Genomic DNA, 121147 nt, shown 5'->3' on the forward strand with positions numbered 1-121147 from the left:
AGGTGGCTGGTGCAAATCTAGTTTTGTTTAACCTGTGGCTTGGTTACACGACCAAGCGTTGAACCTAGTTACTGCATTGCCAAAATAGTCCACTCTCTTTTGTTTTGTCTTTTTTTGTTTGTTTGTTTTTGCTTTATTATTTGAATCACTTTGAGCCTACTCTGAGCTTATGATTCCTTTGCCAATATAGTATATGGGAACACTCTCTTTTTGTTTTTGCTTTATATTACTGGAAAGGTTACTGATCTGCTTTGCCAGTATAGTCTCTTCTGTGAGCCTTCTCTGAGCTTGTGGTTCATTTTGTTTTCTTTGCAGACAGACAATGATCCGTGCAAAGCAGATCAGTAGTCTTTCAAGTTCAGCAAGATCATTTTTCCTTGGTGGAACAAGATCTAGTGCAGCTGATGGAAACTCTTGCACATCCGCAGAGGATGAACGCTGCGTCTTGACTAGACGCCATCAAACTAGGCCTGAAGCTTTACACACTGGGAACAGAGTTTTCACCCGACCATCTCCTCTTCCTCTCCATGTTTCCCCTCCTGTTTTGCCTGTGAAACCAGACCCTGTTAATCATAAGATCCCACCACTATCTGATGGAACTGAAGTCTGTTTGGTCGATCCTACTCTGCCTATTACTAGTGTTAAGTCCTCAAATGTCAAAGCCATTGGTAGAGAGCATCTCGGTGAAGTCTACACTACGTCTGCTTCCAAAGATTCATCAGAGGGAGCTCCTCCTATAAACGCCTCAAGTGATGTGTCCTCAACCACAACTACTGTCTCTGGAAAGAGGAAAAACATGGCCCCAAAGGATGACAAAGGTCTCAGTGAACCCTCAGGGGAAATGGTGAGAATGACACCAGCACCTAGGCAGTATTGTAACTCCGGATACGTCGTTGAAAACGTTTCCAGCATACTGCGGAGATTCAAATGGGGCCCTGCTGCTGAAGAGGCCCTTCACAATTCTGGTGTCAAGATGGATGCATACCAAGCTAACCAAGTCCTTAAGCAGATGGATAACTATGCAAACGCTCTTGGCTTCTTCTACTGGCTGAAAACACAACCCGGGTTTAAGCATGATGGGCACACTTACACCACTATGGTTGGTAACCTTGGTCGTGCAAAGCAGTTCGGTGAGATAAACGAGCTTCTCAACGAGATGGTTAGAGACGGTTGTCAGCCAAACACCGTCACATACAACCGTCTTATCCACAGCTACGGCCGTGCGAATTACCTCGAAGAAGCCATGGATGTTTTCACTCAGATGCAAGAAGCTGGATGCGAGCCTGACCGTGTAACTTATTGCACCCTTATAGACATCCATGCTAAAGCTGGGTTTCTTGACATTGCCATGGACATGTATCAGAGAATGCAAGCGGCAGGGCTTTCTCCTGATACTTTCACATACAGTGTTATTATAAATTGTCTTGGGAAAGCTGGTCATTTACCTGCTGCTCATAGGCTCTTCTGTGAGATGGTTGATCAGGGCTGTACTCCTAGTCTGGTCACGTTCAACATCATGATAGCTTTGCACGCCAAGGCGAGGAACTACCAGAGTGCGTTGAAGCTGTACCGAGGTTTGAGAAGTGCAGGGTTTCGACCTGATAAAGTGACTTACAGTATAGTTATGGAGGTGCTTGGACACTGTGGGTTTCTGGAGGAAGCAGAGGGTGTATTCACTGAGATGCAGTGTAAGAACTGGGTTCCTGATGAACATGTTTACGGTCTTCTTGTGGACTTGTGGGGGAAAGCTGGAAACGTGGAGAAATCTTGGCAGTGGTATCAAGCAATGCTTCACGCTGGTCTAAGACCTAATGTGCCTACATGCAACTCTCTTCTCAGTACTTTGCTTAGGGGTCACAGGCTCTCTGAAGCTTATAATCTATTGCAAAGCATGCTGGCGCTTGGTCTGCAGTCTTCTTTGCAGACATACACATTGCTCTTGAGCTGTTGCACGGATGCTCGTTCGAACTTTGACTTGGGATTCTGTGGCCAGCTGATGGCAGTCTCAGGCCATCCTGCACACATGTTTCTCCTCAAAATGCCACCTGCGGGTTCAGATGGCCAAAAGGTGCGTGAACACGTCAGCAGCTTCCTTGATTACATGCACAGCGAGGACAGAGAGAGCAAGAGGGGACTCATTGATGCAGTGGTGGAGTTTCTTCACAAGTCAGGACTGAAAGAAGAGGCGTGCTTGGTCTGGGAAGTGGCTGCAGTTAAGAATGTGTATCCAGATGCATTGACAGAGAAAAGCAGCAGCTACTGGCTAATAAATCTCCATGTGATGTCAGAAGGAACTGCAGTCACCGCACTGTCTAGGACACTTGCGTGGTTCCGTAAGCAGATGTTGGTTTCAGGAGAATGTCCTTCACGGATTGATATAGTAACTGGTTGGGGAAGACGAAGCAGAGTCACAGGCACTTCAATGGTGAGGCAAGCAGTTGAGGAACTGCTCAATGTCTTTAACTTCCCATTTTTCACTGAGAATGGTAACTCAGGCTGTTTTGTTGGATGTGGAGAGCCTCTCAAGAATTGGTTGCATGAATCATATGTTGAGAGGATGCATTTGCTCTAGTTTTTTTTTTTAGATTAGTTGTTTTGTTTTCTTCTTTTTTTTTTCAAAATCCTATTGAGTTATTATTATTCATTGGCTGAATCTCAGCCACTTGGTTTTGTATTATATAATAAGTTTTTAAGGTTAAAGCCTTAAAGGTTAGTGATGACTGGAGTTTTATCTCCAGCTCCAAATTTTTGTTGTCAAACATTATCTCCTCTTTGCAATGGGGAGTATATAAATCAATCTTTCAGGGTTATAACACCCAAAACTTATTGACATTTGTTTTATTTCTGTACAACATCAAATGTTACAAAACTGTTTGCTTACCACAGCCATGTACTGCGTAGACTGCTGATTCTACAATGATGTGAAAGGAAAAGGAAGATCTAAAGGAGTCTTGAGTTGTAGGAGCCACAAGATGTGCATTTGTGGTATAGCCAATGGTAAGGAGCTTCTCCTTTTCTTCCACAGTCATTACACAGTATCACCTGTACCAAACCATACTTTTTTTCCATTCAGCCATTATTGCATGTCAATAACCGATCTAGGGGTGTAACTAGACTAGAAAGAAGCTTTGTCCTATGTAACAATATGGAGGGAGAGAGAGAGATATAAACCTGAGTTCTGTTGGAGTATTCATCTGGCATCTTTTCTTCAGCTAGCAATGCGTCTAACATCCTAAAGTAGACCTGTGTCAAAAACAGTCCTTTGTTTAGTGATTGAGCAGTGTTCATTGCTTCAATAAAGACTTGAAAACACTTTGGCTTAATAAGAAAACAATAGTGTTAAACTGACCTGCATATCTCCTAGAGACTTGCTGCAGACAGGGCATGTGTAATGCGAACAAGTGTAATCCTACCACCAGAATCAAAGAACAAAAATCTTAGCAACTTATTTTTAGGTTTTGATTAGTACCAGAATCAAAGAAAGGGGTTAAGTACCTGAAAGCATGCTGAGTGCATCAAGTGACCGCATGGAAGAGCCTTCACCGGAGCGCTGGAGGTGAAGATGTACTCATGGCAAATCGGACAATTATCTTCTAAGCATTTTTCTCTGCAAACATGCTCTTTTAAGGAACGTGCCATACAAGCATTGCATTTCATGCAGTGGAAGTAGTCAATGCCTAGTCCTTTCCCTACCCGGCAGAGATTGCAGTAGGGACAATGATAAATTTTCCTGTTAATAACATTGGCTTGTTAGTATATGAGGCACACTTGAAGCATCAGAGTTAAAATATGCTGAAGCAGAGGAGTAGTTACCTTTCATCATCATATAATTTGCATATCTTGCAGAAGTACTTTCCCATTGATGACTTGCACAAAATATTTGAGCAATTTGCACCAATTGGCTGAATCAGTAGGCATTTCATGCACATCATCTTTTTGATCTGTTTCCTGTATGAAGTAGTCAAGAGAATCAAAAACCGTTTTAAGGCCAAACATATTTTGTTAGAGTTCTTTATATGAAAGTAGAAGAAGCTAGTTACACTACCTATCCACCGAGTGATCAGCCTCTTCATCATGGCATCGTATACACGTGAAGAGCTGGTCACAACAAGGAGCAAGAAGCTTGCAGTTCCTCTTGTAGTGCTTGCATCCAAAGATTAAACTGTGAGGATCACGATAAGATGGATGCTGACCTTTAATTGTGTCTGTACTGCTTGAGAGAATGGGTGGTTCTTGATTATATATCCGCTGTGAAATAATCCAACGGCTGAAACAAGTACATGACATTATTTTCTTGGCATAACAAAGGAAAAATTTAATAAATGATCTTTAGTATCTATTTTATGGTCACTCTTGTAAGTAGAACTCTGTAAAAGACTTAAACAGACTTAGCTTATCCGGATATATTACAACAAGATGTTGTCATAAGAAATAAGAGGTGACAGGGCTTACCTCATTAACAAGTTTTGCTTGAGATATGATTTCTTCTGAGGATCCAGGGAAGAGTCACATGATATTTTCCTAATCATAGCCGCCATTTCTTCTTGACTCATTGTTAACAAGTGTTCATATTTCTTGGATTGACCAAACTTGCTAGCCTTCTGAGACATTGCAAGAGTTTTTGCAGGACTTCTGGTCTGGCAAGTAGAGTCAGTTTGTTCCTTGTCCTCCTTTTTGTCAGCTTCTCTGCATATCTTTTTACTTTGTGAAAGTTCCTGATCTTCGCCCTCTTTGTTATTAGGTGCAGTCTTTCCAAGTTGTTGCTTATCCACTTCCATGTATGTCTCTGCAAGTTTGCTGCCAATGCTCCCTCTGTCCCATTGAGAATCTCCTTCAAATAGATACTTCCAGACAATCTCCAGTGGATCTGAATTCCCAAATGGATCATTGCGTGCTTCTCCTGCTTCCTCTTCTATGACATCACCATTGTACCATTCTGTCAGCCATTCCACAAACATTGTTTTCCTTGTCGCTTGGCGCCACAAGGACATTACAACATGCTGTTCATCAGATTTCAAAGAATCCATCAACCAGGGAATCATATCCTGCAATATCTCTCCGCTTATTCTCCCAAGCATGCATCCTATGATCTTCTCCTGTTCTTCAATAGCAAAACATTCCCTGAACAGACCCCAGAGCTCACTTTCTTCGTGCTGGAAATGCTCAGACAGTATCTTGTGCATGGATTGGCACATCTCTTGGAGACTCAGACATAACCGCTCATACTTCATCTTTCTATGGTGGTTCGCTGCACTGGAGTTGATAGTAGAGACCAACATGTTCAGTTCTGACATCTCATTCAAAATGAATGACACTTTATCAAAGTGTTTGATCTCTAGCTCATGATCAATACTAAACGAGCGGCTAATATTTTGCAGCTTTCCCTTTGCCTCCAGCGCTGGAAATGCAATCTCATCCTCTGCATCAGAGTGTATCTGATACAGAAACTTTATAAGATGGAATCTCTGTTGAAATTCCTTAAGGAAACTAAAGTCAGTTGCTAATCTAGCTGATCCACTAACAAGGTAGTCCAGATCAGCCTTCATTGCCTTGTGGAAGAAGAAAAGGAGATCAATTGGTTTAACATCCATCATGAATGGTTCATCAACATTCTTCTCACCAAAAAACTCTGAAAGACGGAGAGGAGGAGGTTTAAGCTTTCCAGAGAAAAGCATTTGCTGATTCATCCTACTAGAGTAAGGTGTCTGGCACATGTCTCCAGCAGCTGGCAGCAGAAAGCATGTTGAAGACTTGTTTCTTTTCCCAGGACATACAAACAAATCAGCTTCAGTTCCTTGGCATAGTTGGAGTTTTGATTGATGGGAGAAGGATCCAGAAGCTTCTTCAGTTGGTTCCTTTTTGCAGAAACATCTTATCTTGAACGTTACAGACAGCTGTTTCCAGAAACTTTCAACAGATGTTTTGCCTGAGTAGCCAAAGCGTAGCCACTGCAACAAGAGGCGTGGAAATGATTTTTTGGGAGAAGAGTCTTCCAAGGTCAAGAAACTAAGAATGGATTGTGACTCCTCTTCTGACAGATGAGCAGAGAACCATAGTATGACACACTTTAGCAATCCAAGAGGTAAGACATGCATGCTTGTGTATAGGAGCTGTCTCTGCATTTCATGGTTGCAGTTCTTGCTGATGATTGGGAATACCTAGAGAAACAACAAGAATGGTGATTACATTAGTTCTTGAAAAACTTCCATTAAGTTTTAAAAGTATCAAATATTCTCTCTGTATATACGGAAGATTATATATTATTTTTTTCACAGAGAAAGTTATACATTCTTTTGTTTATTATTTTATGGCTCTACCAATAAATTTTTGAACAATACTTAGGTTCAGCCCTGAGGTGAACTTATGAATTCACCTCTTTCCTTATTTCAATTAAATTGCCATAAATATTAATGTCACATAAATACATGAATTATAAATTACAAAAAATAAATTTTAAATCATAAATTCTAAATTCAAACCCTAAATCTAAATCTTAGATCTTAAATTTTAAAGCAAACCATAAATCCTAAACCCAAACCTATACCCTAAACTCAAACTATATACCCTAAATCCTAAATCTAAATTTAAATACTAGACCCTAAACTCAAACCATAAACCCTAAACCCAAACTCTAAACCCTAAATCCTAAACCTTAAACCCAAACTATAAATCATAAACCCCAAATTTTCAAAGAATTCGGGTTTATGATTTACAGTTCGGGTTTAAAGTTTAGGATTTAGGGTTTAGAGTTTGGGTTTAGGGTTTAGAGTTTGGGTTTAAGGTTTAGGATTTAGGGTTTAGAGTTTGGGTTTAGGGTTTAGAGTTTGGGTTTAGGGTTTATGGTTTGAGTTTAGGATATAGTATTTAAATTTAGATTTAGGATTTAGGTTATATAGTTTGGGTTTAGGGTATAGGTTTGGATTTAGGGTTTAGGTTTTGGTTTAAAATTAAAAATCTAAGATTTGGGTTTAGAGTTCGAATTTAGAGTTTATGATTTAAAGTTTACTTTTTTGTAATTTATAATTTATTTATTTATGTGACATTAATATTTATGGCAATATGATTGAAATAAGGAAAGAGGTGAATTTATATATTCACCTCAGGGGTGAACCTAAGTATTGTTCTAAATTTTTCACCTCTCATTTTTATATATTTTTATTTTATGCTTTCGTTTTAAAAACATATGCATTAATTATTCTCTAAAATTTCAATCTTTCAAATACAGAAACAAAATCTAAACATAAATCATTCAAATAAGGGGTGAGTAGTTGTTTACCTCTCTTCTCTGTATGGAGAATTGATTTGCTACTTGGACTATAAGGGACTCAAGTTCTTGCTGAAGTTTCAGTATAAAACCATCTGTCCTCATCTTAGGATCAGCACTTTTGTATAACAGTCTCTGAAAAGTCTCAAGACAGCCATCAATGGTGAATTGATTGGCAGTTGAAGAGCGTCCATCTGTTATTTCTTCTAACACCGGGTGAAAGAACTTCTTAAATGCATTGCTGCACCAAAGGAAAAAAAACAAAGTATTCATCTAACCCACTCAGAGAAGAGACATGTTAATTTCAAGAGACCTTAACAAATGATTGATTACCTATAAGAAACAAGAACATCAGCAAGAAAGTTTAATCTAGCCATGAGTACATCAAGGTCCAGAAGAAGGCTTGGGAAGTTCACTTGGCACAATCCTTCTTGAATGTCTTTCAAGTCTTTTTCAACTGCATTTTGAAAAAGCTGAAGGCTATGGATAGGGCTGTGTCCTACATTTGGGATAAAAACTGGCTTTTTACTCCATTGCCAAAGCCGTTGAAAACATCCACTCCGAGATAAGTTCTTGGTATCTTTAGACACATCTTCATACTGTACTTGTTTCAAGATCTTTGTAGAAGCCCCACAGTCCACCAGCCAAGAGCTTATGACCTTGAGAAAGCCTTTTATCTTATCAGAAACTACTAAGAATGGATATAAAACATATATTTGTGACAAAAAAGGATATAAAACATATATAACCAGCAAAGGATATACTGTACATACCTGTTGCAACGAGTCTTCAGTTGGGACAACATCTTTCATGCAGTTCACAACTTCGTTCCTCTCCTCGTGAGAGAGATAAGACATCATCCATGGCAAGAAGTCTTCAAGCACCATCACTGGAACACTACAAATGAATTGCCACACAAGTGATGCCTGTTCTTGGAAAGTGAACTTCTCAATTAGCAAAGGAAAGACCTGCGTGAATGAGAAAGACAGTAGAGTATCATGGAGTTATGAACAGAGGAATGTCTTTTTTTAAGTGAACAATATAATATATACCTGACGCTCTTCTTTAAGCATATGCTGAGATACGGATGACTGAATGGTGCCTATACATAGTATAACTTCACGAAGTACATCAGATATGCTCCCTAACTCATGTTCAAGAACATTTAGCCAATGGAAAATTGAGGTGAAGAGATCATCTGTGCCGTCATGCTCAAGCGAATAGTTAGAAACAATGTTCTTCACACGTGCATCCAGCGCCAAGAAGATAACCTGCCAGTACAATATAACCATTTCAAACCTGGTCTATTCTTACATAAACTCATTAGAACCAATCTTAAAACTATCATCAACAATCTTGATTCAAGATCATTCTGGCTAACCTCGACATGTACTAATCTATTCCCAAAAGATTATCAATACTACAACATCCAGCAAATCATTTGAAAAAAAAACAAACAAAAAGAAAACTACTTTCACAGGTGAGACAAGTTCTAAGACGTAACACGCAAGTAATAGGGTTTCTAGAACTCTAATTGTATTTGTGACATATAAGTCGGGTGTTACCAAAATTATCAACAAAAGAAAGAAACTTTTATGGAAAGTTTCCTCCTTTTACCAGTTGAGGGACCATCTAAAAACTGGAAAAGACGAATCTAACCTCATCTTCAGCTGCGCTGTGATACTTGTATACAAGTTTCAAGAACTCAAACTTCCGGCAAAGCTCACCGGCCAAGTCAACGCTAAAGGAACCGGATTCATCGGCGTCAGAAGCTAAACGACGGAGCTCAACCAGCTGGGCACGGAAAGCTTTGTGGAAGTAAACGAAAAACAGAACCGGAGCATCCGCAAGCTTCGTGTTTTCCACGGTAGCCACCGCAGAAGCATTTTCCGGCGGAAGTGGATGAATATGACCTCCATCTGCCATTTACAGGCAACAATGAAGGAAACGAGGAAAGTGAAGGAGAGAAGGGAAAGAAGGAAACGAGTTGACGAGTGGGGAAGGTTTTGTAAGGCATTGATCATCATCTTCGTCGTCGTCGTCACTCTCTCTGCTGAATCTACACAGCTTTTTCTAATCAATTTGGATATAACACTTAATTAATCAAATTTAATCCTTTGTTATATCAGAAGTGACAGAGACGTTGGAGCTGAAAACCAACCAGCTTATATCATATATGTAGTTCCTTAAAAAAAGAAGCTTTATATTATACTTCTGGCGGGTCGTCTCTATTTATTTGTTACTAAACTATTTTTTTTTTGTTATGTTAAAGAAAAAACTACAGTAAAACCTCTACAAATAAATATATTAATAACTTTTAGGTCAAAATACAACACAATTTGATAAGAGAACAAACTAATAAAATTTTAAAATACTATATAAATGCATAGTTCCACTAATATAATAACAGGTTATTATATGTTTCTTGTTTTATAAAATGTTTCTCAATTTATATTAAATTTTAAAACTTGATATAAAATAGTTACATTTTAGTGTTTTAAGCATTTATATTCTGCAAAATTTGGTTATTCGTTGAACTATGTTCTATAGTAAATATATAATTTTAAAAATATTTTATAAATTAATAAAATATCAAAATCATAATATTAGTCATTTATAAAATTAATGTTTGAGAAATACTTCCCACTTGATTTCTTAGAATGCATGAGAAGTTAAAGAAAAACACGTAATTAAATATTCTCATTGTTTTTTTTTCTTGAAAAAAAGAAGGTTAAACCTGGGTCAATGATGACACAAGCCTAATCCCGGGTGGAGGTACAACCCACGGATAGACTTTCTTTTGGGCATTCAAATAAGCCGAAAGCAATATGTCATATTCGTGTGGCCGATGGGGTTTGAATCCGAATTCGCTTTATTAGGTTTTTTAAATCCCTCAAGCGCCACTAGACCAAAAATAAATATTCTCATTGTCAAAAGTATTTTGAAACAAGATTTACAATTTAGAAGGCTTTAGTCAGTTTCTTTTTAAAAAATGACATCCGGGTTTGAAGATTAATTATTAACACGAATGGAGATAACATATCATCACTTAGTACGATATTCAACATTAATACTACTATTTCAGAAAATAATCAATAAACCTTTTTTGTCAACTGTTCAAAAGTAGTTTATTTCTCCGATGTCGTTGATTATGATATTTACAGTATGCAGTGAGCCAAAACACATTAATTAGATCTTTAACTTAATGCGTGATCAGACATATAGAGAGATCAATAAAAATAATAGTATGATTTTGTAGTATCAGATTTGTTAATGATTTGATGATGTCTTGTTTATGAAAATTTTCGTGATTTTCGGGGGATTAAGCTGAGTCAGCCTCGTGATATTAAAACGATTGGTCGATTTTCACATACGTTAAGGAAAAATGGCATGACTGTGGCCGGCCGTACAGTTGTCTCCATCCCGGAGACCAGTCTACGCTGACTCCGTTAGTTTAATCCGTTATAGAACATCCCGTTCCGTCTTGTCTTCTCCACGAGCCGTATTGTGCCTGTCGTGTGCTCTTCTTGTGACTCCACGTGACTCCCCCGCCTTTCCACTTAATTGGGCTTACAGAATCAGTACTACGCCTTCTATAAATGATGGGCCTTTCCTGATATTTTAGGCCCATTAATAATATTGGGATGGCTTATTAATAACAGAGTTCAGTGATCAAGGAAACTTCACTGTCGTTCTGTTATAGTTGGCGTTTGTTATGGTTTACACTTTACAGTGGTCACTGATGCCTACAAGCACCTCTGAACTGTTTGGGGTTCGCCACATGGGAACCATCTTGGTTATATCTATGACAAGACTGCTTCTAAGGAGGGGAACACATATTTGGCTCACTGCTTCAGACTGTCCGTTTTATAATAGCGTCTGTGGCGTTCTTTGGCTTTGCTTTTGCTATTGTACCACAGTCAATTCTTTATCTAATACACTCTTAAGATATATTTTGACGTCTAAAGCAATAACTTTATGGATTTTATTCTAGGCCCGGCCTTGTTTGTGTAAAAGTTGCATAGAGTTCTGTGGAATATGATACTTTTAGGAAAATGAATACCCGAGCTTATGTACATCAATTACTTTACTTGTGGGTTATTTTGTTAACTTATGTTTGTATCAATTGTCTTTATTTAGAGGTGGGAAGAAAGAAAACTGAGATTTTTGTCTCCTCCCAAAAAATTTTGAACTTTTTTATTCATGTTGTGGTTAAATGTTAATTATGCATTCAAATAATAACTGCAGGCCATAAGTCTCATTCATTAATTGCTCAGATTAATTAATCACAAACCAATCACCATTCACCAATACCTATTTGGCTATTCATTGCATTTCCAATTATAGTTGACAGTTTCCACATGATTTAGAGTTATTTTATTACTAGTATAAAACTGTAATTTTTGATTAGAAGTTTTGGCCTTTTCATAGCTTATGAAAAAAAAAAAAAAGTTTTGGCCTTTTGCAGCCGTAAATGGAAGAAGGAACTTGAATAAAAACATTAACTCCTGCTCTTTGTCATCTTTTGCTTTATTAACTTCAAACCTACTTTTTAAAAATGGTAATAAGTTCAAAAACCCAGGCATATAATATGTCAACTACTTTGACTTTACCATATCAAGACGATAAGCTCGTGAAGGAGAGAAGAGTTGAAAAAAGAATCAAATGCTTGCAAAGCAAAAGAAAAAGAAAAAGACAGAACCTCTCTGTTCATAAGTCTCTCTGGCACGAGAAAGTTGAAAAAATCAACGCAACAAGATGATGATAATCATTAAATATTATCAGAGAGGGAGAGATTTCTAGGGATATGGTTGTTGGTAGTCATGGGAAGACAGTAAACGCCATCGCAACTGCATTTATTCTGTCTTTTGTATAGTCAAACAAACTAAGTTTTTTTTTTTTTATTATTGTTTCCCTATCTTTTGGTCTTGTCCTGAGATCAGATGTATAAAATACAGAGGCTTCTTTTCTTTTCCACTGTCATTATCCATTCCTCAAGATCTGTCTCTGCTGAGACAAGATGACGCTTCACCCATCTCTTGTGCTCTTCTTCTTGTTCATCTCATGCTTGACTCTTTCTTCAAGGGCTCTTCCTCTTTGTTCTGATTCAAGTGAGTTTTTTTCTTTTTTTGGAATATACTCTCATGGTTTTGACTTTTAGTTTTCTTTGTTTTATGCTCGTTTCTTTTTTTTTTTTCAGGAGCTCCCTTAGAGGGGAATTCAACATTGAGCTTTTGTCCTTACAAAGGCAAAACATGCTGCGATTCAAAGGAAGATTCAAATCTGAACAAGCAGTTTCAATCTATGAACATTTCAGACAAGAATTGTGCTTCTGTTGTAAAGTCAATCCTTTGTTCTGTAAGTACAATCTGTCTCTTTTTTTTTGTCTCTAAAAAGATTCTAAAATGTTTTTTTAGTCTGCAAACATTTGCTGTTCTATTTTTGGAAAGAATCTATAAAAGATGAATTGTATTTTAAGTTTTCTCTTGTTCTTTGTCATTATGATATTACAGAGATGTGATCCTTTTTCATCAGACTTATTCAGAGACCATTCAGATCAACAATCTGTCCCAGTCCTCTGCAACAATACCGGTTCAGCTAATTCATCAAAAGACTTTTGCTCCGAGACATGGGAGACATGTCAAAACATCTCCATATCAGGCTCTCCTTTTGCTCCCTCGTTACAAGGCCAAGCTGGACCGCCAATGAACACCAATGCCTCCAAGCTTGCTGATCTATGGCAGTCCAAAACCGATTTCTGCAGCGCCTTTGGTGGAGCTAGCTCCAACGAAACCATCTGCTTCAGCGGCGAGCCGGTTACTCTTAACGACACAACTCCTGACAAGCCCCCTCCTGGTCTATGCCTTGAGAAAATAGGAAACGGCTCTTACCTCAACATGGTTCCTCACCCTGATGGCTCAAACCGTGCCTTCTTCTCTACACAACCTGGAGTAGTGTTCTTGGCTGGTATACCGGACCAGGACTCGGGTGGGGTGTTGGATGTGGATCCATCTAGTCCCTTTGTGGATTTGACTGACGAAGTTCATTTGGATACTTCTATGGGAATGATGGGTATGGCTTTTCATCCAAAGTTTGCTCAAAACGGGCGGTTCTTCGCTTCTTTCAACTGTGATAAGTCCAAGTGGCCAGGCTGTACCGGAAGATGCTCATGTAACTCTGATGTGAACTGTGATCCTTCCAAAATAACTCCTGATAGTGGATCTCAACCATGCCAGTTCCAGACTGTTATAGCTGAGTACTCAGCCAATGGTACCTCATCAGACCCTTCTAAGGTGTTTTTACTAAAGTCTTCACCTCTAAAAAATCTTTGTTGTTTGTCATTGAGAGAGAGCCTTGACCCCTTTCTTCTTGTTGTTTTAGGCAAAGAATGCTAATCCAACTGAAGTCAGGAGGATATTCACAATGGGACTTCCTTTCACATCACACCATGCTGGACAGATTCTCTTTGGTCCTTCAGATGGGTACTTATACTTTATGATGGGAGATGGAGGTGGAGGCGCAGACCCTTATAACTTCTCACAGAACAAGAAGTCTCTGCTTGGGAAGATCATGAGGCTTGATGTAGATAACATTCCTAGTGCTTCTGATATCTCCAGAAGAGGTCTCTGGGGAAACTACTCTATACCTAAAGACAACCCTTTCCGTGAAGACAAGGAGCTTGAGCCTGAGATATGGGCTGTTGGACTGAGAAACCCTTGGAGATGCAGCTTTGATTCTTCTAGGCCTTCCTACTTCATGTGTGCTGATGTTGGACAGGTACGTAAATGATTTTTTTTGACAATGAGCTCCTCTGTTTGCAATCTTCTGCTGTTTCTTGATATGTTTTTGAGGTTAATAGGACACGTATGAGGAGGTGGATCTCATTACTAAAGGAGGAAACTACGGTTGGCGTGTTTATGAAGGACCTGAGCTTTTTCATCCTGAGTCATCTCCTGGAGGAAACACATCTGCTAAATCCATAAACTCTATATTTCCAGTGATGGGTTACAACCACTCTGAAGTTGACTCAAGCGGAAAATCAGCTTCAATCACTGGAGGATACTTTTATAGATCAGAGACTGATCCTTGCTTAGATGGAATGTGAGGGCCAACACACACTCTTTTTTTTTTTCTCTCTGCTTCCTCATATCTTTGTAGCTACGTTGCAACTATAACGTTTCATTTTGCAGGTACTTGTATGCTGATCTTTATGGAAATGGAGTGTGGGCAGGGATTGAAACGCCTGCTAACAGCGGGAACTTTGTGTCACACAGGATAACCTTCAGCTGCGCCAGTGACTCACCAATGAAATGCGAAGATTCTCCGGGGACTTCAGGGGTAACACTAGGCTATATCTTCTCGTTTGGTGAGGACAACAACAAAGACATCTACTTGCTCACACAAAATGGTGTCTATAGAGTTATTAGGCCTAGCCGCTGCAACTTGGCTTGCTCCAAGGAGAGCTCCACAGCGGCTAGAAGAAACCCTGGTCCCTCGGTTTCTCCTTCTTCTTCTTCGTCTTCTTGTTATGGTTTCCATGGAAGCTTGGTGTCTTTGTCTTTGATTCTGCTGGCTTTGTTAGTGTAATTTGTATGTGGCTTTGTTATTCAATTTGTATGATCAGGGATGTTATGAGAGAATACAATACACAAGACATACATGTAACGATGAATTGAGACAAATTGAGGAGACATTTACAGATTTATGTTATTGACATTGTGAATGTTGTTAATCTCAGTTAACTCCTTCTCCAACGTTGTATTAACCAAAAATGAACATGTTCACTGTCTTTGATCCTAGCATGTGGTAGCCATGAAAGGCATGAAAATAAATTAACTGATTCACAAAGTGAATAAACAGCAAGACTTATATCTTGTCCCCTTACTCTTCTCTCCATTTCCGCTACAGATTAGAATAGGCTTGAAGCTTGCAGACCAATGGAAGTGAGGTCCAGAGTCTCTCTATGGTGAGCTTGCAAAATTGGCTTTCTACAGCACGCTTGGAAGGCATATTATATCTCAGAGAACGTTAACTGCGTCCCTCAAGAATCATCTCATGTTACAACACTCTGGCTTGTTCTGTCTTAGGAGCTTGTCCCATAAGCATATCATCTGTCTTGGAGACTGGTAATGAGCTGTGTAGTAGTTCTCAACACAACCGAACTGGCAAAATCTAAGACTGTGTCTGTAGTCCACTGGGTTTGATGTGTTTTTGAAATGCTCCACCCACATTCCCACACTCACGTCCTCCATCTTGAACAGCTGGTGTATGTATGTTCACACATAAACAAAAAAAAAAGAATATAAAACTGAGCAAAGAGGTGTTGTCACAATTAGTTAAGATTCTCTCTTCTCCTTACCCGTAGTTTGTGCCTCTCAAACTCTTCCACGATGAAGCGTGCAATGTCAGAAGATAGAACATATCCAGGTCCATTTGCATACGGTGGATAGTCTTCCTCTGGCCATTCCTGATATACAACACCATTTTACTATATCATGCAACACAGAGATAGGAGTGTGTGTTGCAGAAGAATGAATATACATACCTCGTATGTGACTGCCCATTTACCACCACGGAGAGGTTTGTGGTAATAATTCATGTTACCAATGTACAAGCTTCTGCCCTCAGGTACTTTCTTCACTTCATTGATTACTGCGCCGAGTTTTACAAATGTATCATCGTCACACTTCATTATGTACTTTGCAGAGTATGCAAGAGCCTGCACCAATCAAAAAAATTCCATTGTTACCAACAAAAGCACTTTCATCAAAGAAAACAATTACGTGGAAGCTAGCATGTCCATAACTCACTCCGTGTTCACATATGGCAACAGTTTTAAGGACGACAAGATCATAGCTATCCATGTACGGAACAAGCACAATGTCCCCAAAGTACTCTGCTTCCTTCTTTAGTTCCACATTCACCTCTTTCCTCCCATGCTGTGAATCAAACGCGCACACAAAAAGCCTCTCGATTATTCAATCGTTTCAAAGACTTAATACATTGATGAAACAAATGTGAAACTAAAAACCAAACTTACGAGTGCAACAAAGAAACGAGCAACAACTTTTGAAGATGTGATAAGAACATGCTGCATCCATGACTTCCTCACAGCCATCCGTTCTCCGAAATGATTGCCTGCTGAAAGAATGCCGATGAAAAGCTCCACCGGCCCATCGGGGACTAAAGGCGCCTGCCATCTTTTCGACAGCTCGAGATGCCTTTGGGGAGCGAAACTGGGATGTGACGTCGGCAGAGAGGCAACAACCACAGAATGAACATCAATGTCTCCGTTCACAGTCAGTCCTGTTGCATCCTCCAGTGTGAAACCCTACACAAAGTCATTGCTAATTTATCTGAAGACAATCATCTAGAGATGGAGTGGGATATATATATATATATATGTATACTCACGGTGCGGTAAGGGAAAGATGTAACATGCTGTCCATCAACATTGATATGGTAACCTTCTAAACCAGCGCTAAGAGTGAGAACAAAGAGCTTCTCTTCAACAAAAGGAAACGGCCATTCTACTTTAACTCTTTTCCTCCTTCCTATAAGTCTATTCAACCACCATCTCGCCCTAGACCCTTCCGAGTAGTTATCATCATCACGGATCCACTTCTCACACTTCACATGACTATCAACTACAATAACAACACTAAACACGTTAGCTAAGATTTTCTAACAGAACACAAACAAACAGATTATTACACTTACTTACCAGTCTCTTCCTCAGCTCTTGACCTCCACCCTTCACACCGTTGAGAAGACCCCCACTGCATCCTATAACAAGTGTTCTGCTCAATCACAGGCCTCCTGCTCCAATCCCCCTTTAGCCTCGGGTTAAAATGCAAGATCCGAGGCGGATCCTCTCCATCGACAGTCTTCAAACCCTGAAGCTCAATCACAAACTGAGAAACAAGCATAGACCCATCGCCTCCTTTGGGATAACTCTTCCTCGGCCTCCCGACCAAAGTGATATGCGATCCCAACGTCAGACCGCAAGGCAGCTCCATCAGCTTGTTCTCCCGGTTCATAAACTCAGACCCGGTTAACGAAACAGAGTGCGGGCAAGAATCGGTTTTGTTCTTGTCCTCGGGCTTCCCCACCGACTTCTCGAGCCTCCCGGACTCGAGCTCCTCCCAGAGCTTCCTCCCAAGCTGCCACGCCTCCTTAGCCGACTTGTGAAGCTCCACCGACCCGTCTTTGCTGCTCGGGTCGAAAGTCTCCGAGTCGAATCTCAGGCTCGAGAGAAGACCTCGGCGATGCTCGCGGAGGACCGGGACGAGGCTGTCCGTCCGGTTAAGGGCCGGTTTAGAAGGTGGATCAGGGGTTGTTGTTGTTATCTCGATTCGGGGCAATTGCTCTGTTCTCGAGAGAGAATCGATGGAGACGGAGGAGCTGGACCAGGATTTGAAGACGAGGGGTATCTCGACGGTGACCATGAGGAGATAGAGGAAGCCTATCGCTATGATTACACGGAAAGATCTCTGCTTCCATAGTGATGAGAAGAGATCCAGCTTGTCGATTTTTTCTGGTTTCGACGATTTCGGTTTCTTCATTTTTGCTTTTTTTTTTTTGTTTTCCTTAGGATCCAAGTAAGAAAAAACCTAACTTTGGCTTAAGAGGGATCCGAGAGTGATAGAAAGTTGGAAACTTTGTTCACTGGACAAGAACGAAAGTGAATAAAAGCAGAGACGATGATGATGACGAGAGATGGAGAAAAAGAGATCTTGGTTGGTTCTTAAGATACGCATTAGTCTGTCTTCTTTTAAGGCGTAAGTTAGTAGGAATCTTTTCTTTGTAAATAATTTACTTTTTCAAATCTCTGAATATAATATTTTTTGTTTCTAATTTTTTTATTGCTTCTGTGAAGTTTGAACAGCATTATAGCATCTGTGCATACAAATTATGAAATCTTCTTGATAATAAAGAGAAGACACAATAATGGTAAAAGAAAAAAATAACATTAGATAATAAAGATTCTTCCAGTTTCCAATGGATATTATGACATTATTGATTATTGTACTGTTATACGAATTTAAATATATCGAATATATGAGTATGCGTGTCACAAGTGACATAAGCCCATAATATATCTCACAAGGAAAATTATATTGTATTTCGCACGGAAGAAATAAACGAGTAGTGAAAAAATAACAATTAACCATGTTTTAATGTTGACTGGCTCGATGAGAGATGTCCTAAAGTGTGATGCTGAGATTTTAAACGAGTTAACCACGAGCAAAGGAGAGCTCAGAGTCCGTCCAGCCAGTCTTAGCCAAGAGTCCAAGACAAAGGCCCACCAGGTTTAGTTATTTTGTTTAGTATAAACCATTGAGCTGAATCTTAACTTAGTAAAAGAAGAAGAATGTTCACATACTCATGTGTTTAACCTGCTGGTTCTACCCCAAAGAAATAGTAGAAGCAGGGGATCTGGACATGAATAATCCAAGAGAGTGATCTGTCGACGATCATGATCATGGATCAGTTTTCTAATGCTGATCGGTCATATACAAAACCAATTAAACACACAAATGATGTTTGAGCTTTTGTCAAACGAAATAATAAGGTATTGTTTAGTTATAATAACGTAACTAAAAAACAAAGTTTCAGTTCAATAATCTTTCTTTCTTGCAATCCATCTGCTTAATTGGTTTCATGCAAACAACAAATAAATTTGCATTTCAACCAATCAGGCTCAATCGTAACGAAACCCATCTACAAATTACGTTCGTGGAGTAGTAACTCAGAAAAAAAAAATTAGCGACTAAGAATAAAAGAAATATTCTGAAGTTAAGACAAGGGAAGCGTTGCTTGTTTTGTAAGAAACAATAAACGACGTTATTACACGTTCATGATTCTGAAGGCATAGCAACAAAACTACGAAGCATGTGCAAATTCTGAGATATCTGCAGCAGCATTGCTTCTCCTTCACTAATATCTATAGCATCTGCAATGTGTTTCAACAGTTCACCATCTGATTGAAGAGCACTTAGCCTCTCTGTGATCTCTGAAAGCTCTTTTACTATCCCTTCTTTGCTTACACTCCCTGCTTAATTTCATTACAACAACACAAGCTTTAAAAAAGGTTTTCTGTATCAGAATATATAAATAAAGAACACGGAGTAAAATTCTTAAACTCATACCTTTCTTCTCTTCCTCACCAGATGTACCATTTACTACACTAGACTCCTCTGAGCTTTTCATTTGCACTAAAACTCCCGGTTCTTCGGACTTGCAAGACCTAGTTTGATCAGTGTTTTCCGCATCCCCCTCATGAATTGAAGAACAATCTTCAAATTCAGAGACTGCTTTTGTTTCTAGACCATCACTATCTGCCCTAGCGTTACCGTGTCCGTCAAGAAACTCTTCTCTTGAGGCGTCATTATCCGCCCTATCGTTACCGTATTCATCAAGAAACTCTTCTCTGGAGTCTTCATCATCGGTTAAACATCCGTACCTCTCTCTGTAAGCCTCAAATTCAGCTTCAAGCTCCTTAAATTCCTCTTCCTTCTTTGCCAAGTCACTACTCATAGACTGCAAAGCTTCTTGGTCATACTCCGCTTGTTCATCCATCATTCTTTGGTACTGCAATGCCTCCATTTGAACAGCTGCTTTTTCGGCTTGCAGCTTTGTGATCATAGCCATCGCGTTGTTGGCTGCAACAGCTGAAGCATTTCTCTCTTCATCTAACTCCATGTACAGATCTATCAGTGACTTCTTGTCCAAGCGAACCTCTTTCTTGAGCTGATTAAGGATGGATTCACCGTTTACGTCCGTAGCACTCTCTATCTTATTAAAAGAGGGTTTCCTGAGAGATCTAACGGACCATCTTGGACTGTTTTGCGCTGAATCAGACAGAGGTATCCCAAAGAACTTGTTGCCTCCTCTTACAAAACTCGGTGTTCTCTCCTCCACATCAAAATCCTTAAACTCTGACTCGTTCTCAGACAGCTTGTTGTATGAAACCCTAGGAGAAGGAGCAGGAGCAAGGACAGAACTGTTGTTCTTGGGAAGTTTCTCAGATTTTGTCTTCAATAATTCTCCACAACACGAACAATGTTGTTTCAAGCTATTATTTGTCTTGTTATCTATCAGATTTGTTGTTGTCTGAACAAGATTGTCATCTTTCTTGAGCCCCAAGGGAAGGTCTCTTTCATCGTCAATGAGAAGCTCAAGATCTTTATGTAAGATCCCAATGAGAGACTTGTACGTATCACAATCAGATTCTTTCTCTGTGGCGAAAGAGAGAAGACATCCTTCACACATGTGTTTGATCTCAGAGAGTTTCTTGTGGACATGGCAATAAGCAAGGGAAGAGACTTTCTTCTTGTGAGAGTCGCAGATCGAGTCGTTGTAATAGAAATGAGGGTCTCTAGGGACGAGAACGTGGTCGATTCTGGTGCAGAGGAGACAAGGAGCGTTGAGATCGAAGAATCTGGCGTATTGGTTTGATAGAAAGGCGAGAAGGCCGTCGATGAAGAGGGTGGTGATGAGAATCCATTCGAGGACGATGTAGATGAGGAATTTAGGGAAAGATCCGAGTTCTTGTTCGACGAAGTTCTTGAAAGAGCGTTTAAACATGGTTGCTTGTAATAGAAGAAACAAGAACAAGAAGAAACAGAGCAATTGTGTAATCATGTGAGATCAAATTGGTTAATAAATCAACAAGAAACAGAGATGATGATCTCTATCTGTCTCTCTTTTGTGATTTGTATGTTCTATTTATGGGTTGTGAGAGTCTAAAACAGACTGGATCAATTGACAAGTTTAGAGAGATACAAGTGTCAAGACAAGAACTTTACAACCATACACGAACAAAACAGAGGATATGCCAACACAAACATGAGACTATCTAATACTATTACTACGAATTTTTTTTTTTTCATATATAAAAATTTAATATTCAATTTTTATTAAGTGTCTCAAACACATTCATATTTTTAAGTAATTATTTCTATAGTGATTAAATATTGTTTGTCGTATATATATAAAAGTTGATATTTAATTTATTATAAAATATTTTAAATGTATGAACAATAATTTATTTGATGTTATTTGAATTGATACTAATTCTATTTATACATATTTAAAAATTATTATGTATGCACGAAGCCAAACTTCTAACAGAATATGATGTTGTTTGATTGGTTATCAAAAAAATGGGGATCATGTTCTGTGATTGGAAGATTATTGCTTAAGGAAACAGGTAATGTACCTAATCATCCCACACTAAGAATATATATTTAAAAGAATCTGGATTTTGATGGGACAAGAAAAAGCTCCACTATAATGGAGGTAACCAATAACACTAGACATTATTGGAATCATTAAAGATAATTGAAATTATTCCACGAACCCTACAACAACTTATCCCTGGACGTCAGATATTATAATATATAACCCTGAAACCCCCATGAATCACCAAGTATTGATAGAGATGGCCACCACATGAGAGGAAGCAAGTACGGCTCTGCTTTTTTATATATTAAGAGAACATGAATGAAACATAACGTTAATATAGTTTTGATATAGATCCACACGAATGACCAGATAAGTAGTATTACAATAACTCCCAAGCATGGAAGGAAAAAAAAACAAAAGATGATGATGAAACCCTAAAAAACCAAACTTCTCTGTCTATTATTCTTCTTTTGACACAGGTCTCTTCAGCCAAATACATAGAAAATCTCAAGACCTATCTGTACAACAGAGAAACAAACAAGGTGTGTTACAGATTCAACCTTCTGGGAGGGGTTTCTCTAAGCGACTCCAATCGTGTTGAATGCTGAGTGCCTTGAGGAAGAAAGCTCGTTGAGATTAGATGAGGCTAGTGTGAGGCTGAGTGAGATCGGTTCAGGTCTTGCTTGAAAAGTATATGGGACCAAGTTGATTAGGTTAGAGGAAGAAAGATGTCCATAAGATTGAGTCCCTGATGCATTATCACTAGATATTGGAAACACTTGCATAACCGGGTGTACAGAGAAGTTGTTGACTTCCTGTTGTGGTGTGTTCTCCTGTACAAGCACTTGATCTTCTTTCATGGGCATGACCTGATGACAAAACCAAACAAGATCTGTTTGTAAGGCTTCAAGTTTTTTTGACCATAGATTCTCTACCTCTGACCAACTAAACTTAAGCACTTTATCTATTCGCTAGAGACGTTTACCGTGTCAGTTGTCATGTCGAAAAGGCTAGATCTTCGCCGGCGACGGTTGAGATTACTTCGCCGGAGGAAGTACTTCTGAGCGTGACTAGCTACTTGTGTAGACGTCCTGCTCTTGACAAAGTTTTTAGATATTCCTTTCCAATCTCCTTTCCCTACTTTCTGCAGCCCAAGTAAGAACAGCTTGTGCTCTTCCTCTGTCCATGGAACTCCTGTTTAAAAAAAAAAAGACAAAAGTCAACATAAGAAGACAAATCTCTAATCAATATAATCAGACAAAAGTATGTTTTATTGGTTATATCTAAATCTAAGAGTGAGTCAGTACCTCGTTTCCTCTCGCGGCTAGAAGTTATCGGAACAGCCTCGTCCGCTGAGACGTAACCAGAGGAGGTTTTGTTCTTCTCATCCTCGGCCATGATCTTTGGGATCTCCTCCGTCTGCTCGTACTCTGACAAGTTGTTCAAACTCACACTCTTCCTCATCGGATCAAGAACCACCCTCACACCGAACAGCATGATCTCTCTACTGATGCAGCTTCCGTCGACGGTGGACTCCGACGTACAGCTAGTACTACCATCCGCCATGTTATTCCCTCGGATATTGGTGGTGTTTTCTTTCTTACAACGTTAAGGAATCTAAAGTACAGAGGAAATGGTAATGGAGTGGTGGTGGTGGTGTGTAGATCTGTGTTTCGCCTTTTATAAGCCAAAAACCACGTGGGTTCTTTCTTAAATTATTGCATGTTGTAGTTGCCGGTGACGGTATCATATACACGTGTAAAATTATTATTCGTCTGTATTATCTCTCTATCTTAACCTGCTTGTCTCTCTAACCATTTTTCGTTCGGATAGACTTTTTTATTTCTTTGCTGACTAGATATCATAGGTTTGTCAAGGTCTCCAGCTATTGTTTTAGCTCAAGATATCTTATCGCATGTCTCGTAAAATGTTACTCTTTTTATGTAATATATCACCCTTGTAAAATTATTTATGATAATAATGTAGGGTTGTAATTGTACTATTCGAATCTGGTCAACTCAATGTCCCTTCCTAAGCGCATGCAACTTGATGTTAGAAAAATAGTCAGCTTCTGAAATGATTCTGTACTCTTACTCTTATAATATCAAGTTACAGCTACATCCTAGTACTTTATTTTATAAACAACTATATCTTGTCTATCTTTGAGTAGATCTCTAAAAAGACCTTGGAGACAGGTAAATCCTTTCTCAATATATAAAAACTTACACAGAGCATAAATATAGCAAAAAATGATTTCATCAAACTAAATACTTTGATAGTTTAGTTGATTGTAAGATTAATTTCTAAAACAGTGTTAGGACCTAATTTGACTATAAACAGCAAGATCATCATAAGGTGTTTGATCATCACACATTGATCATCCACAACTGTAAGTCTGCAACATTAACCAAAGAGGTGATACTTAAAGAATGTTAGGATGAGACTGGACCATAAGCGAAATGGTCACAATATATAATGTTGTTTATTTTTTGAGATTTGTAGGGGAAAAAAAACAAAAAAGGTATACAGATAATTTTGGTAAATAGTTTTGGAAGACAGCAAAAACACACAATGCACTAGCATCGGTTAGAAAGCAAACACACCATTACTTTTATGCACACAAAGTGCAGACCTAAGAGTAGCGTGTAAACCACTAAAAGAAGAGCTTTCCTCTCCTTTATTTTTCTTTTACCAATTTGGATGAGAAGCTTATTGTAACTTTCCTAAATCAGAAAATAAACATGAGAAAGAAAGAGAAAGCAAATGAATCAGACAGAACAACGAGAAGCTTTAGCAGCAACTAGTTTATTCTTTATCCTGGGTGGAGTTGTTGGATCACTGGTGTGTAATAAGTAGGATTTGGAGATAGTGACAGACCATCTTAGATGTGACAAGCAAACACTAAAGCTTCGGTACATTACAGCAGCATTTAGCTTCACAGTAGTAACCAGAGAAAAAAACAGATGAATTGATAAACAACAAATCTATGGCTGCAAAATCAGGGGTTTGTCTAACAATTCCATCAAAAGTTTTAGTTGGCTACTTACTTTTGACATTTTGTAGCATCACTTCTGCATATAAACTAAGACGACCATTTATCTTCCTATATGGCCTCTTCTGTCTATCAGAGGCTGACACTACTGCTTGGCACAACATATTTATCATGGACATGGAGGGCAGGTGAATGTCTAGAAGCACGGTTTTCAGCCAACCAGTCTAGATCGAGAAAGACAGAAAAGGCCTTTGGTAGCTGAAAATTGGAAAATGGAAATTACCCAAACCTGTAGGTTAAGCTGGGCTTCCCGCTAGTTCTTTTTTCATCTTAGTTCTTCTTTGGGAAGGGTTACCGCCGCTGTGGTTCGTGTCACTGCTTGTTGAAGTTCTTGTTCCAGCAGCAAAAATTGGCGAGTTTGTTAAAGCGACTAGGCTACTTTTTGGAGACTCTTCTGAAGTTGGTTCTTGAGTAGACAGCAACTGCTTGAGCTGAGATCTCTGGCACATTATGCGACCTCCGTTCCATCCCGTGAAGGAAAATGAGGACGAGACATGATCCTGCAAGAAGGAGAAAGCAGCTTTCGTGATGGGAGATTCTCTTGCAGCCGAGCTTTTCTCCAATTGTCCCCGTCTGCTAAATTCAGAAAGTAAAATAAGTTACAGAAGGCAAAAGACAAGTTAAAATCACAAACGCTCGGAAGCACACTGAAACGAGATAGTCAGCATCGAAGTACTTACACTGAAACAACAACAGCTAGTTGAGGAAGATCCTGTCCCTTTACAAGCATATCACTTAGATCATTTAGCCAAACAGACAGCGCCGTGTACATTCCACCCTCTGACATTCTGCAGAACATCGAAAACCAAAAATTAGATTGACTGGCACTCAACCATTTCCTATAGCTGAAATAAAACTAGCTTAGGGATCTTAACCTACCTATGCACATCAACAGACCAAACAAGTTTGTTTCTCCGGAATAACTCAGGAAAAATTCCACGTTTTGTTGCCTCATTCAGTACCCTTGCAGCTCGCTCTTTCTGGCCCAACCACCACAAAGCATCCAGAAGAGCATTGTAAAACCTTATTCCCAAACCACATCCTTCTGAATTGAGTTTGTCTAATACATACTCCACTATCTGCCAATTTGAGTCATCATCATAATCTCCCTTGATCATTTGCCCGATAACTTGATGAATATTTGATACTCTATTTGAAAGCATCTCCTCCAGTAACTCATTGGCATCATCCCACCTGAAAACAAGAGATGGAAGACGCAACTTATTTGCAAGAAAATCCATAAGGGTGCTACATTACACTAGCATGCCCCCTCCAATGCATGCCCATGTAGGAACACAATGCAACCTGAAGAGCAAAATGCTATGACGATGCAATAATCATTGTGTTGAAGGTACTAACAGTTTATTAACATGACTCGTGGATTGATACACAGGGATGTGAGGGTAACCAAACATCCAGATCCTAAAATGAAATGTAGTTGAAGCTGTATTTTTTGGGTAATCGTCTTGATCTAAACTCTAAAGCGTAGACTAGTTATTGCTGAGTCATGAGCTTGCAACCACCAAGTAAATTCTGCAATTGCCAAGTAGATGCATCTAGTGGAAATTGAACGAAACTACTAGACTTATCACACTTACTTTATCTGCTATCCTTTTTCATCCATTCGAGTGATTGTTATACTTAAGACTTATTTATGAATGGGCTATAAGAATATCAGGAAAGACAACATAAGATAGAGCGTGATACTGGTGTAAGGCACTGACCTCTCCGTTTTTCCATAAACAGATAGCATCATACAGTAGCACATGATACTGGGTAGTATATCAGAAGCTTTCATCTCCTCAAACTGCTCCCTGCACTCATCAACAAGTCGTGCACAAGAATACACACTTAAAACAGCCTCGAGCGTCCTTTCATCAGGATCACATCTTGACTTCTCCATATCTACATATGTCTTCACAGCCTCCTCAAATTTGCCTCCTTGCTTGTAGGCTTCTATTGTCGCATTGAAAGTATCTCTGTTCCTGGGAATACCAGAATCCACCAACCTAGACAAAATCACCTCTGACTCCTTGAACAGTCCTCCCCTTGCAAAAGAATATAACAGCGAGTGGAACGTCTCAATACTTGGATTGCTTCCCACTTCATGCATGGTGTTAAAAGCAACAAGTGCTTCTTCATACAAAGCAGCCTGCCCAAATGCTTCAATAACCCCAGTGTACGCCTTGGAACTTGGCACCACATCCTTAGCTGTCATATATTGCAAAATCTTCCTAGCATCTTCGTGGAGTCCTCCCTTCCCACAAGCAAATATTATACCCTCGTATGTCTCCATATCAGGTTCAATATTCTCCTCCACCATGTCATGGAACAAAGTTACCACCTCCTTGAAATACCCACCTTCCCCAAAAACATCTATCAAAATGTTGTACGTAGCAGCATCGGGATCCGTATTGCTAGATTTCATCTCGAGAAAAAGCTGCCGAACGTCATCGTACCTCCCGCTCTGTCCAAACAAATTCAGCAGAACACTATACGTATTCGCGTTAGGCGTACACCCTGCCGCCTGCATCTGATGAAACACCCCCATCGCCTCCTTAATAGACCCGGACTTCGCATACGCCTCTAACAACACATTATACGAAGTGATATCCGGCAAACTCCCCCCTGAAGCCATCTCACCTAATAAATCAGACACTTTCTCTAACCTCCCCAGCTTCCCAAACGTCTCGACGAGATGACTGTACGTGGTTAAATCCGGAACTATCCCACCATCATTCATAGTCCTAAACACCATCTCAGCCTCATCACCTAATCCTCTAATGGCACAAGCACTAAGCAGCGTATTATAAGTAACGATATCAGGCTGTATCCCTTCATGTCTCATCTCCGCAAACAACCCCAACAAACCCTCCCAATCTAACCCACCTCTAGCACACGCATTAATCACCGTGTTATAAGTCAATATACTAGGCGATATCCTCTCGCTCTTCATCCTCTCGAGAAGCTCGAGAGAGGTCTCGTACCGTCCGTTTCTCCCGTACGCGTTAACCAGCGCCGTGTATGAGAAGACGCTCCTCGCGACGCCCTGGCCAGGCATCTCCTCGAAAACCTCGAGGCACTTGTCGAGCAAGGCTTCTCTCCCGAGGAGCGAGATCATGATCGTGTAGATGTGCTCGTTAGGCTTGCACCAGATCTGGCGCTGCATGTACTTGAAGAGGCGGAGGGACCTCTGCCAGTCGCCGCGGCCGGCGAACTCCTTGAAGACGAGGGCGAAGTCGGTGAGGGAGAGCTTGTTCTTGAATATGTCGAGGCACCGAGCGATGCTGCCCCGCGGCGGGAGGCTGCTGAGCTTGTTGATCAGGGACTCGACGTCGTAGCTGTACTTGCCTTTCTCCACGGAGACCGAGGGGTTCCCGAGGACGAGGTCCTTCGTCTTCGCGTTGATTCTCGCGACGGAGGAGCACGGGAGTCTTTTCCCGCCCCCGCCGGAGAGGAAGCTGAGGCGGTTGCTGGCGGCGGTGGAGAATCTGCGGGTTCCGATGAAGCTGAGGAAGGAGAGGTGGTGTGAGTTGGGATTGGGAATCGCGAGGTTCATTTTTTTTTCTCGGGGAGAGAGATTTGAGATTAACGAAGTAACCACCAGTCTCTGGAGAACGGACACGTGGATTCTTGTTGTGAAGAGAGGGTTTTTGAAGTGCGATTTTTGTCACCCAGAAGAGGTTTCGCTCTCGGTGAAATGGCGGAAGAATGGAAGGAGAGGGAGGGAGGGCTTGAAGAAGACACGTGGATTCTTATTGTGGATAACAGTCTCGAAGGAACTAACTGGTTATTACTCGGTTTACATAATGCCTTCCGGTTTAAATTTGATTAGACGAAATTCGGTTGGACAGATTTTGGCGCTCAAGTATCCACAAGAAAACTATTTTTAACCCATGATTCATCTTGTTATAAATTATAAAAAAGAATACTATCATAACAATATTTTTACTAATGTACATAATTATTAATAAAACGTATCTGAAATTCGAAATATAAATTTTGTAGTATAGCTATATTAATGTATTTTAGTCAAAAAAGTTATACGAAAAACTCAAAAGAAAATGGTTAACTTTACTCTTTTTTTATGAACATTTTAATCTTTTTTTGCTCTTCAAATATTAGTCTTTGAGAGGATGCTCTTCCTGACCATGTACTTACTATATATAAAAATATCACATCCCAGCCGAAATCATTGCTTTTTAATTTCCTGTGTGTTTTCAGCCTATCAGGTGAAATCAAACGATGCTTTTGCATGGCATAAAACTGTAGGGAGGTAATAAATTGAAGTGTGAAAAAAAAAATTGAAGTGTGATCATTAAAAACATATATAAATAGCTATCGCTTACAGCGAAAACGATTAACGAATAGATTGGCGCAAAAAACGGGAAACCGCACCGCCGTTTGCAGTTTACAAAAGGAGAGGGTGCTGACGTGACGTATACGTGGCGTTTGAGTAATAAAGTGGACTGGTCATGGGCATATTTGTAATCTCACACTTTCTGTTCCTAACAGACAGACGCTTCAAGTAAAAGAGAGAGAGAAAAAAAGAACCAACCTTTTTCGCCTTCTTTCCTTCTTCCTTCTTGGCGAGTCTTCGACCTTGGTCGGAAAAAAAAGAAAAATCATAATCGCTTCTCCGCAACCGCATTATCGGCTCTCATGGGCGACTCCGAGGTATAATTACCTCTTTACCCCTCAATCTCCTCCCTCTTTCGAGCTCATCCTTCTTTCGATTCCTGTGATTTTTCTTTTATTCCGAGTTTTCCCGTCCTGTTTCTTCTAGACCGTGTTTTGTCTGAAAAGACGTAACCTTGTTTTCTTGCTCTAAGCTTCCGTCCGTGTATGGTTGAATTTCCTTTATGGGTTTTGCGATGATTTGTTGTTTTTTTCTTTTGTTGTTGGGTTGGGTTGGGGTGTTTTTTGACAGAACTTAGCGGCGTTGAAGAGAGCCTACGCGGATACGATACTGAACACGACGAAGGAGGCGGCGGCGCGTGTGTTGTCTTCTGAGAAGAAGACACGCATGTATCAGCAAGAGATTGTGACGGTTAGAGATGAAGCTGTCAATACGTTGCTTAGGCTCAAAAAGATGTATGATTCAAAGGTACAATAGCTGTCTACACCTTTCCTTTTTTTTAATTCTTTGTTCGTTTCTGTGTTCGTGCCTGATTATGTTTTTTGACTTAAAGAAGTTTTTTTGCTTTGATTCTCATCCACTTGGAGCTCATTGAGCAATGGCATTGAGAAGCATTTCACGATCTTGATTGTTTTGTGGAGTTCTCATGCTTTTGATGAGCCTAGCTTACATGGTTTTGATGCATAGTGAATATTGGCTATCTGTGAGATTGTGAGTTTGGTTTATTCAATCATATATCTTGGGGCTCCTTGTTTTTTTTTCCACTGCACGGAATTGTTAAATCGTTTCAATGAGTTTATTCAGTCCAATGTTTAGCGTCAAATTTGCAGCTGATTGTTGTATTAAAAGTCAAGTAAGTGAAACCAAATTGTGTAGCAATAGATCTTAGCAACATGTTCTGAGTCCACCACTCATTGAGTAGATTCTTTTACAATGTTTTGTTAGTGAGGCTTACAAAAATAGTAGCTCTTCTTATTTTATCTTAGCGACTTGAGGAAGAGAGCTTCCCCATTGTAATTATCTTTCGTTTGTGGCTGGCTTTTGCATTTGCGCCTCAAACTCTTAATTTACCAAAATACTCTTTGTGGGTTGTATAGGTGAAGGAGACAGAAGAGATGTCCTTGAAGCAGCAACAAAAGGTTGAGGAACTCGAAGCTCAGCTTGGAGAAGCTGAAGATATCGTAGGAGAGCTGAGGATGGAACTGCGAGCACTTCATGATGAGCTCAATAAAGTTACTAGTCGTCGCCAGCCATCATATCTTAAAGCTGATCATCAGGATGAAAACAGTGACGCGGCAGGTTCTCTAGTCCCTGAGGTCAGATCAGGAGCTGTCCCAGTTGAACAAAGTGGATCGGTGGTGGCTAACGGGATAATAACAAACCCATCTTTGACTCGCATAAATAGTATCAAACGGTGTTCTTCTAAAGATAGCATGGATCGTTGTCACCACACTCTTCCGTCTATACTTACCAAACGCAGGGAGGTTGAAGGATTTGCTCAGATTATCCACTCAGTAGATAAGAAGAGTATGGCCAATGGAGATGGAGAAGACCTAATGGTGTCTCAAAACACTTCTCAGAAGGATTTTCGCACTCCAGCACCCTTGAAAACATCTCCGAAAGAGGAACATGATCAGAACAGAAAGTCTGTGATTGTCGAAACAGAGGCAACGAAGGTAGGAAAAGAGAGCTGTGAGAATATGGAGGTTGTAGCATCATCTCCTTCGTGTGAAGAAACTCCAGTTTTGGCTGCTGCTAGTAAGAACCGGTGCATCAAGTACACATTCAAGAGGAAGAGAAAGAAGGAGGCTTTAAGCAACCTTGAAGGAGATTCAACCATTGAGGAGGGCAGAAACATTAGACAGAAGACTGGGGAGAAAGACAATGGTTATTTGGAATCTCTCAAGCCTAGCTTCACCGGTGAATCATCTCGGGATAGTATATGCGTAGCACAGGTGGCCCGGCAGGTTAGTAAAATCTTAGCAAAATGCATCTAGTTCTCTGTATTCATACTAAGTTTGTTCTCCAGTGTTTGGTCTGAAAGCTGGTTTCACTAGTAATGGCCCCTTCATTGTTTTATTTTCACTATAAACTCTTGTCCCTTTTGGTTTGGTGGTTTATTTTATATGATGATGACATCTCTGTTTCTTAATTGTTTTGTTTTCTTGGCCGCAGATTGTACCGTTCTCGAAGGAGAATAGTTTTGCAGCAGAACTAGTCAACCAGTAGGATGCTCGAGTTCCTCCTATTCATCAAGTGAAGTTTATCTGTCCATGGTTTGGTCAAAAGAATGCAGCTTTAGCGTTAGTAGTAAAGTATTCATCTAATATATAAAATGTTACTTTTGAATTTTGAGTCAAAAAAAAAAAGAATTTTGAGTCAAAGTTTTATGTGATAAAGGATAGATGGAAACTCTGAATTCTTACGCCTGGATTGGTCAAAGAGGCATCATCATTGTATGATATCTCGAACCATTTTATGTTTTTACTTATATATATGTGAATAATATCTAACGAAGAAGTCTTTTATCCTTTGTCACTTGGTCAAAGTTATTTATGGAAATATGGACTGAGAGACCATGGACCATCGTCTGCCTAAAAGAGGCAACCTTGAGTGACTTGTCATCAGTCAGTCTGTTTTAAAACTAGTGAATAATTGACCATTCAAAATTACTACCGGCTTCAAAGAGAGAACATTTCTTTCCCATGCTGTGCCTGTAATTACTCTAAGGAAAACTTGCTCAATCACATATTTAGATTCTGAGTCTGATTAATTATAGATTCATAGTATTTGCTAATTCTCAGTTGATAATTTTTTAATATATATAGTGTTATTCTTACAAAAGTTAATGATTTTTATTGTACTTTATTTTCTATTTATTTACTTACAATAAAATAAAATAATAATCCATGATCATAAATAATATCTATGATGAATTAAGAAAAACATTGCTTATTTTCTAAATAATCCAAAATCTATGAAATCAGTCTTAGAATCATAAACCTTAAATTCACCTAAACTAAATTATTGAGTTATATGCTATAATAAAAATATAGAACTTCGTAGTTATGGTAACATACATTTTTAATAAGAGAAATATTCATATATTTTTATCAATAATTGATAAGTTATATTGAAAGACACTTTTGTTTCCTTTAAAAAAAAATATTTATAGGTGTTGTATTACATGGTACATTCAAAGTGTGTATACCATTTTTGCTAGTCTAAAAGTAATAATTTATGGAGATTTTCATTTATATGCCGTGAAGTCCAAGGTTGAATTCAGCGACTCGACGTCGTTTTGTCCATAGCAATGACTAGTCAAAAAAAAAACACCAGGGATAGGGTGGTAATTTAACTGAACGAGCATGAGCGTATTTATATACACACACAGAGAGGCCTGGGTTCTTCGGAGAGTGAGAAATAAAAGGAACGTTGCAGAGCAGTTTCCGATTCTCATCTCTCTCTCTCTTCCACCGATTAGGGTTTGCGTTCTCTTCTACATTACTCCGTGTGTGCGTGAGTGCATCGGTGTCCTCGTTGAAATTGCTCCAGAGAAGAGAGATAGTCATGGTTGCTGATTCGATCACAGACTCCCAACTGTTCAATGAGTCTCCGATTTCGAGAGATTTCGTCAAGAAGCGGAAGGTGAGCTTCTTCTTCTTCTTCTTCTTCTTCTTCTTCTTCGGATCCACTCCGATCCGATTACGTTCGTTTTTCTTGTATCGAGTTATAGACGCGTGGTTCCAAAGAAACGTGTAACAACCATGCGTGATTATGGACAATAGATCTCATATTATGACTGTGAATAATCCTGAGAGATCGTAGCTTCTTTGTGATCGTGGATAACGTTTATTGTTGATGAAATGGATATAACCTATGTTATGTTATACGTTGAATCTCTATGTTTGCAGGCGAATTGGTTTTGGAAACTGAAGCAGTGGAAGATTGATGCTCGTCGCAGGCAATGGATTTACCAATGTATAATCTTTTTTTTCTTTTTTTCTTTTTTTTTGATCAATTTTATGAATGTTGTTGATGATGAATTGTTTGTAAAAAATGGTCAGGGAAGAGAGCTAACGTAGGTGAAGTAGGGCTAAGATCTTTGCGTGACAAGCTGATTGATAGAAAATCAGTCACAGCTTGGAGTAATGATGATGATGATGATCATGATGGACTACGATGCTACGGATTCGCCAAATGTGATGATGATGATGTTGTCGATAGTGACGATGAGACTGATCTCTCTGCTAGTAGCCCCACGAGTGTGCTCAAGAACAAAGATTCGGATAGTAGTAAGAGTGTGCACGACTGCTTCTGCTGTTCTAAGCAGATCACTGAGGAAGAGGAAGAAGCGTTTGATGATGCGTATGACAATTGGGAAGATTTTAGCGATGCCTTGAACAGCTTTGAGAGCGAGGGGACTTTACAGCATGAAGATAGCCAGAGGAAGAAGTCTTCTCCTCATAAAGACAAGTGCTGCAAGCAAGAAGCTTCACCAGAAAAAGCGGTTCTTCATCATCACAGAGTCGACAGTAGAAAGAACAGTAAAGACAAGTGCAAGCAAGAAGCTTTACCAGAGAAGGCGATGATTCATCGTAATGTCGGTAGAAAGAATAAGAAGAAGAAGTCTGATCAGAAGAAAGAAGGTGGTGGTGGTGGTGGTGACGAGATAAGTGAATGTCCTATTTGCTCTGAAGAGATGGATGCAACGGATCTAAGCTTCTTACCATGTCCTTGCGGCTTTCGGCTATGTCTCTTCTGCCATAAGCAGATCAACGAAAACGATGGACGTTGCCCAGCTTGCAGGAACAAGTATGAGCAGACGAGTAGTAACAGCGGTGAAGTTAGTTTCCAGCAACGTGGCCGTGGCACAGTTCGTTTGTCTCCTTCGTTTAAAGGACTTGACATAGCTTAAGAGAGAAAGAAGATCGAGAGTTTTCATGGAACGTTGATAAGCCTTTTTACTTTAGTATAATAGTTTCTCATCAGGAACGACAGTTTTGTTTAGATTGTCATCTCAGCAATAAAGGAGTGTAGATTGGTTTAGGTATGCAACTATGGAAGCTGCATTCTTTTTGTAAGATTCAGTCTCATCACATTTTTTTTCCATTCCACAACAGTTTTTTTGACTGCGGTAACTCATTTGATACATTGTATAACTCTTGACATGATCATGGTGGTTCCATTGTGTTATCATTCATCTCACAACCCATCGTATCAGTTGCATTCTTCTTGGAGACTTGTGGACTCTATAGTCGCTCGTAAACAAGTTTCTCGGACTGCAGAAGGAACCAATAACACAGAAAACAATCATGACTTGTCATGAGGATAGTGTTACCTTTGTTTATGTATTCATAACTTATGCGTACCTTGATGAGCATATCTGTTGGTAGCCAAGCCGGTGCGGTTGGGATACCGACCCATCCAACCTAATAACTCAAAAAAGAAAAATCATTAGCTTATAAATCTATTTATGTATGTCTAATGAAACAGAACAAACAATGTGTGTGTGGCAAGTAACTTACAAGGGCATACTCTCCTGTCTCAAAGACACGAATGTCAAGGACCTGCAAGATTTTAGCAAGACTGAGTTAAACTTCTTAGCGAAAAAGGGAATGAATTCGAGTTATACCTCGCCGCGATCTTCATAGATGTAATCTAGTCCTTTGTAGAAAGGAGGATGACCAACTGACAAGTACTGTGATCACAATAAATGAAGATAAAAACGTTTCAGAACAGGGTTACAAAGAAATAAGCTTCAAAACAGAGAAAAACCCCGAGCCTACATTGATGCTGTTGAGGTACTTCTCCTTGTCTACACGAACGATTTGACCCTTCTTCACTGTTCAAAAAACTCAAAAAAGAAATATCAAATTCTTGTTTATTGGATTCAACATATGAAACATAAACGAGGAAACCGACTCGAGTAAACCGGTTTCTTGGGAAGAGTTTTAGGGGTTTTGGTTGAAGCTGGTGAAGCTTCCGCTTCGGATTTAGTCTGTGTGCTCTGTTTCTCATTCTCTGCCTCTGCTTTGACTCTGAACTGAGTCTGAGCTCGAAGAGGGAAGCTTCTAGAAGAAAGTGGCAGTGAAGAGGAGATTGTCGAAAGAGAAGAAAGCTGAGACAGAGTCGCTGAGAACGCCATTGGAGAAGACCACCAAGAAAATTTCTCTGTGTTTGGTTGGGATTTTGGGATAAGACCGCAATGGCTGGCCTCTCAAAACTCAACGGTCTAAATAAATAAAGCATAACTGAACCAATCATAAGATGCCACGTAAGTGCCACAGACAAGCTTCCTCTGCTTTAGGATTATGTTTTAATTTATTGTTTTTTTCTCGTCTCATGTTTAATTTTTTCTTAACAAGTGAACTCGTGTATGGCATGGAAGCTCAATCATATACAAATCGTTCCAAGTTTACTTGATTGATTAAAATAACAAGAGTCATATATGCTGAGCATCAGGATCTAAACCTTACATATACACAAAACAAAAAAACTTACCCAACCCCTTGGGTCAACCGTATATTACAGAAGCCAAGAAAAGAACAAAAAAAAACAGAGAAGTTTTTGCTCAACTCAATCATGATCCTAATTTCATCCTTCTGGAAGATGGAGTGTCGTCTTCGGGAGAGGAAACAACACTAGACGGTGAAGATGAAGATGACGATGATGGTGATGATGAAGAGGAAGATGAAGAAGAAGAAGAAGATGTCGTTTTGAAGGATTCTTATAGGACTAAGGTTACTGGTTTTCTCTTCTTCAGCTTCACCACCTCTCATTCTCATTATAAGTTCTTTGAGCCGCTTCACATCTGCTAATTTCACCGGTTTTAGCAGAAAATCCTCTGCTCCTTCTGTCATGCATCTGCATACACAAAAAAGTCTCAAAATCAAATAAACAATGTTGAGATTTATTGTATAAAGTTTATATCATTAATTAATAACAGCCACTTACTGTTCTATACGAGGTTGTATGTTCTCAGACGACATTATCACAACTGGTATTTCTCTGAACGCTGAAGATTCCTGGTAAATAATTTTTTAAAACATAGTTTGTGTTTAAATAAAGCTTTACTCAAAAATTTGCTCTAATAAAATGAATAAACTTGGAAAAGAAGTATTGTTTTACTTTGATCTTCTTGAGTAGTTCATAACCTGTCAGTCCCGGCATAGAGTAATCTGTCACTATCAAGTTCACCTTCGAATCCTGCTTTTCAAAAACAAAAAACAGAATCAAGAACTGTTCTTATAAACCCTTTTGAAGGTGAAATTTATGATATAAAAAACCAAGAACTGTTCTGATAAATCTTCTGATCCTTATGTTGTTTCATAAATAATCAAGAACTGTTCTTATCAACGCTTTTGAAGGTGAAGTTTATATTGTTAAGAACTGTTCTCATAAATGTTCTGATCCTTGTATTGTTTCAAATCATAGATTTCTTGAGAGCCAAACAACCAGATAAAAAAATCACCAAGGCATAATCTTTTTGTTTGGTCAGAAAACAGAGAGGTTAAGAAAGAAAGAGTACCTTAAGACCAGGATATCCTTTGTCTCCATCTAGACCAAGATACTGAAGAGCCCTAGTCCCACTCTCAACCGTCGTCACTGTAATAAATACAACAAAATCCATATATTTTCTATCAGAAATCAGAGACTAAGCAAAAGAAAGAGAATGAGCTAGTAGTACCTTTACAAGCAGAGATCCTAAGCAACCTCTCAATAACCTTACGATCAACAATACTATCGTCGACAGCCAGAACATGTAATTCCGAGGAAGAAGAAGATAAATCTCCAACTGCCATTGCTTTTTTCTTGGGAAATTGGTAGAAGCAGTGATGGAAGAAGAAGCTTTTGTAGATATTTAACGTCACAAAAGTCAATCTGAGGGAAGGCAAGGAGTTACATAAATAAGAGAGAGAAGGGCGGTGATGGATTTTAAAACACAGAGAATCTAGAGGATTGGATCTTGCTTGTGAAGAGAATCTAGTAAATCTATGATCGTGATATGTTCATGTGTTGTCAGATAAACGTAATCTTGTATCATCACGGTCAAAAATCTTTTTAGAGGGACCGTTCTGATTTATTACAATCTCTTTGTCTGCTCTTTTCTCTCTTATCAGACAACGACAACTCTCCTCTGTATTATAAACAGTCATTTACAAACTACTGTAGTAGTAGTAATTACTTTTACTTATCTTTTCTATTTAATGTTTGATGAGTAAGTACTGTGTTATTAACTTATTATTATGTCTTGATAAGCTAGAAACATTAATGTCATTATCTTATCGGGGCTCCATAAGCCTTTTTTTCTCTCCATTTGACAAAGACTTATCCTCCTCTTTAACATACATAACTACTGTGAAATCTTGTATGAGTACCGTATATTACTTGCCCTTTTCTCTTAAACAGTTTTTTTTTTAAATCATAACATTATTGCAATATTCTTCGAATACAAAATCTAAATAGAACTTAGCTGAAAATTTTTAATAGGATGTCTCCATTGCACTTGCAGTTTGTGACTCATTGGCAAAAAAAGGAAACCAACTCGCATCTAACTCCTTCACTAGCTGGATCAGTCACTTCAAATAAACAACTGTTTCAGTAGATGTATGCATTACATGCTTCGTAACTTGAAACAGGAAAAAGAAAAGAGAGGTTTCCTTGTATCGGGTATGTAATGCCATCACTTGAAATTTCGGGTAATATTAGTAATTTTGAAAACTTAATAACTATTTCGGTAATTTTCGGAATCTATTAGTATAGTCGTCACTGAAACAGTGAAACTAAACCACTCAGGTGAGCAACGGAACCAAAAAAAATAAATAAACTAAACCGAACCAATCGATGAATCGTCTCTTCACCAAACCGCTCTGCACCTCCGCCGCCGGAGCCAACCTAAAACCCCCGCCGCCCGATTCCGCCGCCATCTCCAAGCTCATCCTCTCATCTCCCACAAAAACACTCCCGTCAAAAACCCCATGGACACCACACCTCGTGAACTCAATCCTGAAACGCCTCTGGAACCACGGCCCAAAGGCCCTCCACTTCTTCCACCTCCTCGACCGCCGCCACCACAGCTACATCCACTCCCCCTGCTCCTTCGACCTCGCGATCGACATCGCCGCCCGCCTCCGCCTCCACACCACCGTCTGGTCCTTAATCCGCCGCATGCGCTCCCTCCGCCTCGGTCCCTCCCCTAAAACCTTCGCGATCGTCGCCGAGAGGCTCGCCTCCTCCGGGAAGCCAGACAAAGCCGTCAACCTCTTCCTCAACATGCACGAGCACGGCTGTCCCCAGGATCTCGCCTCCTTCAACACGATCCTCGACATCCTCTGCAAATCGAAACGCGTGGAGAGAGCTTACGAGCTATTCAGGGATCTCAGAGGGAGGTTCGGCGCTGCTGACGTGGTGACTTACAACGTGATGGTCAACGGCTGGTGTTTGATCAAACGCACACCAAAGGCCTTGGAGGTTTTAAAAGAGATGGTTGAGAGAGGGATCAAACCTAATCTCACCACTTACAACACTATGCTGAAAGGCTTCTTCAGAGCGGGGCAGGTTAGGCAGGGGTGGGAGTTTTTCTTGGAGATGAAGAAACGTAACTCTGGTGGTGTCGATGTTGTTACCTACACGACGGTGGTTCACGGTCTTGGTGTCTCCGGGGAGGTGAAGAGAGCTGAGAAAGTGTTCGATGAGATGATTAGAGAAGGAGTGCTTCCTTCTGTCGCCACGCACAATGCGTTGATCCAGGTTCTGTGTAAGAAAGACAGCGTGGAGAAGGCGGTTTTGGTGTTTGAGGAGATGTTGAGGAAAGGTTACGAACCGAACGTGACGACTTACAATGTGTTGATAAGAGGGTTGTTTCACGCTGGGGAGTTTGCTCGAGGAGAGGAGATGATGGGGAGGATGGAGAAGGAAGGGTGTGAGCCGAGCTTCCAGACGTATAATATGATGATACGGTATTATTCGGAGCGCGGCGAGATTGAGAGAGCGTTGGGTTTGTTTGAGAAGATGGGGAGTAGTGGGGGTTGCTTGCCGAATTTGGATACGTATAATGTGCTGATAAGTGGGATGTTTGTGAGGAAGAGATCGGAAGATATGGTGGTGGCTGGTAAACTGTTGCTTGAGATGGTTGAGAGAGGGTTTGTGCCGAGGAAGTTTATTTTTAATCGAGTTCTGAATGGGCTTCTTTTGACGGGGAATCAAGGTTTCGCAAAGGAGATCTTGAGGTCGCAGAGTCAATCTGGTAGCCGACTCACCAGGAAATTCAGGCTATGAATCTCTTACATACATGTGAAAGGGAAATGCATTGTATTAGTGAAGTTAATGCAGAGAGGATAGAGAACAGTGTATAGAAACTGCCAAACTACACAATTTGCTTTATTATCATGGGCTAGAAAACTCTGTGTGTCTGAGTATAGATGATGGAATCTGATACAAAGTTGGCAATTTTTGATGTAAATAAATGATTCATGTGAACTACTTCCCAAATACTAGCTCCTGTGATTCTCCAGTTTCAGGAACATGGTAGGGATCCACAGGGTTGGTTCCTTTCTTCAGTTACAAGATGATCTCGTCTTGAACGCTGACGTTGAGCGTCTTGTTTGGAAGAACAATACTGCTGGTCACCACAACTTCGTCTTCAACTGCAACCGAGTCTCCTGAAACCATTATGTATGAGGTTAGTCTTCTTCTGTCTATAAGGAGATTCTGCTGTCTTTTCATTAGGATAATAAGAACAGCTTACCCAGAATTGTAACTCCGAGTTTGGAGTGGTAGACTCCCTCAGCCTGTGATCGACAAAAGTATAGCTTCAGATTCATGATTGCAAAAGGATACCAAACAGAAACATTTTAAAAGGTCAGATTCTTAAGAGAAAGAACATGCCTGGACACGGGACCATCTCCCGATAGAAGATTTCCACCCAACAATTGCATTAGTCACCACTGCATTTTCCTGCAAACAGTCACTTAAGAGTCAATGCCAAGAGAACTTTGCCTATTTTTAGTCTTCCGGTGTAAGAAGACACATACCATGATCTCAACGTCATCAAGGATGATACAGCTAATAAGCCTGACACCGGGTCCAACACGAGCATTGGCAGAGATTGAGACGTTGGGACCAATCTGTCAGCCAGCCAAAACATAATGCGTTGTGTTAAAAATGTTAGTTGCTTCAACAAGGGACAAAACCAGAGGTAACTTACCTTTGCAGTTGGGTGTACTTTGGCAGAAGGATGTATGAAAACATCACCAATCACTATGGCACTCTTTGTTCCATCACCACTAGCCAACACTTGAGGTGAGGTCAACCGGAACTGGGAAAGATAGAGTCCCGAGCACTTCAGCGACATTCCAGGAGATTTAATTTGCTCCCAGAAATCCATAGTCTCGTAAGTATATAGCTGTTTCTTCCCAGCCAGAGGTGAAAGGATGTCTTGATCCAGTCTTACAAAATCCGTGGAGTTCCTATTTGAAAAAAATACTATTATAAGATGGTTCAAAGGTTATTTCAGTTAACGTGTGAAGATTGACAATCGACAAACCTTGTTGCTGGTTGAAGAGCTTCGACGCTGGAAACACGTCTCAGAGATGCTACAACCAACAAAAGGAAACGAGACACAGAGGACATACATGAGAGGGGGACTTTGCGGACAATAAAAACCATGTTGTAAAAAATCTTTGTTACTGCTTTTTACCTGTATCTTTCCTTTGAGAGGAAACGTCTCTTATGGCAGTAAAAATGTCAGGTGTAAATACATAAACTCCGCAGTTAATGCGGTCGCTGACCTGTGGGTTCCATGATTTAAAAGAAAAACATTAGAATCAAAACTTGAATATGCTGACGAATTGGAGTCATATATATATCTACATACAAAAGTTTCAGGTTTCTCGGTGTAATGAAGCAGCTCGTTAGTAACTGGATCAGCAACCAGTTCTCCAAATTGACTTGCTGATTCAGGAGAAACCTAAACACCATAAACACAGAAGCAACTTTGGTAAAATCGACCAGAAACAAAAAAAAACAAGACTAGTGTTATGTTCGAATTGCATACCTTGATCACAAGAAGAGTTCCAATTCCACCATATTTCCGATGAGCCTCTGTGTAACAAAGATCAAGAAAGATCTTCAAAACCAAACAGATGAATCTGTGCAATATCTCAGGCTCAGAGAAAAAAAATAAAGTACATACCGAGCATTTCAGGCAAGGGGAAACTGCAGCAAACATCACAGTTAAGCAGGAAGATATGAGACTGCAATAAAAGTAGACACAAGAAGTTAGACATGAAGAAGAAACATTAAGAGTTCGTCCATAGAACAACTGAGCAGAGGAATGACTCAATATAATTAGATTTCTAACCGGGTTATCTTCCATGATTAGATTTCTAAAGTGATACAGACCACCAGCTGAACCATGTGGCTTGTCTTCTCGAAGATATCTAATTATGCAGAACCCCAACAAATAAAAACAGAGAAGAAAGATCAGAGCTACTTCAATGAGCCATTGACTATGCAAAAAAAAAAGGAGGAGAGATTTTATCAAAAACCTGACAGGAACTTTGAGTTCATTGGAAATGGCAGAGACGTAAAGGGCAAACTCTCTTTCCTCATAGAAACCAACGAGATAGATTTGAGCTAAGTTTGGAATCTGCAGACAACAAAGGATTAGTATCATCATCATTATCCATTGATCTGGATTGGAGTGAAGAAACATTACCCTTTTACAAGCTGAAATTGGGTGATGCACCATTGGCTGTCCGGCAATAGGAAACAGAGGCTTTGGAATATTCAGGGACAATGGTCGGAATCGAGTACCTGCGGTGGATCCAAGATTCGAAACAGAATCAGAAACACATAAATCAATCACTCCGACCAGAATTGTCGGTGGATACGTTTGAGATCGAAAAGGGAACATCTTTGGAGCGGGTTACCTTTGGTTGGACCACCGACCATGATCACAGCCACCACTTTCTCATCCATTGAGCTCCCCATTTCAGACAAAAAGAACACAGATCTCTAACCAGACCTAGAAAGCCACTAACTTCACCAGTGTTGTTGTCACGCAGAACAGAGGATTCAGACAGACAAAAAAATAAATAAATAAAATGATTTTGTCTTTTTCAGAGTGTTTTGAAGGGAAGATCTCTAATGGGTCGGAGAGGGTTTTTTAAGAAGATGAAATGAAAGTGTCAAGTAGTAAGTTGTGGTTATGGATAGAGATCTAAGGAGTCCTGATTAAGTCACACACTCAGCACCATCCACCACCTCTTTCCTTTTAAAGGATAAGCGCCAGAAAATTCCCACACACACACACACACCTCTCCTCTTTGTTTATCTTTTCTTTTTCTATTAAAAATGTCTTCTTTTTCTATTAAAAAATGTCACCAGTCTCGTCAGATCTCTCTAACTAAACGCATTTTCTAATCAAGTCCTGATTGTGATGAATTAAATGCCCATGTGAGTTTTCAACTTTGCTGTGACTTGAAGGTGACATAAAATGGTGGGCATGTTGCCGCACTATAGCCCCTAGAGTGGTGTGCCTCGATGCATGCTTTGACATTTTAGCAACAACAAACGAATGAATCACCAAAGCCTGACTTTATTTCCTATCATCTTTACTGTTACTCGAAAGGGTCTCTTACATATGACCAGACTTTGACAGGTTGATTGAAAGAATCACAAAGCTTTAGAACAGACAGCATTTTTGGATCTTTCATGAGAGAGCCGTATTCATCATATACTTATAGTAGGGGGGGATTTGTACCATCCATCCCCATCGTTCCTTTGAAGTGTGGCGAGTAACTTGCTTCACACTCAAGTACTTATCAAGTCCCCTGAATTATTTACACATACAAAAAAATCAAGAAGTTGTTCCAGTATAAGCCATCAAGATATATATGTCAAAGAAGAGATGGATGCTGCAGTACCATTCTCCTAACTCGCGTCCAAATCCACTGTCTTTGACTCCAGCCCATGGAGCTTTGATGAAAGAAAGGCTTGTGAGCTGTTAAAAGCCTAAACAAAGCACAAGTACAGATTATATTGATTGGATCATGGTACTGTTTAAAAAAAGACTATAAAGGAATCTGAATTGGTCATAGCCAGGCAAGAGAACCTGCCTTATGCGGTCACATCTTTCCACATCATTAGATATCACTGCAGCTCCTAATCCGTATCTCTGTCACAATTTACCAAATGATTTTAATGAGTCCCTTAAGATCTTTCATTTTTTTATCAGAGAAAACGTTTTATCTTAACTGAGAGTCATTTACTAGCTCAATTGCATGCCTCATCCTCACTGTGCAAAATGTTTTTACGCAAAGCACAGGCCCGAAAACTTCTTCTCTCCAAATTTGCATCGAAGCTAGTGGTTACATCAGTTATAGCATGCTGCATCCCAAGGATAGAAGAAAAAAAAGAAAGGGAAAGATATATAAATAATAATAATACCTTGCAAAATCGTTGCACCTTCACTTGCAGCCGTTGAGCTAAACTTCAATATTTTCTTGTGCTGTAATATCCACATTTTGTCAGCTCGTTCGTTCATATCATATGATCACAGACGTTGAAGTATAGCCTCTAGAACACACAAAGACATGACCTGTTCTTTGCTGACAACAGGACCAAGCCTGCATCCTCGTTCCAAGGGGTCTGAAATTTTAATGTTCTTGAACCATTCCACAAGCTTTTCTATTAATGCAAATGGGAAGTTTTCCTATGATTGAAAAATGTAAAAAAAATTGACAAACATCAAAAAGGACATATAAGTTATAGACAAGGTTCCTAAGGAAACATATTATTTGCATAAGTTGTGGGATATTAGCAAGCAAGCAAGAGGAAGATATGAAACACAGTTTGGTTGGGCACTTACATGAACAAGAAACCTGGAAGTTGCACTGCTGAATGCTGATGACCACTTGTCCTGAAGCAACCGAAGAGAGCCCATTCAACAGCTCTTTTAAGATCATTTTCACTGCGTCACAACTTTCATTTTTTTAAAACTTAACCGGATCCAAGTCACTCATCCCTTACTGATTGTAAAAAGCAATCTCCCTTATATGATTTTATTGTGACAGAGTCACCGGTATCAAGGTTAGCGTCATCAAACACAATGAGAGGGCTCTTTCCACCAAGTTCCATAAGAACAGGCTGCAAACAAGGGCCATGAGTCAGAGTAATTAACATTGTTCAGCCAAAAAACATAAGTGAATATATACCTGATACCTCAGTACCTTAACCAACTAAGCAGCAGCTGTCATGACTTTGCTTCTTGTGGCAGATATTCCAGTAAATGCAATCTGCCAAGTAAGTGAGATACACACATGCTTTTGCATTTTAAACCAAGAACTATATATGGTGTGTACTCAGCAGCCCCTTTTATTCAAATTGTATTTTTATGTCTCAAAGCCTAATAATACCTTGTCCACACTGTGATGTGATGCCAAAGGAGCACCAGCTTCCGAACCATATCAAGTAAGAACGTTGAGGACCCCAGGAGGAAGATCAACTTCTTGACAAATATCAGCAATCTCCTTAAACAAGTACTGCAAACACGGATAAAACATAACAATTTTTTTTAAAAAGACAAAATATATGCATTCACAAGGTAAAAAAAGTTCATAAAGTAAGAAAAAAAATCATAAGTTTCTAACATATCGAAGCTTCTTAATTAGTCTCCTTCCCACTGCTTGTAGGACTCGTTCCAAGACCCAGTCACGCTCTTCCACAAGAGCTCCACAAGGTAAACGGTTGAATTTAACATCACCCGTTGTTAATTATATCATTTGGTTTTCAAATGAAGTCAGCGTCAACGACTATGGAATCACGTTTCACTCAGTCAATAAGAGATTGTAACAATTCGGGCATATTACATCTTTTGTAGTCAATCTCATGTTAGTTTGTAAAAACACCTGCTAGACAATGGTACTTGCAAGCAAAATATATATTCATAGACCTGTGTGGTCCGATCTGTATTCAAACGCCCGCCCAATAATCTGAACAAAACAAAAATAAGTAGCCTTTAAATTCTTCTAGAAACAAAAGTCGCCAACGAATGAAGTTTCAGTCTTTTAGACAACGTGTCTAAACAAATAGAGATAAATTCACCATTAGATAACGCAAAAAGACAAGAAAAGCGAATTAAAATCACGTGGAAAACAAGAAACACGACAGACCAATACAGCCTTCACTGTTCCCGCGTGTTCCAACTTTTGTACTTTTTCTCCACGCGCCAGTCAGCGTTCCTCACTTCCTACTTCACTCTCTTCTTCATCATTTATATATAAATCCACACAGCCGCAAACTCAAATCAAGCAGAAATAACAGAAATAACTGCAAATCTCGAACCGGAACAGAATCTTATCTAATCCAATCCAAACCAAACCAAACCAAACCGGGTGTCTTTGTTTGTAACTCGAAAATGGTGAAGAAAGCGATGAAGGAGGAAGAGGCAGAGATGAGGAACTCGTCGATGCAGTCCAAGTACAAAGGCGTGAGGAAGAGGAAGTGGGGCAAATGGGTTTCCGAGATCAGACTTCCCAACAGCAGGGAACGCATCTGGCTCGGCTCTTTCGACACTCCCGAGAAGGCGGCGCGTGCCTTCGACGCCGCCCAGTTTTGTCTCCGCGGCCGCCAATCCGGTTTCAATTTCCCCGATAATCCGCCGTCGATCTCCGGCGGAAGGTTGCTGACGCCTCCGGAGATCCGGGAAGCTGCTGCTCGGTTCGCAAACGGTCAGGACGATGTTACTATCAGTGCCCGAGAGGAAGAAGAATCGGTTTTGTCCGAAACCCGACCGGAGTCTCCTTCGACCTCCGTGTCTGAAGTAGCTATGTCTTCGGCGACAACGCTAGATTACGATCTGTCGTTCTTAGACACGCTTCCGAGTGATTTCGGGATGTTTCCTGGGTTTGACGACTTCTCCGGCGATCAGTTTACGGAGGTTTTGCCCGTTGAAGATTACGGAGAATTGATTTTTGATGATTCTCTGTTTCTTTGGGATTTTTAAAAATGTCCAAAACGTTTTTGTGTAAAGAGTTTGAATTGTTTGTTTATTCGGGTCATGAAGAGTAATCTGGATATTTTTGTAAGTCGGAGCTCCAGTGACCCGGAAACTTGATCATTCTTGCTTGGTTGATATATCATTCCTTCATTTTTTGCTGTTAATCTTGTTATAAAATAACTTACAATTTTATAGTATCGAAAAATTTAAATAAGAGTGAAATTTTATACCCGCAGAAATAAAAGAACACTGATATAAGTATAATAACGAGAGAGAGAGTAAGTTATATGAGGAAGAAGAGAATGGTGTAAAGTGCGTATTACAATCGATCGAAACAATCGTTTATATAGAAGTAAAAAGAGAAAGTTACTGTGTGTGCATAGTGGCAGTGGGCTCCACATAATTTACTTCACACGATCATTTTCAATGATCGGTGCTTCCTTTGTTGACATCCTATTTTTCACGTTTATAACACTCCCCCTTGGAGACCAGTGTCACTATCTCTTCTTGCTTAACGTTTTTGTTGCCTCGTTAAAAACCTTTCCAGGAAAACCCAATGGAAAAAACCATAGTAAGGTAAAAAGAGTACAACCACGTAAGCTCCCCCTCGGATGAGCAGTCATAGATCATTCTGATGACGCATTCCAATGTTATGAACATGTTTTCTGAATACCGAGGTAGGAAGTGATTTAGTGAAGAGGTCAGCTGCATTGTCGCTTGATCGAACATATCTTACTTCAATCTCTTTCTTCTTCTCGAGCTCTTGAGTGTATGAGAAGAACTTCGGATGAATATGCTTCGTTCTATCGCTTTTGATATATCCTTCCTTTGTTTGAGCAACACATGCCGCATTATCTTCATATAGAATAGTTGGCTCCGTATTTTCGTCAATTCCACTGCTTGAACAGATATGTCGGCTTATTGATCTTAGCCATACACATTCTCGACTTGCTTCATGGAGTGCGATGATCTCAGCATGATTTGAAGAAGTAGCCACGAGTGTCTGCTTTTGAGAACGCCAAGATATGGCAGTGCCTCCAATAGTAAAAACGTATCCCGTTTGTGATCTAGCTTTGTGTGGATCTGACAAATAACCTGCATCTGCAAAACCAATCATTTGACCCTTTGAATTTTTAGGGTAAAATAGACCTAAATCAATGGTCCCTTGAAGATAACGAAAGACATGTTTAATTCCATTCCAATGTCTTCGTGTGGGGGATGAACTGAATCTTGCTAAAAGATTGATGGCAAAAGATATATCTGGTCGAGTACAATTTGCAAGATACATAAGAGCTCCAATTGCACTTAGATATGGAACTTCGGGACCAAGTATTTCTTCATTTTCTTCGGATGGTCGGAATGGATCATTTTCAACATTAAGTGATCTAACTACCATCGGGGTGCTAAGAGGAGTTGCTTTATCCATGTTAAAGCGTTTCAATACTCTTTTGGTATATGTAGATTGATGTAGAAATATACCCTTTTGAGAATGCTCAATCTGTAAGCCTAGACAATATTTTGTTTGTCCGAGATCTTTCATCTCAAATTCTCCTTTTAAATAATCTGATGCCTTTTGTATTTCTTCTTGAGTTCCGATAATATTAAGATCATCAACGTACACCGCGATTATCACAAATCCGGTTGTAGTTTTCTTTATGAAAACACAAGGACATATAGGATCATTTGTGTATCCTTCTTTTGTTAAATGCTCACTTAGACGATTGTACCACATACGTCCTGATTGCTTTAAGCCATATAATGATCTTTGCAATTTTATTGCACATAACTCTTTAGGTTTGGAACTTAAGATTTCTGGAATTTTAAATCCATCTGGGATTCTCATGTAGATATCAGTATCTAATGATCCATACAAATATGCCGTAACCACATCCATGAGACGCATCTCGAGATTTTTATCAGCTGCTAGACTCATCAGGAATCTAAAAGTGATTGCATCCATAACAGGAGAATATGTTTCCTCATAATCAATTCCAGGCCTTTGAGAAAAACCTTGGGCTACGAGACGAGCTTTGTATCTTGTAATCTCATTTTTTTCATTTCGTTTTCGGACGAACACCCATTTGTATCCAACAGGTTTCACATCTTTGGGTGTGAGCACAATAGGTCCGAATACGTTTCGTTTGTTAAGGGAATCTAGTTCGACTTGAATTGCATCTTTCCATTTCATCCAGTCATGTCTCTTTTGACATTCATATACAGACTTTGGTTCTGGATCTTCGTTTTCTTCATTTATTTCTTGTGCTAAGAGATATGAGAAAACATCATCAATGTCATCCATCTTATTTCGTTTCCATATCTTTCCATTATGGATGTAATTGATAGAAATCTCGTGATTTCCTTCAGATTCAATATGTTCTCTATTGTCGTTAGATTCACAATTTTCTTCTTCCAAAATATTTTCTGTTATTTTGGGAGTATCATGCTTTTCACCTTCCTTACGTTTCCTAGGAACTTTATCTTTCGAACCAATAGGTCTACCGCGTTTCAAACGTGTTCCTGATTCACGTGTATCAACTGCCGCTCCATATTTTTGTGGTATTTCAATACGAGCAGGAGTATTTGCAGCTGGTATGTGTGATTTAGTTACCATTTTGGTATCAGCAAATGCATCGGGTAATTGACTTGCTATATTTTGTAACTGCATGATACGTCGAACTTCTAGTTCTGATTGTTTCGTAGGAGGATCAAGGTGTAATAAAGATGGCACATTCCATTTGATTTCCTTTCCTACTTGATTATTGTCTCCCCCTAGGGTTGGGAACTCTTTCTCATTGAAATGACAATCGGCAAATCGTGCCGTAAACACATCACCAGTTTGTGGTTCTAGATATCTTATTATTGATGGAGAATCATAACCAATATATATTCCTAACCGTCTTTGTGGTCCCATCTTTGTACGTTGCGGTGGTGCTATTGGGATATAAACTGCACAACCAAAGACTTTTAGATGAGAAATATTTGGTTCTCTACCAAACGCTAACTGTAATGGGGAATATCTATGGTACGCACTGGGTCTTATCCGAATGAGTGCTTCTGCATGCAGAATGGCATGTCCCCATACAGAGGTTGGAAGTTTTGATCTCATGATCAATGGCCTTGCAATTAATTGCAATCGTTTAATTAGTGATTCTGCCAAACCGTTTTGTGTATGAACATGAGCAACTGAGTGCTCTACTTCAATCCCTGATACCATACAGTAATCATTAAATGCTTGGGATGTGAATTCACCAGCATTATCTAATCTAACTCTTTTAATTGGATGATCAGAGAACTGAGCTCTTAATTTGATTATTTGAGTTAAAAATCTCGCAAATGCCATATTTCGAGATGATAATAGGCAAACATGTGACCATCTACTCGACGCATCGATTAATACCATAAAGTAGTAGAATAGTCCACATGGTGGATGTATTGGTCCACAAATGTCACCTTGGATTCTTTCTAAGAATTTTGGTGATTCTTTATCAATTTTGGTTGGTGATGGTCTTATGATTAATTTCCCAAGAGCACATGCAGCACATGTCATTTTATCACTTTGATATAGATCTTGGGTTTTCATTGAATGACCATGTGAACTTTCAATGATTTTTCGCATCATTGTAGTGCCTGGATGACCAAGACGGTCATGCCATAATGTAATATCTTCTGGATTTCTTTTGACCACAAGGTTTGATTCTATCGCATTAATATAAGTCTGATGTAATCCAGAAGGAAGTTTTGGAAACTTTTCCAGTACAAGATTTTTGCCTGATTTTTCAGAAGTTATATACATATACTTCTTTCCATTCTCAGTTGCAGACTGAGTTTCATATCCTTGAAGGTATATATCTTTGAAACTCAACAAATTTCTCTTTGAATTTGGAGAATACAAGGCATTGTTTATGGAAAACTTTGTTCCATTAGGCAACATAAAGTTTGCTTTGCCAATTCCCTCGATCAAATCCGTAGGACCTGATATTGTGTTTACAGTCATTTTTGCTGATTTTAAGTTAGAGAAATATCTCTTATCTTTCAGAATAGTATGTGTTGTACCACTATCTGGAATGCAAACTTCTCTGCCAATTTGCTTAGTTGTTGTTCCATTATCCATTTCTGTAACACACAATTAATATTAATAAAGAAAATAAATTTTCATAAGTAAACATTATATAATTATACATTGATTATAAGCACACACACTTATACATTAGACTATAATTATACATTAGTTGTTTCGAAAAACAATTTTATTCTAGAACTGAAAATACATAATAGTAATAATAATTTATGACATCACTGGCATTATTGGGCTTGATTACTATAAGCATTTTAATTATCTTGATGAGTGGCCTCGTCGACATCGTCCATAAAGTCAGAAGACTCAAGGTATGTAGATGTTGTACCCTCGAAGTGCTCATTGAGATTAACTTCCTTTGCTTTGCCTTTGATGGTTTCTTGGTACAACTTACATAGATGCTGAGGAGTTCGGCATACTTGAGACCAATGCCCCTTCGATCCACATCTGTAACAGACGTTCTCGTTTTTACGAGTAGGGTTTTCTTGGGCTTCATTCCCTTTTCCACGATTGGATCGATTCCATGTGTTGGATCCCCTTCCTCTTGGGTTGTAACTCCTTTCATTACCACGATTAAATCGATGGCCACGACCACGACCGTGACCACGACCACGACCACGACCACGATAGGAAAAATTTCCTCTTTCCGGATTTTTTACATCCGTCGCATTCACCTCAGGAAATGCTTTGGTTCCCGTGGGTCGGGTATTGTGATTTTTGATAAGGAGTTCATTATTTTTCTCCGCTATCATGAGCGCTACAGCGAGTTCAGAGAACCTCGTGTATCCACGGTTTCTGTATTGTTCTTGTAGAACATAATGGTTTTTGTGGAACGTTTGGTAAGTCTTCTCAAGCATTTCTGCTTCCGTTACGGGCTTACCGCAATATTCTAATTGCGCCGCTATCCTTAATATAGCGGAATTGTACGTTTCCACCTTTTCAAAATCTTGAAATCGTAGGTTCGCCCACTCATCGAGTGCATGGGGAAGAGTTATTTTCTTCTGGTTATCAAACCTCTCCTTTAGGGCTTTCCAAAGATCTAGAGGATCTTTTACCCTCGCATAGTCATGCGTAAGATTTTCATCTAGGTGTTTTCTCAGAAATATTACGGCCCTAGATCTTTCGTGAGAAGCTGATTTATTCCCTTCTTTTATTGTCTCGAGTATTTTTTCCGAGTCTAGATGAAGCTCCATATTAGTTATCCATGCCGTGTAATTTGCCCCAGTTATTTCCAAAGCCGGAAACTGGAGTTTTTCAATATTTGCCATTTCTGAATTTCCAAGACACAAAATAGTAAATTTTATTAGAATTTTATAATATTTAAAATGAACCGTTTACATTAATCATGCAAGCAATTACAAATAGAAATAGTGTATAGAAAAGTAAACCGATATTCATCGTAAATTCCCCCGGAGCAAATTCTCCAACGAATAAACCGTAAATAGATACACAAATTAGAATTGCAACTAAAATCAAAAACGCGCGAATCATCTTTCTTGGAATGAAAAACCGGAGGAGAGCGATTTGAAAATATTTGAGAGATAATGAAATGTTTGGATGAAGAAAATGAGTGAAGTATGAATGTATTTATAGATGTAAAAATACTGTTCATAGCCGTTGTAAAAAGGTAAAATTTTTGAATTTTTTTCTTTGTGACCGTTGGGGTTAAATCGTTAAATCGAAAAACAGTTTGAAAATATCGTAATAATCAGTCAATCGATTTTAGTAAATTTCACTATATATATATATATATATATATTTTTTTTTTATATAGGTGAGCAAACATTTGTATAATAAAATTAATATAATACACAAATAAATATTAATCGTATTATGGTGATAGATTAATTTATATTTTAATATTGAATAAATTTTGCGGCGGCACAGCCAAGCCAAATGATAATGGTGTAATTAACAATCAAGGTTTATTAACGAGGCGACATACCGCCCGCATTAATATAGATAAATAATAGTGAATTAAAACAAACACTATAAAATAATAAACAATAATATAGGCGGTATACCGGCCATTATAGCAGGGTAAATATGATACATATAAACTTTACCGAATTGCAGAGTGATCGTGCTGATAACGTGTTATAAAATAACTTACAATTTTATAGTATCGAAAAATTTAAATAAGAGTGAAATTTTATACCCGCAGAAATAAAAAAACACTGATATAAGTATAATAACGAGAGAGAGAGTAAGTTATATGAGGAAGAAGAGAATGGTGTAAAGTGCGTATTACAATCGATCGAAACAATCGTTTATATAGAAGTAAAAAGAGAAAGTTACTGTGTGTGCATAGTGGCAGTGGGCTCCACATAATTTACTTCACACGATCATTTTCAATGATCGGTGCTTCCTTTGTTGACATCCTATTTTTCACGTTTATAACAAATCTGTTATTAATGAAAACTTTTCGGATACAAACATACAATAGCAAAAAAAAAAAATAGCAATTACATTAAATCTGATTTTTTTTTTCTTTTATTATTTCTGAAGAATATGAGGAAGATATTTTTGAATCAAGCAATATTATCATTCGGCCCGTAAATATTATAGTTGGGCGCTGATAAAGAAATAAGTTGGGCCTAGGTCTTTAATCATTGTGTACAGTCCAACTTTTTAAAGTGACACTCGTGTGTTGTAGACTTGTAGGTAGGCCCAAAGCGTAAGCAACTAAAAACAGATAATGATGATAACGACAAAGGGGGTTTTCTATAAATGAAATAATGAAAACATCTCCCAATACATATGTTTCGATATTATTAATGAAAAATACAATTTGAACATCAATAATTAAAGTGGGGGAAAATTTTAACTGGAATTTAACTCAGGAAGAGAAACGGTGGACACATACCAATTTTTGGCATATTAAAATACAAATAGTTAGGACGAATCCGCCAAAGACTAATAAATAACTTCAATCTTTTTTTTTTTCCGTCTATTAGTATATTTTATTAAAAGAACAAAGCCCAAAAGCGGACCAAGCCCAAAAACACCCAACAGAGGACCATCAAGGCCCGATTACAACTTAACCATTAGCCCAACAAAATAACTTCAATCTAACAGGAGCACTGTGATATTAACATATCTCTATAATATTATTTGAGAAGTCAGTTTCCTATGTGTCGCGCTCAGGTTAATTCTCACGGTGGTTGATTACATTGATACCCTTAATGAATCAAAAATAAAATATTTAAATACTATAATTGATTTTTTATTTAAATTCCTTTTGTAAAATTTTACAAATTTTTACAAATAAAATATATAATAAAAAAGGAAATATTTATAAAGGCTATAAATTGAATTTAGAAACGAAAATATATGAATAAATAATATGCTATCATTAAAAAGGAAAGTTCACAAAATAGTAATATTGTATTAAATATATTTTTAAAATAACATAAAATATACTAATAAAATACTTTCTTTATATTTTTCAAAGTAACATTAATAATTTTTATATATCTATCTATTTTTTAGTTGATTACATAAAATAATTAAGTAACATAAACTGATATATTGACTAAAATCATTTATAGTTAGTATTATTGAAATGCTATTTGTATTTCCTATATTTTGGTTACTATAATATCTTTCAATTACAACAAAAAATATCTATAAATTATACTTTACTTATATCATATGATTTCTCAGATGCAATCACAATTTTTTTCTGCTTATTTTTAAGAGATATAACGAGAAATAAAGGTTAACAATAAACATCTTTTTGATCAAATACTTATAAAATATTTAAAATCACACTATATACTTTAACGAGGTAAATATATTATATTTTATCATTATTAAAATTGTATGTTTTTTTAATATTAAATTTGCTTTTAAATTCAATGTTTTTATGTTTGTGTAATTTTTTAATATAACCATAATCAGAGAAGACATGAAATTAGTTAGAATTTTATAAAAATATTTTTATTATAAATATTGATATGAGTTCACGAGCTTTCCAAAAAGTATGAGAAGTAACTTTCTATATATCATCTTTTCTAATATAATTTATAAAATCAATATTTAATTTGATATATATTATGAAAATACATTCACATTTAAACGATAAATAAATTAATTTGACTTGACTTAATTATAATAAAAAATTATACTTCAGCTTGAATTTGAAAGAATATATGTAAGTTAATATACTCACAACATGAGTTACTGGACTAATCCAACTTATATCTAAAATCATAGATTTAACTATAATAAGAAAATATAATTTTACAATAATAATAATTTATTTCATAAATATAAATTATAGGATGACTCAAAACGCATTGACAAATGAAAATAAAATATTAATCAAATATAACAATTTAGTTTTTTGTAAAATTTATATATATGCATGAGACTTCAGAATATTATCATTATATTTATTTACATAATTTTGATTCAAACACTTTAGTTTATTTTTTATTTCATTTTAAGCACAATATATCCTTTTTTTGTCAACAACAAAACAAACTCATATGGACTATGTGAACCAAACCGATAGCTCCGAATCTATATAAATGCCGTAAGACGGTTGTTGCAGCACAATATATCTTAAGTTATACATAATCTTCCTAAAATATAATTACATATTTAAGACAACAACGAACCTAAATGTTAATAAGAAAACTAATCAAAATTTTAATATATTTAGAAAAAAAAAACCGACTATAATATAATAAAAAATATGATAGTTGAATTCAGAGAAATAGATGCAATCCAATATACCCAAATCATAACTAAATTGACTGTAAAAATAACAAAACCGACTAGATATAATATATCTAAAATCATATGTCTAATTAAAATAATATAATATTATTAGTATAAATTAATGGAAAATTAAAAGTAAATAGCAATTAATTGGTATATTATATTTACTTTATAAATATTTATATCCGTGCATGAGCACGGGAAAATCACCTAGTGATAATGATTTTAAGTTAGGAAAATAACCAGGAAAAATAATGATTTATGAGAAGAAAAAAAAAGAGTTAAAGATAAGAATCCACAATCATTTTCAAAATTGCCACCTAATTTTCGGCTTAAATTTTAAAACAATCACTTTCAGAAAAGTAAACCACTTGTGACTTGTCTGAACCAATACAAAAAACCACTATCTAAAATAATAACCTAGGTGCTAATAAATACTACTAGAAAACAATCCACGCTTCGAGTACAGATGAATTCGTCTATATTTATAAAAAAAAGTAACTATATCTACATAAAATATTTTCCCCTATGAAAAAGTCTTAGATTCCCAAAGAATAAAAAATAATTATTAGAAGTAGACATTTGAATCTTGATGGAAATTAACGCTGGGTATTGATTTGATTTGTTATTCGTTTCCACCTGCTTTGAAAATTTATAGATATTATAAATCAATATCTATTGAAAACAAAACAAAATATAAATACTAGAAAAATATATGATGTGTTCTGATTTTAATACAAATAGATGTGTATTTACGATTAAATATATAGTTTTAAATGTATAATATTACATAATTATGATTTAATATATAATTTATTAAATTTTATTTTTAAAATTACTTATAAACTATTAAATTAAAAAAGAATATTAAATCTGTATAAAAATTAAAATCATTCTAAAAAATATCTTATAAGAAAATTATTAATTTTAAAATTTCATAAAACATATAGTTTCGTTAATTTTTACTTTATATTTTTATTATGTTAAAAATATTTCTAAAACATAAACAAGTATTATTTTCTAGTTTTACTTGTATTTAAAAAATGGATGAATTATCCGTAAATATCCGTGAATATTTGCAAATATAAAAAAATTATAGATATTTAGAAAAATAGATATCTTTATTTTTCGAAAAAACAAATTAAAAAATCAGATATAAATAAATCATTAATATTGAAAGTATGCTACTATTGGTGCCCGGACCTATTGAAAATAGTGGGTCCTTGTGTTCTACACACAATTGAGGCAATGAATACTAAATAAAACCATTTTTAAAAATAAATAATTTATGGTGGTAAAATTATCGGTTTTAGAATTATCTATATAATATTTTTCAGTATTGTAACGTCATAATTAATCAGATATTAGAAAAACAATAATAATTTATGAGCCTGCTCATTTCAATAATGGTGTAGAAATAATATAAAGTAAAATAAATACAAAAACAATAATAATAATGATAAACAAATGGTGGGCCGTTCTATATTTCAATCATTGATCACCGCACAGAAAACTCCAAACTTCCAAGCAAACCAGTGGGCTCAAGGTTTCTATACCTTTCTCTATCTTTCTCTTCTTCACTCAGATTCTTTCCTATAAGCTTGCCTCTCTCTGTTTATTGTTTTCATCTCTCTCTCAATTCTCTTATCATATTCTTGCTTGTATCTCTCTCAACTCTCTTATTTGATTCTTTGATCATGATACTAAGCAAGAGACCTCATCTAATGATCCGAAAACTGTCGGAGATGCTAGTTCCAAGAAGCCGGTCTGCTATTAAACCAGAAGACTATTCGGCGAGTCCGAGAAGTCCGTTAGATTTGAAGTTCCCGTCGCCAGTTAACTCGAACCGTTACGGTTCCGGTGGTGTCGGTTTGGGTATCGTGGCTGCGTTGGAGGAAAGTAACACTGGGATTAACCGGTACGATCCGGTTTGTTTCTCCGGGAGATTCCGATGCCCTGAGATTGATCTGTCGGAAGAGGAATACACTTGCGTGACGAGCCGTGATGGGCCGACCAGAGTGTATTATAACGAAGAAGGGTTTGAATTGGTTGAAAATGGGTCGGAGTTCGATGATCGGAGAAGGCAGAAACCGATGGTTGAACCACCGGTTACTAAGAGACAGATTCGTAGGGAACCGACAGAGTTCCTGAGCTCGTGTTGCTTGTGTAAGAAGAGACTTCAAGGCAAAGACATTTACATGTACAAGTAAGTCCTCTTCGCATTATTATTATTATTTTTAATTCAGATCAATAATTAATAACGAATCTTTATCAACTAATCTGAATTAAAGAATAGATTTGTTGAGTCGAGACAAATCCAAGATTGTAAATCCCAAGATTTCTAATTTTATTATTTTTGTTGGGTTGTGTGCAGAGGAGAGATGGGATTCTGCAGTGCAGAGTGTAGATCAGTGCAGATAATGAACGACGAGCGAAATGAGCAATCTAAACCGCAAGTTCAGAGAAAAGTCGACGTTTTGAGTTCTCCTTATGCCGCCGGCGAACAGGCTTTTGTTGGAACTCGTTTTTGACAAAGGGGTGTGGACCATTTTTCCGATGGGATTTTCGACGGAGACGTCTGTCGGAAAGACCGGAACTTGGGCACGATGTAATCGTCACTGTGAACACTATGAGTTAGTGTATTTGTTGGTCAAAATCAGAGTTGTGTTGAATGAGAAATGGAGGTCCAAAGTGAGTGTTATGCAAAGTTTATAAAGCTTTAAATTTAGCTAAGTATAAAATATTTAGCAAATGGATCACTTTGAATATTTGGGTTTGAATTTGAAATTGATTTTGTTAGTTGGACAATATGTCTATTAACTTAATATTCAAATTTTATTTGTGATAATCTTTTATGTTTTTGTTTAAAACATAAAAATGAAAACCCATAAAAAAATAATTTATTGGCTTTGAATTGATTTGGTCAAGAAGCAATAATTATTTTTGTCAACATGAATGAGTCAATGGAGAATCAATTTTCATTATGGCTATTCAATATAAACGTTGGTGCCTCCACTAATCTATAACGTGTGCTAATCTCTTTGTATTATAAATAAGAGGTCATTTGTGTAGAGAAAGACACACGTTCACAGAATTCAACAATTCCTCATATCATTTTTGTTTCTCTTTCTCTTTTGATATTTCTTATTAAGTCTGAGAGTATACACAAAACTATTTCGCCAGGCTTCTGATAGAGTGACGCAAATTCAGAAGATTGTTTGCAGTTGTATCCTGGGACTCATTACGTTATCGAACCGTCGCACTACGGGACGTATTTTGAGTTAAGGAAAGAGATAATATCTCGCCTCTGCAGTTGTTTCATCCTCCTTTTCTTAAATCTTTGGTATAATCTTATCAATTTTTATTTACAATATTCAGTTCTCCGTAGTTGATAAAATACGGTTCTATCAGTCTTAACTCAAAATATCCGTTTATTGCTTTGCACTAACCGGACTGATTATTGTAAAAGTGTTTTTTTTAAGAACAGGTTGATTTATTTTTTGGTAAAAGGCGTTGAAAATTGGATCAGCTCTTTCTCGGTATCAGCGTTGAAATTTTTATATCTCTCGCTTACGTTTGTTTTGCAGGATTTGGTGATTAGTTTTAATCGCGTTAAGATCCTTTTTTGATTTAATTTTGTCTCGGCTCTTCTTTGATAGCTTAATTCTTTCGTTTTAATATTGCTATCTGATTCGCTTTAGTCAATATTGGATTGTTGCATCTTTGTCAGTTTTCCTTTGTCGTAAACAGCATCAAAGTTCATTGCTTTATGTTATTTGTTAAAGGTTTGACTTATATTGCATTTGTTTTTTGATTAATCGGATTAAAAAAAAAAAGAAGAAATAGTTGGCTTTTTTTGGTTCCACTTCCAGCAATCATTCGTTCTTGATTATTTTATCTTTTGACCAGTTTATATCTTTTGTTATTGCGTTTGACTTGACCTTTAATTTGATCTGTTACTGCATTAAATTTGGTCGTACCTCCGTAACGTTAAGGTTTCAGAATTTATAGTATTCTGATTTTTTTTATTTGAATTATTCATTTGTCTTTTATTCAAATTGTTGAAGTTATTTGTGTTTGTTATTGAAATATACTAATCTGTTTATCGGGTTTTGTGAGCAGATTAAAATTCAAGTATGTCTTACAACACAAGTATGTCGATCTTTTATAGATCAAGTGATGCGATCGGCAGTGGATTAAATGAGTCGACGCCTCAAATTCATTTTGAGAGTGGTCTGCCATTTATGATTCCATTTGCTATGAAAACTGAGATGTCTACTGATTTTAATCAGAGCATTCAGATTGAAAAAGACATGTGTGCTATGGTCACAGAAGTCAATTTAAATGAGATTAATTCAAAAGACTGGTGGTATGACACTGGTTCCACTACTCACATATGTATTGATAAGGACATGTTTAGTACCTATCAAAAATGCAATGTTGAGGAGATGTTGTTAATGAGTAACACCGACTATTCTATTATTGAAGGTTGTGGCGAAGTGAAACTTGCGCTAACTTTTGGACAAGAGATAATTCTCAAAAATGTGAAACATGTCCCAGATATGCGAAAGAATCTAATTTCCGGTTCGCTATTAAGCAAAGCTGGATTTGTAGTAACTTTCGAGTCTGATAAACTTGTGCTAAAGAAAAATGATATTTTCTTGGGCAAGGGATATGTTGAGGATGGACATGTCAAAATGTGTATTAAGACAGTCTTATTCACAAATGAACCAACTGCTTGTTTGGTTGAATCATACAAAGTTTGGCATGAACGATTAGGACATGTAAATTATAAGTCTGTTCAAAGATTGATTAATTTAAACCTAATTCCGAAATGCAAACTGAGCAAGGAGAAATGTGAAGTGTGCGTACAAGCAAAACTCACAAAAACTCCATTCCCTCATGTTGAGAGAACAACTGAACCTCTTGGTTTAATTCATACAGATTTGTGTGATTTAAAATTTGTTCAAACTAGAAGTGGGAAAAAATATTTTGTGACTTTCATAGATGATTGTACAAAATATTGTTATGTCTATTTGCTAAGAAGCAAAGATGAAGCCTTGGAAAAATTCAAGGAGTATAAACTCGAGGTTGAAAACCAACTTGATAGAACTATAAAGATAGTTCGAAGTGATAGAGGAGGCGAGTATGATGGACCATTTGATGTGTTCTGTAAAGAGCATGGCATTATTCATCAAACAACTGCTCCCTATTCACCTGAATCTAATGGAGTTGCGGAGCGTAAAAACCGAACTCTTAAAGAGATGATGAATGCGATGTTGCAGGAATCTGGGTTAGCCCAGAACATGTGGGGGGAAGCTTTGCTTACCACAAACTATATCCTCAACAAAATACCAAACAAAGTCACTGGTAAAACACCATATGAACTTTGGAAAGGTGTTGTACCTTCGTACAAAAGTTTAAAAGTGTGGGGGTGCCTTGCAAAAGTTGCAGTACCACCTCCCAAGAAGGTTTCAATCGGACCTAAAACCGTGGATTGTATTTTCATCGGATATGCCCATAATAGTGGTGCTTATCGATTCTTGGTTCATAAGTCAGATGTACCAGATGTACATGTCAATACAATTATGGAATCAAGAAATGCATCTTTCTTCGAACACATATTCCCGTATAAGAATAAAGAAAGTTCAAAACGAACTCGTGAAGAAAGTGATGCAAACACCTCTGGATATGAGGTGAGCACTTCTGGCACATCTTTTGATGATGCAGAATTATTTGAAGATGAACCTAGACGTAGCAAAAGAGCTAAGAAAAAATCTTATGGTGAAGATTTTTTGATGGTCTTTCTCCTTGAGAATGAACCAAGAAGTTTCGCTGAAGCTATGTCTACACCAGAAGCTGATTTTTGGAAGGAAGCTTTCAATAGTGAATTTGACTCCATTATGCAAAATCATACATGGTATTTGACCGATTTGCCACAAGGGTTTAAAGTTTTAGGGTGTAAATGGCTTTGCAAAAGAAAGTTGAATATTGATGGCTCAATTGATAAGTACAAGTGTAGACTTGTGGTGCAAGGTTTCCGGCAAAAAGAAGGCTTGGATTTCTTTGACACCTATTCTCCGGTAACGAGAATAACTTCTATCAGAATACTGATAGGAATTGCAGCATTGAAAAACTTAGAAATTCATCAGATGGATGTCAAAACTGCTTTTCTAAATGGTGATTTAGAAGAGGAGATTTATATACAACAACCTGAAGGGTGGGTTGTCCCAGGACAAGAACATAAAGTTTGTCGACTTGTAAAATCATTGTATGGACTTAAGCAAGCTCCAAAACAATGGCATGAAAAATTTGACAATGTTATGATGTCAAATGGTTTCAGTATTAATGAATGTGACAAGTGCATATACTACAAAAGTACACCACATGGGTACGTTTTGCTTGGTTTGTATGTTGATGACATGCTCATTATTGGTAGTAATAAAGACATGGTCAGTCAAACAAAGAACATGCTAAGTAGCAAGTTCGAAATGAAAGATATGGGATTAGCTGATGTTATCCTAGGGATTAAGATTTTTCGCAATTCTGAAGGAATCATCTTATCTCAAACTCATTATGCTGAAAAGATCCTTGAGAGATTTAAATCTTACTCAAAAGGAATAGCGAAAACTCCTGTAGATCCTAGTTTTCACTTGACGAAAAATTCAGGTGAAGCAGTGTTACAGTCGGAGTATGCGCGTGTCATCGGTAGCTTGATGTACTTGACAAATTGTACTAGACCCGATTTAGCACATGCAGTCAATGTACTAAGTCGCTACACGAGTAATCCAGGACATAACCACTGGAAAGCCATAACAAGAGTATTAAACTATGTACGTTATACTAAAACTTATGGGCTAAACTATGGTAAAGAACCAGCAGTTTTGGAAGGATACAGTGATGCCAACTGGATTTCCGACTCCAAAAACTCTAAATCCACGAGTGGATATGTCTTTACTCTTGGTGGTGCCGCAGTTGCTTGGAAATCTTCCAAACAAACTCTATTGGCCAGATCAACTATGGAATCTGAGTTCATAGCTTTAGATAAAGCTGCAGAAGAAGCAGAGTGGCTTCGAAATTTTTTGGAAGATATTCCTATGTGGGATAAACCAGTGTCGGCATTACGCATACATTGTGATAGCCAAGCGGCAATAGGCCGGGCACTGAGTAGTTTGTATAATGGTAAATCTCGTCATATAAGAAGACGTCATAAAACCATTAGACACTTGATCTCAACTGGTGTAATAACGATTGATTACATCAGAACAAATGAAAACCTTGCGGATCCATTTACTAAAGGTTTGTCACGAGATCAAGTTGTAAAATCATCAAGAGGAATGGGTTTAAAGCCTATGAACTAAGATGAGGTTTGGCGGTAACTCTACTTATCAGATTGGAGATCCCAAGAAATAGGTTCAAGGAGACAACTAAGTCAAACTAAGTCTGCCCAAAGCACTGTAAGACTTCGGTCTATACCCAGTTCCCAGGATGATTAAACAGTGCTACATGTAAGGAATAGAGGATAAGCATTTGCTTTTAATGATTTGTGTCCATTGTTTTGAGATATGAATGGAGTAGTACATGATACTCCTCTAAACAAAACTAATGGCAAATCACCTTGTGAGTGTGAAATGGGGCCGTTTCTAGGAGAATAGTGAAAGGCTATATTCTCTAAGTTCACTCATGATTACCAGGAATGTTCACGGCTAAAATGAACACAATAGAGAAATTAGTTTTGTGAGAGAATGAAGCTGTGTTATAGCTATTGTCTAGGTTTACACCAAAGCCCGGGAGGTTCAAGACATCATGGCCACCTCCTGGCCGAGTAAATCCGATAGCTATTAACAATGACTGGTTCAAGGCTGAAAAATTGCTACCAACTCATCATGCAGTGGATTTTTCGTTCATACTCTCAAAAGTTTTTTTTTCTTTTGAGTCATGTGTATAGAGTCATTTCTATTCATGTGGGGGATTGTTGGAACTCGTTTTTGACAAAGGGGTGTGGACCATTTTTCCGATGGGATTTTCGACGGAGACGTCTGTCGGAAAGACCGGAACTTGGGCACGATGTAATCGTCACTGTGAACACTATGAGTTAGTGTATTTGTTGGTCAAAATCAGAGTTGTGTTGAATGAGAAATGGAGGTCCAAAGTGAGTGTTATGCAAAGTTTATAAAGCTTTAAATTTAGCTAAGTATAAAATATTTAGCAAATGGATCACTTTGAATATTTGGGTTTGAATTTGAAATTGATTTTGTTAGTTGGACAATATGTCTATTAACTTAATATTCAAATTTTATTTGTGATAATCTTTTATGTTTTTGTTTAAAACATAAAAATGAAAACCCATAAAAAAATAATTTATTGGCTTTGAATTGATTTGGTCAAGAAGCAATAATTATTTTTGTCAACATGAATGAGTCAATGGAGAATCAATTTTCATTATGGCTATTCAATATAAACGTTGGTGCCTCCACTAATCTATAACGTGTGCTAATCTCTTTGTATTATAAATAAGAGGTCATTTGTGTAGAGAAAGACACACGTTCACAGAATTCAACAATTCCTCATATCATTTTTGTTTCTCTTTCTCTTTTGATATTTCTTATTGAGTCTGAGAGTATACACAAAACTATTTCGCCAGGCTTCTGATAGAGTGACGCAAATTCAGAAGATTGTTTGCAGTTGTATCCTGGGACTCATTACGTTATCGAACCGTCGCACTACGGGACGTATTTTGAGTTAAGGAAAGAGATAATATCTCGCCTCTGCAGTTGTTTCATCCTCCTTTTCTTAAATCTTTGGTATAATCTTATCAATTTTTATTTACAATATTCAGTTCTCCGTAGTTGATAAAATACGGTTCTATCAGCTTTCTCTCCTGGGATATTCGTATTTTAGGATAGCATAAAATTTACATTTAGAATAAAAAAGAGTGATCACCATTCTATTTATAAGAAAAAAAAATAAGAAAGAAAACAAAATGAATTGATAAAAAAAAATGAAAATTTTGGTTAGGTTAAAAGCAACTTGTATAGAAGCTTTGCTTTTGGTTTTGATTTTGGAATAACGTTTAATGTTTATATGTTTGGTTTCTGTATCAAATAAATCAATAAAAAGCTAGAGATGATTTAACAGAAAAAAGTTAAAGTTTATGTATGTGCGATTATGCACCCATGTTCGCAAATTTATGATTCCAGAATATTGTCATCTGTTTAGCAGAAAAAAAAGTATTGTCATCAAGTAAGAATGAGAGACATGCGTCTTCAACTCTATGACTGGAAAGTCGAATGATTCAGTCTCCTATGGATTTATTTTTGGTTTATCTATAAGAACAAAATTTACCAGTCAAGGTGTTTATAGAGATATCCATATTACAAAAACCTTGTTAAAATTGTAATAATGTATTGAAATCATTATCACTTTCTTCTCAATTCCAAACTTGGATTAATTCACAATTCCAACTCAAAATATCTTTGAAAACAAAATCGCATCCTGTCAGTTTCAGGTTAATGAAAAAAACTATAAATAGCGTTTTAACTTTTAAGTAAAAGTTAAAGACTAGCAAAGAAAAATAGAAAAAGTAAAGTAAAGACCCGACGCAACATTATGTGCAAGTGCAATCAAGCCATTGTGGCCCCTTGGATGTGCCATTGTGGCCCCTTGGATGTGCAACTTGTTGCATCTGGGCCCGTTGTCAAATCTTAAAAAATGACTTGATATAACGTCTCCACGCTGTTTTGATAAGATGAAGACTTCGGGCTCGCTTCTGCCCGATGTGATGTACTTCTGAACATATGTTACCGCAGCAGAGAATGTAAAAAGAAAATACTAACGGATAAGCCCACCGTATGTGATACGTCTACAATGTATAACTATGGGTAAACGAGTGTTTTTGCTGCTGTAGAGAATAGAGATATTCCAGTACTTTTAAAAGAGAGAATGAGGTTTTGGATTTCTCCTCAGGTGGGTTGAATATATAAAAAAACAAACATTTTAAATTTAATTACTCTCCTTAACTGGAAGCTTCAGCTCTTTCAATAAATAAGAAAAGAAAGACACATGGATAAATAAAGTAACCTGATATTAAGGTCGTCAACAACAACAACCAAAAATAAATAAATAAGAAACTGATGTTTCTTACAAAAGTTGCAAGCAAATGCTGAAAACAGCAGAGGAAAAGGTCTATAACACAATGGATTTAAACCCAAAAAAGTAGCAAAACTATAAGGATTAGTTTCGTACAGATATACTGAGTTTTTTTTTCTGGCGCATTGAACAGACAACAAAACTCCTAGGAGTGGAATCAGTAGAGCTTCTTGATATTATAGTAAACGATGGGAGCATCATCAAAAGGAGGAGTCACAACTCAAAGAGATTACTGGGAACCGAGCCAAGGTGCGTTAGGCTTGGAAGATGCTTCGGTAGAACCGTCTATCTGGTACGGTGCCTTTGATGAAATCCTGTTGGTGATGGAATGATAAGAAACTTTTGCTTTGAAATGGTGGAGTAAAAATAACATTAAAAAGATTGCAATTAATTTACCTATCCTTTCTCTTCTCAAGGAATCGATGAAGTGAAGCTCTTCTAGCAATTGGGAGTTCTACATATCACAAAACAGAGAAGTTAAGAAAAATATGGAAAAAGCCAAAAAAAAAAAACTCTCAGAGACTGAAACCAAAGAGAGCTCTTACCGTTACCGCAAGCTAAAGAGGATTTGTTGGCTTGGATTGGCTCTGGTGCAGCCGTTTTCACATGAATAGAAACTGGATTTGGGGTAGTGGAAGCAAACTCTTTATGATTACTGGCAATGTTTTGAGTATAAGCAATCTGGCTACTGTTCAGTTCAGATGTGAAGCTTTTAGCACTTGCTTTGTGAGCCAAGTCAATGACTTGCTTGGCTTTCTCAGCAGGAAAATCATCAAACACCATAACTTGACCGCCGTAGAATATGGTCAATGGCGCAGATAGAGACTCCACGTTCACAGATCTGTTCAAGATTAAAAACAAAACACACACAAAAGTTAGTCAAGCTTTGTATATAATAATCAGATGATAAATTATCAGAGTATTTGCAAAAAAGAAAAAAAGAAACATACTTAGTATCCATGATCTTATCGACTTCTTCCTTGGCTCCTCCAGGGGAAGAGGAAGAAGAAAAGCTTGATTGCCGAGGAATCACATCACTCTTCGGTGGTTTAACGTCTTGAGCAGCCGTAGAAGGGAAGAGATTCATCATCGTGGGCTCACGTGACACACCAAAAGCTCCTGCAAATTAACCCCCCCCAAAAAAAACGACAAAATCAATCTCTAAATCATATATCTGGTTTATCATCAAGACAGAGGACTATGTCTCAAAACCAAACATAGAAGAAGAAACATCTCACAGAAACTCAATAAAGATATAAAATTGATTCCCGGTTCGCCTATACGGTTCTGTTTCCGGTTAACATGTAACCAATTTTCAATTGCTTGTTTTCGAATCGGAGCGACAAATGAAAACAGATCTAGGTCCTGTAGAGGGAGAGAAAGAGAAAGAGGAAGAGGTTAGGTTGAGTTAGTTACCATGGAGGTCGGGGTTGCATGTCAACCCTAAGCTGAGATCTCCGAAGCTACCCTTCTCCTTGAGATAACGACTCAATCGACTACATGTCTGCGAGAAGCTCGGCTTCTTCTCAAGCACCTTCTTCCTCTCACCGGAGGATTCCCAACACTCGGCAGAACTCGTCATCCTTCTAAATCAATCGATTCGCTAAACCCAAAAACCTCACTGAAAGGACAAGAAAGAATCTCTATGTTTCCTGCTTGCTTTCTTCAATTCTTCTTCTTCTTCTTCTTATTATGCTGGTGTGAGGAGGAAGAAACGTGAACGTCTTTTTAATACTTTCTTTCGCTCTACTTGCACATACCAAACAAACTAAATTAACTAAATTAAAATTAGTAATAGAGACATATACAACACGTGTTTTAATTAAATGCCCAACTTTATTCTAACGGCAGACCGACTGGTCTGTTTGAGTTCACCGTCACCCACGTCTAATCCCTAAAGAAGCAAAAAAAAATATTTATTAGTAAAAATAAATCTCAGTTTCAATTTTAAGTATCGAGTGTATCGAAAGCCTTCTAGTATTATAGAGCAGTATTATAATAGGCAAGTGGCTTGCTGCTGAAACTCTGTATAAAACTATAGCGTCCACTAATCCATTTTGATCCATAAATCACGTTTTCTGATTTTACCTTCTACTTAATTAATCTGATATGTAATAATAATATTAAAAAGATGCGGGAAGTTCACGTCTCCTCCACAAATGCTATCCTTACGCGTGTCCATTTTAACTGCACAAATTTAACCATTATTTTGGAGTAAATATTCTTTTCTTATTATCCCACGTGTATGATGTTAGCCTGTTAGGTGCAAACAAATATCCAGAGATATTTAATTGAGATCTAATCTAACAGACTGCTAAAATCGTTTTTTAGAGGACTAAAAAATACGTGAAACAAAAATTCAAGGACTGTTCTGATACTCTATAATATTATAAACCATGTCAATTGTCTAAATTTGTAACGAAATTGTCCCGAGATACCTTCTGTCGTATTGCCCTCTGATTGGTCCGTATTTATTGTTTTATCCTTGGGTTGATCTATATATTCACGGTTCTCATCCTTTGACTACCGCCATGTTTATGTATTCATCCTCAATCTTTTGGGTAATTATGGAACTTCCACATCTATGCACAGTATTTATTTCTTTACCATGAATTTTGTTTAATAATTATTTTCGCCTCTGATAGGGATATAATTAGGATTTACGTCTATGGTTGATTCTTATTTCTCTTGTATTATATTATTAACTAAGTAAGTAAAAGGCCGGTAATCTAGTTTGTATACACATACCCAGGTTATAAAAAACGATGCCCACTTCTCTATGAAGTTACTCAGCAAGAAACAAAAGCACATAAAGACATCAGGTTTTAAATATAACTGGAGTATGCAACCAAAAAGAAATAAAAGCAAGTGGGGATATCTCTGTAGTGGTCACGGATATGTAAGAGGGGTCACAAGAATAATAGAACATAAAAGCTTCCTTCAGTTACTAGAGGAATATTAGTCTTCACGTTTTTTTACTGTAGAAACTTTATATATTTATGGTTCTCTTACAGTACATATTTTGAGGCGAGACTGATTAGATTACTTTTATCCATTTGTGTGTTATGTAAGTTGATTTTCAGTTTTCACAGTTGATTCCTCCTTTCTTTATCTGCTTTTCTTGCACATGTTTAACAGTAGAAAAAGCTTACACCCAAGTAGGATATTTTTGAGCCATTGGAAGGACTTTTAGCAATCCAAACTATAATTTAGTTTCCCAAGATATGTTAACTAGAAGCATTGATAAACAACTGTGAAGAGTTACTAAAATTTTAACAGAGAATTGGTTTGGCAATTTTCAGATTGTATGATTAACAAATAGAAATGAAATGAAATACTACAAAAGGAAAAGGAAGGCTACAAAGATTCCAGTCAAAATGTATCACACGGAACAGATTTTTTCTCACGGCAAATCCAAACTCTGCTACGTTTGCTCTTTGTCCAAGTTCTCTGGCACATCTGATCTTGATCCTAAGAAACTTAGCTTAGCTCTTGGTAGTTTAACAAACTGTGTTGATTCCCTCAACAACAAGATAACACATGGGGAGTTCTTGTAAACACTGCACCAGAACAAAAATCCATGCTTTAAAACTCAGCTTCATAGTACAAACTGTCCATTACTGATGGCATCAGAAAACAAAATGGAGAGGTTAATGTGGTACCTTATACAAGCAGGTTTGGAGTTACAAGCAATGAGTGCTTTTCACTTGTAAGGAGCAAAAATGATGCTGGAGTTATGGCCACCAAACCCGAAAGAATTTGACAAGGCTGCTTTAATGTTCAATCTCTCCTTCTCAGGACCCACCAGCAATTTTGTATCCTGCTCCATTTTCACCACATCATATCAGGTAAGTATTATTTAAAATCTCACGCCGACAGGACACATTAAATGGTTTTTGTGTAGGATACTAGTAGTAACGAACTATGATAATCTTGGAATAACAAAAAGACAAAACAAAATTCGCTAACATACCACTCCATTGTCTGGACTCTCGAGGTTGATATTTGGATGAACCCATCCGGTCCTTATTGCCTGTAGTAAACAACAGAAATTTAACATGAAAAAGCTGTGAATATTGGTTTAAACATCAGCAGTTTTTCCCTCAAAAGATACGTTGATTTGTTTGTCTAATAGTAAATGTGCTACCTGCACGGTGGCGACAGCTTCAACGGCCCCAGCAGCTCCCAGCAAGTGTCCAATCATAGATTTTGTGGAATTTACTTTCAGCTGCCACATTGTGCAAGAGCAAGTAAGGAAGGAAAGCACACGAAGAGTACCATGAAATCTTGTAACATACACAGAACTTGAGGAGGGATGGACGAAGTGAAATCTACCTCAGGATTTTGGCCAAAACAGTGAGAAAGGGCTTGATACTCCTTAAGATCTCCAGCTGGTGTTGAGGTTGCATGTGCATTTATATAGTTGATCTGTTCCTTTGAAATCCCAGCATCAGCTAATGCTCTCTCGATACACAGAATCACACCAGCCCCTGTGGTTATAATCACAAAAGAGATTTACAACTTGCAGTTGATTTTAGCAAAACTAATATGAAATAGAGGGGAAAATGAAACTACCATCAGGGCGAGGCTCGGTCATGTGGTAGGCATCACATGTGAAACTCCCACCAAGGAACTCTGCGTAGATTGTTGCTCCTCTTTTCTGAACAAAAATATAAATAAATAAATCAGAATACATAAGTTCTGACAATTTTTTCCATAGCAAGATTGGAAAAAAACTTGAAGGTAAAGTTTCATTTGTGAAAAAACAGCAAACAAGAACGAGTGAGATATATACCTTAGCATGTTCAAGTTCTTCCAAAAGCAAAACTCCAGCTCCCTCTCCCATCACGAAACCATCTCGATTCTGTTATGCAATGAAGGCCAAGACGCATTTTCTCACATTTAAATTCTTTCATAAGACATGCCAATGGAAGAGACTAGAGAGAAAGAAATTGTAGAAACTTACGCTATCCCAAGGGCGTGAAGCTTTTGTAGGATCATTATTCCTCTGTGAAAGAGCCCGGCATGCAACAAAACCTCCCAATCCTGCATTGATACACACAAGATAAGATAATAAAAAATCATGCAGCTTAGATTTAAAGAACATATAGGAAGTACAGGATAGCGAATTTGCACCTATTGGAATAATAACTGAATCTGAGCCACCACAGAGCATTACATCCTGAAAGATTTAGCAGGGGAGACAAGACATAGGATAATAAAATTAGAAACCAGAAGAAGTCTACCAAAAATTCCAAGTGGGTTGGAGAATACTTACAGCTTCCCCTTTAATAATGTGGTTTGCTGAATTCAGAATGCAAAAGTTGCTTGTTGCACAAGCAGTTGAGATAGAATAGTTTGGCCCCATCCATCCCTAATACATGACCACCAAAAAAAAGGTAAGTACAAAGTTTCTAGCGGTGATCCATATAAATATTGCCTAACATAAAAAAATTTAAATCAGACCAGATCCAAAGCAAGCATAGCAGAACCCATGTTTGTTGTCGCGAAGGGCACACAGAAAGGATTCATCTTCTTGTAAGAGATCTTCATAGCTTCAATAGCATCTTGGAAAACCTATATATCAATATCGAATTGTCAGAAACCTCGATCTTGAAACACTTTTTCATTACTCTCTAAAACTCTAAAATATTCAAAAAAAAAAAACAAGATCAAGAATGTAGACCTTCATGCCACCCATTGCAGAGCCAATCAAGACTCCGCATTTGGCTTTGTCAAACTCTGCCATAACTTCTTCAGTTACACCACCATCAACCAAAGCTTTCTTGCCAGCAGTGAGAAGATAGAGCATGAACTTGTCCATCCTCTTAGAGAGTTTTGGAGCAACCCATCCTTCAGTAGAGAAGGATTTGATCTCTCCAGCAATTCTCTTGACAAAGGAGAAGCAATGAAAAAGATATTCAAGTAAACAACAAAAAGCAAACACACCAAGAAACCGTGAAATAATAATAATAATATAATGCTTATTACCGTAGGAAACTCAGAACAATCAAAATTCTCAATCTGGCTAATACCACTGTTGCCTTGTAGGAGATTCTCGTAAAAGGTGTTAGGGTCATGACCAAGTGAGGTTTCAACTCCCATCCCTGTCACCACAACCCGGCGCTGCTCCGTAGGGGGTTTATTTATAACCATGGCTTCCTTATCCATATCCATCGCAATTGCCATGGCTCCACCTAAACACCATAAATGATAGTGTAGTTGAATAAGAGATTAACTCAAATAAGCTACTATCCAGACACCACATCTCAAATGGCATTACACACAAATAAGTAACAGGCAACAAAGAAACAATATTTGACAGCTACTTTGTTCAGGTCACACCATACTCTGTATTGGGCCTAAACTCACAACAATGTGCTTACATAACAAAAAAAAAAAAAGAAGCAACTTGACGTTTCAGCTGAGATTCCAAATCAGCCTCTGCTTTTTCACCTCCAAGTTGAATCATTTGACCAAATAACATAAAAAGAGAAACTTTACTAACAGAAAAAAAAAAGAACAAAGCTTTGTTATTACCGGAACTAGCTGCTCGATTCAATCTCCTCTGGTTCCGATTGAGAGAAACAGAGTTCGATCCGAAGAGAGAAGACAAGGCATTGCTGCTGCTGTTGTTGCTGTACTGATTACAAGTCGTGACGAGAGCGTGCTGAACGCTACTACCGGATCCAGGAAAGGCAGAGCATTTGCTGTTGCTTCGACGACTCCGCCCGGTAGATTTGAAAGCGACGGCTTGTCGGGAATCTCCGCCGCCGTGAGAGACGGACATGCAAGCAGCGACGAACCAGGTGCATAGGGGAGATGCGTAACAGGAAGACGACGCAGCACCCACCATGGCGATAAAAGTGAAGTGAGAGAGAGCACAAGAGGAAGACGACAAACACGAAATAAAATGGGAGGGGAAGGCGAGAAAAGGGTGAAGAGAGAATCTAGCGATTCACGAGAGAGGTTTAAGAGAGTAATCGATCTCGATCTCTTCTCTTCTCTTCTCTCTCTGGATGCGTAAACTCGTGCGTGGAGACGTCAAAAAGATACATACAAGAGCACTTGCTTATATCAATCAACACTTCAAATCTCAGAAATATCCACGTCCAGAATTAAATTTTTATTTCGTTTTATTTTAATCCTAAATCTGAGAAAACGGAATATAAAATTATATTTTTAAAGTAAATACAAATAAAATAATGATATATCAACATTCCGTACAACATATATATATATATATATCTAAATATAATAATGTTACATAAACTTTTATCTATTTTTGTTGGCAGTAAAAATACCCCTTTTCAACCCCAAATCTTGCTTATTTAAAAGTAGTGTAAAACTGAAACACAAATTAGATTCTGATTAATAACTTCAATCTTTTTTTTTAAATATAAAAAATATAATATCTTTTTTTCGACAAAATATAAAAAATATAATCAGTTATTGTATTTTGTTAAGTTTGATAGTTTTAAGACTATTTCCAATGGTGATTTATTTTCTATTTTTTGCTTCATTTTGAAAAATATTTACTCCAATAGTATTTCATTTGTTGTTTCAAAATGAAATAATGAACATTCTTACTTCGAATTTGAAGATATACTGTTGATATTTTCGTTTTTTTAAGATGAACTTTTTAAATTGTAAATTGATCCTTAATTTTTACTTATTCTTATTTTCTTATAAAATAAATTATATATGTTGGTATTATCCTATTATTTTGAATTTTCTATTATTATTTTCATCTAATTTAGATATTAATATCGATAAACATAAATATATTCACTTTAAAGAACTTTTAACTAAGTTTATGTGTTTTTGTTTGGAACATTTTAGTTGATTACTTGTACGAAAATTATATATTTGATGTTTCTAATAAAATTTAATGTTCTTTGTTTATTTGTTTATGTTTTTGTACTAATTTATAATGTTTAATTTATATTAAGTAATAGTTGTATTAGATTGTTGTTAAAACAAAATAGTTGGATAAAAATAGTTAATTTGAAAAGTCATAAAGTATTATTAACAATTAATGATTAAGTGAAGATATAATATAGTTGAGCGTAGATGGAATATATTTGGAATAATTTTTTTCTGAAAAAAGAAAATGAAGCAAATTATTGAAAAAAATATCACTTCATTTTTTTCTTCGTTCCGAAGAAAATGAACTTTTGAAAATGAATGAATCCAACTTTTGTGGATGCTAAAACTACTAATTTTTTTTAACTTGCAGTAGATTATTGCAATAATCACAAACTGAAAAGCATTTTTTATCTTTTTTTAACTTCCAGTAAATAACAATTTTTTTATTTATGATAATAAAATATAATTTATTGCAGCAATTGAAACACACAACTAACAACCATTAAAAAAACTCAAGTTTCTGACTTTTATTTTCGTTCGAAAGTAGTAGTAGTAGTAATTAGAAACACTCTATTCCAACATATTGGAAACGTTGTCAAAATTAATTGTGGTTGATGCTCACTTATTCCACTGGATGATGAAACTAAAAGTAACAATTTGTCTATGCAGATAGATTTTTAGTTTTACTTTTAGCTTCATTGAAAGTATGTTTTATAGAGGAAAATCTGTTCACCATGAGCATAAAACAACGAGTTTTAAAAAATAAATCATCACTCATTCGTTTACTCATATATTTTCTTTTGTTTTTCACATCTACCATTTTTAAGTTAACAATGTAGAGTTATTTCTTCAAAAAGAAAAATGTAGAGTTATAAGCCCTTTCTCAAAAAAAGGAGAAAAATGTAGATATACGCACATACAGATGTGGTGACCTCGGTTTAATCGAAGGAATGACACTTGTATACCAATATCTTACTGTTGTAATTGTGGCAGCGAAGTGCTACAGTAAGTGATAGCGATATGGCAATGGCACCACTGTTTTTTTTAACTCTTCTAAAAGTACATATATTCAGCAAGTTACATGCACTCCTGATACAATAACTTCACTTGTGCGTACTTGTGAATCTTGACGGTGGTAGTAGATCCAGAAATATGAACATTGATGAAAAAAAAGTCATGGATTTGATGTGATGTGTCCTCAGCTGACGACGATGAGTAACGTAATAAAAATTATCAAGAAATATAGACACCTCAAAATCATTAAATTGTTTACAGATTAATGTTCCGCTGACTATGTATGTAATCAATAAATTGATAGGACCATACACGTGATTTGATTTCCTTACTGATGTAAACATATACACATATATCAACTTGCTCTCTCTATTAAATACTATATTGCATAAAAACAAGTTGTGTAAGTACTAGACTAATAAAAGTAAAAAAAAAGAGTAGTGGCAAAAAACAGAGGCAGGAAGAGAAAAATGAATGGGAAAGAGTCAAAGTGGGTAAGCTCTCTCTCTTACCTAACATTCCAAATTCGCATCACCATTCTCAGCTAAACCAGCCTACCAATCTCCGGTTTTTTTATTTTCTGTATGCATCACTGTCTCACCCGTGGCAAACCGAATGATGATGACAAGGAGACTAAGTCTAAGAGAACGCGAGAGACCACGAGGCAAAACAAAACCCACTTCTGAAAATCCACTTACCAAACAGGAAGAACTACATATGTTTGAAGCCTAGTTTTCAAGAAATTTTTTTACAAACAATTGAGATCACAATCGATTAGTGCATACGAGTCACAATCATAACAACTTCTGCATTCTATTCAATCAACAACACAGAGATTGGTTCATCATCTACACACATCAACTTAGAAACAGAATTGGAGGCAAAGAAGTGTACTTAGAAGAGTTGATATCCAACAACAATAACAATAAAACAAAAGAAGGCTCGTTAACGCTTGGAGAACTGTGGTGCTTTACGGGCCTTCTTGAGCCCAACCTTCTTTCTCTCAACGACTCTCGCGTCTCTGGTGAGTAAACCTTCCTTCTTCAACGGCGATCTATGGTCCGCACTCACCTTCAAGAGGGCACGAGCAACTCCGAGAGTAATGGCTTGAGCTTGACCAGAGAGACCGCCACCATGGGCTTTCACAAACACGTCGTAGCTGTTCTCGTAACCCAGTGTCACTAATGGCACTTTAACGTACTGAAGCCACAGTGGGTTGCCCTGTAGGTACTCCTGCAAAAGGAGTTCCACACTTCACAATTAGAGAGCCATTAACCATATAATCTCTCAGCCAACTTATCCTAAGTCTAAACCACCTAGAGACCATCATAAGAACTATTTGAAATTGATTACAACTTAATCTGTAACGTATTCAATGTCAAACTACCTTGGCATCGCGATAGTTAATAATAACTTTGCCGGTGCCTTCTTGGAGAACGACACGAGCTATGGCGCACTTACGCCGACCCGTGCCTATGATTTTCTGAGCTGCGAAGCCTCCCGGAAGCCTCGATTTCACGTACTTCTTCAGCTCCATCGTATCCTCCGCTACCTCCGCGGGATCTTCCACCGTGGCGGTGATTGAGAGAGAGGCGCGACGAGCTGATTTCGCCGGCAGTGAGAACACCGAGTTCGTCCTGGGGAAGGAGAGGGTGGTTGGTCCCTGAGAGACCTGGGAAGAGAAAGAGAGAGAGGAGAGTGAAGAGGCGAGGTTTGAAACCGACAACGCCATTGTCGCTGGAGGAAGCTTTAGAGAAGAAGAGGATAACGGAGGAGAGTGAAGATGAGATGAGGTTCGGTCTCTCTATCCCTTCGTGAGCTTATCCGAGTGACTGTAATAGGCCCAATAAAGCCTTAAAATGGGCTTTAAAATGGATTCAAGTAAATCTTTTGTATTATTACTGTACGCGTTTGTGTTAAAAGACATATTCAACTGTTTATGAGATCAATCATGTGTTAAGTTTTTTTTTTTAATGCAGGAGGTGTCTAAGCCAAGACCCAACTAATCTCTTTACAAACAGTATCTGTAGGGACTGGATTTCCGATCAAACAGTATCAACCAATAATCAAGTTCAGATTTTTTAAATGAAACGTAAAATATGGTAATTTGATGTCTGGCCAAACCATAGTAATTTAGTCAATGACATAACTCGAATTCATAAACTGCTGGGATTACTTGTCATTAATGATTGTTCATACTCCCTCTGTTCCTGAAAATAAAATTTTCTAGACAATTCATGCATATTAAGAAAACAATCGATGTTTTTAATTAAACTTTTTATTTATATTTATTATACACTTTTCTAATAACTATGAACCAATAATATTTAGTCAATTCAATTATTTTCAATTAATGTGTCTTAAAAGTATTCAAAATTACCTTAAAAATTTTTTAGACTAATGGAACAAAACTAAAATCTAAAAAATCATATTTTCAGGAACACGGAGGTAGGACATAGACTAATAGAGAAGAATATATTTATAAGAGACCTTCATCGTGACAAACAAAAAAAATACTCTCAAGAATGAATTTCATAAAGCGGCTCGGATAATACATTCAATAGTGAATATAGAAATGAAAAAGGGTCGGTCTCTAGGCTATTGATATGTAATCAACATTCATGTACAGATCAATATGCACATATAACACTAGAGAGAGATAGAGAGACCGAACAATCAAATATCTCAAGTTACTTCAAAATTATTTATTTTAGAACATAATATAAAAGACGTAGACAATGGAGCCTCAAAACAAAATTTGTAGCCGATGTGTAGTTTTAAAAAACATTATCGAAAAACAGGAGTGCACCGTGCCTACTCAGACTCAACAAGATACGTACTTTCCTGCTACAACAAGAAGTTACCGAACCGTGCACCACCTGGAACTGAAGCAAACCCTCCAAAGAAATTAGACTCGTGATGATGTCTTTGTCGGAGACGAGGACGAGCTGTTTCAAGCCTAGGTGCAGCAGGTGCAGATGGTCGATTCGGGATTTTAGCAGCAGGATTCGATCTCGGGTCAGAAGATGGCTTCCCGGATCCGTACAAAGGAACCAAACTGTCTTCCTTGACCGGAGCTTTACAAACAGGGCAGTGATTCGATTGGGAATGGAAATGGATCCATCTGTACAGACAAGGCCAGCAGAACAAATGACCACATAATGTCACGATCGGTTCTCTCGCCATTTCAAGACATATGTTGCATCCAAAGTTGCTCGAAACGTCTTCCTCGTTGCTCAAAGACATTGGTTCCTATAACACAAAACGAGATTAAAACAATCGAAACCCTCACATGGTTTGGCATAGAATTTGATCAAACATGCAGCATTGATCAAAATTCTAGTAAAAATTATTCAAAGTTTCGATTTTTTTTTTACCTCAGCGAGACGAGATAGAGAAAGAGAGAGGCTTTCTGATGTGAGATGGCAAGCGAGAGAGAGGGACTCGGCGAATGAAAAACGGAAGAGAGTTATTAATATACTTTCTTGGAAGCTTCCTCCTGATTTTATTCCAATTTTTAACTTTTAATTCTTTTTAAAACTATTTTCTATTACTGAATAATAGGGTGTTTCTGTTATTCGGCCAACAATTTTTGTTTTTGTTTTTTATTGTTACGAATAGTATATATTTGTCCCATTAGGTTTAGCGAAAAAAACCAAGTCCTTAATTTATATGGGCCCAACTACCCAGACGTGGCCCAAATGAATAGCTGATTAATTTCTGATCACTTAGCTAGACTTGACAGTTGACACCAACCTGTGTCTTTCGACTTGGACGCCTCAGTGGCGACATCATGTCATCTTCCTTATTTTTGTGATGATTGGTACTATCAACTATACAAATTTGATTATACGGTCAAACAACTCATTAGCTAGCTTACCTTAACAACTCACTAAAAACTAGTGTAAAATCTACGAGAAATAGAAACTGAGACCTTTGACCAATAACGAAAACACAAAACATTGGGAATTTTATTACTCTTCTTTTTTTTGGAGATTTCTTTTGTTTCACAATATAAATTTTTCTAGGAATCCAATACAACAAAATAATAATATTTTTTTTTAAATGATTATATCATTGCCTATTCCTTCTCATTAATTATAGTTAACATATTTTAGTATTGTTTGTCTTTTCTCCAAGGTATTTTAATATGCGTGTTAACTGAAATAGAGGGAATACTATTTCATTGATAATTTTTTTTTTCGTTTCTGACCCTTTTTCTTGCTGCAATTTAACTTTTTATATCTTTTTAAAAATAATTTAATTTAGAGAACTCCTTGTCAAACAAGCAAAAAAGGTTTACATATTCGATAAAAAGGTCTACGTTCGGTGGTAAAACCATATTACCTTGTGGGAGTTTTGGATGGTTTCTGAATTATAGATGTTTTTTTTTTGTAGAATATGAATTATAGAGGTTGATGATCGAATAACACGTCTTTCATATTTTTGGCATATTTTATACATAAACGCACTCAATACTGTTTATGCAGTATCTATCTTATTAAAACAGAAACATTCTATTGGACCTAACATTTATTTTGTAAGTTTTTAAATTAAATACACCTTTATACTTTAGATTTAAACCTACATTAAATCACTAATGTTTCTTTATTTATACTACTATCCATGTTTCCAAACAATATATTTATTTCTTTATACTACTATAAATGTTTCCAAATAATATATTTTATATACTACTATTAATGTTTCCAAACAATACAATAATTAATCTTAGTTATTTTATATCCATCATTTTTTCTTTAAAATTTTGTAGAAACGTCATAATTTCATAAATTGCAAAATAATGAACTTTAAAATTTGGATTATAAGATTACAAATTATGAAACTATTACAATTTAAATCAAATTAGATTACATATCGGTCATCCATCAGTTCAATCGGTTAGTCTCGGGTTTTAGTGATTTTTTAATATGAATATTTTAAAAACCTAAATTGAATTGTTAGATCTTCGGATTAACCGGTATAATCACAATCGGGTTGAATTTAAAAACACTGATTTAAATGCAAAAATATTTTAAATACACACTCTTTAAAAGTTACCAAAATATTTGTTAAGTTATTAGTGAAATTTTCCATCGTAAAATATTCCGCGCTTCCAAAGCGCGGATCAAGATCTAGTAATGTTTTATATTAGTACACGTTTTAAATGTTTCATGGAGTGACCGTGTTTACGGTTCAGAGTAAAAGATCCTAAGTGTTACTATAAAATTATTCCACGAATGTTAATCGCTTAAAGTCGATCTAGAAGAAGGTATTATTAATTTATTGTACTATTGATATAACGGACGAATCAAATTGACCGTAACTATATGAAGGTTCCAAATGGAAGATGATCCAACTCATATCGTACGTGGATTAAACTATGTGTTTTCACTTGACCAAAAAAAAAAAAAAAAACTATGTGTTTTCATATAAAAAAATGATTTGATCTGAAATCGAAGATAACAATGCATAATATTCAATACAGATATGACTTCTGGAAGAAAGGATTGTAATTGGTTTTAATCTCTTGTTTCTTTGCATGTAAAAATCAACTTTCGCTATCCTATGTAAAACATTTATATATATGCTTTCGCTATCCTATGTAAAACATTTATAAACTCTAAAAAATGCTTGAATTCAAATGGTGGCTAAAAATCCTTTAATTTATCTTTCAAATTTAAGTAGTTTGGATAACATAAACATTCCACAAATTGCCAAATGAAAAATTATATATAGATTTAAAAATATTATAACCATATGGCACGATGATACATTAACCGGGATTATTGTATAAGAAAATGAAAATGTTATATCAAAACATAAATTATTTGATGGAACAATAAAGTAATCTCTTTCAATATGTCGACTTTGACGCTGACGTTTTCAGTGTCGTCCTATAATTTTATTTCTTTCACACACACACACACATACACACGAAATGGGGTAGTATATAAATAGAGAGCCGGTGAGAAAAAAATATCAATCTTCACATAAAAGCATCTATCATATTCCCACCTGATTCTGATTCCTCAACTGCTTCTTCATTTTCTCTATTACATACACAACACTGTGATTTCGATCTCTGTATATCATCGACCAATGGCGGCTCAGACCGTGAAATACTGGCTAACGGAGCACCCCAACATCGTTAACTTCCGTTGGAGTCCAACTCAATCATACGCCTCCACGTGGTTTTTCCTCTTCACCGCCGTTTCATCATACGTCATCGCCGCCGTCTCTCTCCACGTCCTCCTTGCGATCCTCCGACGACGGCGCGGCCTCTCCCTCGGCCCCGTCCCGGCTCTGCACAGCCTAGCCATGGCTCTGATCTCCGCCGTCATCTTCGTCGGGATCCTCCTCTCCGCCGCCGCTGAGATCCGCGACACGCGCTGGCTGTGGCGGCGAACGCGGACCACGGCGCTCCAGTGGTTCCTCTGTTTTCCCGTGGGGACACGCGCTTCGGGACGCGTGTTCTTCTGGTCGTACGCGTTTTACCTCTCTCGGTTCCTTCATCTGTTCAGAACCTTCTTCGCGGTGATACGACGTCGTAAGCTCAGCTTCTTCCAGCTCATCAACCAGTCTTCTCTCCTCTGTATCTCCTTCCTCTGGCTCGAGTACTCCCAGTCCTTCCAGGTACGTTATTAATTAACCGGTTCGGTTTTACAACACATTTAAACCGAAATCAAATACAAATTTTCTAAATCGAACCGTCCTTGGTTTGTGCAGGTTGTGGCGATACTACTGACGACCGTTTCTTACGCCGTCGTGTACGGTTACAGATTCTGGACGGCGATCGGGTTACGTGGCGCGTGTTTTCCGTTGGTCGTTAACTGCCAGGCCGTATTGTTGGGGTGTTTGACGGTGTGCCACGTAGGCGTATTGTGCATACACCTGGTCAAACGCGGAGGTTGTAACGGTATCGGTGCTTGGCTGTTTAACTCCGTTCTAAACGCCGTTATCTCGTTGCTCTACTTGAAGTTTTACGTCAAGACGCGTTCGTTAAGCCCACGTAAACAATAATATTTTTTGTATTATTAAGAAAAATGATATATTATCAACCGGAAAAGAAATCTACTTCAGGAAAAAAAAAACTGGAGATTGAGATTTTTTCTTCTGTTGTTGTATGATGATTAACTTACGTGAATGTATTGTATAGTATATATACGTAAATCCATATCGGATTCTGATAACGATGTTTTAACAGTTGAGTAATTAAAGTTACTCTTGAGAGAAAACTATCAATTTATTTATTTAATATAAATATACTATTTATTTTTTTGTTAGGTTATGTTAAATTATTTAGATACTTTTCATCTTTTGAAGTTTCAGTCTCTTTTCCCAGGTTGCAAGTTAACAAAAGTCCGGTAGATTTGGTATTGGATTCGTTACTTTTACAACATCTGATCAAAGAAAATTAAGACAACGTGCAGAACTAAGTCAAAGGAATACTTTTATGAGTTTTGTAATAATACACCTGAGAAAAAAGGACAAAAGCTGATCTGCACTATACATATTACAACATACTTTTTTAAAGGGTGTGCTTGGACGATTTCAATCTCCGGCGTCCATTTGCTTCCGGTCAATTAGAACACCGTCGTCCCAAGTTTCAGAGTATCTGAGGATAAAAAGGCATCGACAGTTTTAAGAAACTTGGGGGTTTGGTGTTGTATCTAAATTAAATTAAGAGTTTGTAAGGGGTCACTGACCTTGTTCCATCCACGTCTATACAGAGGAAGTCTCCGTGACGCCATCCATCTTTGAACTGTCCAAAGAATATCTCACCCGACTTTGAATAGAACCGTCCTTCCCCGCTTGCTTTTCCTTTCCAGAAATTTGCAAACCACCGGTCACCTTTGTGGAAATAAAACCAGCCCTGCAAGACAGAACACCAAAACAAGTTCGGTCTGTCTGATTACAATCTTTATCTATCTAGGAAAAATAGGTTTACTAAGCTAAATACAGATTAAAAAGATCAAAAAGACTAATATAAATTACCTTTCCATGTATCAAATCTTCTCGCCAAGTGCCTTGGAACACGTCTCCGTTCTTGAAGTAGAATGTTCCAAGACCAGATCTTTTACCGTTGTGCCACATTCCATCATATATGCTTCCATCTCCAAGTACCAAACGACCCTGTGTTGGCAAACATTCCAGCCATTACTTTTTGGGATCAATTAAGAAAGGTTTTGTGGTCTCAAGCATAAAAGGCCAAAACACTACAGTTTACCTTTCCTTCAGGAAGGCCTCCTTGGCATCTTCCCTTGAACAATCCTCCTCTGTACTGCATCTCCTGAATAGGACTCCACCTTTTTGATGAATCTCTTTCAGCTTCCTAAGTTGAGAAAGAATTAAAAAAATTCTGTCAGTTGACAATGACTTTTCACTCAAGAAAGCAACTCACTACTAAGAGAATGATTTTATATCTTAAGACCTAACAGACTGCTACTTACCAGCATAGACGCTGCTCGAGCGGATAAGTTTCTTTGCTTTGTAAAGTCAGCATATTTCTCAGACAGCAGGGTAGATGCAGCAGTATCACCAGAGCCTTTTGTTGAGCTATTAGAGTTGAAAAATGATTCATCTCTGGAACCACCCTTCTTAGAGGGTTTGCTGAGACTACTGTTCAAATTCTTTGAAGGTCTCACACCAACGGGAAGGTTGACAATACTCAGGCTAAGCACTGCGGTGTCTCCAGAATCAGCTGGTCTTTTCTGCTCAATCTGATATCCTGGATCCATACTCCAGTTAGCAATTGGCTCCCTCTGGATAGCACCATAATCTACAAAAAAAGATGATATTGTATAACTTTTCAAAACAGTTTAGTTTTGTACTCAGCATCCTATGAATAAACAAGCAAATGAAGCATCGCATAGATAAGCTTGTTTTTTTAGATTTTGTACCTTCTATATTCTCATCTCCAAGACCCAGGCGACTGTTTCTAGATGGTTCCTCCTCTCTATCACTATCACCACTCTCAGAAACTTCCAGGGGTTCCTCGGAGTCAACTTCAACCCTCTGATTTGATGTTTTCATTTCAGAAGAGTCTGCTGAATCTTCCATCGCAACCCTCGCTTCTCCAAGTCCAATGTTTGTTTCCTTTTGGAGTTGTGAACGATATTTCTTGAAGATATTCAAAACAAAAGGAAAAAGACCAGAAAAAATGTTGCCTTTGCTGGATGCTTCCTCCTCTGGACAACTGTGATGACATATATGAGAGACATATGCATTAATGCTTAACAGTGATCAGTGGAAATAAAATCTGAATGACCAAAACCAGCATAGCTTGAAATTGTAAACATAGATATCATCACATACCTTAGAATAAAAAAAGTTGTGACGAGGACTTTAGGCTCCAGATCAGGTTCATGAACAGTAGATACTATGATGTCTCCAGTGTACTCCATTGTTTGACGAAAAGTACGGAGAATTGTTTTCACGTCCTTCTTCTGAAGACCTACCGAGCTAGCCACAATGCATATAATAGCCTTTAGATCCTGCATAATGGGAAAAAAAAAATCCATGTGTTAAGATTATTTCATTCACGTTACTGTCAGACCAATCTTACAAGAGAGCTTAAGTTGTACGAATGAAATGCTCTTACAAGAGATTAGAGATACCTTTATACCAGGGCGAAAGAAAGGGCAATCGTGTATAGCTCGTAAAATAGAAGTCTTAAGGTTGTGACCAGCCCCAAAACCAACTTTTGCCTCTTTGTAGCTTTCTAGAATCTGAATATTAATAGAGTAGAATGATTGAATTCAACCTCAAACTAAAAGTTTACTATCCTACGAGATGGAAATATATTATCTGCATTAAGTTAAACCACTGGTCCAAGAAACTTACCGTTGTAACTTGTGAGCTTTCAAGTTCTTTAAGATCTTTATGCATCATGTCGATAAAGTTTCCATGCATCCCCTGTATAAAAAACCATATATGAAAAAATGACAAATAATTTTTGAGTATACTTTACTATGAGAGACAAAAAGTATGCTTACGCTTATAAGAGCAGAGGCTGCATTAATTGCCTTGGAGACAGCATTGTTTGCATTTCTCAGCGCTTCATCCAAAGTTACCAAATCCTTCTGAAGTAACATCTCAATGTCAATATCTAAAAAAAGCCAAAGTTTAAAGTCAGTTCATGGCCAGAAGGATAACTACAACAAAGGTAGATTTTCGGACACTAATGTGTCAGGCAAATTTATTGTACTGGCTAATAGAAATAAATACCTATAGAGAAACTAGTATGATGCTGCAGTTTTTTAGCCAATTCGTTAACCTGCACAAACACAACCTCCGAAATTAGGAAAAGAGAGACAAAAGAGATTCCAACTAGAGATAGTAAATGCCACTGGGCTTGTTGGTTGATAAAATTTATTCGATGGACTATTATTAAGCTTGTCATATGAATATGATGAGATGGTAGAATAGTAACAACAAAAGACTACCTCTTCAAGACGCCTTCTACCTTCAAAGCTGAAAGGCTTTAAAAGCACAGCAACAGCTAAGCTACCCTCAGATCTGACTGCACTAAGAATATTAATAGCTTCGACATGGTCAGAACCATATCCAGCACTAGCCACCTGGTCAGGAGAAGAGTTTAACCAGAATCAGTTGCACGACCAGTACTGTTCCACAGTTCCACGAAGAGAAAATAGAAAACCATTATCATTTCACTAAGAGCCTACGATAAAACTTAGGAAGCATGGTTGTTGATTACGGGATTGCACACATACGGTGTCTTGTTTGGTTATGCTAAAAAAAATAATTCACTAATACATTGTGGGGATTTGGAAATGCAAAAGACACAAGATTTGCTATAGCATAAAAAGAGAAGACAAACAATGAGTAGGCAAGGGAAGTACAAACAAGGATGAAGGCCTTTGGACGCGACTGTATAAGCTCAATTGGATTCATGGTCTTGAAAACATTATCTGTGAACACACAAAAGAGAGAGAGAGGTAATGGGTAAGAAAGATAGAATATCCCCTGCTATCTTCTTGAACAACTTAGCTACACATACGAAATACGCTAAGACAGACATAACTATCATACACTGTCTCAAAACTTTGGAATTCAAAGTAGATAATCAAACACCTTAGCTCTCCCTAACATCTGATTTCTATAAGAAGCTAATCGCTAAAGAAACTCAAATAAAAAATATATAAAGAATGGGACCTTCGTGAGTGAGCCTCTGCTGTAAGACTGAAACTCCAGAGCTGTCTCTGCTAATACTCCTGGAAAAAGGAGAGAACTTTACAGTTAAATTTTTGGTAAATTTCATGAATAAACATAAACCCATTCATTCTAAGTGAGCAACAGCATAAGTAGAAGAAAGCTGCAAAGCTTTTAATGAGGGAATCGAAGATGATGATTATTACCAGAAGCGGAGAGGAAGAGAAGGAAAAGGAGAATCCAAGCAGGAATCAATGATAGACTCCTTACGACTACCGATGACAAGAACCTCTATGTAGAAGAACTCAGACCCATCATCTTCTCTCCCCCACGACGACGTCTCAGCAGCAGAAGCCGAATCTCTGACCAAGCACATCACGCATACCCGACGCGCCTTTCGAGCGGTGGATTGCAATCGCGATGTAGCAGCACCAACGGACGAAAATGAAAGGCCGGAAGAAGGAAGGAGAGGCATACGAGTAGTGAACAATGGTGCTCGGAGAGTGGAGAAAACGGGAAGAAGCTCCATAGATATCGACGACATTACGATTCACTTAGAAATGGATGGTCACATAGATTGATTGATTGATAGAAGAAGAAGAGATTCCGACCAAAGAGACAGGGGCATGTCTGAGAAGTTGTCCCGATATAAATTATTCTGGAAGGAAGAGTAAAATATCCGCCGGAACTGTGAGTTTAGTTGATTGTGCATAATCCCTCAAATTTTTTTACTACTTATTTCCGTTTTAGTCCCCATGTTATAGTAAATTGCAGATGTAACCCATATTGTCCGAACTATATTCATTTTACCAATGGCACTCTACAGCTACTAATTGCATTCCATGGCACTCTCATATTCATCCGACTCTCATCTTAATTGCTTTTGTTGTTGACTCAAGCTGTTTGTGTGTTGCTAGTTTCGCTACTAATACTATCATTTCGCCTTCCAGGATTGTCATGGAGCTATTAAACTTTGTAACTGTGCAACTCTCGTGTTCATCACGTTAGAAACAAACCACAGTTCATTAAACCTTGTTGATATCGAAGGATATGTTCTATGTTATTTCTGATTCAGTCGATAAAGGAAGTTCAAAGAAACCCATTGTCACAGACAAGTTTTAAGTAAGCCAACTAATCTTTCCTTCCACACAAAGTTACGTTCCAAACTAATGAACATGACTGTCTGTGTCAGTCTTCCCAACCCATAGGTTAAACCGTTAAAATTTGCAAAAGTCTCTAACTTTGTTATTTCCAACCAAACATATGATTTAAGTAAAAGCCAATTTCTCTTTTATTTTATCACACACAAATGTGGTTTCGGTTCATGAACTTGACTCTAGAAAACTTTGCTAGTTAGGTCTGGTTAGCCAGTCTTCTCGTCTCAATCCAATCTATATACTAGTCTCCGTTGATGGAGTGTCCCCCATGAATTGCGGGTCTTTGTTGGAGAAGAAGTAGCTTTGATTTGATGCCACCCTAAAAAGCATGTTTTTCACCATAATTGGTGGTATTCATTAATCCTACAAGTAATACAGACCTACAAAACTTTCTTTCATTCCTCAATTTGTTTTTTTTTCGTATCCACTCTTATGTGGCATGGTAAGTTGCCAAGTTCTTGGTTTTATCCACCGTTAACAGATACGGTAATATTTGTGTCTGTACAAATTGAACCAAATACCGACAGTAATCATTGCGTCCATACAAGCTGAAGTAAGCTGAGAACCTCTAGTCCAGATTAATAATAGGCTTTTATTTCACACATCCAAATTGTCCGAGCAGAAAGCATGGCAAATCTCTCCAGTTTTCACATTCTCTTCTTCATGTTTATCACAAGTAACTACAAAACACTCTCTATCTTATCTTTCTCATTTCATTGTTACATTCTACATCATCTTAATCTCCTCTATTTATAGAAAGAACAATTCAATATCAGCTTACTTTTGATGATTTTTTTTTATTTTTTGGAAAATGCATGTCCCATTCTATTCTATTTTGTTTTAAAATAAATTAAAATAAAGTATAAAGTAAAAAATATTTTAACCGAATTTATTCCGTAGATAGAGTAATTTTTTTTCTTGTTCATTATTTTATTATGAAATAAAAAATTAAGTAGAGTTATAGTATTTTTATTTTATATTTTCTTTTAGTGGTAAAAATGGAATTTTAATTCCAATACTTAAGAGTAGGTTTATTTCGTTGCCTAATAATTCTGATATTTAGTCGTTCTCTTAATTCTTTTTAATGTTACTTTTTGGTTTGTGTTCAGAAAAATGCGTCCGCCACCACCGAAGACAGTTATATTTCCACCGTCTGGCAATGAACTCTCACAAGGAAAGACGACAACAACCTAGGCGACGGTGGTCTTCAATTAAATCCAAGTGTTTCCGTTCAGCTCACCCCTCTCTCTGGATGGTTGTTAGATTCGAGTTAACTATGGGCTACTTAAAACTAATTGGTAATTAATGAATATTCTGACTTTAATTTTTTATATATTATTTAATGTTTTTTAGAATTTTTTATGTGTGATGTAATATTCTAATATTCCTCCTCGAGATGATAGCTTTTATCGGTTAAAAATTTCGGAACTTTGAGACAGTTATACTCGGTGGAACGATAAGGGCATGACTGGTTTTCCCGCTACCACCCGCAAACGCAGTTTTTGCGGTTCGCAGCGGTTGTTGGCGTTTCGAAACAGTCATAGAAAACGCTACAAATCGTTTCAAACCGCTCCGAACCTCTTAAAATCAAAAGCTGGTTCCAACTAGCGTTTGCGGTTGAGGGCAGTTGCGGGAGGATAATTTTTTTTCTTTAAAAACAAAATAAATAAAAATAATACTAAAAATATCCAATAAATTTTTTAAATTGAAATAATAGATATTGTAAAATGTATACATATTATATTTTAATTTATATTATAAAATTTTCAAACCAAAATATTTTCTATAAATTTTTAAAATTTAATAATATGATTTTATAAATATAAATATAAATTTTATATTTATTATATTTTATAATTTTTATATTTTTATAATTATATAAAATGTATATATTATTAATTTATTATTTAACAGATGTTGCGTTTGGTAGTTTACCAGTCATAAGAGTCCCGCAAATTTCTAGAAAACGCTTGAAACCGCAACCACCCGCACCCGTAAACTCCCGCAACTGCAAACGCAACCGCTGCAGTTAAACCAGTCAGGTCCTTAATTACGACTTTTATATCATGTCGGGTTACGAACCTATAGATCCGGCAGGGGGAAGATTAATATTAATTAGGGGATTGGCTCGTACTTTTGTAGTTTTTTCCTTTATGGGAAGTTTTTAAATCTGATATCATTTTAATCTAGATGGGTTCTGCAACTTCGATTCATCCCGCCAAGGCAACTGTGTCACCGGAGATTGCGGCGGCGTTCTTAAATGTGCCGGAGCTGGCGGAGTTCCTCCAGTCACACTACAACGTCAAGATAGGGATAAAACCCCAAGGAGGTACCGGAGATTGCAAATACGCAGGCTGCTTCTCCGATCTCAACGTGATTTGCCCTAACGAGCTTCGAGTCATGGATCCACAGAACAACAACGTGGTGGCGTGCAAGAGCGCCTGCCAGGCGTTTAACAAACCGGAATATTGCTGCACGGGAGCTTACTCGAAGACGTTCAAGAAAGCTTGTCATAGCGCTTACAGCTACGCCTATGACGACGCAACAAGCACCTTCGCTTGTTCCCAATCTAACTACTTGATCACGTTCTGTCCCACCCGCTCTTAAAAACCGGTGCTCCGGTTTAGATTCGGGCCGGGCCGGGTTTCTCTCTCTCACGTTTCTTTTGGTTGCTTGCTATGCACGTAAGATTAATATCTTCCACTTGTATGATTAAAGAAGATGCTTATAACTCATATAAATACAGAAGATAAAGAGATATTCCTAACATAGAGTTATAAGAGAATAACTACATATACAGATTTGATCTTTTTTTCCTAAAAGTGTTCATTGAGTTGGAAAAAACAACAATAGGTTATTTAACTATTATTGATTGTTGTTAAAAGGTATAACATATGATTCAGTCGGTAATAGAACTCATTATTATACCAAAGGATGCATGTCACCTTCTTTTTTTAAGAGGTAATGTGAAAGAAAGAGAGAGACGGAGACGCTCTGAAAGTGCTACATTGGATCATATTTTCAGGTGGCACCTCCCTCTTGTTTTTCTTTATATGCATTTTGCTTGTTCACATCACCTTATCTGACTAGGTGCAACCGTGCAAATGAGATCAGGTTAGTTTTGATCGAACCAACTTTGAATCTTCTCCACCTTTTTGGCTAGGAAAGACTTGAAACACACAAAACCAGCTATTTTTGTAGATACATTATGATTCATCAAAACCACTTGTAGAAAGCTACAAACTGCTCTTATTCCCAATTTATCTTACCCCTAGTAGTCTCTGATAAAAGCTACAGCAATGGAAGCATAAATATCTGTGTAAGTCAGCCTTCACAACCCAATAAAATTCAAATTTACCTAGTCACCAAAGTTTGTTTCCCACCAAAACAGAAGATAGATTCGTACTGGCAGGTTTAGTTCATGAACTAGATTCTATTTTTACGTCAGTCTTCTGAACCTATTCCCTGATTAGAAACCTTGATGGAATATGTCCCCACCGTGAATTATGGGCCGTCTTTGTTGAAGAGGAAGTCTTTGATTTGATTCCTCTCTAAAAAAGCATGTTCTTTTCTGCATTATTGCTATTCACGAATCCGCCAAGTTACAATATGGACCTACAATAGTTTCTATCGGTCGTCAAATTGTTTCTCCTCCACTCGTACTTATATATGCCAGTTTCAAAATACGTAGCAATATTTGTGTCCATACAACTTGACCTAAGCCGATAATTCGATTCCGTGTGCTGAACCAAATGATATTTTTGTTTCATACACATCCAAATAGTAAATATCGGATTGTCTCAGTTCGAATAATATATCCGACATTCGATACTTGTAGTGATTACTATCAAAAATCCTAACCATTTGTTCGCATCCTGGGTTCCATTGTTTGCCTAAACGGCATGGACGACATTTTCATTAGAAATAAGCTTGCTACATGATTTCTAAGTGCGACATATAATCTCCATAGTGGAAGCAGTCGCCAGTCGTCGCAAATGGATTGGTTTGAGAATGCATTCACAAATTCTCATCCAAATTATCATATTGGATATGGGATAAAGTGATAAACCTTCAAATACAGTTATTTTTTTTCTATTAACAAACGAGAAAATGACCTAATGGGTAGAACTCTTGAATCACCTATTAGAGGTGTAAGGAACTGCATATCAATTTTTGGAAGAGCTATACACTTCTAATAAGAGTTGATTTAATATGATTTAGACCTCGTCACATAAAAATGCACGGACCTTTCGGATCCAGAACTTTCTAGTCTTTCAAAAAGAAAAGAAATTATAGACTGATGATATTCAATTAATTCTTATACTGCATTGGGTTAGAGGACGTTAACATCTCACAGCCCCTAAAGTTCCCGTGTGCATCAGCCATGGTTGAGTCAAAACTGAGTCTAACGTTAGTATTTCCTGGAATATGTCTATAGCAATTTTTATACCATTTTTTCATTTTGATAGTAAACTAACGTACGCAAGAAAAAAACATGTAGGCAACTAAAATTTACAGGAACCAACGTATATGGGATTCTGTAAACGACATATACTGACAAAGATAACCAAAAGATATAAAGTATAGTACTATATAATAATAATAATTACGCATGATAAAAAAAATTATTACATACATAATGTTAAAAAAAAAAACTATTACATACATGACAAAAAAAACTATTACATACATGATACAAAAAGAACTATTACACTACGTACCTACGTCACTATAGATGACCGCATAAAAGGGATAATACTACGTCACTACCTCGAGCCTTCACTTATAAATGTGGGATCGGTGCCATTCATCACCTTCATCATCCACATCATTAAAACACAAACCGAGTAACAAACAATGAAGAATCTCTCCAGTTTTCACATTCTCTTCTTAGTGTTCATCACAAGTAACTACAAAACACTCTCTGATTCAGTTTCTGCCTTATCTTTCTCCTTCCGCTTACACTCTACATCATCTCATCTCCTTTGTTTCTAAAGTAGCACAATTACCAAATGAAACATTGGTCTATACCCTTAGAAATTTAATAAATAACTTATATAAATATATGCCTCTAAAATTTGTAAAAAATATATTAATTAATTTTTTTGCTAAATTGCTTCTAACCCCTAAAATTTCAGGGACGTTTTACTTGTTGTAAATGTATTTCTCAATAATTCTAACTAGGTGTTTTACCCGCACATGCGGGCATAAATTTCTTATAAATACTTATTAGTTTAAGTCTTATTAATCTAAAACCAGCAAAATAAATTATTATTTATGTTTTTAAATAGTTAAATCAAACATCAAAATATTTATATATGTCAAATACTTTTAATCAAAATATATACTTATTATTGTGTTAAGTATTTTTTAAACACTCATATCTTAGAGATAGTTTAGAAAATATATTTATATTTTTGTTTGACTAATATTTAATAATAAATTGTTTTGTATCTTAATTTTTTTAAACTTTTATAATAAAAATATTGTTTTCACATAGGCACAAAAAAAAGAATATATATAGAAGAATTATCTTTTTGATAATTCTAAAATATTATTTTGTAATCAATTATTTAATATAGCATAAAACGTATAAACTTTATATCATTAAAATGAATTAGTGAATAGTTAGAAACTAATAATAAAATAATAACCTATCTAAAAGTCTAAAACCTAATAAAAATATGACAAATAAGAAAAGCTAATATAACATATAAAATTTAATATTAATAAAATAAAATTCATTTTAATTCTTATAGAATATTCATCAAATCTATTATTTTAAATTAATGATTTAGTGACTCAGCTCAAAACAAATAATAAATCAATGATTTTGCTAAAACCTAATAAAAATATGACAAATAAGCAAAATTAGATAAAATCATGGAGGATATGACAAGTAAGCAAAATCATTTCATAAATAATAGTATAGAAAAAGCTAATATAACAAATAAATTTAATATTAATAAAATAAAATTCTTTTTTATTTACATAGAATATTCATCAAAGCTATTATTTTAAGTTAATGATTTAGTGACTCAGCTCAAAAAAAATAAAAAATCAATGATAATAAAAATATGACAAATAAGCAAAATTAGATAAAATCATGGAGAATATGACAAGTAAGCAAAATCATTTCATAAATAATAGTATAGAAAAAGCTAATATAACATATAAATTTAATATTAATGAAATAAAATTCTTTTTTATTTACATAGAATATTCATCAAAGCTATTAGTTTAAATTAATGATTTTGTGACTCAGCTCAAAAAAATAAAAAATCAATGATTTTGCTAAAACCTAATAAAATATGACAAATAAGCAAAATTAACTAAAATCATGGACAACATGACAAGTAAGCAAAATCACTTCATAAATAATAGTATAGATAGATAGATTTTTGACAATATTAATTTATAATCTAATATACCATATAAATAATAATATTATTAACTTAAAATTTGTTTTTAATTATATAATAAATTATATATAAAATTATTAAGGGTAACAAAAACATTAACCACTCTAACTTTTAACGTGGGAGCTCCGTTACGAAAAATAACTTTGCAAATAGAATATTAATTTATAATGTAATATAATATATAAATATAATATTATTAACTTAAAATTCGTTTTTAACTTTTAAATTAAATAATATTATTTTTAGATAACAACATAATATATATAAGAATTATCTTTATATTTTTGACAATATTAATTTATAATCTAATATAACATATAAATAATAATATTATTAACTTAAAATTCCTTTTTAATTATATAATAAATTATATATAAAATCATTAAGGGAAACAAAGACATTAACCACTCTAACTCTTAACGTGAGAGCTTCGTTGCGAAAAATCACTTCGCAAATAATAGTATAGATTAAAATTTGTTTTAATTATATAATAAATTATATATAAAATTATTAAGGGTAAAAAAAACATTAACCACTCTAACTTTTAACGTGGGAGCTCCGTGACGAAAAATCACTTTGCAAATACAATATTAATTTATAATGTAATATAACATAAAAATATAATATTATTAACTTAAAATTCGTTTTTAACTTTTAAATTAAATAATATTATTTTTAGATAACAACATAATATATATATAAGAATTATCTTTATATTTTTGACAATATTAACTTATAATCTAATATAACATATAAATAATAATATTATTAACTTAAAATTCGTTTTTAACTTTTAAATTAAATAATATTATTTTAGATAACAACATAATATATATAAGAATTATCTTTATATTTTTGACAATATTAACTTATAATCTAATATAACATATAAATAATAATATTATTAACTTAAAATTCGTTTTTAATTATATAATAAACTATATATAAATTCATTAATGGTAACAAAGACATTAACCACTCTAACTTTTAACGTGAGAGCTTCGTTGCAAAAAATCACTTCGCAAATAATAGTATAGATTCATCAAAGCTATTATTTTAAGTTAATGATTTAGTGACTCAGCTCAAAAAAATAAAAAATCAATGATAATAAAAATATGACAAATAAGCAAAATTAGATAAAATCATGGAGAATATGACAAGTAAGCAAAATCATTTCATAAATAATAGTATAGAAAAAGCTAATATAACATATAAATTTAATATTAATGAAATAAAATTCTTTTTTATTTACATAGAATATTCATCAAAGCTATTAGTTTAAATTAATGATTTTGTGACTCAGCTCAAAAAAATAAAAAATCAATGATTTTGCTAAAACCTAATAAAATATGACAAATAAGCAAAATTAACTAAAATCATGGACAACATGACAAGTAAGCAAAATCACTTCATAAATAATAGTATAGATAGATAGATTTTTGACAATATTAATTTATAATCTAATATACCATATAAATAATAATATTATTAACTTAAAATTTGTTTTTAATTATATAATAAATTATATATAAAATTATTAAGGGTAACAAAAACATTAACCACTCTAACTTTTAACGTGGGAGCTCCGTTACGAAAAATAACTTTGCAAATAGAATATTAATTTATAATGTAATATAATATATAAATATAATATTATTAACTTAAAATTCGTTTTTAACTTTTAAATTAAATAATATTATTTTTAGATAACAACATAATATATATAAGAATTATCTTTATATTTTTGACAATATTAATTTATAATCTAATATAACATATAAATAATAATATTATTAACTTAAAATTCCTTTTTTAATTATATAATAAATTATATATAAAATCATTAAGGGAAACAAAGACATTAACCACTCTAACTCTTAGCGTGAGAGCTTCGTTGCGAAAAATCACTTCGCAAATAATAGTATAGATTAAAATTTGTTTTTAATTATATAATAAATTATATATAAAATTATTAAGGGTAAAAAAAACATTAACCACTCTAACTTTTAACGTGGGAGCTCCGTGACGAAAAATCACTTTCCAAATACAATATTAATTTATAATGTAATATAACATAAAAATATAATATTATTAACTTAAAATTCGTTTTTAACTTTTAAATTAAATAATATTATTTTTAGATAACAACATAATATATATATAAGAATTATCTTTATATTTTTGACAATATTAACTTATAATCTAATATAACATATAAATAATAATATTATTAACTTAAAATTCGTTTTTAACTTTTAAATTAAATAATATTATTTTTAGATAACAACATAATATATATAAGAATTATCTTTATATTTTTGACAATATTAACTTATAATCTAATATAACATATAAATAATAATATTATTAACTTAAAATTCGTTTTTAATTATATAATAAACTATATATAAATTCATTAAGGGTAACAAAGACATTAACCACTCTAACTTTTAACGTGAGAGCTTCGTTGCAAAAAATCACTTCGCAAATAATAGTATAGATATCTCGTAGTTGGTCAGTAATTTTATAAATGTTTTTTGGTTTGTGTTATGAACAATGCAGGCGGTGTTGTTGTTTCCACCACTGAATTCACTTTGCAGAACAATTGCCCTTACACCGTCTGGCCCGGAACTCTCACAGGGAACGGCGGAAACACCCTCGGGGACGGCGGATATCAGCTGAATCCAGGCGCTTCCGTACAGCTCAGAGCTCCTCCTGGATGGACAGGCCGCTTCTGGGCTCGTACCGGCTGCAACTTCGACTCCTCCGGCCACGGTAACTGCGTCACCGGAGACTGCGGCGGCGTTCTCAAATGTGCCGGAGCCGGCGGAGTACCTCCGGTCACACTCGCCGAATTCACCGTCGGAGAAAAAGATTACTACGACGTGAGTCTCGTCGACGGCTACAACGTCAAGATGGGGATAAAACCGCAAGGAGGGTTCGGAGACTGCAAGTACGCAGGCTGCGTCTCCGACCTCAACTCCATTTGCCCTAACGAGCTTCGTGTCATGGATCCGCAGAACAACGTGGCGGCGTGCAAGAGCGCATGCGCGGCGTTTAACAAGGAGGAATACTGCTGCAGCGGTGCTCACTCCACGCCGCAAACTTGCTCTCCGACGACTTACTCAATGACGTTCAAGAAAGCGTGCCCTGACGCTTATAGCTACGCTTACGACGATGAAACTAGTACCTTCACTTGTGCCGGAGCTAACTACTTGATCACTTTCTGCCCCAACGGTTCTTAAAAGTCCGGAGCTCCGGTTTAGGGATTGGGTCGAGTTTATCTCCTCTTTTATCATGTTTGTTTTGGTTGCTTGCTATGTACGGAATATGAATATCTTCTTCCTCTTTGTATGATTTTGCTTTTGTATTCAGTTGTGTTACATTCAGCTGATTTGCATTATGGCCTACGAATAAAACAATAATTATGCTTTCAGGAAGTTTCAATCTATACAAAAAAAATCTATCATGTATTTTGTTCAAGTTATAAAATATCCATTATGTGTTTTTATTCTTTATTTTTTTTTTGTAAAAGAGTTTTTATTCTTCGTTATTATATAACTGTTGAGATATCTCTGGTTAATTGCAAGGTTACCTTTTCTTTGACCTTATGAAAAAGTTGTTCTAAATCGTGTTTTTCCTGAGACAAAGTGATGCCATGGTTCTTCATTTCTAGATCCCTTTTTTTTTGTAAACTAAAATCCCGATTTCTTTGTACAAATTTATCTAAATTAGTAAGGAAAATACGTTGATAGAGATTTTTTTTTAATATTGGCGTACATGATTTGAAGTGGCTTAAGAGTTAATTAAGACTGCAGTGAATTTGTATCTATTGAATGTTAACATGTGAATGGTAAGTAATCGTTTGACTATAGTTCAGTTGCATAACACAACTTGTTGACATGTACTATTTTCTTCCACGTACGTTATCCTCTTAATCAATGAGGGAAACGATTTGAGTTAGTGGCTTGGACAGAAAGGCCAACATATTTCAAAAGATTGAGCATATGAAGTATACTTGTTTCATACTCCCTCCGTTCTGTTTTTAAGTCGTTTTAGACTTTTTGTTTTGTCTCAAAATAGAAGTCGTTTACAAACTTCTATGTAACTTTTGATAATTCTTGACTTTATCTATCTTTTGATTTAAATTAAGTGCACACGTTATTTAAAGACAGAAAAAGACAAAATAGACATTATGTTATCTACCTTAATCTATGTGAAATCTTCTAAAACGACTTAAAAACAGAACGGAAGGAGTATCTGTTTTCTTGCAAGTTATTTTGAGTTTGATTCATTATACTTCAACTTATTTCTTGTAAGGCAGATTGGATGGAACATATATAAATGTGCGCAAAATTAAATATCCATGCAACTAACCTTGAATGGGAGAAAGAGATGCAACACAATGTATAATCTTCGAATAGATGCTGGTATATGGAATGAGAAACTACACACCCCTACTCATGTTTCTGTTAAAAGGTCTGGTAACAAAGCTGCACCTATGTTAGCTCAAAAGGGGACACCAAATGATGACATTGTTGTTTTTATTCTCGTTCATGCCTAAACCCAGTTTTGTATTCGGACTATGTTTCAAATTAATGAAGTTCTAACTTCGCCATAAAAAAGAGTAATACTCCCTCCGTTCTGTTTTTAAGTCGTTTTAGAAGATTTAACATAGATTAAGGTAGATAACATAATGTTTATTTTGTCCTTTTCTGTCTTTAGATAACGTGTGCACTTAATTTAAATCAAAGGATAGATAAAATCAAGAATTAACAAAAGTTACATAGAAGTTTGTAAACGACTTTTATGTAAAAAAAAAAGTTTGTAAACGACTTCTATTTTAAGACAAAACAAAAAGTCTAAGACGACTTAAAAAACAGAACGGAGGGAGTACTATTGATGTTAAGGAGTATTTTAAAAAAAAAAATCCAAAACTGTTTGATGTTTGTATTATGTAATAAATCACAACTGTGTCATCTACATGTTTTCTCATGAGATGCATTCAACTTATTAAAAACATTAAGGCAAAAATATACAGTGCCAAAGAAGATGGGCTAACAGCCGTGTTTACAGATGTTTGATATAATCTATTCTCTGATTCATACAAGAAATGAAGAAGATTGAATACTCTTAATTAACTGGTGTATCAAATCTAGTAATCTTACTGAGTGAATATATCCTATTAGTACAACCAAGAATACTAATGAACAACACTTCGATATATAGAGGATCATTAACCCATTTTTCATCATCATCCACATCACATAAATAAACAAATAAAACGAAAAAAAAAATGGCGGATACTCACATTCTCTTATTTGTGTTCATCACAAGTAGTAACAACAAAAACACAATTTTTCTATTCGTTTCACTTTCACTTATGTCTTAATCTTTCTCCTCTGATAATTACAATCTAAACCATCTCCTTTTGCAGGCTGCATTGCTGTTACCGCCACCGTCTTCGTTTTGGAGAACAGTTGCCCATTCACTGTTTGGCCTGGAATCCTCTCCGGCAACAGCACCACCCTCGGCGACGGCGGGGTTCCCCTGACTCCAGGCGCTTCCGTGCAGCTCACCGCTCCTCCGGGATGGTCAGGCCGTTTCTGGGCTCGTACCGGCTGCAGCTTCGACGCCTCCGGTCGCGGTGGCTGCGTCACCGGAGACTGCGGCGGCGTTTTAAACTGTAACCGCGGCGGATTTCCTCCAGCAACGCTAGCCGAGTTCACCGTCGGATCAGGCGATTCCGGCGTTGATTTCTACGACGTCAGCCTCGTCGACGGTTACAATGTCAAGATGGGGATCGAACCCTTGGGAGGAACCGGAGATTGTCATTACGCTGGGTGCCTCGCCGACATCAACGAGATTTGCCCTGGCGATCTCCGGATCATGGATCCGAACGTCGACGGAGTTGTCGCGGCGTGCATGAGCGCATGCGCGGCGTTTGATTCGCCGGAGTTCTGCTGCACCGGAGCTCACGCGACGCCGCAGACTTGTAGTCCGAGTCAGTACTCGATGGTGTTCAAGAACGCTTGCCCTAGCGCTTACAGCTACGCATACGACGACGACGCGACAAGCATCTTCACTTGTTCCCGATCTAACTACTTGATTACCTTCTGTCCCACCCGTTCTTAAACACCGGAGAGCTCCGGTTAATTCTCGAGTCTTGCTTCTCTCTCACGTTTCTTTTGCTTGTGATGTACGGAACGATTGAATAATACAGTAGTATCATTTTCTGTTTTTTAAACATCTTTCCAAGTATTCAGTTTTTAAAAGTCATCTGGTTTGCATTGTTGCACAGAAACTAAAGAAACAATATAAAATAATTTGCAGAAAAGACTCTTGTGCTGCCATTTTTCATTGTTAGTTCTTTATAAATTACCACTAGTAGTATTACATGTTTTTTTCATTGTTAGTTGCATTTTGGTAGCGTCAATCTCTTTGCGTCTTGCGAATCCCATTGTTAACATTTCGTCTTCAGAACTGTGATCGAGCAATAAAAAACTTTGTAAACGAGAATCTCTTGTGTTACATTGAGTTAGAAACAGCAACATTTCACTAGCCTTTGCGTTGGAACTTCTGATTTTGTCGGCTAAGTAAGCTTCCCATCTGAGCGAGACTTAGTCGATGACGGAAGAAGCATAGAACTCATTTTTATTTCCAAAAAGGATGCTAATCTTTTTTAATTAACTGCTCCATCAGATCATCTTTATAGATCATCTTGTTCCGGTGCCATCATCTTATCTTCTTATCTACTTGTGACTTGTCTGAGTAGGCGCAAGTGAGATCAGGTTGGTTTCTTTAAAAACAACTTTTTGAACTTTTTATCTTTCTTGTTGGGAAAGAGTCGAAGAAACTCAACACCAAACAATGTATAGTATTAACCTATAATCCGTTCTTGTTTGATAAATACTTGTTTCATAAAACTTACATTCCACAACTATTAATGTCTGATAGAGCTACAGCCATGACCGCATAAAATGCTTAAGATATCGTGTGGACAAATGTGATCTCGAGTCAACTAAAAGGATTGGTTATTTAACATTGATCGGCCATTGATGAAATGACCCTAAGATATGTATACCACTAATATAAGGAAACCTAATCGTCACGATTTTAAACCAACTCTTTTTTCCTACACAAAGATGGTTAAATTCATGAACATGCCCAACACATTAAATCTAAAATAAATGTCACCAGCTTTCCTACTTTCCAGCCTATTCATGAATCCACGAATTATTTGTATACATGTTAGTTGTTTACTCTTTCCCACCAAAACAGATGATATGGTTTTTTTTTTGTTTTAATGATCGAATCTCATGGCATGTTTCCTAGAAACTAGGGGGAAAATACTGTAAAAGTAAATAAATTAACTGGTAAAAAAATAAAATCGAACAACAGAAGAGATGGGATCATGGAAGATGGCCTCTGCTCCTTTAAACGGAATTTCATGCGAACGTGTGAAAATGGTTACTTAATAATACACGTGGGAGTATATATATTAAAACAAAATCTATAATATTTGCTTTAACAATGAGCAGTTAATTGGGCATGCTGTCAACTTGATATTCATTTATTTTTGAGCAGTTAATTGGGCATGCTGTCAACTTGATATTCATTTATTTTTTTGAATCAATTCATAAACCCGTAATAATGACCCACTTTATTTTCTTTAAACCGTCATTACAAAAATAAATTCATAGCAAATTTACACAAGAACGAACAGTTATTTTATTTCTTATGACAAATAAGAAAATTCAAGAGCCCAAGAAGTTGGGCCGAACAGTTGCACATTAAAAAAATATTCACCACAATTATTTTTTCTTTTACCATTAAAATGATAGCACTACCCTCGAACCAGCACTTATATATAAATAGAGGATCGGTGCGAGTAACGTACATTCATCACCATCACTACAGTCACAGAAAAAAAAATGGCGAATTTCCACAGTATTCTCGTTCCTTTGTTCGTTTTCATCACAAGTAACAACAATAACACTCTCTCTGCTCTTGCTTTCTTCTCTGTTTCACATTATAGTTTTCAGAAACTTTTCGTTTTTTTTGTTGTTGTTTTTGTTCATTTGGTTTTGTGTATTTCTAAACTGCAGGCAGCATTGCTGTTTCCGCCACCGTCTTCACTTTACAGAACAGCTGTCCCTACACCGTCTGGCCCGGAATCCTCTCCGGCAACAGCAACACCCTCGGCGACGGCGGATTCCCCTTGACTCCAGGCGCTTCCAAACAGCTTACCGCTCCTCCGGGATGGTCAGGCCGGTTCTGGCCTCGCACCGGCTGCAACTTCGATTCCTCCGGCAACGGCAACTGCGTCACAGGAGACTGCGGCGGCGTCCTCAAATGCATCGGCGGCGGAGTTCCTCCGACCACTCTGGCCGAGTTCACCGTCGGAACAGGCGTCTTTGGCAAGGACTTCTACGACGTGAGTCTCGTCGACGGTTACAACGTCGAGATGGGGATCAGACCTCAGGGAGGCTCCGGTGACTGCAAGTACGCCGGCTGCGTCGCCGACGTCAACGCCGTCTGCCCTAACGAGCTTCGGATCGTGGATCCGCGTTCCGGAACCGTCGCGGCGTGTAAGAGCGCTTGCGCGGCGTTTAATTCGCCGGAGTTTTGCTGCACCGGTGCTCACGCGACGCCGCAGACTTGTTCTCCGACGCATTACTCGGCCGTGTTTAAGAACGCTTGTCCCGGCGCTTATAGTTACGCTTACGACGACGCGACTAGCACTTTCACTTGTGCCGGGGCTAACTACTTGATCACTTTCTGTCCCACCCGGTCTTGAAAACCGGTTCTCCGGTTTAGATCCCGGTTCTGGTTGCTGTTTCACGTTTCTTTTGTTTTGCTATGTACGGAAAAGATGATTTGTTTCATCCTTTTCCTTTTTAAAGATTTTTTTTTGTTTTGTTTTTAGTATGTAGTTGTTACACATCTCATTTGCATTGTTGATTTCATTAGTATTCTTTTAAATTATTGATTTTTGAAGACAATTTGCAGTATTTATTTACATACATGCTAACATCAATGTATATGGACAAATAAAGATGGATAATTTGATTAGAGATTAGAGGGCTACTTAGTTTTTAGGCCATTGCTTGATGTAATTACATGAGAGCAACATCTAGTGTTAACGCAAGAGAGGCAGAGGTTTAAACTAGTATATACTCAAACTCTTTTAAGCAACGGAATGGTTAAAACTATGTGACCTAAGATAGCTAGGGAGCTTTAGCTGGTGAGAGGTTACGGATCAGTGTTTCTAATGTTCTTTTGATTTCCACCTGCAAGCTTTCTTTATTCCTTTTGCAGCTTGTACGAATCCCACTATAACCTGAAGCTCATCCATTTCCTATAAAACCAGAGAGGAGACAAAATATCAAAAAAGAAGAAGATATTGTAGCATTTTGGCCCTTTTTGATTTCAATTGTTAGAAGAAGAGAGGATCTTTACCTGAGACATGAAGTGTCTCTGAACAATGTCGAGTAGTTGCTCCTTTGTTGGATTAGCAAGTGTATCAACCTTACATAAAGACAAACCACATCTTGTCAAAAAAAAAAACAAAAACTCACTTCCACAGTTTTACCGGTAACCAAGAGAATGTTCCTCTTGAACTCACCAGGTTAAAGTGACGTATATATCTCTGTAATGCAGGCATATCCAATTTGCTAAGATCAACCTTCTGCGTTCACAACCATGTAGTTCCTTTCCCCATCAGTAAGGTAACTCAGAAACATTCAAATGCATATATCCCACAGTTTCCAAAGGCATATATTACCATGTTCATACGAGGAGTACTAGTCAAGGTTTTTGAGTGTGAGTCACAAGATAAGCCCCTGCACATTGCTTTATGTGATAACCGCGCTGATCTGTATCCTCTTTGCTTCGCCTTATGAGTCTTCAAAGTGTCTTCAGATGCTGCAAAAGATCAATCAAAGAACATATCTTAACATAAACATGTCTTTTACAGATTTCCGACAAGGAACCAAACTAACTCATGCCAGAAGGATTCCATTGCGTATGCTCGTCGACTTCAATATCAACGTCTTCTTCATTCCCTGTAGGAGCTTCAATGACGCTAAGTGCATTCCGCTGCAGCTTCACTTCGATTCCATTTGTCAAAACCTGATAAATTTAAAGCATGGGGAATGGATTAAAAAAGATTACAATTAGTCAAACAAGTCAAAAAGCTTGAGACTTTTTGAGAAATGAGAATGCTGGGAGACAAGAACTGGTGGTGGGATTTTGATATCTATATTAGTAAAATAGTAAGAGCATTGGTTATGAAGAAAAAGTCTTAAAGATAATACTAAAACAGGAGAAACGGTGAAGTGAGTACTGATCAAAGGAAGGAAATTATAACTATTAAAAACTAATTAAGCAACCAGCTTTATGAAATTGAGAGAACATCTATAAAAGTAACTAAAACCAAAGGTGATAAAATCCGGTAGTGGGTGAAAATGACCCATCTGAAAAAAAAACGTAATTAAATATTAAACTAATTATAAGTAAGACAAATCTTAAAGCCAGCTTTGAACCCACAAAAGATAAGGATTCACAAGAGATTTGATGAGAACAATGTAAAAAGAGAGTTAAAATACATAAATAAAGTGCAGAGTTGATGGGATTTTAGAATAAAGTTTGTATTTTTATAATCAATCCCATCGGTTTGGTATCTTTGCGCTTGATCCATTTTTGAATCAGCAACATCACCAGACTACCATTTGATTTAGCTTTGCATTATTGAGCTTAAAGCTCGAAGCTTGATTCTTTGATTTTAACTCGAATCAACTCTTCTCTATCAACGAAATCGAACAAAAAGATTGTACTAATAAGACAAAAACACAGTTACTACAAGAAAAAAAAGAAGGTGATTGATTTTGTTTTCTCACCAGCCAATGCCAACCACCGAGACCAACAGCTTTCTTAACGACGCCTTGAAGACCGACGAGAACAGATTTCGTACGGTTGTTCCCGGTGACGACCACTTTTGTATGACGTGGAAGCACCGTTAGTTCTTCTTCGCTGCTGCTGCAATCTCCGAAGCAGCTCTCTAGCTGAGATAATTTATCAGCAGCTTCCAGCATTTTTTTTCTTTCTTCTGAACAGAACCCACCAATCTCGAGTTTTCACGATTTCTGAAATGGAAGTTGACGCATTATCGGGGAGGGATTGAGCAGATAAATTAGGGTTTTTTATTTAATTGTGTGAGGAAGAAAGAAAGAAAGACAGAGTAGGGAGGGAGGGAAAAAGCAGAGTCTATAGTAATGAGAGAGAAAGACGAGGGAAGGGAGAGGACGATAGCGACCGCCCTCCTAGCTCATTTACCAATGATTTTCGGCCACGTGGATATTGTACTACAACCATTTGCACAATGGAAATATTGAGCGTTTTCTTTTAGGTTTGTCTGTTTTTAATTATTGCACCTAAGAATGGATATGTTTACTAAACACATAATTTGAACAGCAGCTCAGAGACGTGCGTAGAAGGCCAATTAATATCAGTTTTTAGGGTGTTTTTTTTTGTAAATAACATGCTATATTTTGTTACTTCATTATTGATTTTAGGTACTATGTATTGGACAATTTAAAATGGATCCTTTCTTTTTGAAAAATAGGATCCTTTTGGTTAAATTCTTATGAACATTTTAGGTACTAAACTGCATTGGAATCTGACTTCTGTATGATTTTGCAAGGCTTTAAAAAGAAGAAGAAAACGAGGGCCGCACATTAGTAGTAAAATTTTGGTGTAATGTATACACGCGATCGACGTGAATCTGAATGGTTGACTGATATTTGTGTAAAAGAGACAGGCTCTGATGGGCCCATGCATTCTTTAGTTACGATAGTACCCCTCAATTTGTCTGTTTTCCTTTTCGTCTTCCATGAATTTGAATTTTATTTTGAATCACTCACTCACCCACGACTGAATTTAATACTGTATTACTTTGCGTCGTATAATGATTAATGTCCATTTAAAACAATTAACTAGAGCCAAACAAAAGTATATATATATGCAGAGCCGGTCCTAGGAAAACTAGGACCAGAAGCAAATTATAAAAAATAGGCTGTGTTAATGGAAATTCGAACCCGGGGTTGGTGTATGAAAGACTTTAGCTTTCATGTGTATGAAAGACTTTAGCTTTCATGTTCTACCACTAGACTACAGGGAGATTTTGTGAAAATGTGGCCGAAATAATATGTATAATGAAATGGCCGGAAGCAGTGGCTTCCTTGGCTTGGTCCAAGGGCCGCCTCTGTATATATGGAGTGATTCTTAAGACAGTCCATTTTATATGTATGAAGGTAAAAATGAAACATATTTGTGTGAGAAAGAGCTGGCAAGATAACATGGAAGAATCATAAAATCATAAATGCAAAACCAGAGCCGTGCGAGCACTGATAGCATACATAAGCGATAAAAAAATATGCCCTCATTCATATAAAGATGTGTTAGAAAACCAATCATCTAAAATCATTAGCTAAACTGATTTGTAAGAGAAAACTAAATGAGGTTACTTTGCTAATACGAAATCTTGAGCTTGAGAACATTTTGGCGAGAAAAAGATGATAAGTGGGTGAAGTTGTTTTGTTACCTTAATTTTTGTAAAATTAACAAAACAATTTTTGTAATCTTTTTAGTAGATTCTAATTTTAGTAGTGAAATAATATGGATTAACAAATGACTTTTTTGTTGTAACCTCTATCTTACTTTATAATATTATTATTATGTTTAAAAATAAATCCATATAAGTATATATGGTTACTCTTTTAACACTAATATTTCATTGAGAAAAGAGATCAAAAGATCCCAAAATATCACAACTAACAGCTAATAAGAAACTAGAAATGTAAAAGAAAAACAGATCAAGAAAGTATATATTTTACTTTTTTAGCATAAGTATATATTTTAGTTAAGACTAGTAATAAGTTAAAATATAATATGTTAATAGATTTGTTTTAGAAAAATGATGCCCTAAGCTAATGTTTCTTTTTGGTGAATGGAGGCACGGCTCTGTGCAAAACATATTTTTAGTCAATGTTATGGCTTAAAAGCAAAAAAAAAAGTTACTATCATGTATCAGCAAACAATTGGTGATCAATACACTAAATAATATAAAGTTGTTATTTTTGTAATACTTCAACATATTTTGAATAAAGAAAATTTCTACTATTAAACTAAAAAAAAAATTATAAAGAGAGAAAACTACTTGACACAGTGAGGTTAACAAAAGAGGTAATCTAGTATTGGTAAAGTAAATAAACATTCATTAAGCAAACATCGAAGTCGTTGTAGTATAGTGGTAAGTATTCCCGCCTGTCACGCGGGTGACCCGGGTTCGATCCCCGGCAACGGCGACATCTATTTTGTTCCCTTAATTATTACTAACCCTTTCGTTCATTGGCAGAGTTACCTACTCGTTAGAGTTGTTTATTAATCTTAAGACAATTCGTGAATCTACAGTTAATAAATTAGCATCATAGTTTTCTAAAAATCATAAATAAATGAATTATGACGTCTATCATTTCCAAGAAGTCAGAACTGCACATTCGTTGACAAGAAAGAACCTCCACCTTTATTCGTCATTTTACTGTTGTATTAACTAACTTCCGCCAACATTTTAAGATTACGGGTAGCCAAAGACTCTTATTATTATTCCTACTCTATTATATTACTAAAAGGACTTAGTTTAGATAATGTCGTGTAAATATTCTCAATAGGTATTCGCTGGAAAATTATGCTGTTGGGTCTTGGTGTGGGACACAAATCGTCAACCTGTTTTCCCTCTTTTATGTAATGTCCGATGAACTATGCAAATGATATTGTAAAAAAATGAAGAAAGCGATTAGTCCAGTTTTCCAAATTTTAGCAAATCGCAACTTCATTTTAAGTAAACTAGATAGTATTACAGTTTCAAAAAGGGGCATATAAAAATGACGGATCTATATATTTTGCTTTGTATCAATGGTTAAAGCAAGTAAACGTAAGAAGAAGGTTATAAAAGTCAAAATCAAGTGAACAACTTTTACAATACAAACCAGCCAGGACAGAAAGGTGATTCAGTTCTCTATTTCAAGAGTGAGATTTCCATGCGAGGAAAAAAATGATTTAAATATATCATTATCTTAAAACACGGCTTTAATCATTTGTTGTGTTCATAATAAAACCAATTTCATTGGTTTGGATAGAAAAGAAAGAAAAAAAACAATCAAAACGGTGTGTGTTTAGGGGACCCACATTGTCTTCCCCACACCTTCTCTGTATTATTTTGTTCATTAGTCATTTACACAGAGAGCAACTAGTTTGTTTGACTGTACACATACATACACACGCGCTCTTATCATCCTCTACACTCAACCACACATCTCGCTACGTACACCTTAGCTAATCTCACCCTTTGCTCAGGACAAGTGGACACAACCTTTTGTAATAAAAAAATAAAATAAAATAAAAATGTGAACTCACTCACGGTACTTGATCACACGACCAAAAATCAAACCCTTAAGTTAATTTAAAAGAGATTATTCTTCTTCGATTCCAGCGAAGGAAAAAAAGCTTATTCCTCGTGAGCACTACCTTCTCACTCCTCATTCTCATTCCATTCTTCTTCTCCTCCCTCCTCCCCCCCCCCTCCCCATCCATCAAAGCTCGCAGCTTTTCGATGACGTCGGATGGTGCTACATCCACATCAGCAGGAGCAGCTGCTGCGGCCGCAGCGGCAGCAGCGAGGAGGAAACCGTCGTGGAGGGAGAGGGAGAACAATCGGAGGAGAGAGAGAAGGAGAAGAGCCATAGCTGCGAAGATATACACCGGTCTAAGAGCACAAGGTGATTACAATCTCCCCAAACATTGCGACAACAACGAAGTCCTCAAGGCTCTCTGTTCCGAAGCTGGTTGGATCGTCGAAGAAGACGGCACCACTTACCGCAAGGTCAAAACTTTCTCTCTCTCTCTCCAGATCTGAGGTTTAATCTGTGTGTAGATATTGACTTTTGGATCCGATCTCGGAATCTCGATCAAATTGTGTGTTCTGTTTCTTGGAATCTTGATTGATTCCGACATTGTGTTGATGTTTGTTTTTTTTTCATTTTGAGTCAAAACAGGGATGCAGCAGGCCTCCTCCTCCATACTCATCATCACAAAACCAGAGTCCTCTCTCTTCGGCTTTTCAAAGTCCCATCCCTTCTTACCAAGTCAGCCCATCTTCCTCATCTTTCCCCAGCCCATCTCGCGGTGAGCCCATCAACACCACCTTCTTCCCTTTCCTCAGCAACAACGGTGGCATTCCTTCTTCCCTAAGAATCTCAAACAGTTGCCCCGTTACTCCACCCCTCTCCTCTCCGACCTCCAAGAACCCTTTGCCTAACTGGGACTCCATCGCTAAGCAGTCAATGGTCAACGCGAAACAATCTATGGCCTCTTTTAACTATCCTTTCTATGCGGTTTCTGCACCCGCTAGTCCAACGCGTCGCCAGTATTTTCACACACCGGTTACGATACCTGAATGTGATGAGTCTGATTCCTCAACTGTCGACTCTGGTCACTGGATAAGCTTTCAGAAGTTTGCGCAACAGCAGCCATTCTCTGGCTCTGTGGTGCCAACTTCTCCTACCTTCAACCTTGTGAAACCTCCTCCTCCTGTGCCTCAGCAGATGTCTCCAAACGCTGCAGCCTTCCAAGGGATTATTGGTCAAAGCTCTGAGTTTAAGTTTGAGAACAGCCAAGTTAAGCCGTGGGAAGGAGAGAGGATACATGATGTTGGTATGGAGGATCTGGAGCTTACTCTTGGAAACGGCAAGGCTCGTGGTTGATTTGTGAATGAATTTGACAAAGCTATTCTTCTTCTGGTATCTGTTCTTTATAGAGTCTCTCATATGTTCTTACTATCCAAACATGGGGGGCACAACACAAAGCATGTGAACTTGGAAGTGTTAGTGTTGTTTGTTTGATTCATGAATTTGGTTTTAAAAAAAAAAGAAGCATTATTTGTAGATAACAGATATGATTGCTCTGTTCCCCTTACAAATGCCACTGGCGTGGAAATTGGAACCGTTGTGTGTGTCTTGTCTTTTTCAAATTGATTTATCATGTCTTAAACTCATTTGCACAAAAATATGTTTTTTTTTTTACAAAATGATAAAATTCTTTATTTCCTTGCAATCCAATATCTTTTTTTGTCAAAAAACTAACACATCATATCAAATATCTAGTTAGACAAAGCTAGCTAGAAGAAGAAAAAAAAACACAATTAGCTACAAATGCTACAATTTCATAATGAATTAAAAACAAACTCTGGTCATCATCATCCATCTTCTTAATACTCCAGTGGTTCATGTTGCAGATCAAACAAGTCACATGGAAAGGAGATCCAGTTCGGTTTTGGGTTCTTTCTCAGTCTCAGCATTACATTCTTGGTATCTGAAGCAAGACGTGAGATGATCATTCACAATGCCAGAGACCTGCAAGAAGGAATAAATAACTGTAGGACCAACGCAGCGGAACCCTCTCTGCATCATGTCTTTGCTTATGTACTCCGCCTTTGGCGACTTAACGGGTACTTGACGGCCATAGCGGTATCCGTTTCTTAGTGGTTTGTGGTTCACAAATCTCCAACAGTAGTTGCTGAATGATCCAAACTCTTGCTTGACCTGTTTTTCAATTTTACAATCTATTATTAAGTCAAAACGTTCACAACTTATGTAGCAAAACAAAACACACGATCTATCTATCTATACCTTGAGAACTGATTTTGCGTTATCAACAATGGCTCGCAGTTTCTGTTCGGATAGAACAAGACATCCGTTTACTTTAAGAGACATCAACTTCTTCTCAGTGAATTCTGATATAGCTAAAGGATCGAAATCTTCAAAGAGCTTCCTGCACAGAAGAGAGAACCAAACACTTCTGCTCTTACACAAAAAAAAACAAAGGAACAATCTTTCTCCATATATTCCATAAAGTTAGAATCAGAACATTACCTAAAGGCTTCTCGTTTGTGAAGAATGGAAGGCCAGCTAAACTCAGCCAAAGCTTGCGAGAACACAAGCAGCTCAAAGAGTTTATTGTCGTCACGAACTGGAACACCCCACTCCTCGTCATGAAACTTCACGTAGATCGAGTCTGTTCATCAAATAAATCATCATCACTATTATTATAACCCCTACAGTAAAAAAACATATAATAAATCCAGCAGTCTTCCACAATTATTTTGTTTTTGTTCTCAACTACAACACCTAGTTATTGCAGGGTGCCATTAATATGTTGCTGTTGACATGTATGAGACTGATTGTTACCGGTAAGTAATCTTTCTAACAAATTTACTCAAAAAGAACAATTTACATTTCGTAACATACAAAACCCATGTGAATGGCTTATTAAATGTGCGAGAGGGACAAGAAAACTCCACTTTGGGTAAAATGTTTTTTAATTTTTTTTCACAAAGAACAAAAAAAAAACAGCACCTCCTCGTTATTCACGAAATTATTGCGTTATTTTTTAAATTAAAGTTAAATGAGGCAAAGGAAGAGAAAAAAAAAAGTTGTCAGAGAAAACAGACCTGAGTTAGGTGTGATCCAGTGGCATCTCTTGACCGGTCCCGGACTCTCAGGAGGAATGTCTCCAACGGCGACGACACTCCTGACTGATCCGTTCCTTTTCGACGGAGTTATCGTTTTCCCGGAGTTTGCCGTTTTCACCGACGAAAGCTCCGAGGAGGATGTTGTCGAAGATGAGTCATCAGTTGAGGCTGAGAAGTTGCTCGTCGCGGAGGAGACCGGCTTCTTAGTCGCCGGAGATTTCGTCACCTGTGGCTTCTTCTTCGCGATCTCTGTTTTCGAAGCTTTGAATCTGTTCCCGGTGGAACAGAGGATTGCCCGTGGCTCAACCGTTGGTTTAACCGGAGAACGAAGCTTGGTGAGTGCAGACATGTTTGAGGAGGTAGAGAAATGAGAATTCGAGGGAAATGTGAGGGTATAATTGGAAAGATATGATAGTTTGTAATTGTATTCCGTCCTCATTGAGTATGGCCAAATAGCCTGTATATATACATCCGAGATAATCCTAATCTTCTACGAAGTCTAAGTAATTACATCATTATCCCAATAATATTAGGACTTATCTAATATACATAGTAGTTATCATATTACTCCCCCTCAAGTTGGAAGTGTAAGGTTGCGCACACCCAACTTGGACAAAAGATCTTCAAAGAGAGGACGAGGAAGTGACTTAGTTAACATGTCCGCAAGCTGATTCGTAGAAGTAACATGTTCAAGAGTGATGAGCTTTGCCTTAACTGCATCGCGAACATGATGACAATCTCTTTCGATATGCTTAGTGCGCTCATGGAAGACAGGATTAGTTGCAATATAGATAGCAGACTTGCTGTCACAGTAGAGATGCATGGGCAAAGGATGTGAGAGAGTAAATGAGTCATAGAGCTCCTTCAGCCATTTGAGTTCCTTAAGTGTGACTGACATTGCGCGATACTCAGCCTCAGCAGACGACAAAGACACAGTATCTTGCTTCTTAGCTCGCCAAATGACCGGAGAGTCACCAATAAAGATTATATACGCACTGAGCGAGCGTCGAGAGAGTGGACAAGAAGACCAATCAGAGTCACAATAAGCACTTATCTGCAGAGAGTCATTTGCCTTGAGAAAAATTCCTTGCCCCGGTGATCCTTTGAGATACCGAACTACTCGTAAAGCAGCCTCCCAATGAGGTAGGAGCGGCGCTTGCATGAAAGTAGAAAGAATGTGTACAACATATCCAAGATCAGGTCGTGTAGTGGTCAAGTAGATCAGACGTCCCACAAGCCGTCGATACTGCTGTGCATTAGCAGGTGGTCCATCAGCTTCAAGTAGTTTATGATTAAGTTCCAACGGAACATAACACGGTTTGGCTCCTAACAAACCTGTTTCAGCAATAATGTCCAAAGCATACTTGCGCTGAGACAAATAAAAACCAGTGTCATTCCTGGCCACCTCTATTCCCAAAAAATATTTTAACTTGCCAAGGTCCTTCATCCGAAAACACCTGCTGAGGTAGTCCTTAAACTCCTGTAGCACTGTTGCATCATTGCAGGCTATAATGAAGTCATCAACGTAGACTAAGATGTGGAGACAGATGGAGCCTCGGATTTTGGAGAAGAGCGAGTGATCGGCATAATCATGAGAGAATCCAAACTGTGTGAGAGCAGAAGTAAGCTTAGCGTACCAGCACCGCGGAGCTTGACGCAAGCCGTACAAGGACTTCTTTAAGCGACATACTTTAGTAGGATCGGAGCAAGTGTACCCTTGAGGAAGCTTCATATAAATTTCTTCTTCAAGGTCTCCGTGTAAGAATGCATTTTGTACATCCATCTGATGAACAAGCCAACCTTTCGCAGCAGCAAGTTTGAGAATAATACGGACCGTAGATAGCTTAGCGACAGGCGCAAATGTTTCGGTGAAGTCTTCACCTTCTTTCTGGTTATTGCCCAGAACAACAAGACGCGCCTTACGTCGCTCAATTTTGCCATTAGCGAGATACTTGTTGGAGTAAAGCCACATGTTCCCGAGTGCTTTTCTTCCTGGAGGCAGAGTTGTGATATCCCATGTATTAGTTTCTTCAAAAGCATCAACTTCCTTACCCATCGCATCATTCCAGACTTTAAGTTTAACAGCTTCTTTGAAAGATCGAGGAACCTCATCATTGATGATAGCTGCGAGATATGCTCTGTGGGATTCTGAAAACACGTGGTTAGATACATAACTGGAGATGGGGTAAGGAGTGTTACCTGAGACCGTTTGTAGAGGACCATGATCAGGTAAGGAGAGATCGTGAGAGGGTTTATTATTCATGAGAACAGAGTGAGTCACATAGTCCTTGAGAAGTACAGAAGGCGTCTTATGACGCAACCCGCGACCAAGAATCTCAGGTAAACCCGGAGTAACAGGAGACGATGGATCAGTAAGTTCCAAAGGTACAGAAGACGAAGATGGAGGCGAAGTTGGTTCAGAAGATGGAGGCTCCTCAGAACTAGTAGGAGCTGTACTTTCAGGTAAGGACGACGGAATAGGAGAGATAGCAGGCTGCTCAGGTGATCCAGAAGGAGGTGGAATAGGAGTAGGTATTGATACAGAGGACGGCAAGGCAGTCTGATCAGTAGAAGAAACAGGTTGGTTGAGTGAGGAACTCCCCCTTGATGAAGGAGCCGGTAACAACCAATCCTCGATAGAAGCATCATAGTAGTTAGTAGGAGGAAGAACAGACTCATCTGAGTCAACACCAGGGAACTTTGATTCTGAAAACACAACATCCCTGCTAGAGAAAAATTCCTTTGTAGTGAGATCATAAAGTTTCCAAGCTTTCTTGCCGTAGGGGTAACCAACAAAAATGCATTTACGACTCCGATCACTGAACTTGTCTTTATCTCTGGGCCGATGATGCGCATAGCAGAGGCAACCGAAGACTCTTAGTTGATCATAGTCGGGCTTTTTATTGAAGAGAAGCTCATATGGCGATTTGCCATCTAGTAGTTGAGACGGTGTGTGATTGATCAAGTGTGCAGCAGTGAGTATACTTTCACCCCAAAACGAGGGAGGAAGACGAGCTTGAAACAGGCAGGCACGAGCAATGTTAAGTATGTGACGATGCTTCCGTTCAACACGTCCATTCTGTTGTGGTGTGTCCACGCAGGAAGTCTGATGCTCAATGCCATGTTCCTTGAAGTATTTCCGAAGAACCAAGAACTCTGTGCCATTATCGGATCGTACCTTTTGCACCTTTTTACCAAATTGTCGTTCACAGAGTGAAAAGAATTGTTTCAAGAGTTCTGCAACCTCCGACTTTTCCAACATCAAATATATCCATACGGCTCTAGAGTAGTCATCAACAATTGTTAGAAAATATTTAGCTCCACAGGAAGAAGAAGTACGGTAAGGACCCCATACATCGCAATGTATCAAAGAGAAAGGTGAAGAAGCTTTATTAGAACTATTGTTAAAAACACAACGGGTTTGTTTGGCCCGAAAACAAATCTCACAAGATGCTGCTTGCTCAGGATCAAAACTAAGGTTATCTAAAAGCGGTAAAGAAGATAAAACTCTAAAGGAGGGATGTCCTAGTCGCCGATGCCATAGTTCTGAGGTAGAAGCATTCCTAGACGCAGCACGATGAACACTAGCAGCTCTGACTCCCGTGAAATAATAAACCCCCTCTCGTTCTTCACCCGTTCCAATCAGGGTCTTCGTAAAACGGTCCTGCAACACACACAAAGTATCAGTAAAGATGGCTATGCACCCTGTTTGTTTAAGTAGGCAAGAAACTGAGATCAAAGTGCAGTTAAAATCAGGGACATAAAGCACATCAGTCAAGTAATAGTTTTGACTAAGAATAATAGTGCCCTTTTTCTGTGCTTTCGAGTAACGTCCATCAGGGAACTTGATTGACGAAGGGAGAATGTCAACGACATTGGTTAGTAGAGACAGGTTTCCTGTCATATGATGTGAGGCGCCTGTATCAATAATCACATCATTAAATATAGTTTTACCAGCCAACTTTTCAGTCGAGATGTTAGACTGTTGTTGAGTAGATTGAAGCAGTTGAATAATCTGAGCAATCTGGTCGTTGCTTATAGGCGCCGAGGATGTTGTATTGTTTGCAGTAGCTCGTGTAGAATTACTGCGACCACGACCCCGACTTCCAGCAGAGAGACGACCACCACGTCCTCGATGTCCTGATCCAGAAGAGTTGGTTGATCTTTGTTGCTCATACCACCACTCCGGATACCCATGTAGCAAGAAACATTCTGATTTGTCATGTCCTTTTCTAGAACAATGAGTACAAAATCTATTTGGATCACGAGAACGTGTAGAAATTGTTGCAGCAGCCTGACTCGTTTCATGGGTAGATGTTTCAGCTTGAGCAGAGAACCCCACGGCCTCTGTTTTAAGCTCTGCAGTCCGAGCTGTATTGTTGTGTTGTTCCTCTCGAACCACACGTGAGTATACATTATTCAAGTCTGGAAGGGGATCTTCGTCAATGATCTGAGAACGTATGGTGCGGAAGCGAGACTCGTCTAGTCCAAAGAGAAACTTGTGCACACGAATCTCCTCTCGTTCTTTCTCTATCTCGGTCGAAGCTTCACATGTGCAGGAAGGAGTAGTTTTGAGATTGTCAAGTTCTTCCCATAGTTTTGTAAGCCTTCCATAATAATCAATGACACTTTGTCCGTTTTGTTGACAAGATCCAATAGCATCGCGTAGTTGATGGATCCTAACACCATTACGAACAGAGAAGCGTCGCTGAAGAGTTTCCCAAAGCTTATGAGCATCGGGTACAAAGGTGACAGTAGAACGTATCTTAGGATCAATAGATGTCCTTATCCAACCCACAAGCATGGAGTTCGTAGCAAGCCATCTAGAAAGATCAGGTTCTGTTTCTGGCTTTGGTAAAGAACCATTAAGAAACCCGAGCTTCCGTTTGGCTTGGATAGAGTTGGACAGCTCTGTAGCCCACTCGGAGTAGTTATCACCACGAAGCAGAACGGAGGTGATGAGAGCGCCAGGATTATCTGACGGATGGAGGTAGTACGGAGATAAGTCGACGCTAGTAACAGCCGGAGTAGTAGTAGAAGTTATTGCAGAAGTAGTTTCTGCCATGCTTTCTATGAAGAAGCACGATAGAGAGAGAAGAAGAAAAAAAACTAGGTCAAAGAATCTTAGGCTCTGATACCATATGATAGTTTGTAATTGTATTCCGTCCTCATTGAGTATGGCCAAATAGCCTGTATATATACATCCGAGATAATCCTAATCTTCTACGAAGTCTAAGTAATTACATCATTATCCCAATAATATTAGGACTTATCTAATATACATAGTAGTTATCATATTAAAAGATAATATGAAATGAGAGAGAGATGATAAGGAATGAGATGGAATCAGAGAGAGAGAGAGAGAGTTGGAACAGAGTAGGAAGAGTTGGGAGGTTTTTAAAAACAGAACGGTAACAAAAGAAAAGGGGTTGATGTAGATGTAATGAAACGGGCAATAGCCGGTGAGTGTTTTGATTGCGTGTCGGTTGTTTTTATCGTTTTGTTTCAGAAAGGGACACCGAGAAAATGGTTAAAGCCGTAAGAATTACGCTTTTTTCTTGTGTCCTTAATCTAAATTATTAAAGTTGAAGTACAAATTGGAGATGTTTGGAAACAAGGATAGTGGAATAAATGAAATATGTTTGGCAACATGGATAGTAGAGATGTGTACTTTTTTTATTTACATATTTAGCCATTGTATTTTCAATAAATTAATAATAAATGAGAATTGCTTAGAAACATGAATAACATATTTAATACTTCTTTTTATTTAAACATTTAGCCATTGTTTTTATAACAAATTAAATAACCTTCTTTCTGTATTTTTTTTATTTACAATTCTGTCACTATATTTACAATTCTTTTTATTTATAATTCTTTATGGTGAAAATAAAAACATAAACTGAAATATAAATAGTATATTATATAAAACAATTTTTTAAAACAGTATTATTACCTTATTTAGTTTAGTCAAATATAAAAATTTCAAGAGTTCAAGTTTCAAAAAAAATATGATAAAATTAATAATAATTCATAGAAAACTAATGCAAAAAATTGAAACTTTGAAACATGGATAAAATTATGTCAAGAAGAAGAAAATAATGGCTTATGTTATTAATAAAAAATTGAAATCCATTATATCAGTTTTAAAATATACAAAATGGACTAATCTAATTACCTAAAAACATTGTTTTGTCTAAAATAATCATAAAATAAAATTTAAATTTTATATACATATTTCAAATCAAAATAATTATTTAAAGTTGATTTATATCAAAAATTGATTTAAAATATGCACATATTCAAAAATTTAGTTTTACTAAAATATATTCCAATAACCATTATTAAAAAATGTTTTCAATATATATATAAGAAATATACAACAAAAAGATTAATTTTATATACCAATTTAAATTATGATTTTATATTTCACATTAAACTGTAAGAATATAATATATATGATTATTTATAAGATTGTACATATAAAATACTATTACTTATATGATTATTTATATGATGGACCAATTTTTTTTTCTGACGTCGAAGGGCTATTCTATTATTTATATGATGGACCAATACAATTAATTATATGATGACATATATATGATACATAATAGTGACTAGGGCTGGGCGTTCAAGTATCCATTCTGGTTCGTTTAGGATATGTTTGAGTTTCGGGTTTCCAGGGTCAAAGATTTCAGCCCCATTCATATATTTCTAAATTTAAGTTCGAATTATGACTAGGGTTGGGCGTTCATGTATCTATTCGGGTTCGTTTCAGATCTGCTTGGGTTTTGGATTTCTGAGATCAAAGATTTCAGTCCCATTCAGATATTTCTAAATTTAAGTTCAAATTATATTCATATCTTTGCGGGTTCACTTCGGGTTCGGATAACCCATTTAATTTTTTTTAAAAATTCATTATATAATTTGAATTTCTTAAAATCTATAAATAAAATAATATATTGTATATAAATCTGAATAACATATGTCAGAATACGTAAACTTAACATATAAATTGGTTTGGTCTAAATTTAGGATTAAAATCAATAATTATTTTAAATATTTTTGGTGTTTTGAGTGTACCTTCACTATGTTAGATATTTATATTTGACTATTTTATATATTTTCAAATATTTAAACCAACCTAAGAATATCATATATGTTCTGGGTGTTTTTAATATACATTAAAATTAAAAATAACTAATATATATAAGTGTATAAATATTTTTCGGATACATTTTGATATTTAAAATACTTTGGTTCGAATTGGTTATGGTTTCAGTTGTCTAAATATCAAAATTTTGAATAATTTGGATATTTAATCAATTTTGGTTCGGGTTTGGTATTACTCTTTCGGATCGTGATCGGTTCGGTTCTTCAGATTTGAATTTTTTATCCAGCTTTGATATTGACATAAAAAATAAATAGCAATATATTTTTGAAATATACATCCACACGGGCGTGCGAGTCAAAATTTAGTTTTAATTACAATGTAAATATTTAATTAATATAGTAATAAGTCACATTGTTTAAACAAAATATCAATGTAAAAGTATTGTACAGTTGCGTTCTAAAATCATTTATTTTAACAACAAGTCAAATAAATATGTTGATTGAAAAGGGAATAAAACAAAGCCAGAGAAACACACAATTTACCATAAACAATCTATGTGTCAAATTTATTATAAAAAAAATTTCACTAAGATAAATACATTCAATATCTACAAAAAAATAATATATTTCATAAAAGTAAAAACTAATACCCGCGCTTTCGAAGCGCGGGTCAAAATCTAGTCTATATTATTAAAGTTGTAGTACAAAATGGAGATGTTTGGATACAAGGATATGATTCTTAATGAAATGTGTTTGGACATAAGGATACCAAACTCGAAATCATTATTTTTAATTAGTTATCGGTTAACTTATCCCGTTTGTGCTCTAACCAACTTGTAGAAGTAACCGAACAATTAAATACAAACTGATTACTCGCTTGATTCCTAAAAATATCATAAAAATCTAAAGTGTTTGAATTAACAAGCTATAATCTCGGTTGCAATCTGATACAAAATATTACTACCTTAACTTTTTGAGGTCAACTTCCTTCCCACGTCTTTTTCTTCTCCAAGCCTCCATAAATAGTTATCTAAATCAGCGCACACAAATATAACAAAAAAGATATTACGATCTAAAATATTTTTAAAAGATATGATATCCTATAAATGTTTCAGCTGAGAGAATATCCGCACAATATCATAACACACAATAGGTTTGAATAACCTAGATTATTCACCTCTCTATATATACCGACAGTAGAGGAACCTAACATCCATTGACAACTCCCAAAACAAACATGACTATCCAAAGAAAGATGGTTTTCATCAACGATCTCAACCCTTATAAAGACGAATGGCGAGTTCATGTCAAAGCTCTTCATGCATCATTGAATCATGTAAAGATCTTGGCAGTATGGTGTAGAAAATAGCATAACCTATTTACTAATCCTACATGTTTCTACTTTTCTTTCTTCTAAACAAATAACTAACCGTGTTTTGCTCCTCTTTGATGGCCAGTGCATTGTCTAAATTTTGTTCAGCTGACGTCTTTTTGTTCTCCAAAACTTCAATTAATCAAGCAGACCAAAGAAAACAGTCTCATTATTTCCATTAGATAAGAGAAATATATTGATTAAGAAGAGAGGTATTTCTAAAAAACAAATACAACTCACAATGCTAGCAGTAGTGTATCTCAAAACTAAATAATATTCATGTAATCTAACATTAAAAACGTTTCAGCAAGTGATACTTATCAACAATTCATTCTTTTTGCTCTTTCTTATTAATTCTGGATTACAGAAACCATAACATAGTTTTCTTTATAGTCTGAAATCATATTTTTTGAGGATATAAAATAAAAATTTGAAAAGAACAACTCACCTCCTCGAGCATGTCTTTATTGATGAGTGCCTGCACTCACTAAGTAAGAAATAGAGAGATTTCTCTATTACATCAGAAACAGAAACATATATTTGTAAATCTTTAGCATCAATAAAGTTTATTGCTTAACCTACAACTATCTATATTACATCTTATATGAACATAAAAGATTATATGAACATTATACATCAGAAACAGAAACAATCTCATTGTCAATCTTTAGCATCAATAAAGTTTGGTTATCCATATATGCAAGTATATAAACTGAATATATATAATGCTCTGTCTAATACCTGTCTACTCCTGCCGTGACTTTGTTTTTTCTGATTCTTCTTTCTGCTAAATCAATATCAGAAACACATATAAAAAATCGATAGAAGAAGTACCATCAGTGAGGACAATTAACTAAAAGAGGAGTTTATTGTGATTGATTACCGAACAGTATATCAAATCGAACTTCAATTGATTCATTACATGGAATCGAACCTATATCTGCTTTAACTAAGCCGCATTCCCACTGTCTGATTTCATCTTTTGGTCAGAGGAAACTTGATCCATCATATGCAAATAAGAAAAACAACTTCAATCGATTAAAATAACTTAATCGTATGAATTAAAATAAACTCGGATAAAAAACTAACCTTGATCACAGAAGAGACTGCAGAAGTAGAGATCCAACTGATTTCTTATATCTTCTTCCATAGATATATTTCTCCAGTTTCCTCGATCGATTGACATGAAATAGTGTTCGGCGAAGAGGAAAAAATATCTGAGAATTAGAAGTCCATCGAAAAAGAAAAGTCGTTTCATTACCTTTCTGTTTTTTTTCCCGGAAAAAAAAAATATTGGGCTAACAGTATTAAGATATAGATAAATCCAATATACTATGACAACCTATATGGGCCAGCTTTAATATAAAAACCCAATTTAATGACCTAAAATATATTTTGTTTTTCTCAACACCTAAATTTATTATAAATTTATAATAAATCAAAACTTAAAAATTTAATTCATATTACAAAAAATTATATTGAACTATATCAATTTTTAATTCAAATATAAACACATTTAAAAAAAAACATATTTACTAAAACATTTTCAAATGACCATTAAAAATATAAATATATATAAGATAAAATACAGTAGAAAGGCCAATTTATATTTAAAAAATATATATATTTTCATATTTTACATTAACTTTTTCAAAATATAGATATATGTAGTTAATAATATGATAGTATGTATACATTATTATTAATTATACGATGACACATATATGATATATAATAGTGACATGAAAAACATAAATACAAAAAAATATTGACATGTAAAACATAAAGACATTATATATAATATAGTAACAATAAAAGAGGATCATTCTGAAGAATCTATTTATACAAGGCTGTTACACTTTTTCATTTGGTTTTTCGGATCCTAAACATTTGGACATAACTACGAATTTTAAAATTTCTGATTTAGATTCAGGTCGATTTTCGGGGTCCATGTCCATAATTCAAATACCTATAAATGACCTATAATTTCTGGATATATAAATAGTCCAAATTGGTTTGAGTTTTTTAAGACTCGAAAAAGATTCGAAGTACACGGAAACCTAAAAATAATAAAACCCAAAATTCAAAAATACAAATAATACCTACAAATATTTAAATTTACAAAAAAACAAAAGATTATTATAAATATGACCTAAAGAACCTAAATACCTACAAACATTTTCTCATACCCAAAACATTTTTTAAAAAAATATTCATAATACCGAAAACATATTCAAAATACCGACTACATATGTGAAATATCTAAATATACATAATATACACAAAACATTTAAGGTACTTTGAATACCCGATTGGGTTTTGGGTAGGATCCC

At 36.6% G+C, this 121147-nt stretch overlaps 30 protein-coding genes, 1 long non-coding RNA gene and 1 other non-coding gene across 37 annotated transcripts; 14 read left to right on the plus strand and 18 right to left on the minus strand.

The window, feature by feature from the left end:
- The first annotated feature begins 237 nt into the window (after window positions 1–237).
- Window positions 238–2747, plus strand: LOC108817582 (pentatricopeptide repeat-containing protein At1g74750-like). The gene has a single exon (XM_018590311.2). It carries the CDS (start codon window positions 323–325, stop codon window positions 2570–2572), a length of 2250 nt encoding a protein of 749 aa, XP_018445813.1. The 5' UTR covers window positions 238–322; the 3' UTR covers window positions 2573–2747.
- Window positions 2748–2774: 27 nt separating this feature from the next.
- On the minus strand, window positions 2775–9377 carry LOC108816486 (zinc finger protein BRUTUS-like At1g74770). Its single transcript, XM_056990545.1, has 12 exons — window positions 8924–9377; window positions 8317–8535; window positions 8038–8232; window positions 7598–7923; window positions 7277–7505; window positions 4453–6158; window positions 4046–4267; window positions 3814–3948; window positions 3496–3730; window positions 3350–3409; window positions 3172–3243; window positions 2775–3042 (listed from the first exon to the last, which is right to left on the minus strand). The coding sequence occupies exons 1-12, from the start codon at window positions 9188–9190 to the stop codon at window positions 2941–2943; spliced, it is 3768 nt and encodes a 1255-aa protein (XP_056846525.1). The 5' UTR covers window positions 9191–9377; the 3' UTR covers window positions 2775–2940.
- Window positions 9378–11928: 2551 nt separating this feature from the next.
- Window positions 11929–14987, plus strand: LOC108817378 (HIPL1 protein). The gene is made up of 6 exons (XM_056991010.1): window positions 11929–12375; window positions 12465–12622; window positions 12778–13557; window positions 13646–14041; window positions 14124–14365; window positions 14455–14987. Exons 1-6 carry the CDS (start codon window positions 12285–12287, stop codon window positions 14849–14851), a joined length of 2064 nt encoding a protein of 687 aa, XP_056846990.1. The 5' UTR covers window positions 11929–12284; the 3' UTR covers window positions 14852–14987.
- On the minus strand, window positions 14921–17989 carry LOC108836936 (hydroxyproline O-galactosyltransferase GALT5). The gene is made up of 7 exons (XM_018610026.2): window positions 16989–17989; window positions 16679–16911; window positions 16305–16595; window positions 16075–16203; window positions 15810–15983; window positions 15624–15731; window positions 14921–15525 (listed from the first exon to the last, which is right to left on the minus strand). The coding sequence occupies exons 1-7, from the start codon at window positions 17827–17829 to the stop codon at window positions 15313–15315; spliced, it is 1989 nt and encodes a 662-aa protein (XP_018465528.2). The 5' UTR covers window positions 17830–17989; the 3' UTR covers window positions 14921–15312.
- A 1050-nt stretch (window positions 17990–19039) lies between these two features.
- Window positions 19040–20942, minus strand: LOC108815293 (probable myosin-binding protein 6). Its single transcript, XM_018587937.2, has 2 exons — window positions 19417–20942; window positions 19040–19319 (listed from the first exon to the last, which is right to left on the minus strand). The coding sequence occupies exons 1-2, from the start codon at window positions 20909–20911 to the stop codon at window positions 19123–19125; spliced, it is 1692 nt and encodes a 563-aa protein (XP_018443439.2). The 5' UTR covers window positions 20912–20942; the 3' UTR covers window positions 19040–19122.
- Window positions 20943–21773: 831 nt separating this feature from the next.
- LOC108817393 (transcription factor MYB1R1) lies at window positions 21774–23119 on the minus strand. The gene is made up of 3 exons (XM_018590062.2): window positions 22762–23119; window positions 22440–22648; window positions 21774–22323 (listed from the first exon to the last, which is right to left on the minus strand). The coding sequence occupies exons 1-3, from the start codon at window positions 23018–23020 to the stop codon at window positions 22033–22035; spliced, it is 759 nt and encodes a 252-aa protein (XP_018445564.1). The 5' UTR covers window positions 23021–23119; the 3' UTR covers window positions 21774–22032.
- A 1201-nt stretch (window positions 23120–24320) lies between these two features.
- LOC108817806 (pentatricopeptide repeat-containing protein At1g74850, chloroplastic) lies at window positions 24321–28254 on the minus strand. The gene is made up of 4 exons (XM_018590608.2): window positions 26231–28254; window positions 25386–25700; window positions 25187–25294; window positions 24321–25079 (listed from the first exon to the last, which is right to left on the minus strand). Exons 1-4 carry the CDS (start codon window positions 28063–28065, stop codon window positions 24743–24745), a joined length of 2595 nt encoding a protein of 864 aa, XP_018446110.1. The 5' UTR covers window positions 28066–28254; the 3' UTR covers window positions 24321–24742.
- Window positions 28255–29029: 775 nt separating this feature from the next.
- Window positions 29030–31675, plus strand: LOC108817812 (uncharacterized). Its single transcript, XM_018590615.2, has 4 exons — window positions 29030–29183; window positions 29437–29613; window positions 30243–31112; window positions 31321–31675. The coding sequence occupies exons 1-4, from the start codon at window positions 29169–29171 to the stop codon at window positions 31372–31374; spliced, it is 1116 nt and encodes a 371-aa protein (XP_018446117.1). The 5' UTR covers window positions 29030–29168; the 3' UTR covers window positions 31375–31675.
- An 858-nt stretch (window positions 31676–32533) lies between these two features.
- Window positions 32534–34257, plus strand: LOC108816142 (uncharacterized). Its single transcript, XM_018588711.2, has 3 exons — window positions 32534–32793; window positions 33060–33126; window positions 33213–34257. Exons 1-3 carry the CDS (start codon window positions 32716–32718, stop codon window positions 34061–34063), a joined length of 996 nt encoding a protein of 331 aa, XP_018444213.1. The 5' UTR covers window positions 32534–32715; the 3' UTR covers window positions 34064–34257.
- On the minus strand, window positions 34166–35370 carry LOC108816143 (NAD(P)H-quinone oxidoreductase subunit O, chloroplastic). The gene is made up of 6 exons (XM_018588712.2): window positions 35071–35370; window positions 34935–34990; window positions 34781–34846; window positions 34674–34715; window positions 34518–34577; window positions 34166–34427 (listed from the first exon to the last, which is right to left on the minus strand). The coding sequence occupies exons 1-6, from the start codon at window positions 35291–35293 to the stop codon at window positions 34398–34400; spliced, it is 477 nt and encodes a 158-aa protein (XP_018444214.1). The 5' UTR covers window positions 35294–35370; the 3' UTR covers window positions 34166–34397.
- Window positions 35371–35546: 176 nt separating this feature from the next.
- Window positions 35547–37206, minus strand: LOC108818171 (two-component response regulator ARR15). The gene is given in 6 exon segments (XM_056991011.1): window positions 35547–35836; window positions 35838–36012; window positions 36103–36173; window positions 36277–36354; window positions 36677–36753; window positions 36836–37206. Coding segments are annotated over 6 exon segments (624 nt in total). The 5' UTR covers window positions 36951–37206; the 3' UTR covers window positions 35547–35728.
- A 619-nt stretch (window positions 37207–37825) lies between these two features.
- Window positions 37826–39442, plus strand: LOC108818172 (pentatricopeptide repeat-containing protein At1g74900, mitochondrial). Its single transcript, XM_018591067.2, has one exon. The coding sequence runs from the start codon at window positions 37993–37995 to the stop codon at window positions 39424–39426; it is 1434 nt and encodes a 477-aa protein (XP_018446569.1). The 5' UTR covers window positions 37826–37992; the 3' UTR covers window positions 39427–39442.
- Window positions 39443–39502: 60 nt separating this feature from the next.
- LOC108818173 (uncharacterized) lies at window positions 39503–42432 on the minus strand. The gene is made up of 14 exons (XM_018591068.2): window positions 42081–42432; window positions 41867–41964; window positions 41697–41797; window positions 41510–41588; window positions 41342–41402; window positions 41204–41250; window positions 41024–41116; window positions 40847–40937; window positions 40694–40742; window positions 40355–40616; window positions 40182–40274; window positions 40036–40104; window positions 39896–39938; window positions 39503–39809 (listed from the first exon to the last, which is right to left on the minus strand). Exons 1-14 carry the CDS (start codon window positions 42139–42141, stop codon window positions 39709–39711), a joined length of 1248 nt encoding a protein of 415 aa, XP_018446570.2. The 5' UTR covers window positions 42142–42432; the 3' UTR covers window positions 39503–39708.
- Window positions 42433–42862: 430 nt separating this feature from the next.
- On the minus strand, window positions 42863–44911 carry LOC108835320 (aminoaldehyde dehydrogenase ALDH10A8, chloroplastic). Its single transcript, XM_056991320.1, has 10 exons — window positions 44867–44911; window positions 44631–44693; window positions 44182–44298; window positions 44021–44071; window positions 43751–43864; window positions 43600–43660; window positions 43422–43447; window positions 43265–43327; window positions 43077–43153; window positions 42863–42983 (listed from the first exon to the last, which is right to left on the minus strand). The coding sequence occupies exons 1-10, from the start codon at window positions 44909–44911 to the stop codon at window positions 42863–42865; spliced, it is 738 nt and encodes a 245-aa protein (XP_056847300.1).
- A 545-nt stretch (window positions 44912–45456) lies between these two features.
- On the plus strand, window positions 45457–46314 carry LOC108835321 (ethylene-responsive transcription factor ERF018). Its single transcript, XM_018608592.2, has one exon. The coding sequence runs from the start codon at window positions 45569–45571 to the stop codon at window positions 46154–46156; it is 588 nt and encodes a 195-aa protein (XP_018464094.2). The 5' UTR covers window positions 45457–45568; the 3' UTR covers window positions 46157–46314.
- A 3968-nt stretch (window positions 46315–50282) lies between these two features.
- Window positions 50283–52456, minus strand: LOC130497712 (uncharacterized). The gene has a single exon (XM_056990743.1). It carries the CDS (start codon window positions 51491–51493, stop codon window positions 50480–50482), a length of 1014 nt encoding a protein of 337 aa, XP_056846723.1. The 5' UTR covers window positions 51494–52456; the 3' UTR covers window positions 50283–50479.
- Window positions 52457–56469: 4013 nt separating this feature from the next.
- LOC108814819 (FCS-Like Zinc finger 13) lies at window positions 56470–57803 on the plus strand. The gene is made up of 2 exons (XM_018587450.2): window positions 56470–57159; window positions 57328–57803. Exons 1-2 carry the CDS (start codon window positions 56651–56653, stop codon window positions 57482–57484), a joined length of 666 nt encoding a protein of 221 aa, XP_018442952.2. The 5' UTR covers window positions 56470–56650; the 3' UTR covers window positions 57485–57803.
- A 7217-nt stretch (window positions 57804–65020) lies between these two features.
- Window positions 65021–66855, minus strand: LOC108817055 (protein TIFY 10B). Its single transcript, XM_018589648.2, has 5 exons — window positions 66519–66855; window positions 66053–66221; window positions 65648–65943; window positions 65499–65556; window positions 65021–65416 (listed from the first exon to the last, which is right to left on the minus strand). The coding sequence occupies exons 1-5, from the start codon at window positions 66682–66684 to the stop codon at window positions 65332–65334; spliced, it is 774 nt and encodes a 257-aa protein (XP_018445150.2). The 5' UTR covers window positions 66685–66855; the 3' UTR covers window positions 65021–65331.
- A 1470-nt stretch (window positions 66856–68325) lies between these two features.
- Window positions 68326–72143, minus strand: LOC108817052 (3-oxoacyl-[acyl-carrier-protein] synthase II, chloroplastic). The gene is made up of 14 exons (XM_056991188.1): window positions 71643–72143; window positions 71094–71299; window positions 70789–70992; window positions 70569–70679; window positions 70381–70476; window positions 70239–70284; window positions 70069–70148; window positions 69898–69966; window positions 69678–69762; window positions 69438–69592; window positions 69250–69330; window positions 69076–69135; window positions 68765–68922; window positions 68326–68662 (listed from the first exon to the last, which is right to left on the minus strand). The coding sequence occupies exons 1-13, from the start codon at window positions 71956–71958 to the stop codon at window positions 68806–68808; spliced, it is 1626 nt and encodes a 541-aa protein (XP_056847168.1). The 5' UTR covers window positions 71959–72143; the 3' UTR covers window positions 68326–68662; window positions 68765–68805.
- A 2634-nt stretch (window positions 72144–74777) lies between these two features.
- LOC108814771 (30S ribosomal protein S9, chloroplastic) lies at window positions 74778–75797 on the minus strand. Its single transcript, XM_018587396.2, has 2 exons — window positions 75373–75797; window positions 74778–75218 (listed from the first exon to the last, which is right to left on the minus strand). Exons 1-2 carry the CDS (start codon window positions 75715–75717, stop codon window positions 74931–74933), a joined length of 633 nt encoding a protein of 210 aa, XP_018442898.2. The 5' UTR covers window positions 75718–75797; the 3' UTR covers window positions 74778–74930.
- Window positions 75798–76750: 953 nt separating this feature from the next.
- Window positions 76751–77433, minus strand: LOC108816725 (E3 ubiquitin-protein ligase RMA1H1). The gene is made up of 2 exons (XM_018589292.2): window positions 77363–77433; window positions 76751–77237 (listed from the first exon to the last, which is right to left on the minus strand). Exon 2 carries the CDS (start codon window positions 77229–77231, stop codon window positions 76833–76835), a length of 399 nt encoding a protein of 132 aa, XP_018444794.1. The 5' UTR covers window positions 77232–77237; window positions 77363–77433; the 3' UTR covers window positions 76751–76832.
- A 2522-nt stretch (window positions 77434–79955) lies between these two features.
- Window positions 79956–81238, plus strand: LOC108817053 (elongation of fatty acids protein 3-like). Its single transcript, XM_018589646.2, has 2 exons — window positions 79956–80621; window positions 80715–81238. Exons 1-2 carry the CDS (start codon window positions 80088–80090, stop codon window positions 81006–81008), a joined length of 828 nt encoding a protein of 275 aa, XP_018445148.1. The 5' UTR covers window positions 79956–80087; the 3' UTR covers window positions 81009–81238.
- A 183-nt stretch (window positions 81239–81421) lies between these two features.
- On the minus strand, window positions 81422–85836 carry LOC108817050 (protein ACCUMULATION AND REPLICATION OF CHLOROPLASTS 3, chloroplastic). The gene is made up of 15 exons (XM_056990964.1): window positions 85367–85836; window positions 85164–85222; window positions 84855–84919; window positions 84434–84568; window positions 84216–84264; window positions 83984–84096; window positions 83832–83903; window positions 83606–83716; window positions 83304–83482; window positions 82889–83184; window positions 82439–82767; window positions 82216–82320; window positions 81984–82121; window positions 81695–81861; window positions 81422–81603 (listed from the first exon to the last, which is right to left on the minus strand). The coding sequence occupies exons 1-15, from the start codon at window positions 85702–85704 to the stop codon at window positions 81540–81542; spliced, it is 2220 nt and encodes a 739-aa protein (XP_056846944.1). The 5' UTR covers window positions 85705–85836; the 3' UTR covers window positions 81422–81539.
- A 2553-nt stretch (window positions 85837–88389) lies between these two features.
- On the plus strand, window positions 88390–89116 carry LOC108817056 (pathogenesis-related protein 5-like). The gene has a single exon (XM_056990327.1). The coding sequence runs from the start codon at window positions 88508–88510 to the stop codon at window positions 88922–88924; it is 417 nt and encodes a 138-aa protein (XP_056846307.1). The 5' UTR covers window positions 88390–88507; the 3' UTR covers window positions 88925–89116.
- A 2017-nt stretch (window positions 89117–91133) lies between these two features.
- On the plus strand, window positions 91134–96175 carry LOC130497680 (pathogenesis-related protein 5-like). Its single transcript, XM_056990669.1, has 2 exons — window positions 91134–91223; window positions 95302–96175. Exons 1-2 carry the CDS (start codon window positions 91175–91177, stop codon window positions 95982–95984), a joined length of 732 nt encoding a protein of 243 aa, XP_056846649.1. The 5' UTR covers window positions 91134–91174; the 3' UTR covers window positions 95985–96175.
- Window positions 96176–97920: 1745 nt separating this feature from the next.
- LOC108816369 (pathogenesis-related protein 5) lies at window positions 97921–98986 on the plus strand. 2 transcript variants are annotated; one of them, XM_018588944.2, is made up of 2 exons: window positions 97921–98075; window positions 98177–98986. In XM_018588944.2, the coding sequence occupies exons 1-2, from the start codon at window positions 98036–98038 to the stop codon at window positions 98872–98874; spliced, it is 738 nt and encodes a 245-aa protein (XP_018444446.1). In that variant the 5' UTR covers window positions 97921–98035; the 3' UTR covers window positions 98875–98986. The 2 variants fall into 2 exon arrangements, with proteins under 2 accessions (XP_018444446.1, XP_018444445.1); XM_018588943.2 differs by having other exon boundaries at window positions 97936–98078.
- Window positions 98987–100566: 1580 nt separating this feature from the next.
- LOC108835932 (pathogenesis-related protein 5-like) lies at window positions 100567–101613 on the plus strand. The gene is made up of 2 exons (XM_018609149.2): window positions 100567–100722; window positions 100848–101613. Exons 1-2 carry the CDS (start codon window positions 100674–100676, stop codon window positions 101537–101539), a joined length of 741 nt encoding a protein of 246 aa, XP_018464651.2. The 5' UTR covers window positions 100567–100673; the 3' UTR covers window positions 101540–101613.
- A 170-nt stretch (window positions 101614–101783) lies between these two features.
- On the minus strand, window positions 101784–103993 carry LOC108835288 (uncharacterized). 2 transcript variants are annotated; one of them, XM_018608564.2, is made up of 6 exons: window positions 103641–103993; window positions 102750–102873; window positions 102527–102666; window positions 102368–102430; window positions 102202–102270; window positions 101784–102100 (listed from the first exon to the last, which is right to left on the minus strand). In XM_018608564.2, exons 1-6 carry the CDS (start codon window positions 103833–103835, stop codon window positions 102011–102013), a joined length of 681 nt encoding a protein of 226 aa, XP_018464066.1. In that variant the 5' UTR covers window positions 103836–103993; the 3' UTR covers window positions 101784–102010. The 2 variants fall into 2 exon arrangements, with proteins under 2 accessions (XP_018464066.1, XP_018464065.1); XM_018608563.2 differs by having other exon boundaries at window positions 102744–102873; window positions 103641–103992.
- Window positions 103994–106034: 2041 nt separating this feature from the next.
- On the plus strand, window positions 106035–106106 carry TRNAD-GUC (transfer RNA aspartic acid (anticodon GUC)). Its single transcript has one exon. It is a non-coding gene; the product is annotated as a tRNA-Asp (tRNA).
- Window positions 106107–107236: 1130 nt separating this feature from the next.
- Window positions 107237–109496, plus strand: LOC108818095 (protein BRASSINAZOLE-RESISTANT 1). Of its 2 annotated transcripts, XM_018590961.2 has the most exons (3): window positions 107237–107680; window positions 107853–108596; window positions 109091–109496. In XM_018590961.2, exons 1-2 carry the CDS (start codon window positions 107411–107413, stop codon window positions 108558–108560), a joined length of 978 nt encoding a protein of 325 aa, XP_018446463.1. In that variant the 5' UTR covers window positions 107237–107410; the 3' UTR covers window positions 108561–108596; window positions 109091–109496. The 2 variants fall into 2 exon arrangements, with proteins under 2 accessions (XP_018446463.1, XP_018446462.1); XM_018590960.2 differs by lacking the exon at window positions 109091–109496 and having other exon boundaries at window positions 107853–108846.
- LOC108818096 (uncharacterized) lies at window positions 108888–110729 on the minus strand. The gene is made up of 4 exons (XM_056990684.1): window positions 110306–110729; window positions 109728–109869; window positions 109485–109626; window positions 108888–109397 (listed from the first exon to the last, which is right to left on the minus strand). The coding sequence occupies exons 1-4, from the start codon at window positions 110673–110675 to the stop codon at window positions 109101–109103; spliced, it is 951 nt and encodes a 316-aa protein (XP_056846664.1). The 5' UTR covers window positions 110676–110729; the 3' UTR covers window positions 108888–109100.
- Window positions 110730–118335: 7606 nt separating this feature from the next.
- Window positions 118336–120106, minus strand: LOC108862142 (uncharacterized). Of its 3 annotated transcripts, none has more exons than XR_008936503.1 (6): window positions 119904–120106; window positions 119698–119810; window positions 119556–119601; window positions 119263–119326; window positions 118873–118946; window positions 118336–118472 (listed from the first exon to the last, which is right to left on the minus strand). It is a non-coding gene; the product is annotated as an uncharacterized LOC108862142 (long non-coding RNA). The 3 variants fall into 3 exon arrangements; XR_008936502.1 differs by having other exon boundaries at window positions 119263–119301; window positions 119556–119598; window positions 119904–120102; XR_008936501.1 differs by having other exon boundaries at window positions 119556–119598; window positions 119904–120101.
- Between the last annotated feature and the right edge of the window lie 1041 nt (window positions 120107–121147).

The sequence above is a fragment of the Raphanus sativus genome, chromosome 7 (genome assembly GCF_000801105.2).
Source record: "Raphanus sativus cultivar WK10039 chromosome 7, ASM80110v3, whole genome shotgun sequence".
In the NCBI taxonomy this organism is placed as follows: domain Eukaryota; kingdom Viridiplantae; phylum Streptophyta; class Magnoliopsida; order Brassicales; family Brassicaceae; genus Raphanus; species Raphanus sativus.

Coding starts and splice junctions, on each gene's coding strand:
- LOC108818172 (XM_018591067.2), top strand. CDS start 37,993: ATGAATCGTCTCTTCACCAAACCGCTCTGCACCTCCGCCGCCGGAGCC.
- LOC108817056 (XM_056990327.1), top strand. CDS start 88,508: ATGGGTTCTGCAACTTCGATTCATCCCGCCAAGGCAACTGTGTCACCG.
- LOC108817378 (XM_056991010.1), top strand. CDS start 12,285: ATGACGCTTCACCCATCTCTTGTGCTCTTCTTCTTGTTCATCTCATGC. Junction 14,042..14,123: donor TGTGTGCTGATGTTGGACAG/GTACGTAAATGA, acceptor TGAGGTTAATAG/GACACGTATGAGGAGGTGGA. Junction 14,366..14,454: donor GATCCTTGCTTAGATGGAAT/GTGAGGGCCAAC, acceptor TTCATTTTGCAG/GTACTTGTATGCTGATCTTT.
- LOC130497712 (XM_056990743.1), bottom strand. CDS start 51,493: ATGGCAAATATTGAAAAACTCCAGTTTCCGGCTTTGGAAATAACTGGG.
- LOC108816143 (XM_018588712.2), bottom strand. CDS start 35,293: ATGGCGTTCTCAGCGACTCTGTCTCAGCTTTCTTCTCTTTCGACAATC. Junction 34,716..34,780: donor TCTATGAAGATCGCGGCGAG/GTATAACTCGAA, acceptor AAAATCTTGCAG/GTCCTTGACATTCGTGTCTT. Junction 34,428..34,517: donor CAACAGATATGCTCATCAAG/GTACGCATAAGT, acceptor TTCCTTCTGCAG/TCCGAGAAACTTGTTTACGA.
- LOC108814819 (XM_018587450.2), top strand. CDS start 56,651: ATGATACTAAGCAAGAGACCTCATCTAATGATCCGAAAACTGTCGGAG. Junction 57,160..57,327: donor AAAGACATTTACATGTACAA/GTAAGTCCTCTT, acceptor GGTTGTGTGCAG/AGGAGAGATGGGATTCTGCA.
- LOC108818173 (XM_018591068.2), bottom strand. CDS start 42,141: ATGGGGAGCTCAATGGATGAGAAAGTGGTGGCTGTGATCATGGTCGGT. Junction 41,589..41,696: donor GAACTCAAAGTTCCTGTCAG/GTTTTTGATAAA, acceptor CTGCATAATTAG/ATATCTTCGAGAAGACAAGC. Junction 40,617..40,693: donor GCTCTTCAACCAGCAACAAG/GTTTGTCGATTG, acceptor TTTTTCAAATAG/GAACTCCACGGATTTTGTAA.
- LOC108817055 (XM_018589648.2), bottom strand. CDS start 66,684: ATGACGAGTTCTGCCGAGTGTTGGGAATCCTCCGGTGAGAGGAAGAAG. Junction 65,944..66,052: donor GATAAGATCATGGATACTAA/GTATGTTTCTTT, acceptor AATCTTGAACAG/ATCTGTGAACGTGGAGTCTC. Junction 65,417..65,498: donor CTTGAGAAGAGAAAGGATAG/GTAAATTAATTG, acceptor CATCACCAACAG/GATTTCATCAAAGGCACCGT.
- LOC108836936 (XM_018610026.2), bottom strand. CDS start 17,829: ATGAAGAAACCGAAATCGTCGAAACCAGAAAAAATCGACAAGCTGGAT. Junction 16,912..16,988: donor AAGAGCTGAGGAAGAGACTG/GTAAGTAAGTGT, acceptor TTGTTATTGTAG/TTGATAGTCATGTGAAGTGT. Junction 16,204..16,304: donor CTCGTTTCTTTGTTGCACTC/GTAAGTTTGGTT, acceptor TTTGATTCACAG/CATGGGAGGAAAGAGGTGAA.
- LOC130497680 (XM_056990669.1), top strand. CDS start 91,175: ATGAAGAATCTCTCCAGTTTTCACATTCTCTTCTTAGTGTTCATCACA. Junction 91,224..95,301: donor CTTCTTAGTGTTCATCACAA/GTAACTACAAAA, acceptor TGAACAATGCAG/GCGGTGTTGTTGTTTCCACC.
- LOC108816142 (XM_018588711.2), top strand. CDS start 32,716: ATGGTTGCTGATTCGATCACAGACTCCCAACTGTTCAATGAGTCTCCG. Junction 32,794..33,059: donor ATTTCGTCAAGAAGCGGAAG/GTGAGCTTCTTC, acceptor CTATGTTTGCAG/GCGAATTGGTTTTGGAAACT. Junction 33,127..33,212: donor CAGGCAATGGATTTACCAAT/GTATAATCTTTT, acceptor AAAAATGGTCAG/GGAAGAGAGCTAACGTAGGT.
- LOC108816486 (XM_056990545.1), bottom strand. CDS start 9,190: ATGGCAGATGGAGGTCATATTCATCCACTTCCGCCGGAAAATGCTTCT. Junction 7,506..7,597: donor GATGTTCTTGTTTCTTATAG/GTAATCAATCAT, acceptor CCTTTGGTGCAG/CAATGCATTTAAGAAGTTCT. Junction 6,159..7,276: donor TCTCCATACAGAGAAGAGAG/GTAAACAACTAC, acceptor TTGTTTCTCTAG/GTATTCCCAATCATCAGCAA.
- LOC108817582 (XM_018590311.2), top strand. CDS start 323: ATGATCCGTGCAAAGCAGATCAGTAGTCTTTCAAGTTCAGCAAGATCA.
- LOC108835320 (XM_056991320.1), bottom strand. CDS start 44,911: ATGTTAAATTCAACCGTTTACCTTGTGGAGCTCTTGTGGAAGAGC. Junction 43,865..44,020: donor CTTCCAGGTTTCTTGTTCAT/GTAAGTGCCCAA, acceptor TTTCAATCATAG/GAAAACTTCCCATTTGCATT. Junction 43,328..43,421: donor TGAGGCATGCAATTGAGCTA/GTAAATGACTCT, acceptor AAATTGTGACAG/AGATACGGATTAGGAGCTGC.
- LOC108818096 (XM_056990684.1), bottom strand. CDS start 110,675: ATGTCTGCACTCACCAAGCTTCGTTCTCCGGTTAAACCAACGGTTGAG. Junction 109,627..109,727: donor CACAAACGAGAAGCCTTTAG/GTAATGTTCTGA, acceptor TCTTCTGTGCAG/GAAGCTCTTTGAAGATTTCG. Junction 109,398..109,484: donor ACGCAAAATCAGTTCTCAAG/GTATAGATAGAT, acceptor ATTGAAAAACAG/GTCAAGCAAGAGTTTGGATC.
- LOC108815293 (XM_018587937.2), bottom strand. CDS start 20,911: ATGATTACACAATTGCTCTGTTTCTTCTTGTTCTTGTTTCTTCTATTA. Junction 19,320..19,416: donor TGGTGAGGAAGAGAAGAAAG/GTATGAGTTTAA, acceptor GAAATTAAGCAG/GGAGTGTAAGCAAAGAAGGG.
- LOC108816725 (XM_018589292.2), bottom strand. CDS start 77,231: ATGTCTTTGAGCAACGAGGAAGACGTTTCGAGCAACTTTGGATGCAAC.
- LOC108814771 (XM_018587396.2), bottom strand. CDS start 75,717: ATGGCGTTGTCGGTTTCAAACCTCGCCTCTTCACTCTCCTCTCTCTCT. Junction 75,219..75,372: donor TTAACTATCGCGATGCCAAG/GTAGTTTGACAT, acceptor CTCCTTTTGCAG/GAGTACCTACAGGGCAACCC.
- LOC108835288 (XM_018608563.2), bottom strand. CDS start 103,835: ATGCTGGAAGCTGCTGATAAATTATCTCAGCTAGAGAGCTGCTTCGGA. Junction 102,874..103,640: donor TCGGTGGTTGGCATTGGCTG/GTGAGAAAACAA, acceptor TAAATTTATCAG/GTTTTGACAAATGGAATCGA. Junction 102,271..102,367: donor ATATACGTCACTTTAACCTG/GTGAGTTCAAGA, acceptor TCTTTATGTAAG/GTTGATACACTTGCTAATCC.
- LOC108816369 (XM_018588943.2), top strand. CDS start 98,036: ATGGCGGATACTCACATTCTCTTATTTGTGTTCATCACAAGTA. Junction 98,079..98,176: donor ATTTGTGTTCATCACAAGTA/GTAACAACAAAA, acceptor CTCCTTTTGCAG/GCTGCATTGCTGTTACCGCC.
- LOC108835321 (XM_018608592.2), top strand. CDS start 45,569: ATGGTGAAGAAAGCGATGAAGGAGGAAGAGGCAGAGATGAGGAACTCG.
- LOC108835932 (XM_018609149.2), top strand. CDS start 100,674: ATGGCGAATTTCCACAGTATTCTCGTTCCTTTGTTCGTTTTCATCACA. Junction 100,723..100,847: donor TTTGTTCGTTTTCATCACAA/GTAACAACAATA, acceptor TCTAAACTGCAG/GCAGCATTGCTGTTTCCGCC.
- LOC108817053 (XM_018589646.2), top strand. CDS start 80,088: ATGGCGGCTCAGACCGTGAAATACTGGCTAACGGAGCACCCCAACATC. Junction 80,622..80,714: donor AGTACTCCCAGTCCTTCCAG/GTACGTTATTAA, acceptor TGGTTTGTGCAG/GTTGTGGCGATACTACTGAC.
- LOC108817393 (XM_018590062.2), bottom strand. CDS start 23,020: ATGGCGGATGGTAGTACTAGCTGTACGTCGGAGTCCACCGTCGACGGA. Junction 22,649..22,761: donor TAGCCGCGAGAGGAAACGAG/GTACTGACTCAC, acceptor TTTTTTAAACAG/GAGTTCCATGGACAGAGGAA. Junction 22,324..22,439: donor TCGACATGACAACTGACACG/GTAAACGTCTCT, acceptor TTTTGTCATCAG/GTCATGCCCATGAAAGAAGA.
- LOC108817050 (XM_056990964.1), bottom strand. CDS start 85,704: ATGTCGTCGATATCTATGGAGCTTCTTCCCGTTTTCTCCACTCTCCGA. Junction 83,904..83,983: donor CAGCCTCTGCTCTTATAAGC/GTAAGCATACTT, acceptor TTTTTTATACAG/GGGATGCATGGAAACTTTAT. Junction 82,768..82,888: donor TGGAGATGAGAATATAGAAG/GTACAAAATCTA, acceptor CTTTTTTTGTAG/ATTATGGTGCTATCCAGAGG.
- LOC108817812 (XM_018590615.2), top strand. Junction 29,614..30,242: donor AAAAGATGTATGATTCAAAG/GTACAATAGCTG, acceptor TGGGTTGTATAG/GTGAAGGAGACAGAAGAGAT. Junction 31,113..31,320: donor TAGCACAGGTGGCCCGGCAG/GTTAGTAAAATC, acceptor TCTTGGCCGCAG/ATTGTACCGTTCTCGAAGGA.
- LOC108818095 (XM_018590961.2), top strand. CDS start 107,411: ATGACGTCGGATGGTGCTACATCCACATCAGCAGGAGCAGCTGCTGCG. Junction 107,681..107,852: donor ACGGCACCACTTACCGCAAG/GTCAAAACTTTC, acceptor GAGTCAAAACAG/GGATGCAGCAGGCCTCCTCC.
- LOC108817806 (XM_018590608.2), bottom strand. CDS start 28,065: ATGAACCTCGCGATTCCCAATCCCAACTCACACCACCTCTCCTTCCTC. Junction 25,701..26,230: donor GTTTATGGAAAAACGGAGAG/GTCAGTGCCTTA, acceptor TCTTGTTTTCAG/GTGGGATGATGCCAATGAGT. Junction 25,080..25,186: donor CTAGCTGTTGTTGTTTCAGT/GTAAGTACTTCG, acceptor TGAATTTAGCAG/ACGGGGACAATTGGAGAAAA.
- LOC108817052 (XM_056991188.1), bottom strand. CDS start 71,958: ATGGTGGGTGCTGCGTCGTCTTCCTGTTACGCATCTCCCCTATGCACC. Junction 70,477..70,568: donor CTATGCTTGCTTTGGATCTG/GTCTGATTTAAA, acceptor GTCATGTATTAG/GGATGGATGGGGCCAAACTA. Junction 70,285..70,380: donor ACATTATTAAAGGGGAAGCT/GTAAGTATTCTC, acceptor TAAATCTTTCAG/GATGTAATGCTCTGTGGTGG.